The following is a 144,179-nucleotide window of genomic DNA, read 5'->3' as shown; positions in this document are numbered from 1 at the left end:
TATACAGGAGATGACTAGGGCATGAGTGACTGACTGGAGGGACTCCAGTGTATTTGGATATAGTGTATTTGGTTTCACTTTTATGTGATGTGTGAACCTAGCCACCATGGTTTGTACAACAAACCATGGCTTAGCACCATGTGTGAAACTGATCCTTGTCTCCTTATTTCCTTCTGTTTCCAGTAGAACCGCAAGTCTTGATATCACTGGTAACCAGGGACAGTGCTTTCAGATCTTTACTATTAATGTATGAACACGTGTAACTGTTTTTGTTAATATAATCTGTTTTTTATTTTTCTATCCCTCTGGTGAGACACAGATGTCTGCAAGGCCATTTCTATGATGCTATAATAAGTGAACAACCTTTTTTTCATTTTCTACTTTTTTTGGCTGCATGCTGGACTAGGAGCAGAGAGATCCTGATTCTAGTGCTCCCTTTAGCATGGAAACCTGCTGGGTGACCTTGGGCAGTCACGCTCTCTTTGCCCTAATCAGTGTGAGGCTCTGCAACAAGTTGGCTGATAAAGAGACGCCTCATTGCATCATGTTTTAATAATAGCAAAGCTATTAAAAGAACTAGGTGAGTGCAGTGCAGAAACAAGTAAACCTCACAACACTAAGAAATACGTTTTTACATTTGTATCTCCTTTTTCTTCTGAAAGTTGAAATGATGGACTTCAGCTCTCATAATTCCCAGGTTCAGTATGTATGTATGTATGTATGTATGTATGTATGTATGTATGTATGTATGTATTCCATTCATATAGCCACCCATCTCAAACCAGTGACTCTGGGCAGCTTACAATAATAAAAACATTCAGACAATAAAAACAATACGAACAATTAAATATAAATATTAATACAGCCAAGAGATCTTTAAAATACACAACTATGAAACAGGGCCCTTCACACACTCAGGGGCCCAGGCACAAAGCCAGGTCTTCAAGGCCTTCTGAAAAGCCAAAAGGGTCCAGGCCATCCTAATCTCAGGAGGAAGGAAGTTCCAGAGGGCAGGCGCCACAGCAGAAAAGGTATCAAATAACCAGATTTGTAGTGGTTTTTAAAAAATATCCTAAATAAAACATTCAAATTCTGTGCTTGCTTCTTTTGTTCAGGTTTGTTAGTACATTCTTGGATTTTCTAGATTGTATTTTTTGTGTATTGTACCTTCCAAGAGCTTTGCTGCATGTAATGTTATATTACTCCTTTTATTTAATTCAGTCTTTACAGTTTCAGCTGATAACTATTTATTAAATTTGTATGCCACCCAGCTCTAAATGACTTTTGTTTCACAACAGTGAAACAAACCTGGCCATCCTTGTCTGTGCTTGGAAACTAATCAGGAACAGACCTAAGCAAGGACAGTTGAAAGAGAGACAACCAGGCATACCAGGGTTGTAGCTTAGATTAGGAAGTTGGAGGGGGAATGCGAAGCAAACCCTTTCCATGGGATTACCAATAAAACTATCATTAGCAGTTAAACACAACTCAGCAGCATTTCACCATGACATTTTTGTTTCATAATGTTTTCAAATATTTAATCTCCATGCTGAAAATCCCTGTAGGAGGCAGAACCTTTTCTTACATAACTTCTTCCTGATTCAGTAGCAAGTGGGCTTTCAGTTTCGCTCATTCAGTTTATATACAAAAACTGTTTGGGACTTTTCCACTTTCACTTTCTATGTAGTCATAGCTTAAAATAATCCTTTATAAAGCAGAAATTCAAGATACACTTTTACCTGTGCATTGATTTTCTTTAGGATCTATACAAACTTCAGCTATTACTTTGTGTTACCTACAGCAGAATGTGTTTCCATTTATCGTTTTACTATCACTGAGAACAGCTGAGAAGAATTCAAGCAGCTTCACTAGGCAGGAGGTAATTAAGTACTTAAAGTCAGTAGCAAACAAGTTACTGCAAAAACAAAAGTAGTGCAGAATCATATAAACAGCCAGGAAATTGATCATATCCATTCCAGACTGTTCATCTAATAAAGTAATGAAGTATTTCAAAACAAGAATAAAGATGGAGGACTTGATAGATTCTGTTAGCCAGGTGAAAGCCAAGATAAGGATCAGATGATAGTCATTCACTGGAGGAAAAAAAAAGAATTCTACAGCCTAGAATTCATTCATTGATTTGCTCAAATAATCCAGTGTATTTTAAACTACTCTAATAGTAAGAATCTGAGAAATCCTTTATTGTTTTTATAAATAACTCAAGGCAGCGAACATACCTAATACTCCTTCCTCCTCCTATTTTCCCCACAACAGCAACCCTGTGAGGTGAGTTGGGCTGAGAGCTAGTGACTGGCCCAAGGTCACCCAGCCAACTTTCATGCCTAAGGTGGGACTAGAACTCACAGACTCCTGGTTTCTAGCCCAGAACCTTAACCACTAGACCAAACTGGCTCAATGTCTCAATGTCTCAGTGGCTGCATTTGTGCAGAATGGAGCCCAACAGGATGGAGATGGTCACTTAACATCATTCCAAAGACATGGACATGCAGGTTAGGAATGGAATCCTTACTGTACTGTGCAATGAACATTCAACCAGTAGTTGGTCTAGAAGGATACAACAGTTAATATATAAAAAGCTGCCAGGAGAGCAAAGAGATTGATCTCCCCATGTAAAGAAAAACTATTAGAACAACAAGTCTCATAATCCAACAATTAGGGTTGAATTCAGGCTGGAATGGGCTCAAATAATTCCAAGAGTGTCTCAAATGTAGACACTACTTTCTCAAATACTTTCCCTAATAAGCAGACATTAGCATCTGGTTAGTCGTTGTTAAAGAATGTCAGGATTCATTGCGGATTTACTGAGCAGATATAGAGCTGCTGCAAAGTTTGGCATCTGTTGCAGACATAAGGATTCATTTCATTTCTCATATACTGGGCTCAATCAGTTAATCCTCCTGAGCTGGATCAGATCAGCCAGAAACAGCAGGCTTGAGAAAATGTGTAGCTCCATGCACCACCCTATTCACATCCTCAGACTGAAGCTGAAACTGGTCTCACTGAAGTGGGCCAAACAGGCCCTTTTATGTATTCATCAGTGGAGGTATCTCGCTCTGCATGGAGACATGTAGTTTTATCGTTGCAAGTATTTTACAAATATGTAACAGCATCCGTAGGGCTCCATCATCTCATTTATTGGGGAAGCTGAACCACATAAAGCTTTGCTGAGTGACTCTTCAATAATGTAGGGTAGAGGAGGAAGGAGTATTAGGTATGTTCGCTGCCTCGAGTTATTTATAAAAATAATAAAGGTGGGATAAAAAATAAATAAATTTGTAGTAATGTTAGTGATACTACTGGATGTATTAACTGGCAGTATGATTTTGGTGAGGCCTTAAGATTTGACACCACCAAGGAAGTCTTTGAAATACATATTGCCAACCCATTTTCAAGATTTCATTGGCATATTTTAAAACATTTATTCTCCCTATTTTATGGTTTTAATATTTTGAATGTTGTATGATTTTAAAAATTTGTGTGATTATATTGGGGTGCCTTTTTTTAAAATGAAAACTGGGCTAAAGTTCATTATAAATAAATGAAGAAATCAGCCATTCCCAACTGTGTGCCCTTCGGCATATGTGTTCTTCCATTTGGCTTATTGTACAGTTGAAGCCTGGAATAGGACTACTGGTGGCAGGAGTAGTGCCCAACCACAAGACAGACCTGAGGAGACGCTGTGTACAGTATATGATTATCTGAAAGAAGCTTAATCTGCTCTTCTGAAATCTAGCAATATAGAGAGGCTCTTCCTACATCAGTGTAGCCACTCCATTGCATCAAAAGAAGTGAGCTGTGGCTTATGAAAGCTTATGCTTTTTCAGAAATTTTGTTAATATAAAAATGTGCAACCAGACTGCTGATTTTTGGCTATCATAGTCTAAAATGGCTCTCCTCCTACAGTGTCTCTAGAGGTGTCCTGACGAAGCAAGAACCATGCCGAGACGAGGAAGAAGTCTCTAGTGCTTTATTATTGCTATAGTAGACAGAAAATCCTACCCAACTGAAGAAGCGTGGGAAAACCCAGACAGATAAACCCACAAAAGTCAAGGCGGGTCTTTTCTGTGTCTCTTTGAATGACAGCTCAAAGTCTCTAAACTACGCATGCGTTTTTGCCCCTGGATAGTGGCCCCCTCCTGCTCACCATCAGAACTCATGACAAGAGGTCCCTGTGGCAGTTGAAATATTTATTGTTGCTTGCATTTCATAAATTAGATCCCAATATAGATTGTGTGGCTTGTTTCCTTAGTTGTCATAGTATGTAGTATGCATACAGTATGCAGAACCTTAGGAGAAAACAAGAATTTTAAACAGAAGGTCGTGATATGTAAGAGAACAAATAAATTACATTTTTATTCAAAACTTAAATGCATACAAGATAAGCACAGAGATCAATCAGAAGAGTCGTAACTAATTATACCAATCTTCTTAACTTTGACAGGCTAATTAACAGAGTCCCCAGGAAGGGAGCCATGCTTACATGCGACTCATAGCTTCATAGAGCAAATCTCTGGATTAACTGACTGCACATTTTTCTATGCAATCACCAAGAGTAAGATCAGCTGGATATGCCACTGAAGTACCTAACTAATCCTGTACATGGGGTAGAAGTTAAGGATTGCATGCTGGAATCAGTAGTTTCTATTTTGCAAACAATCTGCAAATATAGTATAATTCAGTTCTTTGAAAAACTTAGAAAATGACCTGCAATGATTTAGCAGAATCAGATTTTAGCTCATTTTCAGAATATTTTATAATTAAGAAACACGTGAGAAGCCAAAAGAAATTTCAAAATCCTATGAAAGGTAGGTGAGCATTCTGGCCTTTTCTATGAATAAATAAAAATAAACTAGCTTTAGAGAAAGGAGTTCCTTTCAAAATGGCACTTGTAGTGTTTGTGTTTATTACCAATCCACGTGCAAAAAAATGTTTTACTAATTGTAAGAATAGTAACATGCATTATCTTACATATTTTCCAATCTGTATTAAATACATGTAATTGAAAAATAGTGATTGCTTGATTAATTGCTGATTAATGTAGAAAATTAACTGATTACTAATAGAAAAATAACTAAAGAAGTCCAATATAGCAAATAAAAGGGTGCAGTGCTTTTCATTCAAAAGTGTATCTGGGGTAACAGAAATTATAAGGATGAATAATTTCTACTGAGACAGGAAACTCGGTGAATCATCAGGCTTTCCTGTACAGTGTAAGAAATAATGAAAGAGATTTTGCAGAAATGATCTTGCAACAGGGCTCTTGTGTCAAGAATTTGTTTTTAAAGTTTCTAGTATGCTTGTTTCAACAGCATTAATATGATGATGATGATGATGATGATGATGATGATGGTGATTGGTGCTGGCATTCACATGTGGCTTCTGTAGCTGAATTTTGGTGAATTTAGTAATGCAATTTCATCCCATTTGGGGGGAGGGGTAGTTGCTTTAAACGTGGGAATAGGTCTTTAGCAAAATTAAAAAAGCAAAATTAAGACAAAATACTGTATGTCAGCTATGGTCCTTTTAGTGGTACCCCAGTGTCACCCGAAACCTTTTACAGCTCTTCAAAAGATCAAATATTAAATTTAGTTCCTGACTCACAAACATCCCACATCTCTAAATTAGTGATTAAAATCCATTACAATAAAGCACAATCATTAGGAATAATATATCCTCCCATGTCATGGTCACAATCTGGCTCAGCCATCTCTCCCATACACATACATGATATTAATTTTTAAGCAGCCACAGATAACAATGCTGGATTGTGTGACATCTTTTATTTGATCTTATATTGCTGTTTTTGACTGTTGCCAGAAAGACAAAAGGAAAAAAGAAAAAGAAAAAATAATTCAGTAACGCGCTGAAGATGATTTACTGAATAAGGAGGTACTCTGAATACACCAGTAAATTATATATTCAGGAGCTCAATATAACTTATTTTCTTTATTGACAGTTAGGTATCAATTTTTTCAATTAAGTAGCTAACATGAAAGCAAAGACCATGAAGTTTAGACATAACATTTAAGGAAAGTTACATGGGAGCTAGTGAAGGAAGCACCTTGCCTACAGCTATAACTATAAAAGAATTAAGGTTTCATATGTTTTGGTCTTTTGAACTCTGGAGCTACTTTATACTAAAAAGAGAGAGAGAGATTAGATTCCTCTATTTCTGTTTCATATATTTAGCAGCACATTAGCAAGGATTTGATAAACTGTTCTGTTGGGTTAACCCAGAAAAAAAGTTTGTCCATTATCCCCATATCAAGTTTGTCTCCAAAACAGATGTGAATACACCTAGTTGCTATTTTTTTCTAAACAACTACACTTCTTCATTTTCAGCAATAGAATTGAAATATTTTTGTTTTGTTTCAAAACATATTTGGAGCTAGTGGTTTTTGCAATATGGAATTGGGAGTTCCTGAAATGAGTTCACTGCACTGCAGAAGACCAGAGAAAGTTGCTGTTTCTTGCTCAGTTTAGATATCCTGACTGCCAGAGCCAAGGCATAAGACAATTGAACTGGCATGTGTGGTGGGTATAGAGTGCCAACTGTCCAGCATCCTGCTCAGCCAAATCCTTACAGATGTCACCAGCAGGGCCGATGTCAGATAATAACTACAAAAAGTTACTTTTGACCTCTGAACAATTTCAGCATACAATATGGGAACCAATTAGCAATCTGTCTAGACAAATCAGGTGACTTTTGTGAAATATCAGAAGAATTTCCATTCAATTCCATTTTTCAGCAAGTTTATAGAAACTAGTTATAACATCAATCACAACATATAATTTCTATTTGTATAAAACTGAATTTATCTTTTAATACTACATTCTCTGCTATTAACTTTTTTCAGAGCTAAAGGGTCCCATTTGTTATTGCTTTCTATGTTGGATTTCATTTTGATTGCCTTTTTTCAACACCGTATCTTACCTACAAAAGCAAGTCCTCTTTTTCCTGTGTGTGTGTAGAATTTACAATGAATATTAACCCCTAAGTAATATCTATCACATTCTGATGTTGCAGATGCTGTTACTCCTCACATATTCAGTCTCATCTCACTTGTTTGGAGATATGCATAAGAAATGCAAATATGCATACTTCTTTCTTTGGATTGGATCTTGACTTTGAACAGGATATTTAGTTGTGCATAGTATTATACCACACTGTATGATCTCATAGCTGGAACAGGGGAACAATTTTTTATTATCCCTCTCTGCCTGGAGCCCATTATGTCCCTAAAATGCTATTCTGTATGACTGAAAGATCTCCCAGAATAGCATGTGAGATGGTACTGGAGAACTGGGAAGGAAAAATTAGTGAAACTTGCTGCTCATTCAAAAGATGGGGTCAAAGCATATGGCTGTGGATTACCTACTAGGTCAGCAATGCCTCATATATGTATGTATGTGTATAGCAGGGGCATCCATAGGAGTTGTGGGGGACAACTCTGCATCATGACACAACGATGGATTGATTATGTGCCATCAAGTCATTGTTGAGTCTTAGTGACCACTTAGATTTTCTCCATGATGATCTGGCCCTAAACTGGTCTTTCAGGTCTTCCAAAGGTGCACTTATTGCATCTGTAGCTGTCAGGCCTAGCCCAAGAACAACGACAAATCAGTCTAGCCAAACTTCAGTTCTTTATTTGATCACACCGTATAGACAGAATCTTGCCAGACTAAACCTGCATAACTCTAACCTAAGGGAAATAACCTGGAAGGTTCCAGGGCGAGGCTACTCTGAATCTCTTTGTCTTCCCACATTCTATCTCTGGGCTAGGTTGTCTCTTGTCCTGTCCTCCTCCTTGGAATGTGTTCCCTCCTTCCTGAGAACCAGCTGTGTTACTGTAGTTCATCACATCACCTCCCTCTTCATAGACACATTCCATCACAGTAACTGAGTCCATCCACCTTGCTGCTGGTTGTCTTCTTCTTCTCTTCCCTTCCTCCTTTCTCAGCATTATCCCGAGAGCTACATTTTCACATAATGTGTCTGAAGTAGGATAATTTGAGCCTGGTCATTAGTGCCTTGAGTGAGAACTCTAGGTTTGATGATCCATTGGTTTGTTTTCTTGGCTGTCCATAGTATTTTCATAAGCCTTCTCTGACACCAGAATTCAAAAGTATCAATACCTTCCTATCCTGTTTTCAAAGTCCAGCTTTCACTTCCATAGAGTGCCACAAGGAATACCGTGGCTTGCATGATTCTGATCCTTGTATTCAAATCATGGCATTTGAATATGTTTTCCAAGGTCTTCATGCTGCTCTACCAAGTGCTAGTCTAGACACAATGATACATATCACATAATTCATGTTACTTGCATGATGATGCCATGTTCTACTGGACATCTATGATATAAGGGTTTGCCTAACCAGGCAGCCAAGGGTGAATATAGCACAGATTGCTTTTACTGGTATTGCTGCCACTGCCTGCATTTCCTTCCCTCAGCCAGAGATCACAGGCTAAAAGAAGGAAGGCATTTCCTCTTTCCAGAAGTAAAATAAAACGTAACATTAGGTTTAAATCCATCAGTTGACAGTCAATTTGCAGAGTCCTAGTCCATTTGAGGCATATTAATAGATTACAACTCCCAAGACACAAACTGGCATCAAAAATGCTTGTTTAAAGTAGTGTTTATTTGAAAACAAACAGCAGTACAGAAAAACATGGATAGGTGCTAGGTTTAGAAAAAAAGGAGTGGATTCAAAGAGTAAGTCTAAACAAAGAGACAATGGCTAGATTAATCCAAAGTGGAGACTCATCCTCAGCAAAAATTGTTGTGAAAAGACTCAGGCAAGGCTTCCAGTACATCCAAAATAAAATAACACATTCACTCTAACTAACTGCACCTAGTAGCTTGTGCAATAGTTTCTGTCCTTCATAATGTCATGGAAGATTTGACTCCATTCCAGGCTGGACTCTTTCTTCTTCCTAAAGCCACACTATTTTTTTGAGAAGATTCAGCAACAACAAAAATGCCTTTAGTGCAAGCTCCTTCTTAGCAAGTTAGTAGGATCAGGAGTTGCATTTACAGAGGAATTTAGTCAAATATCCCTCCTGGATTTCCTTACTAGAAGAGGAAGGTACTAGTTTACAATCACTTGTATGTATCGCTTTAACAGAGAACATGAACATTTGCCTTGCTAGAATTGCCTGATATATTCTGAAATAAGTATGTGGAGTATGTCTCCCAAAAGTTGTATTACTTAATTGCTTGAGACTCCATCTACCCAATGAAGTTCTGACTTGTTCAACAACTTTTTATTCCAGATAGGGAATCCAGAATGCAGCCTTCTAATTTCTGTACAGCAACTGTTTTTCCAGTACGATGTCCATCAATTTCCAGTAACAAAATATACACCACCAACCATTACACTATGAAATATACGCCACTAACCACTACACTGTGAAACGCTAGATTTCACCAGGAATATCAGCTTCTCAGAGTTAGACATTTCACTAGCAATGTTCTGGAGCTGCATGTTGATTCCTAATTATTACAACTTCTTTTCTAGATCTTGTTCAGTTCTAGTACTCTGTCCCTCCCTCCCCCACTTCTGTGCAACACAAGTAGTCATAGCAGGAAATTCTGTGAGCATGTGATAGTGATAAAGTGTAAAGACTTGAAAATATTGCTGTTCCAGTGTGGTGAATCATTTTGTACAAATAATATTCTTCTGTGGGCTATCCCACTGATACGTCATTTTAATTAATTATTGTGCACTTCAGATCAAATATTCATCCTGAATAGACCCACTGGAACCTGCATGTCGAAGGTGCAAGCATATATTAATGCTCGTTAGACTCTGTTGCTAATTACCTTTGGTTGCCCACACCCCAATTACCTTCCTATTAAACAAGCTCCCTAGGCCAGGCAGCTTTCTATTGTGTCACATGTGGCTAAACTGATGGTTTTCTTCAGCAGCTGTCAAAAGACTGTCACCTCTAGTTTCAATGTTATTTATACCATTTACTTCCCTTTGAAGAAGGAAACAAAAACAATAGAAACTGATGTCTGAACAGTGTTGCACTCCAGAGGCTACTTCCAGTTTTAATCTCAGGGTCTTCTAAAGCACCATTTTTGTTGCTATAAGTAAACATATTAGGATTTAATTCACAATTATTTGTTCTTTGGCCCTGGGAAACATTATCATCCAGGTGGACCTTTGGGAATACCCACTCTTTGTTACTCATAAGGTAGAAACAGCCTTACAGCCTGTTCTTCTTACAAATTCTTACACATTTGTAAGAAACATGGCATACGTGAGTGTATATTTAAGAAGAGTTGAATAGTTCAGTTCCACAACCCATCCAGAACTGTGGCTGGGGTTTTCTGCATTAAATTAGTATGTATAAGATGGCATCAGCATTTCAGTGGCAGCCCCTCTTTCCATATATATACTGTATATATAAGATCCAGTGCATATTTACAACATCTTGATGTGCATATGAGTAAAAACTGATCAGAAATTAATGAGAAGATACATGTATGCATTGCTAAATATTTCTGATAGAGAAAGCATTTTCCTGTAGACTAAAGCCAATTTGTTCCCTTTTGCTTTGTAGTATCTGGATCCATATTGGTTCACAAGCTCTCACTCATTGCCCCCATGGATGAGAAGATGTTAAGAGCTTCATGCTACATTATTTACTATTAATAGCATAGTGTTTATTATACTACAAACAAACTAATAGTATATAAAATTAACAAAAAAACTGTCATAAGCAGTTCAAAAAGCAATTTAAAGCTACATATACAGTTAACTTTCAGTGGTGCTAAAACTTATTTTAGAAAGCTACCACTCTCTACATACTAGTAAATATATAGCATAGCAAAGAAAACATTCAGAACATTTCTATGTATTAACTATTTTAAATGAATTTACTCTCAACAACTGGAAAGATTAATTTTTTAAACTCTGGTCAAGAATGTACAATGGTCTGACCTTATAAGTAGCCTTTCCTCAAACCACAGTAAAAGGATAGAAACTAAATTCAATGGGCAAGCTGGAGTCCAGCCATGCCATGTAGCACTTTTTTTTTCCCTGTGTAATAAAAATCGCACACATTTCTTAAACTAGGCTTCATTGTTGAAAAGTATTTTCACAATAGCTGAAAAATTTTAGCCTACTTCCCCATCAGCACTCAAATACTGATAATACCATTTCATACCTTACCTCCCTCCTCTTTTTGGTTCCAAGAGATGGGGAGAAAATTGCTTAGCTTGTTAGGAATCCTGCTAATTTATCTTCATGTAATTCTCTTTATTCCTCAGGGAGAAAGGTCTTCAAATTGCAGAAGACTGTAACTAAATACCTATGCATGCTAAAGAAAAGGCAGGACAGAATCAAGTTAAGGGTATGATCAAAAATTGGAATTCCTTTCTTCAACTATAAGAATTAAAATCTGGTTTTAAATATCAGAAATATCAGAAAATCCAGCTGTCATGTTCACCGTTCCAATGTTGATGGTACATTGTAACATTTCGCATGTCATTTCACTGATACGTGTTTCATCTGGGAAGGGCGGAGGATTCCATCTCAGGGAGTTGTTATCTGTTGGCTGCTGGGTTGGAATGTGTTTGGGTTATCTCATGTGTTCAAGGTTACTTTCCCAGGATAGCAGTTGAAACGGTTACCAGCACCTGGGGGGGGGGGGAGTTTGCAACGGCAGGGTGAGGGGAGGGATTACGTTTGAGGCGAGGGTTTTTAGTTTGTATTTGGCGCGCTTTTACTCATTCTCAGCTTTCTCTGTATTTGCATACTATTCTTTTAATAAATCAGATATCATTAAGTTCCTGCTTGTGAGTCTGAGTCTATTAGGATAGGCAACCATTACATAAAGCTGAGAATCAAAAAAAAATTTCCGTTAGCCCCTTTCCAAATTTATTTTGTGAGGGGAAGTGCTAGCGATGAGCAAACCAAATCCCCAAACCATGGAAAGCAAGGAATCGAGCGAGGGGGAACCCGACTCTACAGTAATAAGAACGGAGAGTCCCTCCTCGAGAGACTTCAGAAGTTCGGGAGGGGTCGAGCTTCAGCCCAGGAGATGAGGAGGTTGGAGGTAAAAGAGCCCCTGAACCGACCGGCGAGTCACCAGGCGAGTTGATCACCTGGGATGAGACACAGGGAACCCTACCAGGGACGTCAAGAACGTCTTGGAAGCAGCGGTACCCGTTGTCCCCAGCCGTGGTGAGGCAAGAGAGAAAAGAGGATTCCCAAACCCCTGATCGTATAAAACTGGTGGAGGCTAAATTGGAGTCCTTAGAATTCATGTTTTGGAAAATGTCCATGGACTGGGGTCCACGGGAGAGGAGGAGAGAGGAGTCTAGTCATAGGTATTCGACTCCTTCTTCGCCCCCACCTTCCCCGGAGGAAAGGAGTAGAACCCGGCACCGAGAGGAAGTGAGAGTGCCGAGGATAAGAATTTCAAGGTCCCCTCCTCGAGAGCGGAGATCCTTGGGGGCTAGAAGGAAGCCCGATCATCCAGAGGTGGCGAAGGGACCACCCGGAATGGGGGTAAAGGACTTTACTGTTAAATTTGATGGAGATCCAACTAAGCTGTCGTTCTTCCTTACCAATGCAAGGAGTTATATGGACGAATGGGAACAGTGTTTCCGCTCAGAAAGAGCCAAAATTAATGCCATTGCCACTAAGCTCAAGGGGCGGGCGGCCGATTGGTACGTACAGTTATGTCAATCGGAGGCCCCTGAGCTGGAGGAGTTCGAGGAATTCCTGTGGGTGTTAAAATTACACTTTGAATACCCATTAGCTAAGGAAAGAGCAAAATGAGCATTGAGGGAGCTGTGCCAGGGGCCACGATCGGTGGCAGATTATGCTCTGGAATTTAAGGCTTTGGCCAGGAAAGTTGAGGATTGGTCCCAATCCACCCTGATAGAGCTTTTTAAGGACGGTCTGAATACAGAGGTCCTAAGGTGGTCGCTTGGGCGAGACGACCCGGATTCTCTATATGAGTGGATACAGCTGGCAGGGAAGGCTGAGCATGCCCATGAAACTTTTGCTCACCGGAAGGTGATGAAATTTGCTAGGCTCAGCAAGGGTTCCTGCACTGCTGCACCCACTGGAAAATCCGGCCAATGCACTTGGGAAGAGGAGCGAGAATGCCGCTATGCGAAGGGACAATGCCTCCAATGTGGGAAGGATGGTCACCGAGCAGCGGCGTGCCCGAAAGGAAAGACCGAAGAACGTCTGGGAAAGTCGTCGGGGAAATCTCCCTCTTTACCCAGGAAAATGAAGGCGGCTTTAGCTAAGACTGAAGTGGAGGAAATTCCTTACTTCGGGGACGAGGGGGAGCCCGATATACTCCAGCCGGCGGGAAACGCCAGCCACCTGCTTTAAAGGATGCCTCTGGGCAGGTGGTAGAGGAAGGGCGTGACCATATTTCAGTGAGTGGCAACTACCCCACACTGACAGTGAAAGTGAAGCTAGGCTCCCGCACAAGAACTGTTGAAGTGTGGGCTTTGATCGATTCAGGGTATTCGCGCTGCTTGATGCACCCTGACGTGGTGACTGCTTTGGAGTTACCCAGTTTCCCTCTAAAACGCCCCATGATTTTTACACAGCTCGATGGCTCTACGGCGGGGGGAAAGCCAGTCACCCTTTCCACAGGCATGGTGGCATTACAAATGGGCAGCCACCGTGAGGGCCTGCCATTTGTAGTGGTACCTGTGGGGGGTCCTTTAGTCATTCTGGGGACTCCTTGGTTGATCCAGCAAAACCCATATATAAATTGGGTGCATAGGACTTTGACTTTTGGGGATGGTTTCTATCAAGCCCCTGGGGAGGACAATGCTCCGCAGGCAGCAGTGGGGAGGGTGGCGGCAGCAACCCCACATTTCGCCGCCACCCCACTGGAAGGCTTGCCGGAGCAATACCAGAGTTTTGCAGATGTGTTTGATGAGAAGGAGGCGGACCAACTCCCACCTCATCGAAAAACTGACTGTGCAATAGAGTTGGTCCCAGATGCACAACTGCCAAAGCCAAAAATCTATGCCATGACACAAAAGGAACTGGTGGCGCTACGAGAGTTTGTGGACAAAAACTTGGTCAGGGGTTTTATTGAACCAGCTAATTCGCCAGTGGGCGCCCCCGTTTTGTTTCGAGCGAAGAAGGATGGGACATTGAGACTTTGTACAGATTACCGCGGATTAAATGCGGTTTCGATATTAAACAAATATCCTTTGCCAATAATAAAAGACATGTTAGCACATCTGGCCAAGGGGAAGATCTTCTCTAAGCTGGATTTGAGGGAAGCCTATTTCCGTATCCGTATACGGGAGGGGGATGAGTGGAAGACTGCTTTCAATTGTCCTCTGGGCTCATTATCCTGATGCAACCTCCTTTTTTTCCCTTCAAAATGCCTGTAAATTCCTGATACTCCTAATAAATTAATTTCTCCCTTTCTCCCAAGAAGTTTCTAATTAAACTTTAGATACAGTTCCAGCCAACTCTGCCTGGTCAAATAGAACCTACTGAAGGAAGGACAGAATACCAAGTGTCCATTGAAAAACATTGGCTTATTCAGAATAGTCATAGTCATTTACATTTTTTAAGGATCAGTTCCAAATCATAATATTTGCCAAAAGTAAAACCATATTTCTTAGAAATTATTAGAAGGCAAGAATTATCTGTTTACAGAGTTGTTTATACAGAATAGCTCCAAAGGCTGCTGCCATAAAAGATTCTGGGGATCATCTCCAAATTGGGAAAGTATCAAAATGCATTAAATAAAGGATGCTTGTCTCTTGGCAAGCTCTACAAGTAAACAAGACTCACAGTGATTCACAACATTTACTGGGCTAAGACTATTTATGATTTTTTGATCTTGACCCTCCACAATCGCTTCATATATAGTATATGGTCTGACTGGAGATATAAATAATTATAATAGCAGCCAAAAAGGCAATAGTTACAACCTATAATCTTTCCAATGGCACAGTAATTCCACCTAAAGCATCTGGTAACTTAATCTCATGCTGAGAGCCCTGGATAAATAACATTCAGCTTTTGTTTCTCCCCAAAAGCCCCTCCTTTGTAATCCTTTATACATGACACAACTGGTGAAAACGAGATTGCACATTTATCATTTCACCAAGAATTCTTGGGAAGATGGATTCTGATTTCCTGGCTAGACCCAGGATATCAGAGAATTGGAAAATTCCCTTAAAATAAGTGTGTGGGGATGGTTCTCTGTGGACAGCCATGTATCTTGGGATCTTGGAGATCTTGGGATCCCCAAACTTGGCTCTTTTTGTGGGAAATGCTGCTCAGTGTTGGTGAGAGAACTTTTAAGCACTATTTGCTAATCTTTATACTTGGACTATAAGAGTTGAGAGTTTCTTAAAATAGGTATGTCAGTTGTGGCAACAAGGAACAGTCATCCAACTTCAAGGCCAAGAAGCACAGGACAAAAGGTCTGTTATACAATTGGGAGTGGTAGGACAAAGAAGTACAGGTATTAACCTACAGTGGATATAAAAAGGAATTGCACATTCATGTTGACAGAGGGTAATCAACCATTTCAATGGCTTCCTCCTAGTAATAAAGTTTCTTATCTAGCTGTGCTGCTGTGTTATCTGAGAGCCTTAAGCCAAGTATGAGCCTAGAGCCTGTGTTGACTTGAGTATCCAGGAAATTCTGTCAAGTTGTTGCCAGTAAGCGTGACAGTAGGTGACTTAGCACATTTCCACATTAATATTTTCCAAAAAATTCTGGCAACTGTAGGCTTTCTGCAACCTCAAGATGGATTATGAATAATAAAGGTTTCATTTTGTGTAGTTGCTAGGAAATACCGTATAGTTTGGCTTTCCTTCCTTCCTATCTACTTACCTACCTATCTACATTGATCTTCAGCTTAACTTTCAGCTGTACTTTGCCAGACAAATAATCTCTGTAGGAATCAGAGCTGAGGCATAACCAGCTTTGTGTTTTCAGAAAGGAGGGAAAATAGATTGTTATTTATTCTGGAATGCAGCACCTATTTCAATATGAATTCAATCCAGAAAACCAGCCATTCTGAGCTGCTTGTGTGGGTGGGGGGAAGGGTATTAAAGGGGGAAAAAGTGCTAATGAAATTATTTTTGCCAGTGAAATTCAGCAATATGATCTTTGAATATTGGCATGATACAAATAGCTTCTGTGGGCATACACCAACCTCATTTTTAGACTTTTCTGCCTCTTTGTACCATCTTCTGCTATCCTTACATTCTGTAACACCTAAATTATAGCAGGCAACAGGCAGTCAATTTTGCTGATCTCAAAACGCTCAGGAAGATCAGATCAAGTTAATACTTAGATGGGAAACCGCCAGAAAATTCCAGAGCTGTAGGCCATATTGGAAAGTAAAACAAACCCTCTAGAAGAGAAAAAAAAGTTATTGTTATGTCTATAAAATCACCAGGAGTCAAGCTTGACAAAAAGGACACATTACCTCAGCAGTATCCATAGCAAACCCCAATTATGGTAATATGATGTAACATGCATGATGACATCATTATACATAAACCAATCATTTGTACCAACATTTGATACAAGTACGTAAATCACAACATGTGGGATGATGTCACACACATTGTTATTCACCCCCTCCCCTTTATCACTCCCTTAAAACTGATGAAGAATTCTAAAGAACATCAAAGCTTGTATGCAGTTTTGTGGCATTTTGATTACATTTTCCAGCTGTAGATTTTGAATGAATATTTGGATGGACAAAACGTATGCTGATAGTCCCTATAAAACAGTACCTGGATAAAAGTAAGGATCTGCAAATAGAAAAATGTAAAGTGGACACTGGGCGTAGAATGAGAGATGTTGAATGAACCCTTGCTGTTGTCTAGCCGGAGAATATCGGAATTGGATTGTAGATCAGAAACATGCAGTTGAATTTCCAGAGGAAATTCACTGTTCACAATTTGGCTGCTCATCTCTCTCCCTGCTTTTACCTGACTATTATTCCAGTTTTTACACTTAACTATGTTTGCTGAAACATCGGCAAACATAAAGAAACATCAAGCTATATTATTTGCTAGATATATTGAGTGGTGTGTGTGCTTGCTCTGATCTGGATAAAGGTATTGAGTGGAAGGATGCTGGGTGCAAACTAAACTGGAAATTACCTAGAGTATTTTTCCAATGAGGCAGCCACCCACCTCACAGGGTGGTGGTTGTGGGAAAAGAAGGAGGCAAGAGTATTAGGTATGTTTGCTGCCTTGAGTTATGTATAAAAAAGGTGGGATAAAATCATAATCATATGTCATTCTATCCAACTGTAAGTTTGACTCTGCACTAGCTGATTTTTCACTATGTTTATCACCCTGTAGGGTTTTGAATCCTTTTCTGCCTGTGCTAGTAACAGAATCCCCACCTTCCCAACACTTGGTAGCTGTTACTGAACTTGGCCAAAACCTGGTGGAACCAAAGCAGGGGAGGATATGGGATTGAAAGACCCAAAACAAAGATGATTTGAGGTAAATAGCAGATAAAGCAAGAAAATGTCTGGGAGCAGGAACTGCAGATTTGAAAAATCTGAGTATAATAAATAACTAAACTTATTGACCATTTAGGAATTCAACTTTCTCCTCCTTAGTCCTGAAGCTTTAACTGCTCAGATTTAGCCCTATGTTTTGTTCGATGTTATAGGAAGTTGATATAATAGCATAGCAAAATGATTTCTACCCTACATCGTTTTGTTTGTATCCTGTGTGTATGTATCTACTTGCTGATTCCTTGTGCAAACAAAAGATTTCAAAGTGGGCTTGCTTTCAATCCAAATCTGTTATGCCCATTTGTAGTTGTTTCAAATACACCCATCCAAATAATCCAAAATGATCTCTTGTCTACTGAGGAGAAAACGGAACCTTTATCAACTGACTTTGAATTTAAATTCCCCTCCTACCTTCTGAAACATTCTTGTAATATTTGGACACCCATCTATAAAGCAAGAAAATAGCCAGGTAAATGTGTCAAAAAGACTCACATTCACTACTTATTATGAGAATCATTCTGTGGACTTTGAGTTCAGTAACAACCTTGCACAAGAGACCAAGGAACTCCCATGGTGTGTGCGTGCGTGCGTGTGTGTGTGTGTGTGAATCACACTGAGGAATGTTTGTGCTCAATAGTAATGGAATGCTGCCTGTTGTAAAGCAGGAGTAATGAGGTGAGAAAATCAAAAGAGCAAGAGAAAATTAAACAGAATGGCTGAAATCTTGAACAAGGGCTGGGTAATACCACAACTTGTTATCCCATTCCGTTAAATAAACCAATTACATTTTGGCCAAATTCAATAATTGGATTAACCCACACAGAAACCCACACTTCAGAACAATAATTCCTAATTTATAACAAATTTATAGATTGTCCAGAATAAATTTATCAGTCCATTTCTGTGGTTCCAGAGTATACCCTATCATGCAAAAATGTATTTACCTATTTACAATATTTGTAAACTGCTCCAATCAGTTGAGACTTTTGGCCATGTACAAGGAAAAGTAAAAACCATCACCTATACAAACAAAAATATAATAGTGTATCACCTGTGCTTCTTCAGTGATTACCTAATTTAAGATGATTTTAGCCACATGCAAAAGATTTCTCTCTGTGTATATACACAGTTTAAGGAAAGAGAAACACAGCCCTGTCTTCTAGCCAGATTTTGAATGCTGGAAAAATTTCTGTCATTCATGCTTTGTGTTTGTGTGAAAGAAATCCTATATAAAAACGCATGAGGCTCCTGCTGTCCATGTAATCCAGAACCTTGGGGCATCATGACCAGTCACATGAATGAGCATTGTGCACATACAGTTGTGCAAGTTCAAGACCTTAAGTACAATACCCAATGTATTTCTCACCAGTATGACTGACTGACTGGTTTATTTATTATATTATGGCCACTCCAAAACACAGCATCACCATGTTGCACTCACGTACAATTTTACTTTTGCACAGACACCCTTTTGATATATATGGAACAGGAATAAAATCTCTCTGGAACTTAGTCTAATTTCAGATTTATATTCAGTTCCCATTCTATTTTTCAGCAAGACTGGGCACACAAACAAGATTCTGAAATACAGTGTTTTATAGTATTTGATGAATGAAGTAAGATCCATTCTACCTTCTGTTTGTAATGCAATTTGTTGTTTATTCATTCAGTCGCTTCTGACTCTTCGTGACTTCATGGACCAGCCCACGCCAGAGCTTCCTGTCGGTTGTCAACACCCCCAGCTCCCCCAGGGACGAGTCCGTCACCTCTAGAATATCATCCATCCACCTTGCCCTTGGTCGGCCCCTCTTCCTTTTGCCCTCCACTCTCCCTAGCATCAACATCTTCTCCAGGGTGTCCTGTCTTCTCATTATGTGGCCAAAGTATTTCAGTTTGGCCTTTAATATCATTCCCTCAAGTGAGCAGTCTGGCTTTATTTCCTGGAGGATGGACTGGTTTGATCTTCTTGCAGTCCAAGGCACTCTCAGAATTTTCCTCCAATACCACAGTTCAAAAGCATCGATCTTCCTTCTCTCAGCCTTCCTTATGGTTTGTAATGCAATAACATTAGCTAATTTTATTGAAGATTGAAAATTCAGAGTGAAATATGATGCATGCATTTTTATATTTAAGATATCTATCCTTGTATCCATTTTCAGAGATTCACATGTGAAAGGCATATAATTGCCCAGAAGCTACACCTTGTTATCTCAGTTGGCAAACTTGCATTTATTTCAAAGAGCAAGAGTTATATTGCTACTATTGTTTGACCTTTATCCTGTTTCAAGTTTGCTGTGCCTTGTATTCACTCCAAATACATTTGTTGTTGTTGTTGTTATTGTTTAGATTTGGTTTAATTATCTTTAACTGTAACAAATAAAGTTAAAACAAATCTAAACAGCAACAACAACAACTAGATTTGGAGTGAATACAAGGCACAGCAAACTTGAAACAGGATAAAGGTCAAACAATAGCAGCAATATAACTATTTATGCAAAATACAAAACAAGAAAAAACATGAATACACAAACATTTATAAAAACGCTTAACTGAAACCTCACTCCTTTGCTTCCTTCTAGCATCCCTGTACAAAAGACACTCTTTTCTTTATTGCTGTTAAGCAAAATCTTGGTACAGTATCTAATAGGATTCTTTCTGATCTAATAGGAAATAATTATTTCCTTCTTCATTACTGCGGTTCAAAAAACTGTGTAATATATCTATTTCATCAGTCTCTGTCCCAAGGACATATGAGGAGTACATATATATTGCGTTTGATTTACCCCAAACCACATGGACAGAGGTGGGATGTGGCAGAATGTGCTCTCTAATAAAGCAGAGCGGTGAGATGAATCCTCTTCTATGGTGCTTTGAGTTCAGCATATATAAAGTGATTGCAAGGCTATAAGCTTTCTTTGTGCCCTGTAGTGATGAAAATATTGCCATATAACTCAGATCTTTCGGAAGCTCTATGTTGTTCTTTGTTTTAGGATCTTTTTAGCTTCATCCCCATAGAAATTAATAATTGATGCCCAAAACATGTTGAGGCATCAAAAATATTCTTTAGAAATTTATTCTGAATTATTTCCAATCGGCCAAAATCTATATCTATATATCAACAAATCTGAACCCTGTAAATAACTTAGCCTCAAAAACACATAATAGTTGGGATAAAATTACTCCCACCAGGTTTAAAAGATGTAGTGTGACTGTCAAACATCTTGAAGTACTGTTTTGAACACAATTATTTATGTTTCTTAGGAATCAGTTGCATTAAATGGGATTCCCAGATAGTTAAAGGCCTTTACTTGTTGTGCCCTGTTAATTATCACTTATACGTATGCTTAGGAGTGTTCTTTGAAAACACCATTATCTTCATCTTGCAATTTATCAATAGAGACTTCCCTTTACAATATGCATCTAAACTTGTAATGTTCCCTATAGGTTTTAGTGAAAGAATTATAGCAACTTCTGTGCATGACAGAACTATGCACAGAACTTCTGTGCATAATAGAACTATTAACCAATCCACCAAAAATACTATTAACCAATCCACCAAAAACCAAGTAGATGGTCTCCTTTTTAGTAAGGATATGCACCATATTCTTAAAAGTAAATAAAAAGGATGTTAGGAAACAGCCTTGTTTAATACTTTTCTGAACTGAAATGTAGAAGAAAAATGTCACTGCTTATTATATCTATTCTGAATATAAATATCCATGTAAGCTGCTTAATCAATAAGAGCAATCATCAATCTATTGAGGAAGCCTCTAATTTCCTCTAAATTTACCCAAGTCTTTAGATTTATATCCCACCATTCCACTAGGAGGACAAGGCAGCCTACAAGGGGGTCTCTGTTTTTATTACAATCCTGTAGATTGGACTGAGAGTGACTGGCTCAAAATCATATACTGAGCTTTCATGGATGAGAGTGGGCTAGAAAGTCTGGATCTTCCCAATCCTTAACCATTATAACATGCTAAGCCCTATGCTACTGCCTTGATCCTCTATGCCAATTTTTTAAGATGTGCTAACCTAAATACTGTGTGGCCAGAGGTTGACAACTGGCAGACTTGTAACTAACTCAGGTTCCAATTACACAACATTTTTTAAATAAACTTGGACCCTATTAAGCTTGTTCTGCATTTAACACTGAAGAATCTTACTACTCCTTAGCAAAATAGCGGGTTGTTTTTTTTTTGGTCTATTCAATTATGTCTGCTTCTCGGAGACTGCCTGGACAAGTCCCTGCAGTTTTCTTGGCAAGGTTTTCCAGAAGTGGTTTGCCATTGCCTCCTTCCTAGGGCTGAGAGAGAGTGACTGGCCCAAGGTCACCCAGCTGGCTTTGTGCCTAAGATGGGACTATAACTCAGGGTCTCCCGGTTTCAACCCTTTAACCACTACACCAAACTGGCTCTCAGCTCAATAGATAGTAGCAGCTATTTAAACTTTGGTAGTTTAGCTAAAGCAGTTAAAGTTGATTGCAGAGCTAGCACTGCATCAATCTAATTAATTTTACTTTGCATACCCGGTGGGATGGCAGTGTAGGAAAAGAGAGAATCCAAGATGTTACTACCCATTTTAAAGTAACCAAGAAACTGGTTGAATAAATCACTAGGTTGTATCTCTCTTATAAGACTGGGAATGAAAATAGAAGTTGGTGTACATGTTCAGAATTCTAACTGGATTCCTACACCCATTTTCAGAGGAAGGGAATGCAAACTAAGTTATACTATGACAACTAAGACCATGTCTCTTAAATGGTGTAGTTTACTAGTTGTTACTAATTTTACTGGTGATGGTTCTAATAAGATCCTCCTCATATAAAACTACCAGACAACTTAACCAGCTTAATTCCTAGTTCAGCAGTATGTCCTATATTACTGAGAAGCACACTCTGTTCAGAATTTGAAAACAATGAAGTTTATAGAAACTTTACTCTAAACTTAATGACAGGAGGGCTAGGACCAGAAATACATTTCAAGTGCTTCCTTAAATGGTAATATATAGAACTAACTGTATTAGGTATAAAAAAGCTAAACTATTGGTTTTGCAACAACAGTACCTAGAGGGAACTGATGCCAAAAGCAAGATAATAATTTACTTGTGCATTGTATAGAAAACTTAGAATGAGATTCCCCACCCCTTAAATGACAAAGTAAATACCAATGTCTAACAAGAGACACACCAAATTCCAGACTGCTGTGAATAAGAGAATTGTTAAAGGCAGAAATATGTCTGGAGAGGGACTACGGGCTGGATTAATAGCATGAAAAGTTCAACCAGAATTCATTGCAGACCAAGAAAGTACAAACAGCAAGCCAGAGGCCATATTTCACATGGATTTCAAAACACCCACAATGTTTACTGTCACAGTGGCTGAAATATATGCATGTTTGTGTGCACACACACCCTCACACACATTGAACTCTTAACAATCATAAAAAAATTAAAACAGTTCCAGGATGTGGATGACACAGCTAATATACTCTTTGTACCAGAATTCCCTTTTCTACCAATGAGAGGCTTCAGCAAAGGATCGTTACCTTGTCGTGGTGCTGGAGCTTGAGCACCTCAATGATGCCATGAGCTAAGCCGTGAAGGGCCACCCAAGATGGGAAGGTCATGACAGAGAGGTCAAACTAAATGCGATCCCTGGGGAAGGTAATGGCAACCCACCCCAGTATTCTTGCCGTGAAAACTAAATGGATCAGTACAACCAGAGTTATGTCGGTATACCATCGGAAGATGAGACCCTCAGGTCGGAAGATGGTCAAAATGCTACTGGGGAGGAACAGAGGATGAGTTCAACTAGCCCCAGACGTGATGACACAGCTAGCTCAAAGCCGAAAGGATGGCTAGCGGCCGACGGTGCTGGTGGTGAACGGCGAATCCGATGTTCTAAGGATCAACACACCATTGGAACCTGGAATGTAAGATCTATGAGCCAGGGCAAATTGGATGTGGTTATTGGTGAGATGTCAAGATTAAAGATAGACACATTGGGCGTCAGTGAACTGAAATGGACTGGAATGGGCCACTTCACATCAAATGACCACCAGATCTACTACTGTGGACAAGAGGACCACAGAAGAAATGGAGTAGCCTTCATAATTAATAGTAAAGTGGCTAAAGCAGTGCTTGGATACAATCCAAAAAATGATAGAATGATCTCAATTCAAATTCAAGGCAAGCCATCTAACATCACAGTGATCCAAATATACGCCCCAACCACAGATGCTGAAGAAGCTGAAGTAGAGCAGTTCGAAGGATCTGCACCACCTACTGGACAACATGTCTAAAAGAGATGTTATTTTCATCACGGGAGACTGGAATGCTAAGGTGGGCAGTCAAATGACACCTGGAATTACAGGTAAGTATGGCCTGGGAGAACAAAACGAAGCAGGACATAGGCTGATAGAATTTTGCCAAGACAACTCACTCTGCATAACAAACACTCTCTTCCAACAACCTAAGAGATGGCTTTACACCTGGACTTCACCAGATGGACAACACCGAAACCAGATTGACTACATCCTTTGCAGCCAAAGGTGGCGGACATCTATACAGTCAGTAAAAACAAGACCTGGAGCTGACTGTAGTTCAGATCTCAAACTTCTTCTTGCACAATTTAGGATCAGACTAAAGAGATTAGGGAAGACCCACAGATCAGCTAGATATGAGCTCACTAATATTCCTAAGGAATATGCAGTGGAGGTGAAGAATCGAGGTGTGGTCAGTGAGCTAGAGCCAGACATCCTGAAGAGTGAGGTTGAATGGGCCTTAAGGAGCATTGCTAATAACAAGGCAGCAGGAGACGACGGCATCCCAGCTGAACTGTTCAAAATCTTGCAAGATGATGCTGTCAAGGTAATGCATGCTATATGCCAGCAGATTTGGAAAACACAAGAATGGCCATCAGATTGGAAAAAAGCAACTTATATCCCCATACCAAAAAAGGGAAACACTAAAGAATATTCAAACTATCAAACAGTGGCACTCATTTCACATGCCAATAAGGTAATGCTCAAGATCCTGCAAGGGAGACTTCAGCAATTCATGGAGCGAGAATTGCCAGATGTACAAGCTGGGTTTAGAAAAGGCAGAGGAACTAGGGACCAAATGGCCAATATCCGCTGGATAATGGAAAAAGCCAGGGAGTTTCAGAAAAACATCTATTTCTGTTTTATTGACTGTTCTAAAGCCTTTGACTGTGTTGACCATAACAAATTGTGGCAAGTTCTTAGTGGTATGGGGATACCAAGTCATCTTGTCTGCCTCCTGAAGAATCTGTATAACAACCAAGTAGCAAGAGTAAGAACAGACCACAGAACAACAGACTGGTTTAAGATTGGGGTAATATAGTTGAGCAGGAGGGTGAGAGGATAAATCAGCTTAAGAGAAAGAATAAAAAACCCCGTCCTTCAAGTCACTTTTTGTCTCACAGCAAACACTTCAAATTCCTGAGATGGGTGTACAATAACCTGACTGTTGATTCCCATGAACTATGACCGAACAATGTTATGTTGTAGGTAGTTGAAAATGAAATAAATAAAGGCAGATGGTACAATAGAAAAGTAACAATGTGCTTTTTTACCGGCATTTATGCTGTCATGGTTATAATAGTGATTTGAAAGAAATCACCTGGCTTCCTAACCATAGTGGATACAAGAGTGTCATGCTAACTTCTAAATCTTCCATGCTGCCACTGATTATCACCAGAACAGGCAAAGCTTCAATTACACCATCACAATTGCCATCTTGCCTTTTTGAGCACATTCTGAGGACACCCCTACAGTCTCCCCAAAATTGAACAAAAAGAGATAGTACAAAGGGTAAAGACATTAAAAATCTAGTAGCATCAGCAAAAGAATCACTTAAAAAGTTTACAACAACGAAGTAATAATAATGAACAAGCCAGGGCAGCCCTGATAACCTAATTAAACAAAGACTGAAGATGGGGCTGGTTCAAGATCTCCAGCTAATAAGAAAAGGAGTCATCATGTTCCAAAATGACTTTGTGAGGAACTTGATCGGGGCCTGCTGGACAAAATTACATATGTTAGAGCAGAAAAACAGATTGCCTGGACTTATTTAGAGGACCACCACTCATTAATTCTGACAGTTCGTTCAATACAACCAACTGGTGCTATAAACCACCCATCCTCTAATGATAATTAATACCAAAACCGAGGGCCTGGAAAACTTAAAAGCATCTGAACCCCAAGATGATACGGTAGCAAAAATAGCCCTTGGGGCTCTGGGCAAAATGCTACAATATGTCTCTCCCTTTACATTCCATTTAAGTAGGTACATTCCATTTAAGTAGGTAACATACTTTACTCTGACAGCCAAACTGTTCTGTATTTCTTTTCTTGTCCTTGCACATACATACACACTTTTTTCTTTCACACATACACATCTTCTTCTTCTTTAACTTCTCTCCCCCCCATCCCCCACACACATAGAGGCAGATTTGGGACTCTTTTACTAGCAGGCCATAGCAGCCCCAGCTGTTGCCTCACCCCTTCTCCACCCAGACCTTTCACCTCACTGCTATGCAGACCAAATTGGAGACAAGCCAAGTCAGTCTCACACTTGCAGGTACTTTTATTCCCCCACAAATTGCCTCTCACAAGATGTCAAGAACAGAAGCAGAGCAGACAAAAAAGGGACCAAAGGTGAATTTACCAGAGGGGCAAACTTTTACAAATACAGACTGTCCAGCCTAAATTCGGGCATCTGCCACCTTACATGCCAATTCAAATAATGTTGCATTTGTCAAAGACTGGTGCAGTGTTCATTAATTTTTTCTTGTTGAATTTCTTGTTGAAGCAATAGAAAGATATGAAAAGCAGGTCTTGGGAGAAAATGTAAATAGTAACAGCTAGAAGATGAATTACATTTAAAACCTCCCAGAGTACATAGTTATCAGCCCTCAGTAAGATCAACTAAATCATTGTCCTTAAACTAGAATTATATTCTCACCTAAGATTCTTACATCCTGGCATCTCCTAATTCCTCTATGTGAGTCCTGTGCTATTGTTGTTTTCACTGGTGCATTAGACTTCATAAAAATTGGCATTAGGTGTGGGCTACCTACCCCATCTAATTTCCCCAATCTGTTGAACTACAATACCTGGAATGCTCTTTTCAAGCCATCTAATGATTAACATAACATTGCATTATACATAAAAAAAAACTCTATGAGTGATTGTTGAGGTTCATTCAAAATTTATATACCATTTGCTGTCCTAGTCCCTAGTTTCAAGGCAATTTGCATTTAAAAGCTTTCAGTTAAGGTTTTAATAAGTGGCACCCAAATTTACAGACAATAAAGTATCAGGTTAAGAAAATACAATTATTATATTATAAATGGAATATATATACATACATGTATAGGAAGCTAGTTTCACACAGCACACTCACATGTGCATAATCTTTCTCTAACACACACATTCACACAGGACAGCCTAACTTCTTAAACAACAACAGTAAGGATGCTATTTAGGTCCCCAAGATTGCTAATAAGCACAAAAGAAACATGCATAGAGGCCATATGGGATTTTTCTGTATGGTTGAGCGACTTCATTCCTAGCTCAACTCTCAGTCTTATTACCAATATCTCAGAGGCTCTTCTGAATCTTTGGAGTTCTGTGACACAACACAGGAGGGCAGCTTAAGTTCCTATTATCTTTCTTCTAGCAGATTAAAAAAAGAAAAATCAAGCCTTTATTGTATAAGCTAGCTTGCTGGATTGGTAGGGTTGTTCTTATTAATGTGCTGTTTTTATTATTTTGGGATGATGTTTTTAATTTTGCTTTTACTGGTCTTTAATTTTTTTTATCTTTGCTTTGCTTCCTACATTAAGCACTATTCATTGTGGAATAAATACATTTTGTGATAGAAATTAAGGCTTTTAGGCCCTGGTATTGAAGACAATTTATCTTACCTACTAATACTGGACTTCCCGGAGTCCAGGATGGAAAAAAAGCCCAAAGGCCAATTACTTGTGAAACTTTTATAATGTTTAGCATTTGGACAATGATAAGTAAAATCAGATCATACTCAGGTCTGGTGGGGAAGGGAGCATCAAGAAAAGCCATCAGATCTAGACTACACAAATCCAGATATATGGGAAAATCTACATCTTTGCTGCCATATTATGGTTGCCTGGATATTTTGCTAGCTGTAGCAAAGTGGAAGTGGAAGTTCATCAGGGGCAATGTGCTTCTCTTAAGGTTACAACTGTGTATTTTGTAACCATGTTCTCAGAAAAACGTCATCAGGAACAGATTCACATATTTTGTGTTCAGTCCAACTGTGCATCCCGTGTTTGACTGAACTTCGATCAAGTTTTTAAGTTTGTGAAACAAAATGCCCTTTGGATCCCATTGCAGCTTCATGAAATCTTTAAGGTCAGGGGTCTGACTGTAACCAAATACAGCCCTGCCAATTTTCGTAGAATTAGCTATTCTGTAGCCTGGTTGGAATCCAGCCATCCACTTAAAAAATAAGTTTTGCATGCAAAGAAGAACTTCTCTGTCTGTTTGGCATGAAAGTTTCCAAAACTGGATCTACATTTTATGAGGAAAAAAAGTCCAAGTTCTTCTTGGCAGAGTATAGAACTGGTCTGAGACTAATATACAGCATTGATGCAAACTGAAAAGTAAGACCATTGTACAAAGTCCTTTTCTGTCCTTAGGCTAGATCGGCACTTTCTGCTTGCCCTATCTCCAGTGAACCACCCACCATTTCTTGAGTGCAGGAATGGATAACACCATACTCCACCCACTCCCAAACCATTGCAAATGCACCCCCACAACATTTTTCATTCCTGAGCTGTCTTAAGCACTTGAACAGTAAGTCTACTGAACTTCAGTCCAGGAATATCTTCAGTCCAGGAATATCTGGTATGCCTCTTCCCTTTCAGGGTTTTTAAAAAAATTATTTATTTATCAATCAAATTTGTATGCTGCCCGACTCCCAGTGACTCTGGCCGGCTCATAACAGCTTATTCCCCATAATGGCATTTCATGGGGGGCTGCAATGTTCTCAGCTGGTCAGCAGCTTTCTTTTTGTCCTTCCAATTGATCAAACAATGGATCATAAAGATCACAGAATAAAGTCTCCTAGCTACCATGTTTTCTCCACCTCTTCTGCCAGCACACCTCTGTTTTACCCTTGCATCTGCCAATGAGCACCCTTTTGTTTCTACTTTATTCTATTCCCCTCTGTGCCCAGTGTACTGCAATGGTTTCCTTCCCCTCCCCCCACCCCCACTTAAAAAATATATTTAAGAAGGCAGGTTGAAACAAGTTTCAATGAATGCTACACCTTTCTTCTAGGAGTCTAAGCTACCAGTTCTTCATTGCTACAAAATTTCTATGGACCTATAGTGAAACAAGGAAACAACCTTTACTTTGATCACTGTAGCATCAGAGCCCACAGTGGTGCAATGTCAAGCCCCAAACAGCTGGCAAGTTCAAGGAAGCAAAAATTAAACAGACTTCAGTAAAGTAGCTTTAATGCAAGTCTTGGGATAAATAAAGAATTTTGGAAACTCCAAGAGGAATTTCAACCTTCATTTCATTAATCTTTGAGTGATTTGAAATGCTTCTTCCTAATCTATAGATTGGAAAATCTATAGATTTGGCTTCATTTCTTATTAAAGCTTTCTCTCTGTGCAAGACTACATGGTTATATAGCAATCTCTTATGTTTCAGGAGTGGCATCCTGTTTGTTAAGTTCTGTATTTCTGAGTTTTGGGCAGAAAATGTGTCTTCCTTTCAGTCCCCCCCCCCTTTCAGTTCCATAGATTGGAATGGCTGCTGTCTTTCTATGTGATAAATGACTAAATTACATCTGCTTCCTTTTGATCTGGGAGAATGATTGAAATACAGAAAATATATAAACACAGAGTTGGTTTTAATTTATTTTTAATATATATATTTGGCTTACAAACAATTGAAAGTCAAGCCCTTCCCTTCCACTTTTGGTATTGTAAGATTGATTTCAACATTCTGTCCTCATACTGAACTAGATATTATATTCTATTTGATTTGTTGTTCATAAAATCTAGATTAATCTCTACCTCTCTGTCTTTTTTATTCTGTGGTCTCTGAGGAAACAATTCTTCCCCCTATCCGCATTGCTCAGATTAATTTAGTTGCCAAGTAATATTTATCTTACCTCTTGAATTGCTACCAGTTTAAGGAGTGGACCAAAACAGGAGGAAGCAGAAACCTCTGTTGTAATACCAATTTAAGCAATTTTTATGCCAACAAATTTTAGATATGGTATCAGTGAGTAGCTTTAAGAAATATTCTTAAATCTCTAGTCACAGTGGAAAGCAATCTGAGTTCCAAGGGGATGCTGCATAGAGAGGAGGTAGATAGGAAGTCTGAAAGATCCTCAGTGTGTCCTATTTTCTTAACAGTCAGAAGCTGTTTCTTCTACGAAGTTTGAAGTAAGGGAAAATATGTATCAATGACTGGCTTTGAGTTTATTCACAAATGATACGTTTGTCTAGTGGTTAAGGCTCCATGCTAGAAACCAGGAGACCGTAAGTTCCAGTCCTGCCTTAGGCATGAAAGTTGGCTGGGTGACCTTGGGCCAGTCAGTCTTCTCAGCCCAACTCACCTCACAGGGTTGTTGTTGTAGGGAAAATAGGAGGAGGAGGAAGTATTAGGTATGTTAGCCGCCTTGAGATATTTATAAAAAATAGTAATAATAAAGGTGGGATACAAATAAATAAATAAATGAATAAATGTTCCCCACCTTGAGTTATTTGTAAAAATAATAAAGGCAGGATAAAAAATAAAATAAAATATGTTTCAACTACTGAGGGTCTTATCTGAATCTTTAACATTAAATGTATGCCAATATCTCACTGGAGTAAAAACTGCATCCAGAATCCAACTCATTAATAACCACACTATACAGTGATATACAGTGATAACAAAGTAAATTAGAGGATTAGAGTTAGTGTCAATTAGAAGATTCTAACTGAAGCATTACATCAATTAATACCAAGCAGATACTAATATGTATTTTCCACTGTTAAGTAGTATGCACATTCTGGACATACTAGGCATGCTATTTTTAGTGTCTATGGCTTAGAAAAAAGAGAGGTACTGTTTTCTTTCTAGGTTTAGAAATAGTTTAGAAAAGTCTTTCTTGTCGCCATGTTGGTAGTGCTGCTTTGATTTAGTGTCACTTGTACCCAAGCAGTAGGTTGCATTAAGACAAGTGGTTGCAAAGATCTCTGGATTCTCATTTATGCAAAGTTGGGAAGGGTCTAAAGCCCAAGCAAACTTTCAGAAGTTAAAAAAAAACCCAAGTAATATTCAGAGAATGTCTGTAAGTTATAATGGCAAAAGCTCTATTAGTTCTCTAGTGGCATCTACTGGTGCCTAGAGATACCATAAGACTCAATGCCAGCAAATACAAAACAGGGCTGGGGAACTTCTTTTCTATTGAAGGCGACATTCCTTGAATATATTTTCATGAGACGCTAAGCCACTATAGTAGATTAACAGGATCACTCAAGTTGTCATTTTACCACCCCTGATTCTACACAACTGTTTAATCATAGTCTGAGCCTTTCTGTAGCTAAGCACATTTCCAGTTAGCACTAATAAGAATTTGAAACCAAAATTAAGCATTATTTCACATTCCAATTAATGCTACCCAGAAATGGTGACCGCTCCAGGTTTGGCCAACACACTTAGCCTTCGATAAGCCACTGACCATGATTAAAAAGCCACATGGGATATGTGGGAAAGTGATATAAGTAGTTGCATTAATATACTGACGTGGCTTAGAGAATGATACCAATACTGTCTTAAATTGGGGTTACTGCTGACAGTGAGTGCTTGGGCTCACACATAATAGTCACAAGGTGGTTTGTCTGATATCAGTGTGTTGTGTGGGCCCAGCCACTGTAGATAGTTAACTGTATTTTATTCCTTAGAAGGTTTTGTGAACACGGCGTCTTGTAGCCAATTCATTAATCCACAGCTCAGCACAACATATAAACCTGACTTTTAGGGCTACCACCAGTAGTTGATAGCGCCACAGCCCAAAGTAGGTCAAACTATCTCTTTCCCTTCCTCTTTCTTCCTCCTCCTCTCTCCGTCTCTCTCTTTCCATTTCCTCCCCACTTAGCATGCTGTCAACAAAATCTGGGCAACCACTATATGAAAGCAAAGAATTAGAATTTTCTGTATCTTTTCCTGCCATCTAGTGATCATCCAGTGTTTTGCATCCTGTACCTCAGGGTTTAAAGTTAACCCTGCTGCCATAGAAACTGAAGGCCACTTTGTAAGGTGTCATGTTTTTATGACTGATATGAATTCTCTGTCAAAGTTGTGCAAAACATTTTAATGCATATTCTTCCTGACAGATTTCAGGGGCTGCATAAAGCAAGATTATGAAAAATGATTCAGTTGCAGCCATGTTAGTGTAAAGTGTGCCATGCATATTAAACCTACCCAGTTAATTAGCCATAATATTTCCATGAAAAAAAATAATGTCTAGTGCAATAGTTAGCCAGCTACCTCAGAAATAAAGCCTCTTTCTGAAGTTCAGAATGCTTTTAATTCTTTTCCTATGGGTGTTAAGGGCTGGCTCATACTTACATTTTACAGATATAGGATTTTTCATTTCAAAAACTCTGTTTTTATACATTTGAATCAATATGTACAAAGCAAACCACCACATCTGAATTTACACATTATAGGTGGGTTGATGCAAACCCAAGAAGTTTACTGGGAAACTTAATTTCAGGGTTGGCCTTTACTCTCTTCTCACAGAACAGAATGAATAGAACGTAAAGGTTGGAAAGGACCTTGGACATCATCTAGAACAACCCTAGTCCAGTGCAGTAATCCATTACTACTGCATCCTCAACAAATGTTCATCTAGCCTCTGTTTAAATACTTCCAGTAAAGGAGATTCCACCACCTCCTGGGGCACTCTGTTGTATGATTGAATAGCTCTCACTGTTAGGTAATTCTTCCCAATATCCAACAGATATCTTCCTCCTTGTAATTTAAACTCATTGTTTCTTGCCTTGTCTTCTAGAACACAGAACAATTCTACCCTGAGTTCTACATGACAACCCTTCAGATACCTGAATACACCTGTTCCCCAAAGTCTTCTCCAAACTAAACACACCGAACATCTCCAATCACTCCTCATATGTTTTTCCTACCATGCCCCTTATCTTCTTGGTGGCTTTCCTCTGAACACTCTCTAGTTTGTCAATAGCCTTCCTAAAATGCAGTGTCCAGAATTGGACACAGTATTCTAGATGTGGTCTGATCAATGCAAGATAGAGAGGAACAGTAACTTCTCTTGATCTTGGCACCATACTTCTGTTGATACAACATAGGGCTGCATTTGTTCTTTTTTTTTTTTTGCAGTTGTATCACACTGTTAGTTCATGTTCAGCTTGTGCTGAAGACACCCAGATCCTTTTTTACGTGTATTTCTGCATTGTATGGTCACCTCCATCCAGTGGTGTGCCAGTAAATGTTTAACAGCTGGCTGTGCCAGATCCATTGCTGCTGCCACTCTGAGCTGCTAGCCACTGAAGAGCTGATCAGTACGCTAAGCATTGTGGCTCAGCTCTGCTCTCAGCTGGGTTGCAAAATTCCAGAAAATTTAACAATGGGCTCTCGCAAGCTGGTACAAGTTGGCTCCAGCACACCACTGCCTCCATCCTATACTCATGTCTTAGAGTTTTCTTACCAACATGCAAAACTTTGCCTTAATTCCCATTGAAATTCATGTTGCTGGGTTTTGCTGAATGTTTTAGCACATGGTGAACCATAATACTAAATCATAAGTCATGTTTATAGGAAAATCTGTGATTAAGTCAAAACCATACAAATCATATTATGGCTTAATGTAGTAAAAATATTCAGCCTTTATCCTGTAAATCATGGTTTGCATACTGAATAAGCACATCTTTCTCTCATTTGCAATAACACCAGATTTTTTTATTCCAAAATTAAAGGTCTAGCCTACCATAACCTTTCCAACAGCCTACACTGCTGTCACAATTACCAAGTTTCTATTTAATCCTTGCATCCCGTTTCCAATGTTTTTATTTATAAGCATATGGGAATTTTAAAGTGTCTGTCAGCTGAGGATATTTCATGCATCTTATAACATAAGCTTTTACAAAAGCTTGTAGCATAAGCTTTTGTGAACTATAGTTCACAAAAGCTTATGCTACAAGAAGTCTGTTTCTTTTTAAGTATCATAAGACATTTTGATATTATTCCTGGAATAAATTGATAGCATCTCTTTGAAATATCACTTATTGATTGCACCACAGTTTAAGCAAAATTGGAATGTTCATGACCTCTAGTGGAAATCTGAGGATAAGATCCAATGTAAGACTTCAAGATAAGTGCTTGCTTTCACTCTGCCAGATGAATTATATTTTGAACTGAGAGTGTTTGCCATTTTGCTGAGAGCAAAATTCATGAAAGAATAAGCCATCTCAAAGATGCAGTTTCAGTTAGACCTTCCTGCATTAAAACACATCCAATTTGCATAAAGATTGGTGGTGCAGCTAGGAAATCTTACACTTTGAAGGCAATGATCCTATAGTGGATCTCCATTAGAGAGTCACATGTCTTTTTTGAAACATACTATTTCATTTCAAAAAATAATAATAAACGTAATTTTTAACATTTCTCATGTATGGACACCATTTATTACTGCTCCGATCAGCTTGCGGGACTGCCTCTCCCCAAGGACATCTGCCCGTACCACCAGATTGGATAAGGTAGCATAATCCATATCCTTTCCCTTAAATGCTACCATCTTACAGGACCTAGGAAGCATGCCCTTTCCATGGCAGCCCTGCCCTATGGCCCACCCTTCCCCCTGAGGTCCAGCAGGTCCCTAACCTTTGAACCTTCTGAAAAGCACTTTAGACCTGCCTTTTCCCCCAAGTGCAGGGATAGGATGAGATTGGCATGGGAGGAGTGTGTTGTGGGCTGCATTGAAAAGTTTAGCTGCAGCACCAGGTCTTTATTCTTTTGGCTTTATGGCTTTTGTTTTATTGTTTGTATATATTGTTTTTGTCCTTGGGTTGTGAATTGCCCAGTGTTTGGTTTAAAATGGGCAGCCATATAAACGTTTTCAATAAAATAAATAAATAAATAAACTGTTGGGCTCCTGATGGTCATTTGGGGGGTCCTTGGCTGAAAGGCTGGATTGGCTCATGTTGATGTACCATGAAATGAGACAAAGCCATTCTAGCAGCAGCGGAAGTCAAGATAAAGACTAAGCCAAGAGCCAGAATAACTGAAAAACCATTCAAGTCAAACCTGGCTTTTCAACACAGGTTGCTACAGAAAGAGAAAAGGGGGGGCATAAGAAACTAATGGTAAATGTAATTTTATAACTCAATGTGGAACATGTTTGCAAATACCATTTTCTTTTAGGTTGGGATGATGTGGGCACTGCAGTCAGATTGGCCTTGATGTTTTAGGTAGCTCTGCATACTCAGTATCTTTAGCAGGTTGCTATGACCATAGCACCTAAAGGTTGTTACCTGGCAGCATTGGGGATATAGTGGCTACTCAAGAACATCTATGAAACGTAGGTTCTGGATGGTGAGAAAAGAGCTGAGCTTAAAGCAAGTATCAACGCCTGTTGGCCTTGCTTAATCCCTAAGGATACCTGTTGTGGCTGTGGGGCACAATTAAAAGATTGTGGAGAGAAGCAGTCAAGCTGAGACCCTGTCATGCTGAAAATTCAGGCTAAATCTCCTGGCAAGAGCCACATATAGAAGCACAGAGGGCCAGGTTTATTTCCTTTCTCGAAAAAAGAGACAATCCTGGAAATGTGGAAAACACAAAGAGTCATTTTATCATGCATGGTGTTGTTGTTTATTCGTTTAGTTGCTTCCGACTCTTCGTGACTTCATGGACCAGCCCACGCCAGAGCTTCCTGTCGGTCGTCAACACCCCCAGCTCCCCCAGGGACGAGTCCGTCACCTCTAGAATATCATCCATCCATCTTGCCCTTGGTCGGCCCCTCTTCCTTTTGCCTTCCACTCTCCCTAGCATCAGCATCTTCTCCAGGGTGTCCGGTCTTCTCATTATGTGGCCAAAGTATTTCAGTTTTGCCTTTAATATCATTCCCTCAAGTGAGCAGTCTGGCTTTATTTCCTGGAGGATGGACTGGTTTGATCTTCTTGCAGTCCAAGGCACTCTCAGAATTTTCCTCCAACACCACAGTTCAAAAGCATCGATCTTCCTTCGCTCAGCCTTCCTTATGGTCCAGCTATCACAGCCATATGTTACTACGGGGAACACCATTGCTTTAACTATGCGGGCCTTTGTTGTCAGTGTGATGTCTCTGCTCTTAACTATTTTATCGAGATTTGTCATTGCTCTTCTCCCAAGGATTAAGTGTCTTCTGATTTCCTGACTGCAGTCAGCATATGCAGTAATCTTTGCACCTAGGAATACAAAGTCTTTCACTGCTTCTACATTTTCTCCCTCTATTTGCCAGTTATCAATCAAGCTGGTTGCCATAATCTTGGTTTTTTTGAGGTTTAGCTGCAAGCCAGCTTTTGCACTTTCTTCTTTCACCTTCATCATAAGGCTCCTCAGTTCCTCTTCGCTTTCAGCCATCAAAGTGGTATCATCTGCATATCTGAGATTGTTAATGTTTCTTCCAGAGATTTTAACTCCAGCCTTGGATTCCTCAAGCCCAGCTTGTCGCATGATGTGTTCTGCATACAAGTTGAATAGGTAGGGTGAGAGTATACAGCCCTGCCGTACTCCTTTCCCAATCATAAACCAGTCCGTTGTTCCGTGGTCTGTTCTTATGGTTGCTACTTGGTCGTTATACAGATTCTTCAGGAGGCAGACAAGATGACTTGGTATCCCCATACCACTAAGAACTTGCCACAATTTGTTATGGTCCACACAGTCAAAGGCTTTAGAATAGTCAATAAAACAGAAATAGATGTTTTTCTGAAACTCCCTGGCTTTTTCCATTATCCAGCGGATATTGGCAATTTGGTCTCTAGTTCCTCTGCCTTTTCTAAACCCAGCTTGTACATCTGGCAATTCTCGCTCCATGAACTGCTGAAGTGTACCTTGCAGGATCTTGAGCATTACCTTACTGGCATGTGAAATGAGTGCCACTGTTCGATAGTTTGAACATTCTTTAGTGTTTCCCTTTTTTGGTATGGGGATATAAGTTGATTTTTTCCAATCTGATGGCCGTTCCTGTGTTTTCCAAATTTGCTGGCATATACCATGCATTACCTTGACAGCATCATCTTGCAAGATTTTGAACAGTTCAGCTGGGATGCCGTCATCTCCTGCTGCCTTCTTATTAGCAATGCTTCTTAAGGCCCACTCAACCTCACTCTTCAGGATGTCTGGCTCTAGCTCACTGACCACACCGTCAAAGCTATCCCCGATATTGTTATCCTTCCTATACAGGTCTTCTGTATATTCTTACCACTTTTTCTTGATCTCTTCTTCTTCTGTTAGGTCCTTGCCATCTTTGTTTTTGATCATACCCATTTTTGCCTGGAATTTTCCTCCGATGTTTCTAATTTTCTGGAAGAGGTCTCTTGCCCTTCCTATTCTATTGTCTTCTTCCACTTCCGCGCATTGCTTGTTTAAAAATAATTCCTTATCTCTTCTGGCTAATCTCTGGAATTTTGCATTTAATTTGGCATATCTCCTCCTATCACTGTTGCCTTTTGCTTTCCTTCTTTCTTGGGCTACTTCTAGTGTCTCAGCAGACAGCCATTTTGCCTTCTTGGTTTTCTCTTTCTTTGGGATGTATTTTGTTGCCACCTCCTGAACAATGCTGCGAACCTCTGTCCATAGCTCTTCCGGGACCCTATCTACTAAGTCCAGTCCCTTAAATCTATTCTTCACCTCCACTGCATATTCCTTAGGAATATTAGTGAGCTCATATCTAGCTGATCTGTGGGTCTTCCCTAATCTCTTTAGTCTGATCCTAAATTGTGCAAGAAGAAGTTCGTGATCTGAACTACAGTCAGCTCCAGGCCTTGTTTTTACCGACTGTACAGATGTCCACCACTTTTGGCTGCAAAGGATGTAGTCAATCTGATTTCGGTGTTGTCCATCTGGTGAAGTCCATGTATAAAGCCGTCTCTTAGGTTGTTGGAAGAGAGTGTTTGTTATGCAGAGTGAGTTGTCTTGGCAAAATTCTATCAGCCTATGTCCTGCTTTGTTTTGTTCTCCCAGGCCATGCTTACCTGTAATTCCAGGTGTCATTTGACTGCCCACCTTAGCATTCCAGTCTCCTGTGATGAAAATAACATCTCTTTTAGGTGTGTTGTCTAGTAGGTGCTGCAGATCCTCACAGAACTGTTCTACTTCAGTTTCTTCAGCATTTGTGGTTGGGGCGTATATTTGGATCACTGTGATGTTAGATGGCTTGCCCTGAATTCGAATTGAGATCATTCTGTCGTTTTTTGGATTGTATCCAAGTACTGCTTTAGCCACTTTACTATTATGAAGGCTACTCCATTTCTTCTGTGGTCCTCTTGTCCACAGTAGTAGATCTGATGGTCATTTGATGTGAAGTGGCCCATTCCAGTCCATTTCAGTTCACTGACGCCCAATGTGTCTATCTTTAATCTTGACATCTCACCAATAACCACATCCAATTTGCCCTGGCTCATAGATCTTACATTCCAGGTTCCAATGGTGTGTTGATCCTTAGAACATCGGATTCGCCGTTCACCACCAGCACTGTCGGCTGCTAGCCGTCCTTTCGGCTTTGAGCTAGCTGCGTCATCACGTCTGGGGCTAGTTGAACTCATCCTCTGTTCCTCCCCAGTAGCATTTTGACCATCTTCTGACCTGGGGGTCTCATCTTCCGATGGTATACCGACATATCTCTGGTTGTACTGATCCATTTAGTTTTCACGGCAAGAATACTGGGGTGGGTTGCCATTACCTTCCCCAGGGATCGCATTTAGTCTGACCTCTCTGTCATGACCTTCCCGTCTTGGGTGGCCCTTCACGGTTTAGCTCATGGCATCATTGAGGTGCTCAAGGTCCAGCACCACGACAAGGTAACGATCCTTTGCTGAAGATCATGCATGGTGGACTTGTAAAAAAGCTAGAAACTTTTGGGTACAAATACATACAGTGATACAAAGAATTTTAAGGACCAATATTCAGCTGAAACCAGATTTTTTTCAGTTGGGACTTATGAATAGTCAGCTAAAAAAGACTCATGGAAGATTGTTTTTGTATATGGTAACTGCAGCAAGAAACAGGCTGCATAGAAGACAGTATGGCCCTGAATGGGAAGGTATTTCCTTGCAAAGGATTTCCGTTCACTTATGGCTGATGACGTAAGCTTCTATATCCATGCACATATGAATAAAGCCAAAGCTCCTACTAAAAAACATATTTCCAATAATATCTGGGACTGGGTAGGGCAGCATGGCTGGAATTAAAAACAACAACTACTACTACTTGGGGAGATTGCTTATTATCAATTTTCATGGAGTCACTAGGTGGCAGTATGAGTGAATGAAATTTTATATCTGACCAAAAAGGATCTTAATAAGCAATCTTAGTGACAGCTAGTTTGGTGTAGTAGTCAAGGCATCAGGCCAGAAACCGGGAGACCCTGAGTTCTAGTGCTGCCTTGGGCACAAAGCCAGCTGGGTGACCTTGAGCCAGTCACTCTCTCTCAGCCCTAGCAAACAGGCAATGGCAAGCCACTTCTGAAAAAACTTGCTAAGAAAACTGCAGGGACTTGTCCAGGCAGTCTCAAAGAATCAGACATGAACGGAAGAAAAAGCAATCTTAATAAGACAAACAAAGCAAAAGGAGTAACTATATCCAGGTCACATATGACCCAAGCCACTAATTTTATATTACTATTATGAGGAGCCTGGTGTTATCTCATGTCAGGCCTTATATAGTGCTTTATAGAATCTGGATGTTTATTTGATAGTAATTATCTGGGTGATCCAGAAGGTCTGATAAGGAATGGGAAATTAGCTTATCCCATACATCCTGATAATACTTGTAAAGATGTGACTGTTTCAACTACACATGACTCATATGGACAAGTTTGTTCCTCTTTTTAAACTGACTCTCCAGTAAGGTAGATGGCAGTACAGTACATTAAAGTAGGCCAACAGGAGGCTAGGCAATTCCAAGGAAATAAGATAGTTAGCCAGCATCATAATAATTTTCTCCAATCCCTGAAGTCATTGGAAACTAGATTTAGAGAGTTTTGCAATTCTGATATCTGAAAGGGAAGACTGGCTATATATCCAAACAAACAGATTTAAATAAAAGGGAAGGGGTATTGTTGCTTTTGGATTTTGTTGTTGTTGTTGTTGTTGTGGGGGGGGGGGTCAAGCCTACAGAAAAATTTCAGCTTTAGCCAGAAACTGAAAATCACGTTTGAGGTTCTACCATAGGCACTCAGCACACATCTGGTGATTGGGAGTACTGCTCTCATCATTTTTCCATAAATTGATTCCAGCAAAGTATAGTTGGATGATGGGCTTAGTTGAGCAATATGCAGGCTTGCCACAAATAATTAAATGGAAGAGAAACAATTTCTCCTCCTTTTGAGCAAAAGATTATAAAAGGTCCATCAGCACATGTTGAAGATTCAGACTGAATCTTCCTTGGAAAATAAGATGAAGTGTGAAAGGTCCCCTGTGCAAGCACCAAGTCATGTCTGACCCTTGGGGGGGACGCTGCTTTAGTGACGTTTTCTTGACAGACTATAGTGGGGTGGTTTGCCATTGCCTTCCCCAGTCGTCACCTTCCCCAGCAAGCTGGGTGCTCATTTTACCAATCTTGGAAGGATGGAAGGCTGAGTCGACCTGAGCCGGCTACCTGAGAATCCAGCTTCCAGTGGGATCGAACTTGGGTCATGGGGAGAGTTTCGGTTGCAATACTGCTGCCTACCACTCTGCGCCACACGAGGCTCTGGAAAATAAGATAGGACAATATAAAACCCTACTTAACTCCTTTCTGTGTACATACAGACCTGCATTTTAAGCAGTCTTATATTTTCATATAGCTGATAGATGAGCAGGAGAAATGACTATCTAAGACCACAGCCTTGAGCTTTTCCTGTAGGATTTCTCTGGAGATTGAATCAAAAGCATATTTGAAGTCAACAAAGGTCATATAGAGCGTCATGGGGGCGGGGGGGGGGAGAAGGTTTTTCAGTGTTTTGTTGCTGTATTATGTCACTTCCTACCATCTCCTCAGATTCCAGATCCACAGATTCCAGCATCCTGTAAGTCATGCACATAAGAGTATGAAGAGAATCTCTACGTGCAGCAGTTTATGCTTTTACTATGGAGTTCTAGGACACCTAGGTATGTATTTCATCTGGCTAGGGATACTTCCAATTTTTATTATTATTTTTAAATTTTTTCTGCCTCCACAGTTTATGTGGCTGAAGTGACAAGAATGACCCTCCGGGAGTAGATTCAGTGACATCACTGAAGGGGACAAGGCTGAAAGGCTTGAGCTATTTTTTCAGAGGTGGGGGTGACAAGAGTTTGGTTTACTACAAAATTCTAGGCCTGTGTGAGATGGATTGGATTTGCCTACACAAAAATCTTTGTGCTACAGAGACAACACAATTCTTTTTGTCAAAGAAAATAAGTGAGGTGGTTCACCATATAGCTTTGCTTGATTCATGAAAGTGAAGCATCCACTTGTAGATCTGATCCTTAGCATACCTATTTTAAATCTTCCCTGCCAAATCCTTGAAAAATGGCACTGTTTAAAATTGGTGACTTGCTGCCGAATGCTGGTGATCTTGGGAAGCTCTGAAGGTCATAGAAATTAGGTTTGAGGGGCTGAAGTTTCACCCTGTTGTGGAAGAATGGCAAAAGAGAAACTTCCCTAATAGAAAAAGAAAAGGTATAAAACAAACATGTAGAGACTAGACTAACAGAAGTTGATGGGAGTCACCTGGCAGAGGAATCTATCTGAAACCAGGCTGTCAAAAAAAGGAGCAAGAAAGAGACGGCTTTCAGGAAAAGAGAGGCAGTGGCTCAAGTCACACATCATGCTGAGTGATGGATTACTGAATAAACTGCAAGTGGTTGGGTTGGTATAGCATACTAATCCATCAATCATAGTTTGAGAACTACAGGGTTGGGTTCATACAACACACTAAGTAAAAACCAGACAAAGCATAGGCTTAATTATTGTGTGAACTAGGATCAAGAATAAAACTCTAGAATTTAGTATTGATATACAGATATAAAACCAATTTTAAAAATTCTAAGAAAAGTCACACAATTGCAGCAATAGCAGGCATATATAATTTTAGTAGCAGGATTTAATCAACTTATTGCTGAAGAATCAAAGTCCAAGAGCATGTTTTCTTAGGGTGGTTTTGAATGCCATCCCAGAGCAATGGAAGCACCATGTTCTGTGCCACTGAAAATGTGAATAACCTAACCAGATGAGCAGAACCAGTTTTGTAGAAAAGACACATGCAGTTGAAGTTCACCCATATGTTTACATTATTTAAATGTATAGATGCATGGACATCGAATTGTAAGTGAGCATGGTATGATTTTTAAGAAACAGGGAGAATGATATTTATTAATAAAAGCAACTTTCCAGATGTGGTGGGACTGCAACTCACAGAAATTCTAGTCAATGTAGCCCAAACTTCCAACTTCCACTGCTTTTAGGCAGATGACCAAAGCTAATCTGGGTGCCTAGTTTTACATATGTGCACACAATACACACACATGCACACATATATGTGTTCAAAGTAAAGCACACTCTTCCAGCTGATTATGATATTAATTTCCACAAAATGTCTCTGGGCCCCTTATGAACCCAACACTCTTCTGGAGAAAAATGGCAGGCAGCTGGCCATTTATCCGATTAAAATGTTAAAAGAAAACAAAGATTGTTATCAGTGCCTAGTGGAGGTGGGGCAGAGGGGAGAGGACAGACTGATGTAAATGTCAAGTGCTGTAGTAAGAAAGGAGAAAGGTGGAGATGATCCATGGAGAGGGAGGGAAGACTAACAAGGGGGAGGAAAGAGTTAGAGGAGGAGGAAAAAAACCTGTTTGCACATGACACACTGAACCACAAGCTAGCCAATCACATTTTAGCCTAGTGTATTGTATGAATCCAGCCAGTGTGGTTAATTCAGGGTGTGATGTGAATCCAGGGAATGGAGTTAATTGAATAAAATATGAATAAATATGTTGTTGCAACACAGCAAACGACCGAAGTGGGAGAAAGGAAAGTGATGCAACTCAGGATAGGAAGGAAGGAAGAAAAGTGAAAAAGTGTGAGAAAGCAGCAGTAGACCAGGATGTCATAGTGGCTGAGACATTATAGAGGGGGAATTTCAGAGAAAGAGAAAATGAGATGCTGAGATGCTCATAAAGTGAGCAAAGAAGGAAGAATGTTGCACATACATGCACATACACAGAAGTAAAAAATGACATAAGATTCCTCCAAACCTCCATCAAATTCATCGGTCTAAAGTCCAAATTACTCAGCAGGCATACTGGATATTGTACAAAAACTTAATGAAAAAGTTTTAAGCATAATCACCAAAAGAATATATAAATATGCATAAATCAGAACCAAGGTCTATAAACTTGCCTTTCTCAAAAATATAGTAGGAATCTCAAACAGCTCAGTGTTTCTGGAATTCCAGGTTCCAGAAAACTTAGGGGAGGGAAGAGAGGACACCTGAGCTAGTCTGAGCAAGCAAGCAAGCAAGCAATCAGATGGCAGAAAGCTGTTTGTTTTCCACACAAGGCTCACAGTGGAACCAAGAAAGATCATAATAAATACTGGAGACATGGGATCAAACAGAGGGCGTTACCACATCCTGGGTGGGTTGCCCCCACCCCTGACAAGGACCTGAAGGGAACTAGCCTCTTCCTGTTTTTTGGCAACACCTGTCTAGCTTGTCCTGCCAATACACACAGAGAATTTAATGGAATGTTGCTTGGGAAGTTCTTGATAGGGCTTGAAGAGCAGGAAATATCCTAAATGACGAATTGTTCCATTCTTCCTCTGGGCCATATGGAATACTCATCTGGAGAACTCACTTGTATAGGGTGCTTAACAGCTACAAAAGTCTATACTTTTTCATCTCTTTTTTGTTTTGTTTTGTTTTTACAAAGCTTAGATAGCCACCAAATTAACCCCTCATTATCCCTTTGAGCAGACTGTAACACTACAAATGGGAACAGCTAACATATAGCATTCAGCTTATGTACTTCATTTAACAGCAGAAGATGTGAAATCCTTTGCATGTGATTGAATTAAAAGTAGTCCATATTCCCCTTGAAATAAGCTTAATGAAACACAAAAGCAACTTATTTTTCAAATATACACAAAAATGTTCTTGAAATTTAAATCAAGATACATAGTTAACTGAAGTCAAGATTTGGCAAACCATATTTCCTTTGATGTATGTTTATACTTAGAAATATAATTATTGCTTTTTCCTATGTCCTATTCTAAAAGAGTGAAAATGGATGGTGCTCCTGGCACCCTACACAAGAAGAAGAAGAGACTGGAATGACACAGAAGGAATAAATATTAGAGAAGTCACAGAAACAAAAACATTATTCAGGGTGGTCAAAAGAATAATAGGGGCTGGGAACATGGACAAGAGGATGTATCGGGCTCATGTCCTGCCATAAGTTTCCCAGGAGCATCTTGTTCTCCTGTAGGAAGTAGGATCCTGGATTAGATAGGCTTTTGATTCAATTCAGAAATGTTCTTCTCAGTATACTTGAATGTACCTTCTGGTTGGTGGAATATAAAATATGCTGGTTTGCAAAGTAATGTCTAGATTAGAGAGCCTAGCTTGCATAGAATAACATGAGAAAGCTTAGAGCAAAGTTGGTCTTTGTCTGCACTTGTGGCATACTGGCCCAAATGTGTCACAACTGTCTGCTATTATCCTACAGTTAGCAGGAAATGTGAGATGTGGTATGAGTACAACTAAAGCTAATATCCATCATACAATTTTTCTAGCTCATTAAAAATGTTATGTGAAAAGCTAGATTGATCAAAGATGGGCCCATTGGTGATGACTGTGGCTTGGACTGTAAATGAAATAAGTGGTAAAGAGGAAGGGGAGGAGGGAACGAGGGATGTGTATGAAACTAAGAAAAAGAGAAAGGATATAACAGATCTGATCAAAGTGGGCTGATATTGTGGAGTTCATGAATACATACATACAGGGGAGGGAATTTAATTATAAATGAGAGTTCAAATGTGAAAAAGAATGAATTGGTCTCATTTAGATTGTTGTGGAGGCATATGTAAGTAGGAATCCATAGGTTGGTAATAGCTGTATGTTATGATCTAGTGCAGTGTTTCACAATCTTGACCACTTGAAGATGTGTGGACTTCAACTCCCAGTTAAAGTCCACACATCTTCATACAGGCAAGGTTGAGAAACAGTGCTCTAGTGAATGGTGATAATGAAATTGGGGGGAAGCCTGGGAGAAAAAAAAACCCGTGCAACATTTGAAATAAATGTGATCCAGGATCCAGAAGACAAAAATTATTCTGTTAGATAACATGAATGGATGGGTGAGAACAAGATGAGAGAATGAGAGACCTATGAGTGACTGGGCTATTGGGAGACCTATGAATAAGAATGGTGGCCAGTTGGAGGTCGATTTGTTTTTGAATCCTATTTCTTATTCATTTGCTCTGCTTGGCATTACATAGCTTACCTCAGAAATGCATGATGACTATATATGAATGTATAATTGTAACAACTAAATGGAAAAAAATAATAACGGATCCAGTGCTAACATGAATTTGAAATGTGAATCCTTACTGTAATTGATTTCCTGTAAGTTAGGGAGACTAGATCTTGGCTGTAAAACCTTGGACGATCACAAGACAGCAGACAACAGAAACTCTGTAACTCTGGATTTTTGCATCCCAGATCTGGTGTTGTGTTGTTTATTCGTTTAGTCGCTTCCGACTCTTCGTGACTTCATGGACCAGCCCACGCCAGAGCTTCCTGTCGGTCGTCAACACCCCCAGCTCCCCCAGGGACGAGTCCGTCACCTCTAGAATATCATCCATCCATCTTACCCTTGGTCGGCCCCTCTTCCTTTTGCCTTCCACTCTCCCTAGCATCAGCATCTTCTCCAGGGTGTCCTGTCTTCTCATTATGTGGCCAAAGTATTTCAGTTTTGCCTTTAATATCATTCCCTCAAGTGAGCAGTCTGGCTTTATTTCCTGGAGGATGGACTGGTTGGATCTTCTTGCAGTCCAAGGCACTCTCAGAATTTTCCTCCAACACCACAGTTCAAAAGCATCGATCTTCCTTCGCTCAGCCTTCCTTATGGTCCAGCTCTCGCAGCCATATGTTACTACAGGGAACACCATTGCTTTAACTATGCGGGCCTTTGTTGTCAGTGTGATGTCTCTGCTCTTAACTATTTTATCGAGATTTGTCATTGCTCTTCTCCCCAGGATTAAGCGTCTTCTGATTTCCTGACTGCAGTCAGCATCTGCAGTAATCTTTGCGCCTAGGAATACAAAGTCTTTCACTGCTTCTACATTTTCTCCCTCTATGTGCCAGTTATCAATCAAGCTGGTTGCCATAATCTTGGTTTTTTTGAGGTTTAGCTGCAAACCAGCTTTTGCACTTTCTTCTTTCACCTTCATCATAAGGCTCCTCAGTTCCTCTTCACTTTCAGCCATCAAAGTGGTATCATCTGCATATCTGAGATTGTTAATGTTTCTTCCAGAGATTTTAACTCCAGCCTTGGATTCCTCAAGGCCAGCTTGTCGCATGATGTGTTCTGCGTACAAGTTGAATAGGTAGGGTGAGAGTATACAGCCCTGCCGTACTCCTTTCCCAATCTTAAACCAGTCTGTTGTTCCGTGGTCTGTTCTTACTGTTGCTACTTGGTCGTTATACAGATTCTTCAGGAGGCAGACAAGATGACTTGGTATCCCCATACCACTAAGAACTTGCCACAATTTGTTATGGTCCACACAGTCAAAGGCTTTAGAATAGTCAATAAAACAGAAATAGATGTTTTTCTGAAACTCCCTGGCTTTTTCCATTATCCAGCGGATATTGGCAATTTGGTCTCTAGTTCCTCTGCCTTTTCTAAACCCAGCTTGTACATCTGGCAATTCTCGCTCCATGAACTGCTGAAGTCTACCTTGCAGGATCTTGAGCATTACCTTACTGGCATGTGAAATGAGTGCCACTGTTCGATAGTTTGAACATTCTTTAGTGTTTCCCTTTTTTGGTATGGGGATATAAGCTGATTTTTTCCAGTCTGATGGCCATTCTTGTGTTTTCCAAATTTGCTGGCATATAGCATGCATTACCTTGACAGCATCATCTTGGAAGATTTTGAACAGTTCAGCTGGGATGCCCTCGTCTCCTGTTGCCTTGTTATTAGCAATGCTTCTTAAGGCCCATTCAACCTCACTCTTCAGGATGTCTGGCTCTAGATCACCGACCACACTGTCAAAGCTATCCCCGATATTGTTATCCTTCCTATACAGGTTTTCTGTATATTCTTGCCACCTTTTCTTGATCTCTTCTTCTTCTGTTAGGTCCTTGCCATCTTTGTTTTTGATCATACCCATTTTTGCCTGGAATTTACCTCCAATGTTTCTAATTTTCTGGAAGAGGTCTCTTGTCCTTCCTATTCTATTGTCTTCTTCCACTTCCGCGCATTGCTTGTTTAAAAATAATTCCTTATCTCTTCTGGCTAATCTCTGGAATTTTGCATTTAATTGGGCATATCTCCCCCTATCACTGTTGCCTTTTGCTTTCCTTCTTTCTTGGGCTACTTCTAGTGTCTCAGCAGACAGCCATTTTGCCTTCTTGGTTTTCTCTTTCTTTGGGATGTATTTTGTTGCCACCTCCTGAACAATGCTGCGAACCTCTGTCCAGAGTTCTTCCGGGACCCTATCTACTAAGTCCAGTCCCTTAAATCTATTCTTCACCTCCACTGCATATTCCTTAGGAATATTAGTGAGCTCATATCTAGCTGATCTGTGGGTCTTCCCTAATCTCTTTAGTCTGATCCTAAATTGTGCAAGAAGAAGTTCGTGATCTGAACTACAGTCAGCTCCAGGCCTTGTTTTTACCGACTGTACAGATGTCCGCCACCTTTGGCTGCAAAGGATGTAATCAATCTGATTTCGGTGTTGTCCATCTGGTGAAGTCCATGTATAAAGCCGTCTCTTAGGTTGTTGGACCAGATCTGGTAGCCTGCGCAAATTCATCACCAGATCAGAGATTACATTCATATTTCTGCAGTTTGTGCATGAGAAGAGTACAAAATGTTGGCTTTGAATAATTTTGCTGTACAATCGACGTCGATAAACAGCGTAGCAATGTAAAACTGTCAGGATCCAAACTCTTTGTATCACTATTTTTTCTATATTTTGTTTAGTGTATTCTACATACTGTAGTATTTTCTAGGAGAATATTCTTACTGATTTTGATTTAGTTCGTTTTCAAGCAAGAATACTTAAAGCTACAGTTACAACCTTTTTCTTAAGTTATAATCCGGATATAAAAAGGAAGTACTTTTGAATAAGGTTAAGAATCAAAGAAACGTGGGAGGCTCTTGTTCTGCCTATGAGGTCCTCAAGGAGAAACTCAGCACGGACGGCAGGACAGAGAGACAGCAAATGGCTCCTCCACGGCCGATGGAGATTACAGCCCAGTTCACACTTGCTCCAAAATAACGACCATCGCAAACCATAAGCTTGAACTGTGCACATCTGCCATTCTCCCCCTCCCCCAGAAACTCCTCCGCTTCCGCCCTTCCAACTGTCAATGTCCAAGCCCCTCCCCCGCCCGAACGCTCCTCGCGACGGTTCCTTTAGTGTTTGGTGCGCGTGCGCGCAGCAGGCCCTGGCTGGCTCCTCCCGGCTCGGCCTCCGCGCAGGCAGGCGCGGTGTGTGAAGGCCAGATCGCAGTTGCGCGGCCTGACTAGACCTCCGGGGCTGCGAAGCCCGGGCGAGAGGGAGAAGGAGAATGCGGCGGGGCGGGGGGATTGGCCCAGGGGCGTCCAGGCCGCTGTTACCTTTCCTGTTGCTGCTGCTGCTGCGGGAGGCGGCAGGGGAACCTTGCGCCGTTGCCGCGCCTTGCTCTTGCCGGCGAGGTGTGTTGGATTGCAGCCGCCTCCGCCTGTCCGGCCGGAGCTTAGAACCAGGCCTGCTGCCACCTTTGCCTCGAAGCATCACCGCGCTGTGAGTATCGTTCCTGTCGGGCCGCGGCGTCTTGCCTCTGCCCGTTGCTCAGCGGGTCTGGGAGGCTTCACCTGGTTACTTCAGGGCGGAGTGGGGACCCAGCAGGTGCTTCTCCCTTTAGCAGTAATTTGCTCCTGAGGTCTGACTTTTAGCGTTTTCTTTGCTAAGATCGCAAAGAGGTATTCCGCTCTTAACTTCCTTTCGTTGGTTTACCTGGACTGAAAGGCAAAGCGAGCTGTATGCAGAAGGGGAATCAGAGATGCTGTGTCAAAACATCTGCCTAGTTTTCTCTTCCCCTTATCCCTTCCTAACTCTCCGGTTAGGGTTGCATTTTGTAGTCCTTAAATTATAGAGATATCATCAACTCACAGTATTTTAAAAGTTCCAGGGAGCAAAGGAAATCCTGCAACATAGTTTTCCTGACAATTTCAGATGGCCTAGTTTCATCAGGAATGTTTGAACCTTGGTAAAACTTTTGGTGGGGTGTATTATTTTGGTTGGATCATAAAATCTGCACTCTAATATTAAGGCATCTATCAGATTTCTGAGAGCCAGTTTGGTCTAGCCGTTAAGGCCCTGGACTAAGACCAGTCAGACCAAAGTTCTAGTCCTGCCTTAGGCCACTGGTGACCTTGGGCCAATCACTCTCTCAGTTTTAGGAGAAAGACAGTGGCAAACCACTTGCAAAAAAAAGTTGCCAAGAAAATTGCATGGACTTATTTATTTAATTTCTACCCCACCTTTATTATTTTTATAAACAACTCAAGGTGGTGAACATACCTAATACTCCTTCCTCCTCCTATTTTCCCTCAAACAACAACCCTGTGAGGTGAGTTGGGCTGAGAGAGAGTGACTGGCCCAAGGTCACACAGCCGGCTTTCATGCCTAAGGTGGGACTAGAACTCTCAGTCTCCTGGTTTCTAGCCCGTTGCCTTAACCACTAGACCAAACTGGCTCTCCTATCCATGTAATTGCCAGGAGTCAAGACTGATTCAAAGACAGTCTTGACCCTCCTACCCTGAAGCCCAGAATAAGGGATAGCCCCCAGAATTATTTTAAGATATACTCCAAGACTGTTAGATACCGGATTGTTGACAGTGAGTTCTGAGAAGTTCTGTAAATTGTAGCAAAAAAAAAAAATCCCTAAGAAATTGTGCTGCTTTAGAGTAATTGCATAAATTCTTTGCCTTTCATATGAAATTAGGCATCTATCCACCCATCCATCCACCCCGAATGGGTATCACCTAATATTTCATTTTGGTTTTGTTTTGTTTTGAGAATTGTGAATAATAAGTTGTCATCTGCAGTACCACCTGACTGTTCATCTTTATCTCCAGAAAATTAATGATTAAGTTACAGAACTTTGAGATAGCTCATGTACATCCTCTGTTGTGAAATCTATTATGGCCACACCTCTTGATTATAATTTAATTTAGATACTCATGGTAACCATCCAGAAAATGGAACTTGAGGTCATGGTACCCGAGCCTAATATGTGACAGCTATATAAGAGAAAAAAATATTAGCAAAATGATTAAAAATAAATTAAAAAGCTAATATTGTCATAGAAATCTATGGTGTTATCAAATTTGGAATACTGTATACAGTTTCAGTCCAAAAAAGATTATTGTATGGCTCAAAAAAGTACAAAGGAAATTCCAAAATCTGTAAGTGACATATAGTTTAAAATAAAATGCAGCTAAAGGGGGAGATAAGAAGAGATAAGGAATTATTTTTAAACAAGCAATGCGCGGAAGTAGAAGAAGACAATAGAATAGGAAGGACAAGAGACCTCTTCCAGAAAATTAGAACCATCGGAGGAAAATTCCAAGCAAAAATGGGTATGATCAAAAACAAAGATGGCAAGGACCTAACAGAAGAAGAAGAGATCAAGAAAAGGTGGCAAGAATATACAGAAGACCTGTATAGGAAGGATAACAATATCGGGGATAGCTTTGACGGTGTGGTCAGTGAGCTAGAGCCGGACATCCTGAAGAGTGAGGTTGAGTGGGCCTTAAGAAGCATTGCTAATAACAAGGCAGCAGGAGACGACGGCATCCCAGCTGAACTGTTCAAAATCTTGCAAGATGATGCTATCAAGGTAATGCATGCTATATGCCAGCAAATTTGGAAAACACAAGAATGGCCATCAGACTGGAAAAAATCAACTTATATCCCCATACCAAAAAAGGGAAACTCTAAAGAATGTTCAAACTATCGAACAGTGGCACTCATTTCACATGCCAGTAAGGTAATGCTCAAGATCCTGCAAGGTAGACTTCAGCAATTCATGGAGCGAGAATTGCCAGATGTACAAGCTGGGTTTAGAAAAGGCAGAGGAACTAGGGACCAAATGGCCAATATCCGCTGGACAATGGAAAAAGCCAGGGAGTTTCAGAAAAACATCTATTTCTGTTTTATTGACTATTCTAAAGCCTTTGACTGTGTGGACCATAACAAATTGTGGCAAGTTCTTAGTGGTATGGGGATACCAAGTCATCTTGTCTGCCTCCTGAAGAATCTGTATAACGACCAAGTAGCAACCATAAGAACAGACCACGGAACAACGGACTGGTTTATGATTGGGAAAGGAGTACGGCAGGGCTGTATACTCTCACCCTACCTATTCAACTTGTACGCAGAACACATCATGCGACATGCTGGGCTTGAGGAATCCATGGCTGGAGTTAAAATCTCTGGAAGAAACATTAACAATCTCAGATATGCGGATGATACCACTTTGATGGCTGAAAGTGAAGAGGAACTGAGGAGCCTTATGATGAAGGTGAAAGAAGAAAGTGCAAAAGCTGGTTTGCAGCTAAACCTCAAAAAAACCAAGATTATGGCAACCAGCTTGATTGATAACTGGCAAACAGAGGGAGAAAATGTAGAAGCAGTGAAAGACTTCGTATTTCTAGGTGCGAAGATTACTGCAGATGCTGACTGCAGCCAGGAAATCAGAAGACGCTTAATCCTTGGGAGAAGAGCAATGACAAATCTCGATAAAATAGTTAAGAGCAGAGACATCACACTGACAACAAAGGCCCGCATAGTTAAAGCAATGGTGTTCCCTCTAGTAACATGTGGCTGCGAGAGCTGGACCATAAGGAAGGCTAAGCGAAGGAAGATCGATGCTTTTGAACTGTGGTGTTGGAGGAAAATTCTGAGAGTGCCTTGGACTGCAAGAAGATCAAACCAGTCCATCCTCCAGGAAATAAAGCCAGACTGCTCACTTGAGGGAATGATATTAAAGGCAAAACTGAAATACTTTGGCCACATAATGAGAAGACTGGACACCCTGGAGAAGATGCTGATGCTAGGGAGAGTGGAAGGCAAAAGGAAGAGGGGCCGACCAAGGGCAGGATGGATAGATGATATTCTAAAGGTGACGGACTCGTCCCTGGGGGAGCTGGGGGTGTTGACGACTGACAGGAAGCTCTGGCGTGGGCTGGTCCATGAAGTCACGAAGAGTCGGAAGCAACTAAATGAATAAACAACAAACAAAGGGGGAGATAACTGAGAAGTATAAAATTATGCATGGGTTAGCAAAGATTCAAAGATGTTTTCTCTTTTTTTTGATAATAGAACCTAATTAAACTAAGTTGAATTGTACAAGATCTGTGACAAATAAAAGAAAATTAGTCTTAATCACAATCAAACAGTTTCTCAGAATAAATTATGGTCACTATGGTAGTTTTAAAAGATTAGACTAATTTTTGGAGAATAAGATTATCAGTGGCAACTAATCATGACTGTTATATAGCAGTGTACTTTCATATATTGTACTAGCTGCTGGGTAGTGATAACAGGAAAGCCTTATGCTTGTAAGATTCCCACACTCATCTTGTTGGTAGTTGTGGGAACAGAATCCTGGATTAAACAATCCTTTTGTTCGATCCAGCAGGGCTTGTTTGTAAGTGACATTGAGTTTTTGAGATACTTCAATCTTGTTAATTAAGTATAAAAAGCTTAAATCCTAATTACTTTTATATAAGGACAATGATTATGAATACAAGAGATCATTTACTGAACTAGAGTTCATACTTCTGAATAGGATATCTTGCAGCCTAACCATAAGCATGATTATTATTTATTTGATTTATAGCCTGCCTTTCTATCCAGAAGGCACTCAAATAACTGCTTCTAAGTTTCACTGAATTCAATAGAATTAGTTCCTATGTAAGTGTACGCAGGATTGCACAGAAAAATGCACAGTAACAAAGAGATTTTCTGTTGCTTGCATGATTGAATACATGCATTGAATCACTGCTAGGTGTTTTTCAAATTTAATTAGAATTAGTTTAATTGAGAAAAATAATAAATGCCTTCCTTGGATATGATTCCCATTACCAGACTGCTCACTTGAGGGAATGATATTAAAGGCAAAACTGAAATACTTTGGCCACATAATGAGAAAATAGGACACCCTGGAGAAGATGCTGATGCTAGGGAGAGTGGAGGGCAAAAGGAAGAGGGGCCGACCAAGGGCAGGATGGATAGATGATATTCTAAAGGTGACGGACTCGTCCCTGGGGGAGCTGGGGGTGTTGACGACCGACAGGAAGCTCTGGCGTGGGCTGGTCCATGAAGTCACAAAGAGTCGGAAGCGACTAAATGAATAAACAACAAAATTCTATTTATAAGTCTATCAATATAAGGGAACTATGTGGCAATTAGTTTTCCAATCTGTGTAATAAATTTGTGACTTTGTCCTGTTATGGAACCGTATGTATACCAGACACTACAGGTGGAAATGAATATTAGGCTATTAGAAAAAATACTGTGGTGTGTATAATCTGCTATGTTGGAAATAAGAAAGTCTTATTGAACTGATATGACTTAAAGTGACCTTCTCATAGTTGTATTTTCATCTGTGACTATGCATCTTGTTTGCATTTAGTAATAAATCTTTTTAATTTAGAATTAAAATTTTACTTCTAAATAATTAAGCATAAATTAGACCGCATATGTTCCAGTATAGCTACTTCATCTGAATGATGATTTTACTGCTATCTACATACAGGTAGTCCTTGGTTTACAACGGTAATTGGAACTGGAATTGCTGTCACTAAGTGACCTGGTCGTAAAGCATGACATCAGTTAGCGATGGCAGTTTCGGCAATTCCAGCTGCCATTGTTAAGCGAGGACCGTGCAGATTGTTAAGCGAGGATCTCACGTGACTGCAACTTCTGACTTCCTGTTGGCTTCACTTTTGACTTTGCTTGTGGGAAGCTGGCAGGAAACACTGGAAATCATGATCACCTGACTGCAGGGACACTATGACAGCCAGAACTCCGAGGGCCCGTTGTAAGTCTCCCTTATTCAGCACTGTCATAATTTTAAACCATCATTGAACGAATGGATGCAACTCGAGGACTACCTGTACAGCTAGATAGCAGCGCCTATCTGACTTGGTTTGGTAACCTCAGAAACACTGAGTAGGATAGGAGACTGCCAGGAAATTTCAGTCCTGTAAGCTAGGTGAGAAAGTCAAAGAAAAAAAAATCCCAGAAGCAGAAAGTGGGAAATCACTCCCATTTTATTGCTAAGCAAAATATATAGATGCATCCATGAAATCACCAGAAGTTGAACTCAGCTCAAAGGAGACTTCACTTGTATCTTTTCATCAAAATTTAAATGAAAAGTCTCCTCTGTATATACTTTGAAACTCTTTAGGAAGATCACATCTTGAAAACTTGGATTGCACTATTTGGACTATATCGATGTTGAGGTATTATTTTGTTCTGAAACTACTTCATTTAGTTTTTTTAGTATAATTTACTACATCATTTACTTTTGCTATTTAATGCTGTGAACACTTTAAGATTTTCTAACCCATTTTTGCAAATAAAATCTAGTTATCTGAATGCTTTGTTGGTACATTATCTTCATGTTTTGGCTAAATAGCTGGTATGGTTCATTATATTCCTTTCTTTTTGAAATGTAGTATATAAGAAACAAAAAAAAATCAGTAGTCATTACTTCTCAGACTTTTAGCTAAAATGAAATGTAATAGTCATGTTTTGGACATGCATAAACTTTAACTTCTAATCTGGTTAATGTTAGTTTTTATAATTTTCCTTTGTTTCCTGTTAGCTAATTCATATCCCCCAAATTTCTGATTAAAATGGCCTGAATAAATGGACAGATTCACATATAAAAAGAGAAGCAAGAGTGCCCTTGCTACCCTTTCTGGATTTGCATTGAACTGATGCTTCTTGTTCATAAATTAAATTCGGAGATAAGCTGTGAAGAAACTAGGTTAAATGATATTATTATTCAAAGTAGTACATTTTAAGTATACTCTACAGAGCGCCAAAGTAATCAGATATGGTAAATAGCAGGGGAGAAAGATAAATGAGAATAATTTAAGGAACTGTAATCCAGTGTACTTTGGAGGCAAGACATCCTAATAATCTAATAATGGCTACATAGGAGGTGTGACAGACAGTTTATTGAATATCAGATGGTGTGTTTGTGTATGTGTGTATACATACATACATACATACACACACACACCTACCTACCTACCTACCTACTCAGGAATAAGTTCCATTAGTGTATATAGCTCTAGTTGCTCATCAGATTCATGGCATGTACCAATGTAGTCTTGGGAATTTCTAATATATATGTGTACCATTGTTATTGGGAAGAGAGAAAAGGAAAGCTAAATGGAAGTACTGAGAAACAAAATTAGTCACCATTAACAAAGCAGTATTTCATTGCATTGATTTATTACATTCATTCCTGTATTGATGATTTGGTAAAGAATCTTGGCGTTTATTTAATTTGCATGAAATTATATTAAATTTAATGAATTCTAGTTCACCATTTTGCAATGAAATTATTCTTGGTTATTCCTTTTATCATTCAAATAGCTATTTTGAGGACTCCAAAAGTGTCCTGAGAGTTGGAAATGTTTTTCATCTTTTTTTTAATACTGCCATTTTAGTGTCAGATTTGTGTTGAATAAACTGCTAATTTCTACTCAGTTTAATAAATGGGCACAAATCTGACATCAGAAATACCAGTGCCCTTTAAAACCAATTGTATATTCTTCAAAAGTCTTGTAAATTATATCCTGCCTTCTTTATAATGGAGTCAAATTGGCTGACTCATTCCTTCATAATCAGTACAGTGTGTTTTATATGCTGGGGTCACATGCACATTTTTTTTGTACAGAACAATCACAAAACCTTATCGTTTTAGAAGATAATCGGGATTTCACTTCCCCTCACTCAGGATATAGCGCATACACGCTGTCTGTCCAGAGCCCAAAATATTGTTAGTGACCCCTCCCACCCTGATTATGGCTTGTTCTCCTTGTTACCCTCTGGGAAAAGGTTCTGCTGCATTCAGCTAGATTAGGTAATAGTTTTGTCCCCTGGGCTATTAGACTCCTGAACTCTTAATAATCTCTTCTCACTCCATGGGTACACATGCTGTGTGTAAGACTGATATTTATTAGGGATCAAGATTAGAGGAGTGGAATGGGTAAAGAATATATATTATGTATTAAAGTAATTATGGTATTCTTATTTTATTGCTTGAGCCAATTGCAACGAAATTTCATTTTAATGTACACTTTGGTGTATAGTGAAATGACAATAAAAGTTTATTCTGTTCTGTTCTGTTCTGTTCTACTCTTGTTATGGGCATTGCTGATGGAGAGGGAAAGGCCCCTCTCCAGGGGGAGAAGCACATGCATAGTTCTGATTCTCTTCAGCTTCCTTTCTCTTTCCATGGGAGTAGGAGTTTAGCAGGATTGATGTCAACATTTAGGACTAAGAACCACGCTGAGATCAGATGCATAGCTCTAATATTTATTGTTCTGCCCTATAGTACAGAATTCTGCTAAACTGAGAAAGTATCAGCGATTCCTTCTAGAAAAGCTCAGAAAGTTAAGGCGTTTCTCTTTGGGATTTCTTGAAAGGAAGCTGAAGAGAATCAGAACTATGCATGCACTTCTCGCCCTGGAGATGGGCCCCTCCCCCTCCATCAGCAAGGTCCATAACAATTCTATTCTATTAAAATATATAGTACATAGAATCCTCACAACCTTCATGATAGCAGTTCCAATTTGGTATTTCCAGTGCTCCAAGATACTGCTCTGCTAATGGAAGAAAAGTTGTAAATTCACTTCTTGCTTGCTTTAACCATTCAGTCGTGTCCGACTTTTGGCGACTTTATGGACAAGAGCTCCATAAGAGTAAATTAAGTAAATTAAAATAAAGAGAGTAAATTCAGTAGGAGAAAATATTTGAATTGCTGTTATAAGAAAGGATACACGGGTATTTATATATTTATTTATTTATTTATTTATATTTCAGATTTTGTCACTGCCCATCTTGCATGAAGCGACTTTGGGTGGTTTACAATAATAGTACCCTTCCTGATTTCTATATGAAAAATAGCAGCTTTGATTGGTCTGTTACTCAGCTTAATATATGCAGTGATATCCCATTACATCAGTGTTCTCTTTTAACAGCTAAAACTGGTTTATAAGTTCAGACAAACCACCAGCACACATGATCTTCAGCTGTTTGTAGTAGGTAGGGTTGAGTCAGAAGGGAAATGCTCTGCTCTGCAGTGATAACGTGGAGCCAGTCTGGTATTGTGGGTAAGTGTTGAACTAGTTCACGTTCTAGGACACTAAAACTCACTAACTGACTTTGGCCAATTGCTGTTTCTCAACTCAACCTACTTCACAAGATTGTTCTCATAGGGAAAAATAGCAGGAAGTGCTGTCTTGAGCTCCTGAATGAAAGGTAGCATATAAATCAAATAGGTAATATAAGCATAGCTTCTTTAATTGTTTTTCCTGCTTCTTTTTAGCAATAGGAAGTAGGTGTTACAGATAGCAGTCGCTGAAGCTGATGAGGTGGAAACTAATGATTGTCAGGCCAGACAGAACTATTATGTAAACATTGAGCAGATGTCCCCCACCTCAAAGCTGGGAAGAGAATGGCCAAATTGCAGTTGACGCAAAAAGGCAGGAGGAAAAGGCCCAGGGTTTAAATCCTAGAGCAAACATATATGTAGGACATGATTCCTGTGTTCTGTAATATGGAGATTTCTTCTTATTTATGACTCTTTTCTGATATGAAATAAAACAACATACCTAGCTCTGTTTTGTCTATGAAATTTGTTGCGTTACTTCATTTGGCATAGTTTATCTAGATATATTGGTTGCTGCTTGAGCAGGCCTTCTTGGCAGCAAAAACAAAACGATAGATTAGGAAGCAGGGAAATGTTTGGAAAAGGAGATCGGCAGTTCATTCAGTACTAACTTTTTAAAAATAATAAGACACAGGAAAGTTGTAGTCATTCACCATATTTCTCTCAGGCCTTCCTATTTATCCAGGATTGAAACTCCTGCTTTTATGTGTGAATGAAGTTTTACAGAAGATATTATCCACTCAAATACTTCAATAGGGAGATTTTTAAAAATCGCACATTATATTTTTCCCAGATTACACTAAGGAAGTTTAGCAATTTAGAAAGATACTCAACACAAGAATATTGCTTGAGAGAAGAATTTTCACTACATTATCAGGTTTCTAGCCATATTTGTTTTGAAACTACCAAATGGCGCTCAGAAAAAAAACAATGTGCAAGCTAAAAAAATTTCTTCTGTAACTTTTGTTGAAGGAAGAGGCTTAATTTCTTTCCTCATACTGTGCTGTTATGTTTACTTGTATTCATGCTGTTCTTTATTGCTGGCTCTTAATTACAGATGTGCTTGTATTGCTGAATATCCTTGGCCATAGGGGAAGGTTGTAAATGACATCCTTCTTTGATATCTGTGTTCTTCTTTCTTTTCTCTCCCTTTCTACCTCCCTTTTCTTTTTTAATCTCAGAATCTGGTTTTATTCAAAATTCATAGGTTAATCAATAGAAATTTCTTTCCTTTTTTCTCCACATAGGGTTGTATAGTACTAACATCCCCTTTTTGCGAGAGACTCGTATTCTCTCTAAACAGAGGTTTATGTAAATGATAATTCTATGTATATATAAGTGATAATTTTAAAGGTTTAAGAAGTGTTGTGATCTAATTCATGGTTTGGTGGTTGTTTTTAACTGATTACTGAAAACAATATCAGATGGAAAAAATGTTTTTAATACTTATTATCAGATTGGGATATCAGTATCTAACATTCCTTCATTTGCATGGTCCAACCAAACCTTGGATCTATTATTAGATCATAACAGTCCATCACCCAAATTATATTTTCAGATTCTTAATATTTTACAAGATTAATGGTGATATTTAGTTTAGTGGATATTTGGCATTTTATTCATTCTTCCCAGTGGGAATATACTTGCCTTCTTCTGTATGAAGAAATTGTTTTCCACTAGACCAGAGGTTCCCAAACTTTCTCAGTCTGTGGCACCTCTTAGTGTCTTGGTAATTTTTTTCATGGTGCCCCTTAGTCAAAACTGAACTACCTCAAGTTAGGAGTTTGCAATCCTGCAATGCCCCTGTGAACCCACTTTGGGAACTGTGGTGCTGTACTAATAAAGTATGTGATAAAAATGCTTTTATAATTTCAGACCATACTTCTGTGAAACTTGCTGATTTATTTGATAAAAAATTAGTACAATCTTTGAGTGGTCCTTGAATGGATTTTTACTGAATGATAAAGGCTTTAATAAATACATAGAACAAGAAATGACAGAATATTTTTTATTAAGAGAGGCTTGGTGATATCACTGTCTGATATGAGACAATTGCACAATAATCATATATATATATATATATATATATATATATATATATATATGTAAAATGCTTCATACTATTTACTTTTGGGATAAGCAGTCAGTGTCTATTCTTGTTCTGATTTGAAGTAGTTAAGACCCAGCAGCTATAATTTATTTGGATGCTAAGAAAACCTTTGTAAGGTTATTGTAATGATTGCCCTAGCCCAAATACTCAGACTCACAAGAGGCTGCTAAATGAAATCTGATTTATTAGGGAACTAAAGACAAATACAGAGAAAGCTGAGAATGAGCAAAAGCGCGCCAAATACAAACTTAAACCCTTGGTGCAAACGTATCCCGCCTCCCTCGTAACAGCCCCGCCCGGCACAGGTGCTAGCAATCGTCAGAGTTGCTAGCCTGGGAAAGTAACCTTGAGCGCAGTAGATAATACAAATACATTCCAAAGCAAAGCCAAAAGATAACTGTTCCCATCCTCCCCAGAGAGATGAAACACGCATCCAATGAATGACATGCGAAACGTTACGATGCATCAAAGACATTGAAATGGCGAACATGACATACCGCCTCCCTAAAAATACACCTAGGGACCCGGCTTAGTGGGATAAGCAGAGTGGAAACGGGCCACCAGGACAGGGGAAGCCACATCTGGTGCAGCGACCCACTCTGGATGAGGGAAATGTTTCCAACAAACTAAATATTGTAAAGTATTGCGAAGGCGTCTAGAGTCCAAAATTTCTTTAACTTCAAAGTGTTGCTGACCGTCAATCATGATGGGGGTTGGAGGTGGAGGTTGGCGATGCCAGCGGTCAGAAGGAATAGTCGGTTTGAGCAAACTGCAATGAAAAACAGGGTGTAAGCGTTTGAGGTTATGAGGCAAGTCAAGTTTAAAAGTCACAGGGTTAATCTGAGCGGTAATCGGGAAAGGACCCACAAATTTAGGCGCAAGTTTCTTTGAAGGTTGTGAGGACTTGAGAAACTTGGTGGAAAGGTAAACCGAGTCCCCGACTTGGAATGCAGGCTGGGGGGCCCGCTTTCGATCAGCATACAGTTTATAATCCGATTGTGCATCAGCTAATGCCTGTTGAATCATTGGCCAGGAGTCTGCCAGTTGTGTTGCCCAATCATCTGGAGTGGCTGATCCTGAAAGAGGTTGCGGTAGATCAGGGATAGGTACAAAGCCTTTACCCTGGGCTACCCGAAACGGGGTTTGGCCAGTGCTTTGATGCACTGCATTGTTGTAAGCCACTTCAGCAAACGGTAGGAGGTCTACCCAATTGTCCTGCTGATAATTCACAAAAGCTCGAAGGTACTGCTCCAGAGTAGAATTTAAAGCCTCAGTGGCCCTGTCCGTCTGAGGATGCCAAGCCGTGGACAGGGCTTGCTTCGTGCCTAACAATTTGAGGAACGCCCGCCAAAATTGTGAGGTAAATTGTGTACCTCTGTCCGAAATCAAACGGGAGGGACATCCGTGTAGCCTGTACACGTGTACAAGAAATAGGCGAGCCAATTGACGTGCCGACGGAATGGACACGCAAGGGATGAAGTGAGCTTGTTTGGAGAAATAGTCTTTGACCACCCAAATGACTGTTTTGCGTTGGCTGGGTGGTAGCTCCACAATAAAGTCCATGGAGATTTCCTCCCAAGGGGAAGAAGGGGCGGCCACCGGCTGCAGAAGTCCCTGGGGCTTGCCCACCTTGCGTTTAGACATTGCACAAACAGTGCAGGAGGCAATGTAGTCTTTGACATCTCTACGTAATGTGGGCCACCAGAACTGCCTCCGAACCAGGTGCAAGGTTTTTACAAACCCGAAGTGACCTGCGAGTTTGTCATCGTGTGAACGTAGTAACACATCTTTTCTGAGGCTTTCAGGAACATAGAGGCGGTTAGATTTCCAAGCGAAGCCTCTGTCAAAAGTAACACTGTCTTTATTCGCAAGCAACCAAGTATCCGTTTTCAGTTCTTTTAGAAACTTTTGTTGCAACTGGGAGGGAATTGACAAAGCGCTTGGCTGGGCAGCGTCCGTGGTGGGCGGCTGCTGCGCGCGTGTTTGGCTTCGCGTCACAGCCTGCATGCCCAATTGGGGCGCCGTCCATAGGGTGCTAACCACTTCTGGCGCTGCCCCGGAGTCCTGAGGTTGCCTTGACAATGCATCAGCCAAGAAATTCTTTTTCCCCGGAATAAATTTCAATTGAAAATTGAATCGAATGAAAAATTGAGCCCAACGGACCTGTTTGGGGCTCAGTTTTCGAGGGGTACTAAGAGCCTCCAAGTTTTTATGATCAGTCCATACTTCAAAGGGATGATTTGCCCCCTCTAACAGATGCCGCCAAGCTTCTAATGCGGCTTTTACTGCAAATGCCTCCTTCTCCCAGACATGCCAACGTCTCTCAGTCTCGGAGAATTTGCGGGACAAGTAGGCACAGGGCTTGAGGCATCCTGTCCCGTCTTGTTGCATCAACAATGCCCCAATGGAATAATCGGAGGCATCTGCCTGTACTACAAAAGGTTTTGAGGGATCAGGATGCTGTAAAATGGGCTCTTTGACAAAAGCTGCTTTTAGCCGCTCAAACACCGTTTGACAAGCAGGCATCCACCGCAACAGCGCCCCGGGATTCTTGACTCTCCGAGTATCTCCCACCCCTTTGGTACGAAGCAGTTCAGTTAGTGGCAAGGCAATCTCAGCGAATCCCCTTATGAATAATCTGTAGTAGTTGCTGAACCCCAGGAAACTTTGAAGTTGCCTGCGGGTACGGGGACTCTCCCAGTCCATGATAGCCTGCACCTTGGCAGGGTCCATTTCTATGCCTTTATCTGAAATTCTATACCCCAAGTAGTCAATTTGGGTCTGATGAAAGGCACATTTAGACAGTTTGGCATACAATTCAGCTGATCTGAGTTTACACAATACTTTCCTTACCAGAGCCACATGCTCTTCCATGGTTTCAGTATAAATCAATACATCATCCAAATACACCAGTACCCCTTTAAACAGATGTTCATGCAGTACCTCATTGATTAATTGCATAAATACCCCAGGGGCCCCAGCCAAACCAAACGGTAACACCTTATACTGGAAAGCTCCCAACGGGCAATTGAATGCAGTTTTCCACTCATCCCCCTCCTTGATTCGTACACGATAGTAGGCTTCTCTTAAATCAAGCTTAGAGAAGATCTTTCCCTTGGCCAGATGTGACAACATGTCCTTGATCAATGGCAAGGGATATTTGTTGGAAATTGAGACGGCATTTAATCCGCGGAAATCGGTACAAAGTCTCAATGTCCCATCCTTTTTTGGGCGAAAGAGAACCGGCGCCCCCACCGGTGAATTCGCCGGCTCAATGAATCCGCGCGCCAGATTTTTGTCCACAAAGTCTCTCAACAGAGTCAGTTCCTTTTGTGTCATGGAATAAATCTTTGGCTTGGGCAATTGGGTGTTGGGCAGCAGTTCTATGGCACAGTCCGTCTTTCGATGGGGGGGCAACTGGTCGGCTTCCTTTTCACCGAATACATCAGCAAACATCCTGTACTCGGCCGGCAAGCCTTCCAGAGGAGGGGCCGGGTAAGGCGGAGTCGCAGCTGCCGCAACCCCCACCATCTCCTCTGGGGCACCCTTCCCCTCGGCCGCTTGATAGAACCCATCCCTAAACGTGATAGTTCGGTAAACCCAGTTTATTTGGGGGTTTTGCTGCACCAACCAGGGCACCCCCAACACCACCAAGGGTCCCCCCACGGGAGCCACGACAAAAGACAACCCTTCCTGGTGGCTGCCCAGCTGCAAGGCTACGCGCCCTGTAAAATGGGTGACCGGTTTGCCCCCTGCCATGGACCCATCCAGTTGTGTAAAAGCGATGGGTCGTTGTAAAGGGAAAGTGGGTAGCTCCAAAGCCGCTACCACGTCGGGGTGCATAAGACACCGGGAACACCCCGAATCAATCATGGCCCATACTTCTACAGTCTTGGATTGGGAGCCCAATTTCAATTTCACCGTGAGAATGCGGTAACTGCCACTCACCGATGAAGGCTCGCGCCCTTCCTCTACCACCTGCCCAGCGGCGCCCTTTAGAGCAGGTGGCTGGCGTTTCCCGCCGGCTGCAGGATTTCGGTCTCCCCTTCAATGTCGTAGAACATCACATTGTCTCCCTCGGTTTCAGCCACCGCGGCTTTCTGCTTCCTCGGCAAGGCAGGGGACTTCGCCGACGGTTTTCCGGGCCGTTCCTCTCCCTTTGCCTTCGGGCATGCTGCCACTCGATGCCCCTCCTTACCACATCTCAAACACAAGCCTTTTGCGTACCGCTTCTCCCGCTCCTCGTCCCAGGGTCGTTGTCCCGGTTTCCCCCCGGTGCTCGATGGGCGGCTGGGTTTCACCTCCCGCCCCGATTTGGCGGTCTTCCGCTGGGCAAAGATCTCATGGGCATGTTCAGCCCTCCCCGCCAGCAGGATCCATTCGTACAGTGTATATGGGTCGTCCCTCCCCAGGGACCAGCGCAGCACCTCTGTATTCAAGCCATCCTTGAATAGCTCGATAATGGTGGCTTGGGACCAGTCATCCACCTTCCCAGCTAGCGCTTTAAACTCCAAAGCATAATCTGCCACTGATCTGAACCCCTGCTTGAGTTCCTTCAGGGCTCGCTTTGCTCTCTCTTTCGCCAAGGGGTCCTCGAAGTGTTGTTTCAACGCCCAGAGGAACTCATCGAATTTTTCCAGTTCAGGCGCTTCCGACTGGCACATCTGGACATACCAGTCTGCCGCCTTCCCCTTCAGTTTGGTGGCAATGGTGATGATCCTTGCCTTTTCCGATTGGAAAAACGCCCCCCATTCTTCCATGTAAGCTTTCGCATTCGTCAGGAAGAACGAGAGTTTGGTCGGGTCCCCATCAAACTTGACAGGGAAGTCTCGCATGCCGCCTCCCACCGGGCTGCGCCCCACCACCGGTGCTGCCGCGGCTTGTGCTTCCCTGGCTCGGGGCGGCACGGGGCCCCGGGGCGATCGCCCTGGCGATGCTGCGATTTCCATCTGGACCGACTGGTCCCCTTCGCGCCTCCGCACCGCCCGTCGCCGCTCCGGGGACAGCCCCTGGGAAGAAGGGGTTGAATGCCGCTGGCTTGATTCTTCCCGGACTTCTCGCAACGAAGTCACATCCAAGCTCAGCTGTTTCAGTATAGCCTCCAACGAATCCATTTTGGACTCCAGCACTCGGATCCGATCCGGAGTGGGGGAGCCCTCCATTGGCTGCACCTGCACCACGTTGGGGGATAATGGGTATCTCTGCCTCCAGGATGGGCCCCCCGCTACCGTGGCATCTCCTTGGGTCTCATCCCAGGTGAGCAGCTCGCCCGGAGAAGTTACGGTGGTCTCCGGGGCGGTTTTCAGCCCCCCGGCTTCACTCTCCGACTCGGAGCTCGCCTCTTCTCGGATGGCTGACAGCTCCCCACCTTGGGACGGTCGGCCGGACTGCCTCACGGTCGAGTCCGGTTCCCCTTCTTCCATCATCATGATGTCGGGTTCGGTCATCGCGGGCTCTCTCCCTCACAGGGTTAGACACTTGTCTTTCCTGGACAGGGGCCAGCGGAGTTAGGATCTTAGATTCTCAGCTTTATGTAATGATTGCCCTAGCCCAAATACTCAGACTCACAAGAGGCTGCTAAATGAAATCTGATTTATTAGGGAACTAAAGACAAATACAGAGAAAGCTGAGAATGAGCAAAAGCGCGCCAAATACAAACTTAAACCCTTGGTGCAAACGTATCCCGCCTCCCTCGTAACAGCCCCGCCCGGCACAGGTGCTAGCAATCGTCAGAGTTGCTAGCCTGGGAAAGTAACCTTGAGTGCAGTAGATAATACAAATACATTCCAAAGCAAAGCCAAAAGATAACTGTTCCCATCCTCCCCAGAGAGATGAAACACGCATCCAATGAATGACATGCGAAACGTTACGATGCATCAAAGACATTGAAACGGCGAACGTGACAGTTATTGAAACTTCTTTACTTTTGCATTTTGATTTACTTTAGGTATCTCCAAAGCTTTATGCTTTGGATTGATATGAATTAGTCAACTCTCTCCATTGTGAAATTCATGTTGAAATGCAGGCAAAGGATTTCCTCTTTTTCTTTTTTTTTAGTTTGGCATTAGAATATATCTGTATAATTAGAAATTCTGAAAGCAGTAGTTGAGTTATATTGAGAAGGCAGAGCAGACATTTCTACTGCAAGCAGATGATATATTATGCTTCATATTTAGACCAGTAATACATATTTATAATCTAATTTCATCAATATGTGAGTTTAGTATCTTTCCTGGTTACTGTATGAATTGGAGTAAATCAACCTGGATGTCAATGGGTGATAGCAATAATTTGGACAGGTATTAGGTTACATTCTAACTCCTTTAGTATTAGAATTCCCAGGAAGTTTTTTTCATTGGATAAACTTGAACTTACCCCTGTTTTGATGCAAATGAAAGATCTAGACAGATGCTCTAGCTTTCTTTTGAGTATTGGGGGACAAAATCTGATTAAAATGAATTTAACTCCAAGATCATTTTACATTTTCAGAGGCCTTCCCGCATTCATTCCATCATATTATTTGAAACATTTATAGGATAAATTTCTTGTCATTGGCTTCATGCAAATTACCACTTTTGCTTGGGAAAGGTGGATGTAACTTTCCATGCTTTCAGGTTTATCATTGAACATTACCTGGCTTCAGTCGCTGGCTGGAATAAGGATTTCAGAATTCATCTCTTCAGACTTAATTTAGGAGTTATAGTTTGGGCAAATATTGATATTCCTGTATGGGGATTGGTTTGCACTGAATGCTATAAAATATATATGGAAAATATCAGGTCACAAATATAATTTTGATCTATTTACCATAAGAAGTGTTGTTGTTTTAGTTAAACTATGCTTCTCGTAATATTATTATGTGGATCAACTGAGTTCTGAAGAATCCATTTAATTTAGGGATGAGTTGCAGATTTTAAAAATGTATTTTATTGCAGAGGGGTTCTTGGCAGTTTATTCAAGTCAGACTACACTGGATCAGTCTAGTTAGTCCAGGTGCTATCACTGCTTCTGAAATTCCACAGTAGTTGGAGGATTAATATAACATAATCTTTTTTAAAGGAAGTTGATGAAATGGATATCAATTATGTACACAACCTTTGAAATAATGAGCCAGAAAATCCTGTTCTAGTAAACCAGTTGAGGTTCCTTTAAATTATATGAAATTAGTTTTCTGTGATGTTAATATGGTTTTAAAAAAGTTCACAAGTTCGACACATCAGAAAGTTCTTAGTAAGAGTTTGCTGCAATCCCCTTGTTCTTGAAGATGTGAGTGAACAATGGAAACACTGGACTTACCCTGATTTTGCCACCTTTGGGACCTAAATAAGATTATTTATTTGTTTGTGTGTGTGTGTGTTAAAAGAAAGATATGTTATTTGTGGCTATATCCCGTCTATCAAGACATCTAAAATTGTGGATCCTTCAAGCACTTAATTTGTAAAAATTATAAATTAGAGTGGGCATTCTTTCTGAAGCCACAGACTGCTGTTTTTTAAGAACACCGTAGGCTATAGAAGCAATATGATGACAAAAATAGTTGGAAGTAGATTTTTTGTCCTTTCCTTAAAAAGAAATTAATTCCTTTTAAAATTAATGTGGAAATTAATAATAATAATAATAATAATAATAATAGAAACGCATACTGTCAGATTTTAGCAGTATTAGAGCAGGAGGACCAGAATCCACAAAAAAAAAAAGACTGGAAAGTCACAGATGGTCCTCTGGTTATCTAGCTTTTTTCTAAATGGAATGTTTAATGCATTCCTGTTAAATTCCTTGGTTGTATTCTTCTCCATGTTTGAATTTGACTATCAAATTGGGATACTGCAAACTAGGCTCATACTCTATAATTAATAATTGGGGCTACATTTGTTTTCTATTTCAGACTGGCCTCATATTTTCTCCCAAGAACATTTGCTTAATCCATACTGTGGCTGATGTGTTCTCTCCCCACTCATATATTTGTTGTTGTATTGCTACCTAGTAGAACCAGTTCTAGATTTGATGCAACTTTGGGTTGAATTAAGGGATACAGCCAGCTTGTCTGTGATATGAGAGAGCAACAGCAGAACTAGCACTAGGTAAAAAGGCAGTGTTGTTCCTGAGGCAGTGTAATTATGTGCATGGAATTTTAAAAAAAAAAGTATTGCTCCAGACTTAGAAGAAAATAGTCCCACTCACACTGTTCCATCCAAATGTTTTTAGTGTGTACAATCCCTATAAAACTAACTCAAAAGTTTCATAGTGTGTTCTGTTCTGACAGGACAAGACTAAAAAAATTAAATATTCTTCCAGAGGGGAAGAAAAGTAACTTCAGACTACTCCCCCCCCTTTTTGCTTCATCATAGAATCACAAATTATATTGAGAGGTATTGTGTACTGAGTACTACCTACAATGCAATTTACAGAAAAAATGTCCAAGAGATTATTTTAAAAATTAAATGTTCATAGCAAGCAGTGACAACAATAGTGAAGCATGTGTTTTGCGGCCACTGCATATACAAATAACCACAGAGCCCTCACCTTGGGGCATAGCTCTTTACTACTGTAACTGCAAAATTACACCTCTCTGGCTGTTGGCTTGCAGCCTCTTGCATAGGTACGTTCTTGCATTTGGGAAAAAGAAGGCAAAACACACACAAAAGATATAGATGCAGTAAATTTACATTACAATTCATAGTTTCCAATGTCCCCACTTCTAGGCCAGTAGCAGTCTTTTTTTGTCCAAAATAGTTTCTTAGAAATGAATGGTTTGTGAGTGAAAATACCACACTTGGTTTATAAGTTGTTAATGAGCAGTTATAAAGCAATTAAGGTGAATTATTTCATCATTGCCATACTAATACTTTCCTCGCCAACATGCTTTGAAAGTTGACAACCACGTAAGGAAGTTTTGCTTAATTAAAGAATTAATTAAAAAATAAAATATCAATCTGGTTGGGGTTAAATCTTCTACAAGAAAACTATGTGAGTGATATTAAACACTATTTTGTTCTTTTAAAAAGCCTTCATGGAGAACTTTCTAGTTCATTAAAATAATAAACCACAGAGAGATCACTGGAGTTAGCAATATCCAATAGTCTAGAGCACCCTTTCTCAACCTTTTTACCTGGAGGAATCCTTGAAATAATTTTCAGGTGTCAAGGAACCCATGCATAAAAATCACAAAAAATACAAAAAACTTCACAATGTTGTTCACTTCTAGCCTACACAATCCATGTTTTACAGCATTCACAGCAGCAAAGCAGCAGACTGGCAGCTGAGTCATGGTGCATAAAAATTCCCTCCACTGGGAGCCCTAGCATTGTGTGGCATGCAAAGTTCAAAAAATGTTTATTTTTTTTTTCCAGTCATGATCTCTCATGGAATCTCTAGAGATGTGTCATGGAACCCTAGTTGAGAAAGGCTGGTCTAGAGTGCAGATGCAGTACCTGTAAGAACAATGTGTGGTGTCTTAAGTAATCCTACAGTTCTTTATTTAAAACAAAATTTATTTTTATTTATTTATTTATCACATTTATATAGCTGTCCATCTCACGTAGTGATTCTTGCTGTTAAGAATATGCAGCATAACAATGAACCTTGTGCATTTCATTTGTTTCTGATTCACTGTTTACAACTCTTCTGTATCCAAAGATTCAGCTGTGGGCATTTCTTTGTTGTGATGAGGCTGGGGGCGGGGAGGGTGTTATTAGGGATGTGACAAATGTTCCAAGCTATTCTGAGTTTGAAATGATAAGAACACCTCTTGTTCATACTTACTCTAATCCAAAATGGTTTTCAAATTTTCAATGGCTATTCCAAGTAGGATAACCTCTAAATTCACATTCTCACAGAGAATATTTTTTTACATTAACCATAAAATGCATGAATATTTCAAAAGCCAATGTAAAGTGCAGCTTTAGAAGAAACATAGTGTTTGAGTGGTACTGAAAAATCTTGGTGAAAAATTAGATATAATTCCTAATTCATAAAGTGTTCACTAGTTTATGCTAAGCAATATAGTGCATGTGTGACGAGCAGAAGAAATATAGTGCCTCTGCTCAAGTGAAAAAGTATGCTAAAGTTCTGAATTCTGGCTTGCCAGTCAATGAACTGGTACATGTTTCTTCCAATAATTCTGATTATTTCTATTGTCTCCGTGAGACTAACAAAATATGGTTGTTTCATCCACATATTTTGTTATTAAAATACTTTTTATTAAGGATAATAAGGATACAAACTAGTATCAAAAAGAAAAAAGAAAACAAAGAAAAAAATACAAAGTGCAAAAAGAAAAAGAAAATAGAGAAAGAAAAAAGAAAAAAGAAAAGAAATAGAAAAAAAGGTTATTTAAGGAAGTGACTCCTGATCTTCTTCACAAGTACAAACAAATTTAATATTTTCCCACCCACTATAAAATTATGAACATAATCCACTTCTTCCCATAATCCTCCCTTTCCACTCACAAATTAAAAATCGTCATTTCTGTCCAGGTATAGGCAAAAAATCCATGAAGGATTTCCAGCATTTTATGGCAGTATTTTTTATTTTACCCTTGATCAAACAAGTCAACTTTATATTCCCTTTAGTTTTTGGTTTTAACAATCTTGATCTTTAATTCATCAAGATGCTATTGTGGGGTTGAATCTGCATTCAAGCTTTCTTCCTCCTGTCTCAAAAATTTCTTAAAAACAAAAAACCCCTTTTGTAAGTCCATTAATAAGTCTTTGTCCAGATCATTTTTCACCTCTTGGCTTATCATTTGTATTTCTACTTAAACTGTTATCTCTGTTTTATAATCCATGATTTCTTTATTTTCCACTGTTTCTATAACAACTGAAATTTGTTTCACCTATCCACTCTGTTGTTCTGTAAATTCTTCCACATTATTCTGTTTTTCATCTTTTGTTTCCTCTTTAGCATCTTCTTCAAGAAATGCATTAGCAGGTACAGTAATTATTGCTGTCGGTTAACTATAAGTTTCTCTTCCATTTCTTCAAAGATCCTTTGAAATGTCTCAAGTGTCATACCTTTATCTGTCATTTTGTGTGTTTCACTACTTTTCTTTCAAAGCCAAAATAAAAATTAAAAAATGGCTCCCTCCCTCCCTTCCTTCCTTTTCATTTTTCTGTCTAGAACTTTAATCCTCTTTAGTGTTCAATTTCTATAGAAACTCAGCAATTATCTGTTTCTTGGTAGACTAAACAATATAAGGTTCCCACAAAGATACTGTTTTATTTAACTTATTATTTCAAAAATCTTAGCAAAAGTTCCAATATTCCAAATCCCTTAACCTGTTTAAAACTTACTTGAATTAAATTCTTATTTAGCTTTTTCCCCCTTTATTATATTCTTTAAATCCTTTAAACTGTTATTTAATTTTTCTTCAATTTGAAATGAAGTTTTACTCACCAGATAGTTTTTCATACTTATTACTTAGAAGACCTTTTCTTAACTTTGAAATAATTATAAATCCAAACTGTTTAGAAAATGAGATTGACAAGCCCAATGTCCTTAAAGGCTCCACTGCCGTTGAAAGCTTGATGGCTTCCCTCGTTTCCCAGCTCCCAGACCCACGGGTCAGCTGCTGTCCTGCAGTCTCCTCATGAGAAGCAGCCATCTGGAGCACAAATGGGCAATCTCTCACCCTCTCCTTATCCAGAGAGGTTCCGTTAGACCAGTCCTTTGGTCTTTGCCAACACTGTCATCTTTGCTCCTCCGGAGACGTCTTAGTTTGCCATTCCTCACTCGGAAGTGTTTCATCCACAGATTTCTAATCTAAGCCAAGAAAAAAATACTGCTGCTTTCTCTTGCTGAACCAAAATATAATAAACAGTAGAAGTAGTATAACAGTGACAGTACAATAAAAATTAATAGATAATAGTGATTAAATTTAAATTAAATATTGAGGTCCCAAAATATGTTTAAGTAGAAAAACATAGGATCTGAAATTTTAAATATAACAAACTATTTCTAGAAATTAAAAAACAACCGAGTAAGTAATTTGCTGTTACTGGTTATATTGCAGGTACTGATCATGAGGAACTTGGCAGAGATTTGTCTTGCTTGTCAGTTGAAAGTAAATTAGTGTTTCCCAACCTAGTCAACTTCTACATGTGTGGATTTTGATTCCCAGATTTCCCTAGCCAGCATGTTCATTCCTAAGAATTGTGGGAATTTAAGTCTATATATTTAGAAGGTGCCAAGGTTGGGAAACACTAACCTATATGAATGAAAATGATACCAATATAAGTTCCAAGGCTTCCCATTCCCATTCCATTAGACCCAAGAAAACATAAGTAGAAAAAGAATCTAATGCATACTTCTAATAAACCACCAGCCAGGTAATAAATGTCATGTAGCAGGCTTTTGAGGCTTGTTCATTGTGCAAACTGCTTCTTAATAAGATTATTGCAAAAGTCTGCCCATCAACAGAACATCTCTGTGGCAGCGATACCAATTGCTGCCTTGGAACAGTGCTATTAAAAAGTCATTTCTGTTGAATCTGGAAATGATGATCTAATAACAGGCATCAGGCAAAATACTTTGCTGACCTTGTTAATTTAGAAATCTACTGTGTCAGTTTGACTTTGAAAGAGGAGACTTTTGATATCAGACAGCTACTGTATGACCATTAATCTAGATGTAGAGGCTGCTTGTTTATTCATTCAGTCGCTTCCGACTCTTTGTGACTTCATGGATCATTCCACACCAGAGCTTCCTGTCGGTTGTCGCCACCCCCAGCTCCCCCAAGGTCAAATCCATCACCTCTAGAATATCATCCATCCATCTTGTCCTTGCTAACAAAAGGTAATTATTGAGTCTCAATTTTCTTGTTGTTAGGACAGGTCTTATCTGCCCCCCACCGTGCTTTCACGTGTTGACTCCTGGTGACTGCTTGGACAAGTCCCTGCAGTTTCCTTGGCAAGGTTTTTTGGAAGTAATTTGCCATTGCCTTCTTTCTAGAGCTGAGAGAGAGTGACTGGCCCAAGGTCACTCAGCTGGCTTTGTACCTCAGTCAGACTAGAACTCACAGTCTCCCATTTCTACCGTAATCCTTAACCACTACAGCATACTTATCTCTTTAGGTCAGAATAAATGTGACTTTGGAAAGGATGTTGCTCAAGTATTTAAAATTAATTGCGATTGGTTTCTATGGGAACTTGATAGATCTCCTAATTGCCTACAAACTACTTCAGATCTGTGCTAGCTGTTTAGGTTGTGAATCTAAATCTATAATCATCTCTGTGTGTTTGACCCTAGCTTGTTGTTTCCCATTCCAGTGAACAGGTCTCTAGTCCTCCAACAGTGCGGTCTGTGTTTAGCATGAGTGTAATAAAAGTACAGCTTCTGTGACAACTAAATACTGTGGAAGAAATATAAAAATCAAAGCCTACTGCTGTTGACAAACAGCACATTCATGTAATAATGTAAAAACTCTATACAAAAGTTTTTAGTGAAACCATTAACATGTAATTAGAGCTCCAAGTGTGCTAACATATTTTAGGATCAGCAGTCATTTCTGTCCATCTTTGTTTTGACTGCCAAGGGAAGAAGATAATGCACACTTTTCAAATGTCAGGTTAACTTATTTAAGAATGTACTGTGATTCTTCATATTTTCCCTGAATTATTTACATGATATTGGTATTTTAATAATCATTGCTTATTATAGCTGAATCCCTGAAGACTAGAATGCATAGAGATGCTCAGTTTATAACAGCAGTAAGACTGTTTCTTTGTGACATGATTACTCTTTTTTTTTTTTCAAATCTATTGACATTGGAAAACTCAGGATAAGAAAATTCTAATAGACAGTATTCATAGTAATTTATTGGTAATGAGAAATATGTTTGGTCAGTGAAATGTTGATAAAATAAGATGTTTTATCCTTTAGTATGCAAAGTACTGTTAACAAATTTCACTTCCCTTTGGCTTGATATGATTAGACCTATTTGTAACTGGGAAGTGTCATTCTCTTTAGGCCAAATTCTTATTTCTTTGCTTCATTTGTTTTATAACATATCCAATTCTCAAAGTTGTCTGTTGTTGAGATTTAGCTACTTTCATAAACACAACAGTATTCTTGTTCTGTGTAGGTTTAAAGGAAATTCATGACACAGATGTAAAATGATTCTCTGCTTGTTCTGTTAGTTCATATTCCCTCACCATGACTGTTGGAATGGCTGTGGCATGGCTAGTGCCTTAGTTAATAAATTATCCATAGTTTGCCAAATTTATATCACAAACTGATATAATTCGCTTTAACCAGTAGCATAATGGAATTGCAGTGGAGATACTTGGCTTAACTAAAGAATAGGAAGTTTACAAAACACTTTTGTTTTTGTTTCCATATGAACTCATTAGGAATTCTTATGCTTGCTTTGGCATGCTTTTTTGAAGCTCTGATAGGTGTAGGAGGTTGGCAAGGAAGGTGAATCTGTCATCTGAAATAGGATTATCAATTTCTTTTTAATGTCTGTTAATGCCTTCACATTACAAGATGCTGTCCTTTTCATTTCTGTATGCTAAATAATATGAATAATCATTCATACTTTTGTCAAAAATTTTAGTATGTTTACAACCATTGACGTGTATTCTTATTTGAAAATGAAAGAGGCTATTAGTATTGTGGTGAATCATATTAAGCATATAGAATTGTGTTTTAGTAGCAATAGTGTAAATGTGAAACTTGGACTTTGAGGAAGGCAGATAGGAGAAAGATAGATGTATTCGAATTGTGGTGCTGGAGACGACTGCTATGCATCTCACGGACAGCGAAGGTTAATAACAAGGAAGTCCTAGCAGAGTCAAACCAAAAATTTCCCTGGAAGCCAAGATCACCAAACAAAAACTGTCATACTTTGATCATGTTATGCAAGCTGACTCACTCGAAAAGACAATTATGCTGGGATTGGTCAGTGGTAAAAGAAGAAAGGGCTGCCCTAGGACTCACTGGCCTGACGCCATCAGAAGGACACTGGAATAACTTTGATGGAACTGAAGGAAGCTGTAAGAGATAGAAAGGCAGGGAGAGCATTGATCCACAAAGTGACCGAGAGTCGGACACGACTGAATGTGTAGACAGACAGACAGACAGACACAATGTAAATGTATAACTTTACACCAAGTGCTATGGCCCTGGAGTGGAGACAATTAGCAAAACCCAGATGCTTGCCCTTAAGCACCTAGAATTAGGTAACAGGAGAGTGCAGTGTAAACACCAGTGTTTATGGTACATGTTGATAACATCAGGAAGGATACTAGAAGCGTGAAAAGTAAGAGTAAAGTCAATCTAATAGCTTATCAAAGCATTCCAGAGGAAAGGGTGCTGGTACTGGTGCTTTTTGCACTGAAGATATTGCCTAGTCTGGCAATGAAACGTCTGCAAGAAAACAAGGCTCAGAGAGCACCAAGGACTCCATGCTACTGTCTTGGTTTCCAAAATTTCCAGTTTATCATTAATTTGTTTTACATCTCCAGTCAGTTGTCCCGCAGATTCTTCAGTTTTCTTAACTACTTCTTTCATTTCCTCTTTACAAATCTTTCTTCCATTCTCTCTTCAAAAGCTGCCAGATTAGCATTAACTGATTGAGATACCTTCTTGCCCAATTCCTCTAACATTTTCTGCAACATCTCTGGGCACTCCCCTTTCTGTAGGTTGCTTTAACGATCCTCTCCTCCTTCTCCGGCTTTTGCTGCATTTCTAGTGGCTGGCACTCTAATATTATAATCCAGAAGTGAAAATGTCTCAATTACAAGGGAAAAAATAAAAGATAGTCTCCCCACCACCACTTTTTCTGTTTTGCCTTTCTATGTCCTTAATGCTTTAGTCTCTTTTGATGCTCCGTAGTTATAGACATACAGTCTCTCTTACTACCTTTATCATCTTATTTTGTAAAATCCACCAATTGTCTTCAATATTGAACAAACAGCATTCCCACAAAAAGCTGGTCTGTTTATCTATTCTAATATTTTCAAAAGCACTTTCACCAAAAATTGATCTTACAGTATTACTGTCCCCTTTATACTTACTTACAACAAATCCTTGTTAAGCTTTTTGCTACTAGTGTAAAATCCTTTAAAACGTTTCTTTCACTTTCTTGGATCCAAAAAGATGGTTAATTCACCAAGTGGTTTTCCCTTATCCTGCTGATTGGAAGATCACTGCTTAACTTTAAATTGATTATATCCAATAGTGATTAAGAAAGTGAGGCTTTTGCAGACTTATGTTCATTACAAGCTGCATTACAGTTATAAGCATAATTGAAATCCCTCAGATCCCAGCCACTCGACATACAAGTCAATCACAAAAAACACGATTCCTACAGTCTCCTTACGAGGAACAGCTGTCCAGAGCGCAGGTGGGCAAGCTCTTGGTCTCTCCTTGTCCAGAGAGACTCCACTGACAAAAATTTGCTGTCAGGCTGCTGATCTCCGCTGCAATGCCATCCCTACGCCTTCAGGGATGTCTAGCTCACCATTAGAATTTAGAATATATTAAGGTTAATGGGTATGCCAGAATAGCTTATTAGTCTTTTGAGTAACATTTATCATGAATAAGAAGCTACTCTTCAGCAAAGGATCGTTACCTTGTCGTGGTGCTGGAGCTTGAGCACCTCAATGATGCCATGAGCTAAACCGTGAAAGGCCACCCAAGACGGGAAGGTCATGACAGAGAGGTCAGACTAAATGCTATCCCTGAGGAAGGTAGTGGCAACCCACCCCAGTATTCTTGCCGTGAAAACTAAATGGATCAGTACAACCAGAGATATGTCGGTATACCATTGGAAGATGAGACCCCCAGGTCAGAAGATGGTCAAAATGCTACTCGGGAGGAACAGAGGATGAGTTCAACTAGCCCCAGACGTGATGACGCAGCTAGCTCAAAGCTGAAAGCACGGCTAGCAGCTGACGGTGCTGGTGGTGAACGGCGAATCCGATGTTCTAAGGATCAACACGCCATTGGAACCTGGAATGTAAGATCTATGAGCCAGGGAAAATTGGATGTGGTTATTGGTGAGATGTCAAGATTCAAGATAGACATTTTGGGCGTCAGTGAACTGAAATGGACTGGAATGGGCCACTTCACATCAAATGACCACCAGATCTACTACTGTGGACAAGAGGACCACAGAAGAAATGGTGGAGCTTTCATAATTAATAGTAAAGTGGCTAAAGCAGTGCTTGGATACAATCCAAAAAATGATAGAATGATCTCAATTCGAATTCAGGGCAAGCCATCTAACATCACAGTGATCCAAATATACGCCTCAACCACAGATGCTGAAGAAGCTGAAGTAGAGCGGTTCTATGAGGATCTGCAGCACCTACTGGACAACATGCCTAAAAGAGATGTTATTTTCATCACGGGAGACTGGAATGCTAAGGTGGGCAGTCAAATGACACCTGGAATTACAGGTAAGCATGGCCTGGGAGAACAAAACGAAGCAGGACATAGGCTGATAGAATTTTGCCAAGACAACTCACTCTGCATAACAAACACTCTCTTCCAACAACCTAAGAGATGGCTTTATACGTGGACTTCACCAGATGAACAACACCGAAATCAGATTGACTACATCCTTTGCAGCCAAAGGTGGCGGACATCTATACAGTCAGTAAAAACAAGACCTGGAGCTGACTGTAGTTCAGATCACGAACTTCTTCTTGCACAATTTAGGATCAGACTAAAGAGATTAGGGAGGACCCACAGATCAGCTAGATATGAGCTCACTAATATTCCTAAGGAATATGCAGTGGAGGTGAAGAATAGATCTAAGGGACTGGACTTAGTAGATAGGGTCCCGGAAGAACTCTGGACAGAAGTTCGCAACATTGTTCAGGAGGTGGCAACAAAATACATCCCAAAGAAAGAGAAAACCAAGAAGGCAAAATGGCTGTCTGCTGAGACACTAGAAGTAGCCCACGAAAGAAGGAAAGCAAAAGGCAACAGCGATAGGGGGAGATATGCCCAATTAAATGCAAAATTCCAGAGGTTAGCTAGAAGAGATAAGGAATTATTTTTAAACAAGGAATGCGCGGAAGTAGAAGAAGACAATAGAATAGGAAGGACAAGAGACCTCTTCAGGAAAATTAGAAACATCGGAGGAAAATTCCAGGCAAAAATGGGTATGATCAAAAACAAAGATGGCAAGGACCTAACAGAAGAAGAAGAGATCAAGAAAAGGTGGCAAGAATATACAGAAGACCTGTATAGGAAGGATAACAATATCGGGGATAGCTTTGACGGTGTGGTCAGTGAGCTAGAGCCGGACATCCTGAAGAGTGAGGTTGAGTGGGCCTTAAGAAGCATTGCTAATAACAAGGCAGCAGGAGACGACGGCATCCCAGCTGAACTGTTCAAAATCTTGCAAGATGATGCTGTCAAAGTAATGCATGGTATATGCCAGCAAATTTGGAAAACACAAGAATGGCCATCAGATTGGAAAAAATCAATTTATATCCTCATACCAAAAAAGGGAAACACTAAAGAATGTTCAAACTATCTAACAGTGGCACTCATTTCACATGCCAGTAAGGTAATGCTCAAGATCCTGCAAGGTAGACTTCAGCAATTCATGGAGCGAGAATTGCCAGATGCAGAAACTGGGTTTAGAAAAGGCAGAGGAACTAGGGACCAAATTGCCAATATCCGCTGGATAATGGAAAAAGCCAGGGAGTTTCAGAAAAACATCTATTTCTGTTTTATTGACTATTCTAAAGCCTTTGACTGTGTGGACCATAACAAATTGTGGCAAGTTCTTAGTGGTATGGGGATACCAAGTCATCTTGTCTGCCTCCTGAAGAATCTGTATAACGACCAAGTAGCAACCATAAGAACAGACCATGGAACAACAGACTGGTTTAAGATTGGGAAAGGAGTACGGCAGGGCTGTATACTCTCACCCTACCTATTCAACTTGTATGCAGAACACATCATGCGACATGCTGGGCTTGAGGAATCAAAGGCTGGAGTTAATATCGCTGGAAGAAACAATAATCTCAGATATGCAGATGATACCACTTTGATGGCTGAAAGCAAAGAGGAACTGAGGAGCCTTGTGATGAAGGTGAAAGAAGAAAGTGCAAAAGCTGGCTTGCAGCTAAACCTGAAAAAAACCAAGATTGTGGCAACCAGCTTGATTGATAACTGGCAGATAGAGGGAGAAAATGTAGAAGCAGTGAAAGACTTTGTATTTCTAGGTGCGAAGATTACTGCAGATGCTGACTGCAGTCAGGAAATCAGAAGACGCTTAATCCTTGGGAGAAGAGCAATGACAAATCTCGATAAAATAGTTAAGAGCAAAGACATCACACTGACAACAAAGGTCCGCATAGTTAAAGCAATGGTGTTCCCCGTAGTAACATATGGCTGCAAGAGCTGGACCATAAGGAAGGCTGAGAGAAGGAAGATCGATGCTTTTGAACTGTGGTGTTGGAGGAAAATTCTGAGAGTGCCTTGGACTGCAAGAAGATCCAACCAGTCCATCCTCCAGGAAATAAAGCCAGACTGCTCACTTGAGGGAATGATATTAAAGGCCAAACTGAAATACTTTGTCCACATAATGAGAAGACAGGACACCCTGGAGAAGATGCTGGTGCTAGGGAGAGTGGAGGGCAAAAGGAAGAGGGGCCAACCAAGGGCAGGGTGGATGGATGATATTCTAGAGGTGACGGACTCGTCCCTGGGGGAGCTGGGGGTGTTGACAACCGACAGGAAGCTCTGGCGTGGGCTGGTCCATGAAGTCACGAAGAGTCAGTAGCGACTAAACAAATAAACAGCAACAACAAGAAGCTAGTATAAGAACTGAAACTGTAGAAACAGAGTATTTTAGAACAGGAAAGGAATGAGACAAGGATTCATATTGTTACCATATCTGTTTAACTTATATATTGAATATATTATATGAATGGTATGATTGGAAGAGAAGACAGCTGGAATCAAAATTAGAGATTAAAACACATAACTTGAGATAAGTAACTAATACCACTTCATTAACCAAAATTAAAGTCAACCTAGAAACTCAGTATGGGAATGAAAATAGAAAGTAAAAAATCTGAAGTAATGTTAAATATCAAGAAGATAAATGTCAATCTTGCTTAATCATATGGTGAAGAAGTGATAGTGGTAGATCTGGATTCTTTTGTTCAAGAATACATGGATGATGTGCTGGAAAAGAAAAGAGGATTGTCCTTGAAAGAGATGCAAGTTATCACTGGAGACAGATCAGGATGACAAACGTTTGTTCATGTCCATTAGAAATCAAGGCTGATTCTCTAGCACCTAACCAGCTCTTTAGTTTCCATACTCCAGTGATGATATGAGTTTTTATTCTGTCTTAATCCATGGCATTCACTGTTGTCCCCATTGACATTCTTTATATGCTCTTTGAAATAGAAAAGCACCATTGGAAGATCTGAAAGACAGGTTAGGAAAAGATTGTCATAGAAAAAATCTATCCATGTGGTTGCTAAGAGTTGACAACAACTTGATGGTGCATAATCAATCAGTAGAAAGGCTAAAATGTATGGACTTTCCAGGTGGTTTTGGTCTGTTTATTTCTAGTGTTTAAGTCTGCATATGAGTAGAGATTATAACTTTATGACAAAATCTTTGATATTTTTATGTCTTTGAATTCTTGGAGCACTGGCAGTTTTTAAATAAGTTTTAATAACATTGCAGTTTAAAATATTACCTGACTGTGGGATGATAAATTTCATGGGATTAAGAGGGTTAGAGTGGGTGAGCATTATAAACGTTGTGGGCTCAGGAACATGCGGTGATAGAATACTTTACGTACCCTTTATGTGAACCTTCACATTTTTGTTCTGAAAGAGATAGTTGGACATAATGGTTAGTGTGTTTTTATGGAGTATGCATGGTAAGTTCCAAACTAAGACTGGTTCTGATGTTTGGTCTCTGACATTTTATCAGAAATAAGTAATGCTGATCCATATGAAGCTGAAGAATATAGATCTGACACAACTTCATTGTACCAGGAAGTATTTGAATTGTTTCCTAGATTTTGTTTTGTCATTGCTGGCTGCTGCTGTTAATTTTAAATATTGTCAATTTAAAAATCACAATATATTTTTATTAATAAAGTATCTTTTCAATGAACTAATTCATAAATGTTGTTCCAATAAAAATAAAAACCATTGTTGAGCTAAACAGATTTGAACATGTAGACTATTAGTTTGCTGTATTACAATATCAGTTTTGCCCATTTCAGCAAATAGAGCTTTGATGATTTTGTAAAATTCCAGCTGCAACTAGTACAGCTTTTCTTGGCAGACCATAATCAGTTATTCATAAATATTTCTGTTTTTTGTATTAACATTGTTATCAGTATTTCAATTTTGCTTAATACTGAGATAGTTAATTAAACTTTGCTTGGATGTGATGCAAGTAGGATTCAAAAGCTAAAACTAGAAGATTTCAACAAACGTCTCCAGCAAGATACCCTCACCTATCCCATTATTCCTGGCCAGGCAACAGTTTCCCCTGTACTAGACTATTCACTTGTGACATTTTTCTAAATTCAACTAGAAAACTTAGAAATGGGTGTAGTTAGATTTTGTTAGATTAATTTGATATTAAGCTATTTAGACTAATCTTGTAATTTTCTTTTTTGCTTGCAGAGATTTGAGTCATAACGATTTGTTATCCTCTAATTGGAATATTGATTCATCAGGTCAAATACTACAAGAAGTGTAAGTTACTTTAACTAGCTATAGTGTAATAGACGAAGTGATGTTATGGCATTAGGAATTACAGTATCACATCAAGTGACATAACATTTGCGAATGACAGATTAAGCAGAAAAATTTACACAAGGCTTCTATTAATAGGATTGTCAGTGAAAGTTTTAAGAAGGGAAGGAAAAAGGAAAAGAGATTAAACATGACAGGAGCTGTGACATAGTGGCATATCAGTACTGATCTGCCTTAAACATATCAGTGTAGTGTGCACACTTAAACATGGTAAGGAAAGCATTCAGAGCATGGCTTCTGGAATCATTTCTAAGCCCTTAATAATCATTCTGGATCATGTGACCAGGAAAGAGGAGGGAGTGGCATTTAGAATAAAACAGCTATGTTACAAGCCACTGCCCTACTGTCTTTGCCATAAGGATATATTGGGGGATTTTCCTCCAAAGCCCCCAGCTTGATCTGGCCTATTTTTGAACTCATTCTTTCTTTTGATAGCTTCTTTCCCCACACCAAATTTGGTCAGCGTGTGTTATGTTTTCAGAGAGTTTCATGCTGATGTACAGATAGAGTCAGCACTTTTTTCTCTAGCTTTTCATTGGCTTAGAAATAATTTTTGTAAAAAGTCAGGGTTTAAGTCAAGCTTGACATCTGGTGACCACAGGGGCATATAGCCATTATCCTGGTTGTAAACCACCCAGAGTCCCCCCTTTGTGGGGAGATGGGCAGTGGCAAAATTAGAGAGAGAGAGAGAGGTTTTTTGGTACAATAGGGAAGAGGTTAGGCATTGCCGCCTCCTGGGATTTGTCCCTCCAAACTCCTACCCTAGACTACAGCCCTGAGGTTCCCTGGTGGCATCCCACTAAATTACTAGCCTGGTCTGATCTTGATTAGCTTTTTTTGCGGTTAGCCAAGTTTGGCTAGGTGGTACCACCTGTGTTTCTAATCATCAGAAATAATTTAGCTGGGAAGTGGACAGTTTAGATTTTACAAGATACAATGATATGCTTTTTTTTAAAATGAAGACTGTGCTTCTTCAGTAGGCTTACTTCCCGATACATAGAATTCCATCTCTAGAAAGTTGCACTGAATGTATAGATTATGTATTATAAATATAGTAATGTTGGTGATAGTTCATAGTTTTCAATTCTGCTGCTTAATTTATGGTTCTTAAACTAGTTTGCATGTATAGAAATGTTCTTCAGTTAATATAGAATTTAGGATTCATTGGTGCTTACATGCTTAATCTTCTCCAGAAAGAAGCAGACTTCCAGTTCTGAGAAATAATACATTTACAAATACTTGGGAATCACATTCAGTTGACTTAATTCAAATAATACCTTTAATTTACTTTTGAAGCTCTTCTTATGAATGTAATGTTCTAATAATCCTTGACATAGTATTTCACTGAGCGCATCAGTGTTCTTTTGACGTATCACTTCAGAACAGTGAGACTTCTGTTCTAGTCCATACTTTTTTGCAGACTTTTCCATTTAGCCAGAATGACTAAATTCAAATGATGATTACTTAAGTACTTAGGTGCTTTGAATTGTTTAGCTTTTTATGAAGTTCACTTCTGAGGATGATTCTAAACTTGTTTCCTTTAAATGCCAGAAACTCAGTTGAAATACATAGGACAAGACTATTAATACACAGCAAATTTATTCTGTTTTATTGCTACAACTTCTTTCTGAGTGCTAGTAAATAAATCTTTATTTCAGGAAGATGAACCACAATGAATTAAGTGGCATTCCCCACTTTGGTGAACTGACTTCTAATATAACACTACTGTCATTGTAAGTTAATATTCACAGATTTTTCAGGATGATTGTTAAATTTAGTAGTGTAGAAAATAAAATCCTGTTAGATAATTAAGTAAATAAAAATGAAGCATGTGGTATGTTTGAAAAGTTGAAAATTTTATGTAATTAATATGTATAGCAGTACTATGAAAGAGCAATTAAGGACAAGGTAGTATCAGAATTCATTTGTTATATTTGTACGGACTGTACAAATGCTCATCGAATGGTTCTGGCAAGTGGTTAATCAAGCTGTTTGGATAGTGGCCCATTAAATCAACAAAGAAGCACATTCTAGAACCATAATCCCAAAGGAAAATTGCAATGATCCTTGATACTTTGCAGTAACCTCATCCAAGTTTTTATGCTAAAAGGATGAGATTTGGCTTGAAACAGAGTTTATATCATCAAAATAACAGCTTCTAAGTATTGTTCTTGGATGCACATTTAGTCTACAAGATGTTTATTTGTAATCTATTGAGCTGAAGTTTCAGAGGTGATGTAAGTATGGCTTTTATGGTGTTTTTTCTTATGTTCTTAGAGTGCATAATTCAATTCAGGAGATTGTCTCTGAACAGCTGCAGCCTTATTTTTCCCTGGAGAACCTTGATCTCAGCTCCAACTTCATCATGGAAATAAAAGTTTCTTCATTCCCACGTATGCAGCTGAAATACCTGTAAGTATATGGGGACAGTTAGCATGAGGCATTGAAAGTATTTTTTTCAATTTGTGTATCTGTCTTCAGAATTTTTCCTAAAGATAAAAAGAGTACAAAAGCTATTATGGATTTCTGTGTGCCAGGTAACTTACATTCTGTCTATATGCCATTGTTGTGAAGTCATAGTGATACTCATGAAATGATACAGCTTCACAGTGGAATTAGATAAAGTTATACATGTTGTGAAGAGTAGATTTAGTAAGGATTTTCTTCTCTCACACAACAGTTAGATTGAGGAATCACTGAATAGAGAGATGGATTTGCAGGTAGATGGATGGATTCCCAGATTCAGAGGTGGTATCCCTCTAAATATCAGTTGCAGGAATAGTAGAAATTTTAAAATTCATTTACTGGCCATGATTAGAGATCGGAGCTAGACTGGATGGATGGATGGACAGACAGACAAACCTTTAGTCATATCAAGCAGATCTTCACTATTTGGAATATTAATATGATTCTAAACATGCTAAACTGTAGCTTAGTGAAACAGTGCCTGAATGTAGTATCATCCCAGATTTATATGCTCTCAGTTCCTTCTGCAAGACAGAATTCAAAAGCCTTCAATTTTATTTAACTTCATCATGTATGTCTGGGCCAACAACTGTAATTAATAGTAACTGTGGTTAGTTTAAAACAAACCATAAACTGATTAATGTTAATCACACTTTGTTGCTCCAAACAACACAAGAAACCACAATTAATTAAAAGCAGGAACAAACACTCTTCAGCCACATGGGAGTAGAGAGAGTCAGCTCAATCCCAGTTTAGTGCAATGCCTGAATGTGGACAAGTTGAAAAAGAATTGTTTCTTTTAATTGTCTCCATCCCTCAAAGTTGTAATATGTTTCAGATTCTCTTATATGATTGTTCAGGCTGCTTAAATAATAAGTTGCTGAGTGACAGTGGGAAATACCAACTCTATGAGGAACAGTATCTAGCAAGCTGTGGATACGAGATTATTACTTAATTGTATCTGATTAAATCTGATGACATCATCTAAGAATCAATGAAGCAACCTAAGCTTTCTGAAAGTGAAGTTCCTTGAAGTAAGGAATAGAAGTTCTAAATCAAAATGTAATAGGCTCCTTTGGGGGTTTTTGTGTAATTATTCAAGCAGAATTTAACATCTCCCTTTTTAAAACTGTTTTTATAGGAATATGAGCAACAATAGAATAACTACTCTGGAAGCGGGCTGTTTTGATAACCTGTCCAACTCCCTAATAGTTGTAAAACTGAACAGAAACAAAATAAGTGTGATTCCACCAAAGACTTTCAGGCTACCTCATGTGCAGTTCTTGTAAGTGATTATACACTGTCAGTTTGGAACCCATATATGGAGCATGTTAACCGCTGTCTAAATTCATGCCAGAGAAGTATTTGATTTTTAAAATGTTCTTTATATAATAAAAGAAGTAAATGAGTTTTATTAGGTCAATTTCAAGTGCAAAAACCATGTTCAAAGCTACCATTCCTAGCATACATGCTAAAAGCTATCTTTTCAACTCTCAACTGCGTTACAAGTTTTATTTTCTCCACTGATATTTCCTTCTATCTGAGAATTTCCTTTAAAAAAATTACTTACAGGCTGCCACCAAGCTGTTCTATTGTGGTATTCTGTGCCCTTCTGCCAGTCATAGAATAATGGTGGGTCATTTAGGCTATTGAGTGCCTGCTCAGTGCAGGAGTCCAAAGCAATAATAGCTCCCAACATTTACATTCCATGATTCATGATTCATGCAGGAGATTGAACTAGATGATCCCTTCCAACCCTTAGATTCTGTTACTCTATTGGAAGACTAGAGTTCACATTGTCACTATAAATATATTACTTTTCAAAATCCTATATATTACTAAAGCATAATTGTAATGAAGATTTGTTGGTTGACCAACAAATTGAAGTATAGTTGTTGCATATGTATAAAAATTATGAAAGAACCATTTTTATGATGCATATATTTTATAACAGGTTTCAATTTCAAACCAAATTAAATATAACCTTAGCATGCATTTAAAAAAAAAATTGGGGAAGATATCATAATTGTTAATGTATCAGGGAGATAAATCTTTTTATCTTGTGCTACAGTCCTGATGTAGTCTGTATTGCCTAAACTTTTTGTTCTGGGTGGAAAAATTGGTCATCTGAGGATGTATTTAAGCATATGTCAGTACTAGGTATGGCTTTGATGTCAGTAACCATTCAGTATTGTAGTTCAGTTCTTGACTTTTTGATGGCTAAATTACGTTTTCTATATTACATAAAAATCTTTGTAATATTTTTATTAGGGTAGTAGCATAGAAAAAATAACGCTTGTGCTTGGTTTCTGTTAGCTTATGTTTAAAATGTTATTTTTAGGGAACTTAAAAGAAACAGAATTAAGGTAATAGAAAGCCTTACCTTCCAAGGCTTGGACTCATTGAAATCATTAAAAATGCAACGCAATGGCATTAATAATCTGATGGATGGTGCCTTTTTTGGACTGAATAATATGGAAGAATTGTGAGTATACGATATAATCTCTTCATTAAAAATCCTAGATTTCATTAGCTGAAAGGGCTGGTTAAGTTGTATGATACCAATTTGTTTAAACAGTATAATTTATCATAATTTTAATAGTACATGCTCCATAATATAATTTATAAGGCTTTCAGAAAATGGTGGCAGATAACAATTCACAACAATAACAGTAACAAAATGAATGAATGTTGAATTCATTGCCTTTTTCTTTCTACTTAAACATTTCCTTTCTTTGCCCTCTAAATCCTCATGGCTTCTGTGTTACCATAGTATTTAAGAATAGCTTTGCATTTCTACTAGCAAATTGCTATATATGGTATGTATTACTAATTCAAAACATATGTAACATTTTCTTTCTATTATGTAGAGAGCTTGAACAGAATAACCTGACAGAAGTAAATAAGGGATGGCTATATGGCTTGAAGGCACTGCAAAAGCTTTATGTCAGTCAGAATGCCATTAACAGGATTGGACCTGATGCATGGGAATTCTGCCAAAGTCTTTCTGAACTGTAAGTACTTAATTTGTTTTATTGAGGTAAATTTAGTGGAAGAAATTGCTTTCTCAGTTGGGAAAGTTACTTAATATACCTTACAAAAATGTACCTGTCTTCTCAAATCAAATTGATTTGTGGTGTCACAACATTTCAACAATCTTGTTACTTAAATTTTTCTCTTTATTCTGCCTTTCATTTCAGAGATCTGTCATACAACCAACTGACTCGCCTAGATGAGTTTGCTTTTATTGGAGTGAATGTATTGGAAAAATTAAATTTGAGTGACAACAGACTCAGTTACATTGCTGATGGAGTTTTTAAGGGACTCTCATATCTACAGACTTTGTAAGTGTATATAATTCAGAAGGAAAATATCATTTGTCAGAGAAGGAAGTTATAGGAATAAAACACTTTCAGCAGAGTATTGGTAATGCTTATGGTGTTAAGAACGCAAAGGAGAGGTGGGTCACTTTTTGAAGATTAGCCTTATATTATCCACATGAATTCCAAAGGGCAAAATGTGAGAAGTTAGCTTATTGTATCAAAGAGCTGGGCAGCATTGCTCAGGTTTATTATTTTTGGCACTTCTTGGTGCTTCTTTAAAGGATTCAGCTTTTAAATGGATCTTGTGTAGAATGTAACTTATAAGCTTACATTGGATAATTCTTACTGAGTCATTGATAAGTGCTACTACCATCTGTCTTCATGAAGAACTCCTAAGCAAGTCATTGTTTTTTTCAGGCTGAGTTCTTTCTGTGCTAGGATAGGAGGCTAAAGTGCATGTAGATACATATTACATACATATAGCAGTGCACAAACCTGGCATCTGAACATATGCAGAATACCTTTCCCTTTCAGTCCAGCAAAGGGCAACCCGTCCCTCACAAAGAACAGTGGAGGAAGTTTAATTGTGAAATGGTATTATCCCCCAGGAACTTCCTGCAGTTCTCTTTCTTGAAATTAAGCATTACTCATTTCCTGGTGAGCTCTACTGTAGCATGCAAGCATCAGTTTTCAAACGTAACGTTTAAAATGGAAGTGGCGGAAGATGAAGAACAAATCCAACCGGACACCGGACATAAGAGCTGCTATTAAAGCCTACCTTGTGGCGATTCATGTGGTGAAGAGGCAACACCTCCACATGAATTGCATCTGCAGATAATTGTTCTTTTTAAGGTTACCTGTCTCCTTCTGGGTAAGGAGGATTCAGGGGTGTACCTTCGGGGCACACTGAGGAATTTGCAGATTTTCTGACAGATAAAATCACTCAGATTTGTTTCCAGTTGGATGCCAGCGTTGATAATGGTCCAGTAGAGATCCCTGGGGTAGGTTCTTGCCTGGTTATCTGGGAACACTTTGACCCTGTTGCTCCTGAGGAACAGGAGCAACATGTCCCTCCTGGCTAGTAAAAGCCTCCCAGGAGGTGACGTGTGGGTAGGTACTGGCAGTGACTAATGCTTCTCTGGAGGATTGGGTTGTGGCCCAGCCTTTTAAAGAGGCTGTGGTTCGCTCCCTCCTTAAGAAGCCATCGCTGGATCCCACCCTGATGGACAGTTTTCATCCCGTCTCCAACCTCCTCTTTTGGGGGAGGTTGTTGAGAAGGTGGTCGTGCTGCAGTTCCAGAGGATCCTGGATGAAATGGGTTATCTGGATCCCTTTCAGTAAGGATTCAGGCCTGGATATGGGACTGAAATGGCATCTGTCACGCTTTTTGATGATCTCTGGTGGGAGAGGGATGGAGGGTATGCGACCATCCTGGCTGTACTTGACCTCTCAACAGCTTTCGATACCATCAACCATTATATCCTTCTGGAGCAGCTTTGGAGGTTGGGGTGGGGGGCACTGTGTTGTCCTGGTTTACCTCGTTCCTCCAGGGCCGTTTCCAGTCGTCGATGGTCGGGGGCTAGAGGTCCCGCCCTCGGCCCCTGCTTTGTGGGGTGCTGCAGGGGTCAGTGCTCTCTCCACTCCTGTTTAATGTCTACATGAAGCTGCTGGGTGAGATCATCCATCACAGTGGAGTGAGATATCATCAGTATGCTGATGATACTCAGTTGTACGTCTCTGCCCACATTGAGTTAAGCGATGCCGCAACCACCCTCTGGTGCCTGGAGGCTGTTGAGGTCTGGATGGAGAGCAACAGGTTGAAGTTGAACCCTGGCAAGACAGAATGGCTGTGGGTTTGGGGCTCTTTGGTTTCCAGAGAATTACCATCTTTGGTCTTGGATGGGGTTGCGCTGCGACAGACCCTGTGCGTACCCTGGGGGTTCTCCTGGACTCATGACTCCTGCTCAAAGAGCAGGTGGCAGTCATGGCGAGGAGAACCTTTGCACAACTGTGTGTTGTGTGCCAGCTATGCCCTTTCCTGGACTAACAGGCCCTTCTCACAGTCACCTACACCCTAGTCACCTCCTGTTTGGACTATTGTAATGTGCTCTACATGGGGCTGCCCTTGAAAAGTATCCAGAAGCTTCAGTTGGTTCAAAATGCAGCAGCCCACATTGTTTTGCACAAGTCTAGATTTGCATATGTGTCACCTCTTTTGCGGGAACTGCATTGGTTGCTGATTTGCTTCTGGCTGGGTCCAATTCAGGGTGCTGGCTATCACCTTTAAAGCCCTACTTGGCTTGGGGCCAGATTATTTGCAGGACTGCCTTTCCCCAGTTACATCCACCAGGCCTGCCAGAGCAGGGAGGCAGGGTATGTTGTGGGTCCCTTCAGTTAGGGAGGTACATCTAGTTGGACCAAGGAAAAGGGCCTTCTCCATAATGGCTCCCTCCCTTTGGAACATCATTCCCCCAGGTATAAGATTGGCCCCCCTCCTTGCTCCTTTTCTGGAAGGTGCTGAAGATGTTCTGTCAACAGGCCTGGCAGACAGGTTCTGTCAACAATCAAGTGGCTGATATGAATGTGTTTGCTGCCGCCGGGGGGTGTCTGTTGTGTTTTCATGGTTTTTAATCCTGTAAGCCGCCCAGAGTCACCGTGTGTGAGTTGGGTGGTCTTATAAATCTGTTTAAATAAATAAATAAAACGATAGGCGAGACGATCTTTCAACCTCTTCCTTTGAAATTCATTCAAGGGTTTTTGTCTTTTCTGCAACGTTAATCCATGTACCCCCAGTACTTTTGTCAGCTGGTGGTTTATTGCTTATTATAACTAGCCTCCTTTCTTTCTGGTGCAAAAACAGGACAGTCAATTTTAAATGGTTCTGGGAGATGGAGAAAGGTTGCAGGGATGTGTAAAATGTTTGAAATTCTGAATGTATACGGTGTAAAGAATATGGTTAATTTTCATGTTATTGTCCTTAAAAGCATTTTAAAAGAAGCGTTTGGAAACTGTATTCTTGGGTATAGAGGTGGAAACTGCACAGCAAAAGTGCAAATGAAAAAAAGTTGGGGTAACAGGTCTTCTAAGGGAGAATAATAGCATGAGAAAGATAGAAAGTGATGTAGCTATCCTGTCACTCACAGCTATCATTAAGATCTACAATATTATTGTGAAGGAAAGGAGAAGAATCTGTTGCCCAAATAGTTAACAGCCTTCAGGAGGCTTGCATAATCAGTCATACTGTTTTAAATTCGATGCAGCCTTTTAAAGGGATTAGTTAAAGCTAACATTTTAGACTTGGAATAGCATGAAACAAAAGAACAGCAGATTAATTAGTGAATTTTGTTGGGACTTTGAGACACATCAAGCTGCTGACAGGCTAGTTTTTTGGTTCAGGGTCATTGGATGTTTACAGACAATGGTCTGAGAGTGATTAACAGGGCTCCAAGTATTTGTGCCTAACTGGGCATGAAAAGTAAATGCCTACTTGCCCACCCACTAAGGGCCTACTCAAAAGAACTTGTTCTAGTTACAGATGACAGGAATGTGTCAACTTCAACATCCAGAAAAGTTCTCCTTTAATAGATCTTTTCCTGCGTCAGCAGCTTTGCAGTGTAAACTAACTTACTGCCCTGATTTCAGGCTGGAAGATAGAATATATGTTGCATAATTACAATACAAAGTGCAACATATCATTTGTTTTGCTATGCAAGCTTTCTCATAAGACATAACTCAGGGTTGGATGACCTACTGAGACACTGCTTTTGTTAAGGAACTGACAAGATAATCATTTATGTGGTTAACAAATTCCTCAAAATAAACATCTTAAATATTCTCTCATTTTACACCATGAATACAACACCAGGGAGGTTATATTGATGCTGCAAAATGCTGGTACATTATACCAAATGGCAGAAGTCCTGTATTTTAAAAAGTTGTGTTGATTTTTTTGTGTATTCTCATTGATAAACCATTGGCTAAGTTTCTGAATTCTGGTGTTCACTAAACTGTGAAAGCAAAGTGAGAGTTGTTACTCTGATAAATTTATGACCTGTCATGTGAAGGAAATGCACTGCTAAGTTTATTAGATTTCAGCTAAGCATCCCCCTTTCCTCTTAGGAGTTCACTGAATTGGTTTTAACAACTTTCTTGTCTGTGCTTCGGAAAGATGTATAAGACAAAGGGATAAACTGAAGTTCACATTGGCATATAACAGAATTTGTGAACAAAACCACCCACAAGTCTCTGAAAATCTGTTTTTTCATGGCTAGCAATTCTTCACTCAATCTTGTCATCTCTTAATATGCTAATGTTATAAGTTTCTTGCTCCATTAACATTAAAGAATGTACAAGAATTGTACAACATTAATTCAGCTGAAGAGGCTCGCCAGCTGGTGGTAAATGACATACTGAAACCATTAAAAGACTAATGGATAGTGTTCAGCTGGGGTAACAGTACTGCCTGGCTTTAGCTCTAGTAATTTTCCATAATTCCACTCTCCCTGTTTTTACATTGGGTTTATGTTTGTGTATTAAATCTTCCAATCATTGTTTTTGTACTAAGATGTATCTCATTAGACCAGCATTTACACTAACTATACACAAATGTGAACATTAATATGAGGAGATCTCATTGCAAAATTGAACCTTAAAAATGGCAAGCCCTGAAAGGGAAAGAAGTAGTAATTTGGGGTTGGAAGGATTTATTTTGTTTTGCTTTGCTTCTCAAATATGAATAAATATGTCAAATATGTGTGTGCATTTATATTTTAGAGATCTACGGAATAATGAGATCTCCTGGGCCATAGAAGATGCAAATGAAGCATTTACAGGACTTGAGAGACTCAATAAGCTGTAAGTTTTACAAGTTGTAGAATTGATTGATTAAAAAGTGAACCTTCAGGGTATGTGACAGTTGGTTTTATTGATACTTTTAGAAACATTTCATATCATTTAAGACTTGAGTCTGATTTTATTAAAAAAAAAAGATGAGTCTGTCATGTCTTACTAATGTGATACAGAAAGATAGTCAGTCCCATCTCACAAGTCATTATCATCTCATAAGGAAGAGAAGTCCAAAATAGATTGTTTCCTGAAAGCTTGTTTTCAAGAAGGCAGGGCTTTATTTGTAACATACATAGCCAAACTGTGGTTGTAAACCTGGACACAAACAGTTAGGGTTTATTCAGTAAACCATGGGTAAACCTGTCCAGTTCAACCGACAACGTTAAAGTATCATTTGTTTTAGGCATAGTTTTTTTTTAATAATCCAAATTGCAACTGAAGGCAGTATTTACAGGCGAGGGAAGGAATCACCACTTGTTAGATCAGCTCCTACTTCATTCCTCCTGTTTAGGTATTGCATTGCTGTGGATTGGTTAGAAGCTAGGGCAAAGCATTCAAAAAAGTAGTCAGTCAGAAATAAAAACTAATCATGTGTTCCATGCACACATTATTCTAAGTAGTTGCATTGGTAAGATGACCACAAACCATGTTTACATATTATGTTTTATTTACTGTATCCATTCATCTATAATAGGACAGGAAAAGCAGATTACATTATGGCTTAGCACTATATGGAAGCTTATCTGGGGTAAGCTATAGAAGCCTGTCCAAGGAAATTTATAGCAGAACTGCAAGTACTTTTAAAAACAAAAATAAGGCTTTTGTAGCCTTGTGTAAGAAGACATTGATTATTCGCCTTTCCCCTTGATCATTCTGAAAGTTTTGTTGTTTATTCGTTTAGTTGCTTCCGACTCTTCGTGACTTCATGGACCAGCCCACGCCAGACCTTCCTGTCAGTCAACACCCCCAGCTCCCCCAGGGACGAGTCCGTCACCTCTAGAATATCATCCATCCACCTTGCCCTTGGTCGGCCCCTCTTCCTTTTGTCCTCCATTCTCCCTAGCATCAGCACCTTCTCCAGGGTGTTGTCATGTTCTCATTTCAATGTGCTGTTAACATTGTAACGTTTCACATGTCCTCTTCTGTTCCGTGTTCCTTCACCCGGGGTTTTTCCATTCCTTCACCCTCCGTTGTTTTGAGGGCTTGGAATGTATGTTTGGGTTTGCGCTCCTGCTCAAGGTTACTTTCCCAGGCGCGTCTAACGGCTTCTAGCACCTGGGAGGGGGAGCGTCCTGACGAGGGATGGGGCGGAACTTGCTCACAGGCAAGGCTTTTAAGTTTGTATTTGGCGCGCTTTTGCTCATTCTCAGCTTTCTCTGTATTTGCATACTATTCCTTTAATAAATCAGTTATCTTTAAGCCCGAGCTTGTGAGACTGAGTATTTGGGATTAGGCAACCGTTACATAAAGCTGAGAATCATTTCATCCATTTTCCGCTAGCCCCATCCAATCGTTGGATAAGAGGGAACGCTAGCGATGACAGAACCTCAGCTTTGCGCAAGTGAGGGAAGCGAGGAGGAACGGGAGGCGGCCAGAATCCGGCCAGCGCTAACCTCGAGAGCGCAAAGAGCAGCACGTCGGGAGTTGCGAGATATCCAATTAGACGAACTGCTGATATCCATGCAGGAGAGTCTCAGGAGTGAACATAGAACTGTTATGGAAAGAGCACCGGGGAGGGGGTCTCCACAACTGTCCTGGGAGCCCGAAGTCCCCTTGTCACCGAGGGTGGTGGTAACCAACCAACCTCCGGAAGAGCCGGTCACTCCAGCCCGAATGAGGGCATTAGAGGATAAAATGGATTTAATAGTGACAATCCTTAAGGATCTACCCAGAGAGGCAGAGCCCACCCCGGAGGATTGGGAGGAAGAGCCGTCACAGTACCCCAGGCACAGTACCCTATTAACCCGGGGGAGAAGCAAGACTCGATCAGCCCGTCAAGGGGGGGAGCGAGAGGCAAGACCTCCTAGGGATCGACCACCCATGGGGGCTCGGCGTACGCTGAATTGCTGAAGTCTACCTTGCAGGATCTTGAGCATTACCTTACTGGCGTGTGAAATGAGTGCCACTGTTAGATAGTTTGAACATCCTTTAGTGTTTCCCTTTTTTGGTATGGGGATATAAGTTGATTTTTTCCAGTCTGATGGCCATTCTTGTGTTTTCCAAATTTGCTGGCATATAGCATGCATTACCTTGACAGCATCATCTTGCAAGATTTTGAACAGTTCAGCTGGGATGCCGTCGTCTCCTGCTGCCTTGTTATTAGCAATGCTTCTTAAGGCCCACTCAACCTCACTCTTCGGGATGTCTGACTCTAGCTCACTGACCACACCGTCAAAGCTATCCCCGATATTGTTATCCTTCCTATACAGGTCTTCCTCCAATGTTTCCAATTTTCTGGAAGAGGTCTTTTGTCCTTCCTATTCTATTGTCTTCTTCCACTTCCACGCATTGCTTGTTTAAAAATAATTCCTTATCTCTTCTTGCTAACCTCTGGAATTTTGCATTTAATTGGGCATATCTCCCCCTATCACTGTTGCCTTTTGCTTTCCTTCTTTCTTGGGCTATTTCTAGTGTCCCAGCAGACAGCCATTTTGCCTTCTTGGTTTTCTCTTTCTTTGGGATGTATTTTGTTGCCGCCTCCTGAACAATGTTGTGAACTTCTATCCAGAGTTCTTCCGGGACCCTATCTACTCAGTCCAGTCCCTTAAATCGATTCTTCACCTCCACTGCATATTCCTTAGGAATATTAGTGAGCTCATATCTAGCTGATCTGTTGGTCTTCCCTAATCTCTTTAGTCTGATCCTAAATTGTGCAAGAAGAAGTTCGTGATCGGAACTACAGTCAGCTCCAGGTCTTGTTTTTATTGACTGTATAGATGTCTGCCACCTTTGGCTGCAAAGGATGTAGTCAATCTGAAGTCCGCATAATTAAAGCAATGGTGTTCCCCGTAGTAACATATGGCTGCGAGAGCTGGACCATAAGGAAGAATGAGAGAAGGAAGATCAATGCTTTTGAACTGTGGTGTTGGAGGAAAATTCTGAGAGTGCCTTGGGCTGCAAGAAGATCAAACCAGTCCATCCTCCAGGAAATCAAGCCAGACTGCTCACTTGAGGGAACGATGTTAAAGGCAAAACTGAAATACTTTGGCCACATAATGAGAAGACAGGACACCTGTCCTAACAGCCAGGAACCACGCTGAAACAAGGAACAGGTCTCTAGTGTTTTATTGCTGCTACATAACAGGAAAATCCTAACAAACTGAAGAAGCGTGGGAAAAACCCAGACATATAAACCCCAAAGGTTAAGGCGGGCCCGATCTGTGTCTCTTGGAATGGCTACCTAATTCCTCAGTGCTACGCATGCTCTTTACAGCCTGGATGGGAGCCCCCTGCTCGCCATCCTTACTCATGACAACACTCTGGAGAAGGTGCTGATGCTAGGGAGAGTGGAAGGCAAAAGGAAGAGGGGCCGACCAAGGGCAAGGTGGATAGATGATTTTCTAGAGGTGACGGACTCGTCCCTGGGGGAGCTGGGTGTGTTGACGACCGACAGGAAGCTCTGGCGTGGGCTGGTCCATGAGGTCACGAAGAGTCGGAAGTGACTAAACGAATAAACAACAAACATACTCTTCATTTTGTTTATTTGTTGTGATACTGGTTTATCTCAACCCTGTTGCTACAAAGGCATAGAACAGTAAGTTATCAAAGGCCTTGATTTTATTACACCAGTGAATATTTGTCTTGCTTCAATATAAATATCTTTTTGGCTTTTTTTTTCCTTCAAAGGATTCTTCAAGGAAACCAAATTAAGTCAATTACAAAGAAAGCACTTTCTGACCTTCAGGCTCTTGAATACATGTAAGTATATCTTAGACTGTTTTGGGAGATCATTTACTTATTTATTTTATTTTATTAATGAAATTTATCACCGCCCATCTCCCAAAAGGGATCATTCAGTTTTTCTCTTCAAATATCCCAGTTTTAAAAATTCAACAAACAAACTCATGGATGCATGCTTCTTGTTTAATTTTGTAGTGATTTGAACAACAATGCAATAGTATCTATTCAAGAAGGTGGTTTTTCCCAGCCTCTTCTTAAAGAATTGTAAGTATTTAATCTTACAAAATGTTAAATTGCAGTCAATATTTATAATTTAGTTGCATTGAAAATAACCTGTAGCTATAACATACTTTTTATTCTGGATTGTTTTTTCTGATCAAAGCAACAATTTGGTTAAACTACTTTTGAATGGTCTCCCCTATGACAAAAGTCAGGAAATTCTGCTTCACTTAAGTGTCATTTAAGTGGCTTCTCTGCATTATTTATTAAAAAAACTTCAGAGGAAAAACTTCCTTAAGTTAGGCTATATGCAAAAATAATGAAAAGTAAAACACAGAATAACTAGCATTAAATATTTAAAGTACCATCTATAATGACCACTGAAGAATAAAAACAGATAAAAGACAGGCAAGTATCAAGATTTCAAAGGGTCCAATGTATTGCTTCACCAGCTACATACAAGGTTGTGCTCAAGAAAAGGATGGATGGATACACACACACACACACACAGTGTATATCCAGAGCTGCCTCTCTTTCACTGTAGTTTGTTGGATGTAGTTTGTTGAACCAAGCCATAGTATCCTGGTTCACATGTCATGCTAAACCAAACTACATCATGGCATATTTCAGTATTTCAAACCAGTGTTATGCTGTAGTACAATACTAACTAATTCAGCTTAAAGGTTATGGTCAATATGTAGTCATCACAGATCACATTTGTAGAAAGATAAATTTGGAATTACACTTCTTTGCTATGCATTGCTGTTACGTTTGCTTTTAAAAACCTGATCTGCATACAGCTTTCATAAGACAGTATCCCTTCTGTCACAGAGTTGACAGTGCCTTCATATATCCTCTTGAAGTTTGTGTGGATTACTTTTTCCACTTACTTATTCTTGTAATGATTTACTACTTCTAGTAACATTCTTATCATAAATATTATTTATCATCTTTGCCTTCCAATTTACAACATTATCCTTGTGCCTTATGTTTTCAGGTTGTTGAACACTAGCAGCTTACTGTGTGACTGCCAGTTGAAATGGCTCCCACGCTGGCTTTCCCACAGCCATTTGCAGGATACTGTCAGTGTAATTTGTGCTCACCCTGAATGGCTGGCTGGACAGAGCATTCTCAGTGTGAACACTGAAGACTTTGTTTGTGGTTTGTGCTCTTAACCTTTTTTTAAAAGAAAACAATACCATTTTATGATGGACTTACTGATAATTTCTATTCTGAAAAATGATCACATATATGAATCAGGAGGAAAAATATGGCTTGACTAATTTAGCCTTCAAATATACTGGCTTATTTGAATTGTCATGATTTTTGGTGCAGATGTAAGGTGTATACATGGATAGCCCAAGTGTATGTTAGAAAATCCTAGTTCCAGATTTCAGAGATTGTCTAGAGCATTTCTTCTCCATGTTAGAAAATCCTAGATCCAGATTTCAGAGCCAGATCTTCAAGTAAGTCAACCCAGATGTTATGGGAAACCTTAAGTTGGTACAGGAAAATGGTAGGAACAATTCTGAAGGCCTTAAGCCTTCAGAATTCTCCTTCTTGAGGCTAAAGTGGTATTGCATCCAACTGGTATATATTTTTTGTTAGCAATATTGTTACTTTTTTTAGGGGTAACTTCCATTGGCTCATGAATCATGCCTTGCATGGCATATTGAGGGGCTGCTTCCAAAAGTCACCTGGACAGGGTGAGATAGAGGCGCTAAGCAGTGTTTTTCAGACTTGGCAACTTTAAGATGTGTGGACTTCGACTCCCAGAATTTTTCAGCCAGCATGCTGTCCACACATCTTAAAGTTGCCAAGTTTGAGGAATCCTGCTGCAGGACTTAGGTTTATATTTTTTTCTCCTAAAACCTCAATTCCCTTGAAAAAAAATGCCCAATTTCTTGCCCCCATCAACTCTGAGGGGGTTCTGGGGGCTACAGACAGATCCTAGTGGACAACATGCAGCTCTTTGGCTACATTTTTAATAGCAGGCTTTATTTTACATTAACAATTGTATAGTGTAGTGTTAGTTTTGACATTTTTTTAAAGATCGGCAGCACCAGAGAATTCCAGCAACCAACACCTTGTCTCCAAGTTCCTTCCTTCTAAAAGCTTTTAAACAGTTCCCTACATCCTTTCCTTGTCAAACTGATCAGAAATAAAATAAGCATATGTTGATATTGCGCAGGACAATATTGCCTAGGACAATATGGATTTTTCAAAATAGATCGTTCAGATTCTTAATGATTAAAAGCTGGGGCAATAAAAGTTAAAATTTAGTATTACAAGATGTTCCCCTGCCAAACCTGGACTAAAGAGTGTTTTCAAAGTCTTTGAACACATAATTATGAAAAGTTAGAGACCTTGTGAAAATGCCTGGGTTATCTTATAATGTATCTCTTGCTGTCATTGTAGTGTAACACAGCCATCCTGTTTCCAGGCTTCATACCCACCTACTCACTTCTGATGAACCACATTAAAATTTATAGCAATATTTACTTCATTTACCCATTGAGAAGGACATGTGGTTAATTTTTATTTGTTTTTCACAGATGATTTTCCCAAGCCACAGATTAGAACACATCCTGAGACTACAGTTGCGCTTAAAGGAACCAATGTTACCCTGACTTGCAAGGCAGTGAGCAGCAGTGATTTGCCTATATCTGCTGCCTGGAGAAAGGACAGTGAGATATTATATGATGCAGATATAGAAAATTTTGTCAGGTACCAGCAACAAGATGGCGAAATCCTGGAATATACTTCTACACTGCATGTTTTCAATGTGAACTTCACTGATGAAGGAAAATACCAGTGCATCATCTTCAATCACTTCGGGTCCAATTATTCCAACAAGGCCAAGTTGACCGTCAATGGTATGTAGTAGTGCGGGTTTGGTTTGGTTTGGTTTTAAGAAGAGAAAAACCTTTTAAAAATCCTTGGAATTAGTTTGTATAAAAGAGGAATGGACAGCCTTTAAACTCTCACTTAATTCCAATAGCCCCTTGCAAGTAAGCAATTTGGATCTCTGGCAAAAGTGATCTCACTCTTCCCATGTAGTGCTGTGTTGGGAGAAGAGAGGTAAGAGTCTAAGAGAAAGAAATGTGCTTATATAACCTTTGGCTATGGCTTCATTGGTATGGGGTACAACCCCAGCAGATCACTTCTGTGGACATAGGGTCTCAACAGAAGGAAAAAAAAGGATTGCCCACATCCTTGCAGAGTTTGTTTGGCTTCCAGACATGTACCAGTGGTCTTTATCTTTTCATCCTCTCTAAAATAGTAGATCTAAAGAAATTTGGCTAGTGCTAAAAACTTGTGAAAAACCTTCTGATTGAATGAGTTCTCATATAGAAGCTAGGCATAAAGACCATGTTTTCACTTTTTTTGAAAAAATGGAAAATAAAAATCAGCACACATAATACTAAGGATTCTTAAACATGGTTTAGGGAAAAAGCCATAACAGATGAGTTTGCATATCATGCTAAGTCCAAAACAGACTAGCCGTATTAGAGTTTACTCTGGTGTGTTACCTAATTAGGCAACAGCCAGCTTGCTTCTTGGCTCACTGATCCCAAAAAGGCCAAGTGAGCAAGAGGAAGAGGCATGGCAGCCACAGCAGTTCCATGAGTGGAAATGGTTGTGGCAACTGCAGCAGAACAGCTTCTGTGTTTTTCTGTTGCTGCATGCCTGGTATGCCTACAGTCAAGAGAGCTGTGACCTGAAGAGTTGGTAGTGGTGGCAGCATTAGAAAAAGGTTATGGAATAAAGAGTGGGAGCAACAGTCACTGCACTCTGCAGAAGAGCTGGTGCCTAGTGTCTAGTCTTCCAAGTGCAATTGCTGGAGGAGACCTGCAGAAGAAGGAAGAAGTTAGTGGTGCCAGCCACCATGGCAACAGCCACCATGGCATCAGGAATTCTGCAAGCACCGTAGGCAGTGTCAAGACCTGTCTCTTCCTTTGCATCAGGAGAATGACTGCCCAGAAGTATTTGGGCAGCTGAATGCTGGCATTGCAGTGGAATTGGGTGCATTCTATCTCCAGATGGATTGGAATCTTTTAAAAAAAAAAACATAGCCAGTTCACAGAAATCAGACTGAAGCAGCTACATAACATTCTTGTATTTAGTGTTATATATGAACCAGCCAAGAAGTAAATTATGTGGAAAATATTTGCCCTTTATTCCTTAATGTACTAAATCACGTCAGCCCAGTAAGGTTGTCCAGGTTGAGGAGGTTTTATTCTGTTTACTTTAATGAAGATACTCACTTTCTTAACCTTAAAGGATGATAAGGTAAAAAAAAAGAAGAGTTCTTGAACATGGGTTATTCCAGAGAAACTGGAAATTATTTTGCTTTTTTGTTTTTCCCTCCAAATCATGGTTAATCTTGTAAGTAAATTAGATCTTGAAAAAAGGCCAGATTGATTAATCCTAATTTGCAGGAGAGAGGAGGGTTTTTGTTTTTGTTTTGTTTTTTTAATAGGTAAACAACTGTCTCTTTAGTCAGGAAGAGCTGTTTAGGCTAATTTTTAATGTTTTTTTCCTAAAATCCAGTTAGTTTTCTAACCGTTTTACATACATCTAAGCAAAAAATGTTTAAGTCTTCTAACAAGGGGAGAGTTATGGATCTGTGTGTTCTGTAGAGGGAAATTTTACATGTTAATTTTAATATATCTTCATTCAGAGCTGCCTTCTTTTTTGAAAACTCCCATGGATTTGACAGTACGTACTAGAGCCATGGCTAAATTGGAATGTGCTGCAGAAGGCCATCCACCACCCCAGATATCCTGGCAAAAAGATGGCGGCACAGATTTCCCTGCAGCTCGTGAAAGGCGCATGCATGTGATGCCAGAAGATGATGTCTTCTTCATAGTAAATGTAAAAATTGAAGATATGGGGATTTATAGTTGCATGGCACAAAATGTGGCTGGCAGTATATCAGCAAATGTAACATTGACTGTGTTAGGTAAGCAGACTTGAAGCTACATGAATTGTTTTATTAAACCTTCATACTCGAATATACTTGAGCTGGTTTGCTTCTACAGGGATAATGTCACAAGCACCTGTTGTTCCTTTAAGAAAGTTAAAATCAGTTATTTTGTGTTAGGTCTTGGGCACTTTTGGGGAGGGGGGAATGTTAGGGTTGATGGTTAGTCATCTTGAGGGATGAATGCAATTAAAATGAACAATTAAAAAATAATAATAGAGCCATAGTGCAGCATCAGAAAATGTTGCTGACCTTAGGTGTTGGAAATGAAAAACAACACTGTTAGGTTTGGGTTGAAATGAAATGTGGTCTAATCCCAAGTTGATGATGATGATGATTCAAATTTTATTACCACCCATCTCCCCCAAAAGAGGGACTCTGGGTGGCTTACATTAGAATCAAGCTACAACAAGAAACATTAAAATCCCATAAAAATAAAGCACATTACAAATATACAATAAATGAATATTAAATCCAAAAGGCTGTAAAATTCAAAGCTGGTGGGAAGGGCTGTAGGGTGCGAGCCACCCCCAAGAATGGTTACCCACTTTCCCACCCCAAGCGAGATGACAGAACCAAGTCTTCAAGGCCTTCCGGAAGGTCAGGAGTGAAGGGGCCTGCCTCACCTCTGGGGGAAGATGTTCCAAAGGGCGGGGGGCCACTGCAGAGAAGGCCTGTTTCCTGGAACCTGCCAGATGAAATTCTCTTACAGGTCAAATTGAACATCTCCAAATATTTATGGAAAAGTTATTTTTCCCATGAATATGTACATATAGTTTGATCATACATATTTTGTTTCCATCGTGTGTGTGTGTGTAAGTACTTTAACAATTTTTTTTTTCCAGAAACACCTTCATTTGTTAGGCCCCTGGAAGATAGGACTGTGGCTCAAGGTGAAACAGCAGTTCTGCAGTGCATTGCTAGCGGCAGCCCTGCCCCTCGCCTAAACTGGACCAAAGATGATGGCCCTCTGACAGTAACAGAACGGCATTTCTTTGCTGCTGCCAATCAACTCCTCATCATTGTAGATGCAGGATTAGAAGATGCTGGGAAATATACTTGCATTATGTCCAATACGCTTGGTACAGTGCGTGGCCATATTTATCTATATGTATTATCTTCGCCAAACTGTGACTCATCTCAGAGTGGTATTGGAATTGAAGATGATGGCTGGACAACAGTTGGGATTGTGATCATTGTTGTGGTCTGCTGTGTGGTAGGCACCTCTCTAGTTTGGGTTATTGTCATCTATCACATGAGAAGAAAAAATGAAGATTATAGCATCACTAACACAGGTCGGGAACCTACAAGTTTGATTTTATTCATTTCATACTTAGCATGACAGTTGGTAAAGGGAATTTAGTTATTCCTTTTAAAATGGCTTAGTAGAAATCTTCTGTTTGCATATCCAGAAATACCTATTTTGGTAACCTATCAAACTTCTGTCAGAGAGAAGTCTTTGAATACCACATGTACATTCTCTAGAACTGATCATATATAAAGTCAAATTAATGTAAGTTAAGAAAGCTGTGAATTAATATGCACAAATTTGTCCCTGTTGTTTGTGATAATCTTGAAATGTTTAACTGAGGTTATAGCATAACAATTTTTCAAAAATTAAGTTATATCTTTAGAAAAAGTAGTGTTGTAGTGAAAATTATTAACTTTTTACAGTTTAATAAATGGCAGTAAATTAGCATTAGAAAAGAATAAATGAAAATACTTTCAAGAAATTTTATTCTTTTAGCCATACTAGGTAAGTTTTCTTCATTTGTATAGTGTGAAGCTATGTTCCTTGATATCCTGCTTGAATGTCACTGTCTTGACAGATACCTAGTTGCTGATAGTTTATTGCCATATTGAAATTATAATGGATTACTTTTTTTTTTCCTTTTTCAGAAGAGGTAAATTTGCCTCCTGATATTCCCAGCTACTTATCTTCTCAAGGGACTCTGTCAGAGCCACAGGAAGGCTATAGTAATTCTGAGGCAGGAAGCAATCAGCAACTTATGCCTCCCTCCAGTAGTTACATACACAAAGGCACAGATGGTAAGTCCTTTGTATCTTATTCTTAGGCAAAAAGTAGATTATTGTCCACAGCCAGTTTACTCTGTCTCACCAAATGCCTGCTTGTTGAGATTTTTCAAAGAATGTGAACTGAATCATAATTGATCTAATACAGCAAGGTACTTAGCTTTTTAAGCAAGATTAAAGACATAACTAATCGGTTATGTAATCCATACTCTCAGCAGATTCTGAGTTAGTAACATAGATGCACTATTCTTGTGGGTGGACCAAATTGGGTATCAAGCCTGAAAATGTTGTGTTCTTTATTGATGCACTCCTTGCAGCAGCTAAGGTAAGGCTGTCTGAGCAAGGTTTTCATGCATGTTCTAAATCTGAGGAAAAACACATGGGATATGTGCTTCATTGTTTCTGGTAGGGCAGTGCTTGTACTATTGTTGGCTAGTGTATGGACACATCCTCTCTGGTTGCTCTGCCCTGCCCTCTACAGCCATTTCACCATGGCTGCAGGACTAGTGATAGAATGAAGCTTTTTAAAAAATCTGTCAATTGGTTGGTTTCCTTTTTTCTTTGTGTGTTTGCTTTCTTTTCTTTTTAAATTAGTCCCATAGAAATGACCTAAAATCAGGAAGGTCATAGAGGGACAGGAAGCTAGGATGGCCTGGTGGGGGAAGTAGAAGGCTATAAGGAGAAAAAGCAGAGAAAGGAAGATTCATGAGTTTGTGCGGATGCATTTGTGCGAACAAGTACAGAAGGAAGCAAGCAAACCCGGAACCTCTTCCTGACAGTAATAAAGAGGTGGGAGGGTGGGGGTAAAGAAGCAATTCCTCCCTCTCTTCTGTCCTAGGGCAGATGTGCCTTCCAGTTCTCCTGGACTGAAATCCAATCATACTTTTGACTAATTGAAGCTCTCCTAATGGCACTTAAAAAGCCAAGTGCTGGGAGAAGGCATCTCTTAAGACTGAGGGTAAGGTCTGGGATAGATTGGCAAGACTTTGCTGATTTCCTCTTCTAATTCAGATGACAGTGAGAATGCTGAAATTGTGTTCTTTTTTGCCCCACTGCTAGACTAATTAAATACTCATTGTGAGCAAGCAGCTCCTGCACTGAGCAGGGGTTGAACTATTAGAATAAATTACTTCTAAAGTCCCTTCCAAATGTATGATTCTAGTGCTTCTGGCTTTTGTTTGCAAAACTGCATGTCCTCAAAGATTTTCCCATATAAAGTAAAGTATTTGGCACTTGTTTTCCTAGTAGAGGTGGAAGACATTAAGAAACAAGGGAATCCATCCAACAGGAGCTGTGGTATCCACCATCTGGAAAACAGCTGATCAGCATCATTGCCAAAGTTAGAAATCCAAACAGCAATGTCTTAAGCCAGTTTCATTTCCACCTGGTATTAACCCAGGCAACAAGGCTTTAGGTTACTGTGCAAAATTGCCCTGAAATCCTTTATTGCTAAGGCTTCTTCATGCTTGATGAATTGTGTATCAAGCAGCCAAATAACCCCTAAAAAGATTGTTATTTGTAGAAACCAACATTTCATCAGCATGAGTTGCATTATTTCTTCAGTCTATAAAGCTATTAGGTCATAGTTTTCTAACTTGTCACTATTATTCTTTCATTAGGTGGCACAGGGCCATTGGTGATCTGCTCAGATTGCTATGACAATGCCAACATCTATTCCAGAAACAGGGAGTATTGCCCTTATACATACAACACTGAAGACGATCCACTGGATAAATCATTGTCCAGCCTAATGGTACAGATGTCTAAAGAGCCTTATCCTGGGTGCCCCCAGCATGAAACCACAACTGTGAATAGCCTTTCAGATGGCCGAGATATGTCTGTGTATGTTAGCAGTCAAGACAGGCTACATGAGAGGAAACCATGTTCTCAATCCTGCAACAGTGGTAAGTGCCATGTTACCTTTTTAAAAAATTGACATTTAAATGATCTCATTTTCATCTGAATATTGAATTGACTGTTGCAAACTACTTAAGGGTTGCATTACAAAATATACTTTGTGAATCTGCCTTTTACAGAATAGTATTTTATCCATATTGTTGATGTCCAATCTCCAAGATCCATTATTCAAGTGGATTCTTTTAGCAGAAGGTCCACTAACAAGATCTATTTATCTTCAAAATTAAAAATAACTGTCATATTTGATTTTATTCCAAGTTTCTTTAAAACTGGGTTCCAAATATAATATCTAAATGCAATTTGTTTATGAAGAGGAAGCCAAAGGAATAAATTATATAAACATTGCCTTTGATATTCCCAGAGGTCTATTTTTAATTTGATTTCCTGTACAAAAAAAGAAAAAAAGAAACAAAAAGAAAAGAAAAATAGAAAAAAAGTCAAAAAGTCAAAAACATCATATATATGGACAACAGCTGCTTTTAAAAACATTAAGTCAAAAACAACATTACCATATGGAACAATATTAATTAGTCTTTCCATTACATCACTAGAGAGCCAGTTCATAAGTAGACACTGAATACGTGTCATCAATCCAAGACTGTAAATCCACGGTGGTTCTATCTTGCCATTGTAAAAGAGTAAATCTTTTGGGCTGTGCCCCATGGTTGATAAATTCATAGTTCTTCATATAATATATTTGAAATATTTGGTATATAATTCCAAATCACATAATAAGCATCTTGCTCTTCCTAAAACTATATTAACGAACTTACAGATATTAACCAAAACAGGAAAACAATGAGACAAGATTATATTGTCTGCGTATGTGTCCCCCTCCATCATTTTACTTTCCAGCATAATGAAGTTGATGACCATACTAAAACATTCTCTCCAGTCTCCAATAAACATGAAAAAGTCTTTTTTTGAAGTGATCTCCTGTTAAGATCATAAGACTTAATATTTAAGATTTTTGCAATTCATTTGTAAAAATGGTATATTCCAAATTTTTGTTCCATCATTCTTCCAAATAATAAATATTTACCTTAAAAAACTATTTGTGTTTTTGACCAAGTAGTGAAATCGAAAGATAATTTAATACATTGCCATTCTATAGTTTTAGACAATCTGAATTCTTCTTTCAATATTTCTGATGACTAGGTCCCAGTCAGAAATTATTAATATCCTTGTTAGCTCATGAATCCTCCCCCAAGAGGATTAACCTCCAATTTTCAGACTGGGATTATTCCACAGTATAAGTTCTCATGTGAATAAGGCTCAGAATTACACAGTATCTTCCAAATATGCCTTGCAGCTTTTAATGCTGGAAATAAAATAGAATTTTGACTTTAAAAAATAGGTCTAGTAAAGTTACCTTTCTAACTTTAAAGCCACAATTGTTCTATAAATATTGTTAAATATATGTGCTTCTTAATAAGTGTTCTTAGTAGTTTGTAGTATTCTTTGGATATCTTACGTATTTTGTAGATATATCTGATACAGCTTTTTATGAAACGTATAAAATGATTCCTAAGCATATTTTGCCAGTACTTCTAGAAGAATAGTGAAAAAAAATGGCTTAAATGTATTGTTATTGCTAAAATTGGGCATGGTAGAAAATCTTAGTACTGAGGTTGTTTACAAATTCAGATTTCTAATTTTTCCTTCCACAGAACTTTTTCAGCAGTCTTTATGGGGTATCAATAATGATCTGGGGTTGTTGCATCCTCGTTTTTCATCTCCATCTAAGACCCATGAGGTACCACAAGTTCTACGAAATGAAGGCATCACAGAGAGAGAGCCAGAGCAGATTATTTCCCCTAGGCCTCATCACAGATTACATGAATACAACTTTGATTTTAACAGGACTCGGGACATACAAGAACATCGTGAAGCTACATAAACATGAAATAAGAAACCATAGCAGCTTGAAGCATTTGTTAGTATCTTTGCTACCTCATATTTTGATCCATTGCAAAAAAATGTTTCATGCTTCCAACAGAGGCTTAATGGCATAAACCACTGACTACATGCTGGAGGACAAACCACTTCCTTCTGCTACTGTCCAATAAGTAGCATATATTAGCTCAGTCTTAAACGGAATGGTGGGGGAAAAAAAGAAGATACAACACAGTGGTGGAAGTGTGATAAAAAGTGTCTCTGTTGTCTTTGAAACATTCCCATGAATGGTTCACATGCATTATCTTTCCTGCTGAAAAAAATAACTTTAAAAGAGCCTCTTTGCAAGATTCCTTGGTATTCAAAAATATGAAACTCTTGCTTGACTTCTTTGATCTTTCTGACAACTAGCAGGAATTCACCTCACTATGTCCAATCACAAACTTTATTTACTTTTTTCTCACTCTGAAGTATTCAGGTGTAAATATATACACATAATATAAATATTTTGTATACACTAATAGACATGTCAGGCTGAAATGTAATTTTTTTTATTATGCCAAATATTGTTTACTGTCATATCATTCTGACTTCTACTGACCTGTTTTTCCAGAAACCAGAAATTTATGTTTACTAAGAATAATGCAAATTGATTGGTTCGTAAATAATTTTTTGCACTCAGTGATTGGAGTCACCAAATGCTGTGCCATTCACTGGAGATTTCCATTCTTTAATGGCTCTTCCCACTTTCTAGTCTCATGTGTGGGCAGTAATTAATGGAAGGAAGATTGTGCATAAGGAGAATTTTGTGTGAATCTGCCCAGGGATGTTGAAGCATGGTGAGATGTGTGTGAAGTGAAGGGTGATTAAAATCTAAGCTATAAGTTGACCTATTATTGGAAATCTGAACTATTAATGTGAAGTCGGTTTTTAAATTTCATGGATGCTGAAATGATGGCATTTTTTCAAGCTTAGAAAGGCTAAACTGATTACCTCTGTTCACACACGTGGCTGAGAAATTAAGCAATGAGTGTGCAAGATGTGAAGAATTAAATGAGTTGAACATCAGTGGTCAGTCATCGAAGAACCCTTGGCCTTTCCATTTGACACAACAGGACTGGGAAGGAATTTGACACATTTCCTGGTAAGCTTTTGTACCCCAAAATGAAATATTATACACCACCATAATTATGATTTAACAGTGGAACAGCTAGGAAAGGAAGATTATCTCAGAATAACAAAGAAAGGGTGTAGACCCTCAATAGTATCCTGTCTTTATTATTCTGAGATAATCTTTTTGCTAATCTTTCCTGCTATAATAATTTAGAGTTCTGGATTGCAGCTTGAAGACATCTCATATACTTTGTGTATTAGCTATGGCCAAGCACTTGCTATATTCAGATAAAATGTAGGAAAAATGGTAACTGTCAATGTAATTCCATACATATCTACTCAGATTTAAATCCCATTAAGTGCAATAGACTTACTGTCAGGTAAGTGACTATAGGATTGTAGTCTAATTTGTAAATTAGCCACAGTCTGAGTTTCATGTAGCAAAAAAGCTTACTAATCTTTCCTCAACAGTTCAGTAAAAGGTACCCTGTGAACTATTTGGTGTGCTTCTGTAATAAAATACTGGTATGAAAGATTATTGGGGCAGATATATTTCATTTGCCTCCAGCATTGCTGTCTTCTAGAAAAAGCTGAAGACTGTGCATTAAGCTCATGAGTAAAATTTAACTGGAAAAGGCCGCTTTTTACTAGTTGGAATTGTAGTGTTTTTGTTAAGACTCTTCTTACATAAAGCCAGAATTTCTGGTTGGAAGCAGTAAAATTCCTGTGTTTTGTTTTGTAATTGAAGACTCCCAGTGGGCTTGTCCCACTTACAAAGAGTAGCCGGCCAGGTACCTAAGCTATGAAAGAGTGAACTCATTAAGTAGCAGTTGCTTGCTGTTTTTGTAGTGGAAAGTGCCAACTTGCATATTGCTTATTCCTCCGTAATATTGGTGTCCCAAATCTTACAGGGTTCTCTGTCTGAGGTCTGCAGCAGGGCTGAACATACAAAAAGTCACGGCAGACTGTTGTCAGCAACTAGACAAAGCTCAGCTTTCTAAGGCACAAAATAACAATCTTTTATCCGAGATGCTTGCTTCAAAGTACTGAACACAAAGAATTAGCTTTCGATTAATCTTGCTTGCAGCTACTCTTTTACTGCTTGCTGCCTTATTGTCTGTGAGAACCATACCTGAACTTTAGCAGTAAAAATGAAGATATTGAATGTACAGAATGGCCAGAAAGGTGATGAAATGCATAAGCATTCTGTTAACCAGATTAACAGGCACTTTACTTTCATTTTAGGTGTCAGGGGTTTTAGAATTATATAAGAGAAAGTGCCAGTTAAACAACCTTTGGTGAAATATAGGTACTCTGAGAAGGATGAGAATCAGGCTGCACTAAAATGGCTCTGCTTTGAGCAAAAGCTGCTTTCAGTAATCTAAATAAAAACTATATCACAAGGTTGATGTGTGTTAAAACAACTCAGCAACAAAAAGTTTGTCTGCATTGTTCTTGTCACTGATCTTGCTTCTTCATTAGGGTGCACACATCCCAGATTGTTAAAGCATTCCCCTTTTACCTAATGTAAAGTTATTGTAGTATAGTAGCACTTGAGATTGTTTTCCTTCACTGAGTTATAAGAACTGAGGTTATGGGAAGTTGAGACAGCTTGTGGAAAACCTCTTACACCAAAGCTGGAAAAGCATCTAAGAGCAGAACTTCATTCCATCCGTGTATATACTCCCTGTCAGGTTGTAAATGACACATTGCATATCTCATAAAGTTTTACTATTCACACTGGAAATTCAAAAGCATTGCTGCAAGGAGACAAATTTGGTAAATCTGAACTTCCTTGTTAGATACATGTCCCCGTTTAGCGACCAAATTTGGGACCGGCAACTGTCATTAAGCAAAGTGGTCACTAAGTGAAACTTTATATAATTTTACTTCAGCTTTCCTTTGCTTTACAGACCTGCAAAGCTCGCAAGTGCGAGGATTGGTGGTAAAGTTACTTTTTCATCACCACTGTAACTGCGAACAGTGGCTAAATGAGGCAGTTGCTAAACGAGGACTACCTTTATATCTTTATATAAAACAATTCAGACTGCTTTGGAGCTAGGATGGGGTTCAGCAATTGGGCCAGAACTCTGGAATGAATAAAGTATTGAGGATATTTATGAGCACAAGGATGTCTAAAGGAGTAAACTGTAGAGCAAAGAATTTAAACGTAGCTTCTCTAAGATACATTTTGGGAAAATGACTCTTAGCAGGCAAATACTTTCTCCTGAAAACAAAATCTATAAGGGATTGTGTTTGGGATTAGAGCGTAGGCAATTTTCAAACATGTTTTTTTAAAAAGATATTTTTTTGCAGTTTGCAGGGAGGAAAATTACTGATACTTTTTTGCCAATGCCAAAGTAATTATAGCTGTAAATATCCAGGGCAGTGCAAACCAATGTTTTCTTTGTTACAGCTTTCCTTGTAACTATTTATATTTTCTCACATATCAGAATGTATATTTTGTACAGCATGTGTAATATGTTTGTCTGTTGTAATATACCTTATCCAATAAAGGAATACACAATTTTTCTGGTTTGACATGGTCTAAGTGAGGGGTGGGTCATCTTCTAAACAATTGCATAGCCTGAATTACTTGTGCTGAGTGCTTGAACACCAGGGCTTGTAAGTAGCTGCCTTGAACTTGTGGCATAACTAGAATTATGCACAACTTTTACTTTTCATATCATGCAGAAATGAGTAAATATTACTATTGTGGCCTTCTATTTCTGTTAGGATTAGATGAGCAGCTCACTCATCAGTTAAATCACTGATATATTCTGAGAAGTATTGTCTACAAATTTTATGGATATATGGTTATGCCAAGCATTAGGTTCGCAGCACTGCCATAAATAGAAGCTTCATAAATACTTTTAGAGGCTAATCAGTATAATGAAGGAGTTCAGTATGATGAAACTAAGGTTTGTGTCGATCTTTCCACATAAGTATGAGCGTACTTCAAAAGCACTTTTTTATAATGATACATGCATCTGGTAGAGTATTAAAAGGATTTGCTGGCATAGTACTCAAACCACTGGATACTTTGAAACTGCAGCTCCTTATCCTTATGAAGAAAGCATACACGCTGAGACACACAAACATCTATAGTAGCGTTGGACAAGATTATAGCTTATTTAGAATGAATCGTTCAAAATATGAGGAGTAATAAAAATCTTTGTCTCACTCATTATATCTACTTCAAAAAAACTTCTCTGCAAGTTCTTCAAGGACTGAGTACATAGATTACAAACTTTAACAAGCAATTCATTGCTTGTATGAAAGTGTTCCAGCATTAAAGGTGTATTAAATGAGGCCAGTGTGCTTTGAGGAAGGCAAAATAGTGAGTATGATCACTGGGGAAAGTGGTGGTATGAGAAGCAGTAGGATATTAAGTAAAGCAACAAGTCTTCCTTTAAAAAGAAAAAAGTTTAAGAATGGACCACAATTTTCAGATCCAGCTTTCCTTTTAGGAACTGCTAGGTTTATTTAAAAAAAAAATTTAAATGGAATTTACATTCAAGAAGTTGCCAATTAGTATTTGGACACTTCATGGTTCAGTCAAGCTTTAGAAAATTCTCAGAATGATCTTGTACTAATGTGATCTGTCAGCTTTGTCCAAATTCATGCTTCCTGATCAGAATAACAAATTATTTTCTGTCAGGTTCAAATTATACCTTGTTTTAGTTTGATTATGTGCTATCAAGTTATTGTCTCTTAGCGATCACATAGATGGATTTTTCTCCATGACTATCTATCTGTATTTCAAATTTAGTTATCACCCATCTCACTCAAAGAGTGACTCTGGGCAATCTACCCCTAACCTGGCCTTTCAGCTCTTCCCGTGGTGCACTTACCACCACTATAACAGTCCATTCACTGTGCTACTGGTTGTTCTCTTCCACCTTTCCCAGTATCAAACCCTCCAGAGAGATGTGTCCAAAGTAAGATAATTTGAGCCTGTCATTGGTACCTCAAGTGAGAACTCTGGGTTGATTGGTTTGATGATCCATTTGTTTGTTTTCTTGGCTGACCATGGTTTTCTCAGGAGCCTTCTCCAACACCAGAGTTCAGAAGCATCAATACCCTTCCTATCTTCTTCCTAGTGTTTTCCCACAGCTGCAGGGTCCACTTTTGAGATCAACAAACACCATTTCACACAACTGAATGCAGCAACCAGATCCAACTGGGAAATCTTCATGTCCATGGCAATTGTGTCCTGCCCCCTTCACCGGCACTTTTTTTTTCTTCCGTGTGGGCATCTGCCATCAGTGTTAAAGCGGTAGGCAGTGCAGGCAATGGTGTGGGGTGCTGCTCGTAGGACATGGCCACACCATTGTAGGTGTTTTTCCCACATTTTTTCTGTTACTGGTGTAATGCCCATCCGTCAGACTATCGTTGCTGATGTGGTTGAGAAGGGAGTTGCCTAATAACCAACAGAGCATATGCATCTCCATGTCATGTTCAGCACTTACGGTGGTTGGCCAGCACTCAGTGTCATACAGTGCTACTGGCTGAACCATCATTCTATACACATTCGATTTTAAGTGACTTGGCATGTACCTATTGCAGAGCACTCCAGTAATCTCCTTCCACTGCAGCCATATTGCATTCACCCTTGCATGCACTTATCCATTAATGCCACCATCACTTTGCAGATGAGATCATAATGGAAGGAGTTTGTCTTCACTAAAACTTTGCTGCTGACCTGGATGGTGGAGGTGCTCAGGCTGGTCTCTAGGTACTCAGTCTTCTTGATATTAAGATGCAAACTGAATTGGCTAAAATGGTTGTTCCATATCTGGACATAGCGATGCAGTTTTTCTCTGGTGGTAACTGCAAGCAGGACATCGATGGCATTGAGCAAGGCTCAGGGGACACTGTGATGCAGATCTTGCGTGATGGTATCCATGACAAGAATGAACAACAGCACTAATGCCAAGCCTTGGTGCATGCCAACCTTCACAGGAAAGCTGTCAGAAAGGCCAGCAGCACATCTCAGCTGCTGGTATTAATGTAGAACAAGGGTCCCCAACCCCCAGGTCGCGGATAGATGGGCGAGCAAGCAAATTTACAGCCTATTTACAGCCGCTCCCCATCACTTGCATTACTGCCCGAGCTCCGCCTCCTTTCAGAGAAAGCAAGCCCATTGGCTGCTATCTCCAAACGGCGTGAAGAAAAAAGAATAAAAGGTCGAGAAAAAGAGGAAGCGCTTGAATCATCCTGAAACCATCACACACTCACACACACCCGGTCCGTGGAAAAATTGTCTTCCACGAAACCGGTCCCAGGTGCCAAAAAGGTTGGGAATTGCTGATGCAGAGTATCTGGACCTATTTTACGAGTAGCTCGGCACAGCATGATCATATAGCATGTACCATATCAACTGATGTGGAATGCAGTCAAAAGCTGTTCCTAGGTCAAGGAAAGTCAGGTGTAGTGACTTCTTTTCTCTATGCTTCTCCATGAGCTTGTGGGCCATGAAAATGGCATTGGTGGTACTCAAGTCTTTGACAAAACTGCACTGGTTGATATTGATTTCAATGATGTCACAGAGGTGCTGACTGAGGATCTGCTCAAACATTTTCATTGTGTGCAACAGGAGGCAGATTGGCCAGTAGTTGGAGCAGTCTGCCAGATCGGCTTTATTCTTGAAGAGGGGAACTATGATATTTGTGGCCCAGTCAGCAGGCATGTGACCAGAGACCACAATAGTATTGAAGAAGTTTGTCAGCCAGTCAGCCGCTGTACTGTGAAGTTCTTTCAGCTTCCAGACATCTGCTGGTAGATTGTCTGGAAATTCTTCATGCCACTGATAGCTTTGGTAACCTCTTCCAGTATAATGTGCAGGAGTGGGCCAGGGTTAGCCAAGCCATCAGAAATTGGCAGGTGTGGAAATTTGACATTAGAGATTTTGTCAAAATGCTGCTGCCAGTATTTCAGGATTTTAAGTTTGTCCAGTTGCCGTCCATTTTTATCCTTAACACACATGTAGCGTTCAATGTCTTTTGCCACCTTGGTGCACATTTTCACTAGTTAATAGATGTTTTTCTTGCCTTCCTTTGCATCCAGTTGTTTGTATAAATCCCGGTAGTGATTGGCCTCTGCAACAGCTTTCTTTGCCACTCTTCATGCAGTGACATACTTTTGCCAGTTGTCATTGGTCTTCTGCACATACCAGTTCTTGTAGGCCACCTTCTTTTCCTGTACTTTCTGCTGCACTTGCTCCACAGAGAAGCAGCAAGTCTTCCTGCAAGCATTCAGATACACAATCTTGTAGTTACATCCAAAACTGTTCTTTCTCTGCTTCGTCACACCCAGTTTATGGGTCATAGGCACAGAAAACATGTAATCGATGGGCAGCAGCATTGATGACAGTTGACATGAGGTGATTGGAGTGTTGATGGACCTCAGCAATATGGCTGCACAGATCAGTGTCTACTATGATAGTGTTATTGGACACATCATGGTAGATTAATTTATATCCTTCACTGATGTCATGGGACTTTTGGCCTTTCTAACATGTCTCTTGTATGCATGCAATATCCACCTTGCATTGCTTTAGCATTTCTGCAAGCTCATGGAGTCATCCAGTCAAGATGCCAATGTTCAGTGTGGCAATACATAATTGTGATGTTTGAGCTAGCTTCTTTAGCTGGTTCTGCCCTTGAACTGGTAGCCCTTGCCCACTTGTCATAGTGGTCAGGCAAGGCTGATATGTGTTACCTCTGGGAGATGCCCTAGCATTGTTTGACATTGTATATGTCTGTTGATCCATTGGTTGCAATAGGAATTAACCATCTGGCTAATTGCCTGAGCCTGACATCAGTTGGTCTGTGTTCAGCTCAGCGCCACCCTTGTTTCCAGTGTCCAGTGGCACCAGTGAGGAAGAGCAGACCTTACCACCATCAATACTTTCCTATCCTGTTTTCAAAGTCCAACTTTTGCTTCCATAGAGTGACATAGGGAATACCATGGCTTGCACAATTCCAATCTTTGTAGGTATAGACACATCACAGCATTTGAATTTTTTTCCCCCAAGGCCTTCATGGCTGCTCTACCAAGTGCTAGTCTGTGGTGTATTTCATCAGTTTTAAAATAATGTTTTCAATTAGCTTCAGCTTATGGCAACCAAAAGCACTTACTTGAACAAAAGTCAAGGGTCTAGGCTGTCCAGTATAGGCAGTGCAGCTCAATTATTATTTCGCCCTGAATAACAGATCATGGTAAGCTTTCTGAATGGATGTGAAACAAACTGTCTACATGCTCATAAAGAACTTACAGTACTTAAGCTTGAAAAGTCATTTTAGGATTCTGGGATCCTCTCAAGCAGTAATACTGTTTCTAGCAGATAAGGTATCCCAGATAACAAGGAAGAGGTCAGAAATCTCTACCCATTTTAACCAAATCTAACTATTTCAAGCACTGAAAATGGAGACAAGAATTAATAGAAGCTGATTTGGAAGGGTGTTTTGGATCATCTTGCTAAAATATCCAATCTCTTTTCAGCTTCAGTTCCTTCACTGACTGCTAGACATTACCTTCTAGGGTATGTTGATATTGATTTGAATCCATTCTTTCTTCCACCCACACAATATTTCTTGTGGGTTGGCTGCCACACAAGTGCAAAGCATAATAGAGCAACTTCCATGCTTAACAGTTGGCAAGATGTACTTTTCTTCAAATGTTTCACTCTTGTTTACTCTTGCGTGATTGCTAAACTGTTCAATTTTTGTCTCATTTGTCTAAAGTACTTCGTTGCAAAATTTTTCTTTTTCATAGATCAGGTGATGACCTTTGTGATGAGGTCAGAGAAGAGGTTTCCTTCTGACAACTCCCCCAAGATATCCCTGTTGTATGAGCAATGTTTGGACACCTACTCCAGTGTCAGCTAACTCTAGTTTTCAGTCAGTTGTTTGCAGTGGTCTGTGTGTTCTCTTTTGCTTATCTGACCACTTTTCAGGCAATTCTAGCAGAGATAATTCTTGGTCTTCCAGATCTTGCCTTGGCTCCTCCACTTCCGTGTGAGCTCCTTTTCTGAAGTGTTTCTCACAGCTGAAGCTGTAAGCTGAAAGCATTTAGAGATTTTTTTTTTTACAGGCTGCTCCTGTTTTATAAGAGTGAAATATTTTCATCTTCAAATGGTCAGAGAGCTGCTTAGAAGATCGCTTGGTTATGGAAAGTAAAGAGAACAACAATTATAACAAGAAGCATTAGAAAGGTCAGAGTTATTTGTGCACCATGGGGATTGTCTTCAACCGGCTAACTGTAAACCTAACGAGTCAATCATATTTTGGCCCAGGGCCCCATTAAGATTCTTATAGACCCTAAACACATTTATCTTCATAAGCTCTCATTGTGGCAGTATTCTGGATGTTATCAAGGTATTCCCTGGAAATATTTTTCAATAAATCACTGAAATAAGTCATAGTGCACAGGTAATAAAGCAGCAAGAACAACTTAAATATATTTAATTTTAGGATATACTACACAGAATGTTGATTTTACAGTTACTTTTCATGCTTTCAGGGATTTTTTTAAGCCCCCAAAGTATCACAGGCCCTAGGCACTGTTGCTATTGTGCTTAAGGGATAATATGGGCATATCTGGGCCTAACGACAATTTTATAGTTTAAAAAAAAAGCACTAAATCATCTGGAAGGATGTGCACATTTCTGCACCCGCTATATTCATTGTTTTCTTATTTTGAATCAGTAAACAGCTGCATGTAAATAGTAAGTATGCATTCAAATGTGCATCAAGACATTGTATTAAATGTTGTACCATGTAGAAGTTTTATGAGTGTCTGTTCATTTAGGGAGTTATTGAAATATTTGACCAGGAGTTCCTAAATTTTTGCATGCAACTCTAAATACTCAGTAATTTTCCATACTTGCTTTGAATATAACAAGTTACCTACAAATCAAAAAACATACAGCTAAACTATTGGTTGTGTTAAGAGAGGGATAACGATGAATCCCTGTTCTACTAAAGATAAAATCATGAATACTTGATAGTCTCACTTCTCCAAGCATATTTAAAAATTAACTCTGCTGCCTTGTGTGGCCAGTATGAAAGATATGGGCTTTCAGGGGAGATAAACATGATGATGGAAAACAAATGCTTCCTCCCTGGAGTTTCCTTAATAACTTATCTCCTTTTGGTAGCTTTATTTCTGTGTGATTACTGCCTTAATCATTTGAGGGTTGAAAGATAATTAGATACTGTGTTGGAAGCATTTCTCTTATCCTTAATTTCTGACTGCTGGAATGCAACGCTGCCTCCCTAAACAGTTTGTGACCTCTTTGCAATCTTCATTGAGCACCAAGCTTTAAATATTAATGAGTACCTACAGGTGGAGGAAGTTTATCTTCCAGCAACAGGCTTATTTTTCTCCTGAGAACGTAGATTGCCGAATGCAGGATTTTAAAGACATTGAAGAGTGTTACAAAAAAAAATGAAGTATGATATGCATGATGTCCCTAGATGGCAGAGTAGCACTGCTGAAATAGCTGTCAAAAGGGTAAAGAGATTCTGATGGGTGTAGTAGCTTGCCTCTGTTTTGGCAAGTGCAGCTACATGGTAAAATAACAAGAAATAAAAATATATTGAATACCCAGTGGGCCATTTCCACAGGATAGGAATAATTGCCAGCACTGATGAAATCCTGGGTTAGAGTAGTAATATTTAATTCTCCTAATGACTCTGGGCTTCTCATGTCTATTACCTCCTCCTCCTCCTCCTTCTTTGGCTTAAACCAATAAAATTTATATAATGAGTTCATCCATCACCTGCCTGGAATATATCACACTTCCATCCATCCTGAAGAGTAGTGGGCTTTGTAATCAAGAGCGTCTTTGTATAATAATGGAAACGGAGTATCCAGCTACCTGATTACAAGTTGGCATTTGTGCTGAAGTGAGATTGTATTTTTCTACCAGCCACAATCATGCAACACAAAGCCTAGTAGACATGACCCAGAATAAGCACAATATCAGTTCCTTCTCTAAAATTATTCCATTCCATTTCATTTATTTTTTATCCTGCCTTTATTATTTTTATAAATAACTCAAGATGGCGAACGTACCTAATACTCCTTCCTCCTCCTGTTTCCCCCACAACCACCACCCTGTGAGGTGGGTTGGGCTGAGAGAGAGGGACTGGCCCAAGGTCACCCAGCTGGCTTTCATGCCTCAGGCGGGACTAGACTCTCAGTCTCCTGGTTCCTAGCCCGTTGCCTTGACCACTAGGTCTTGGAGGCAGGGACTGATATTTTCCAAAGCAGTCTTTTCCAGCCTGGTGTCCTCCAGCTTTAAGATTTCCATTCTCTTAGTAGTAATGACTAGCAAGCTTAATCAATGTGAAACTTGTAAAGGATGAATACTGCAAACTAGAACATGTACAGCATTGCCAAGATCAAACAGTCATGGCATTTTTGGAAAAAAAAACCTCCAACATTGGCCTTGGAAATAGAAACTTAGCATCATAAGTCAACACTTGTACCTCCAGAGTGACTCTATTGGCTGTCATCCCTTTAATGGAACATTTCCTGATTAAACAAATGGCTGAATCTAGTAAATGCTACTGCAGATCAGTCAGCAAATATTGTCTGCTGCCTCTGAAACAGTGACAGATGCTTATGTTTAGCACTGTATGTTTAGATTTATTTTACAAATTTATACTGTCCCAGTCTAAGCCGAGCCTGGGTAGTGCCCATGAGCAAACCAAACCAAACACAAACCACCCCACCCCACCAGATTATCTCAGCAATTAAAAGCAATACAATCTAAACAAATGAAATAACAACAACAACAATAATAGTTACCCCCAATTATCTAGGATCTGATGGCCCACTAAAACAGATTAGTTTTAAGGTTTTCTTTCCTAAACAAAATCTAAGGGGCCAATCACGGTGCTGGGAATGTGTTCTACAATGTGGGGGCTACCAATGAGAAATCCTGCCTCCTAGTCCTGCCCCTTCATTTCTGTGGGGGGTGGACTCCTTAGCGGGTTTTTCCTCACTGTTTGGACCAGATGGGCAGAATTATACCTGGCCCTGATATATCATAGTGACACACTATATAGAGCTTCAGAGGTGATAACCAGCACTTGGGACTGGGTCCAGAAACCTACTGAGAGCCAACACAGTGACTTGAAGATGGATGTGATTCTGCAAATCTTTGTTTCCAAAACTAGTATTCTAGCCATCGCATTATGCACAAATTGTATTTTCCAAGACATTTTCAATGGGTTGCAGTCGTTTAGTTATTAGGGAATCCAGGAATGAGCTACAGTCACTAAGGCATCCTAGTCCAGGTATTTGCTGAAGAATCATCAACCCACTGAAAAACATTTTGAAGAGGGTTATGTTTACAAAACAAAAAGTACCTCCTTCTTCCTCAGCAGTATTGTGCCTTGCTTGAAAATATAAAAATCAATTATTACTTGGTTCTATCTCTAACACCAATGTGAAGGTATAAACATTTTATATAGCATTATTTGTTCTGTTTTAGTCATTTGGGAGATGACTGGGTGCTAAAGTTTGATCCCAAAATAAGTGAATGTTCCTTCCAAACTTTGGATATATTATCATCATACTTTTGAGTTCCTCCCCTCCCCCCTCCCCTGCCATGTTGTACCTTCCCACACACAATTGGTTTGTTTTTGGTAGCTTTAGAGCTAAAAATATGAGTTCCTTCAAAGATTTTGTACTTCTTTTCTGTGCCCAACACCACAGTCTTTTGCCACGTTGTATTTTAGTTGTCAATCTCCAGCTTTTAATGGAGTGTGCAAAATCAAAGATCTCAGGTCTACATTCTGTTCTGATCTTTATAGTCTTGTGAAAATTCATTATTCTGCCATTCTAATGCCATCTCATCATGTAGCACTCTAAGCAACCAGCCAGGAAAGTCTTGTATAGTGTTACATCATTCAGCTACCCATTATTGCTATCAAGCCAGTCCTAGGGGGTAGTAACCAAATGCCGCAAATGCATTTTCCCTCAGCCTGCCCTTCCCCTCACCACACCTCAGGCATTGTTCTCCACTCTGAGAGTCAGGAACACTGCTGGCTTTGCATCTTTTGCACTACAGTATGGAAATAATCTCCAAAAGACACAAGAGCTGATGCAATTCTCCTAATTGTTATACTGGGCTGTACCTCCATTTCTCATAATGTGAATAAACTACAGTAATTTATGAGAGTCTCTTAGTTGCCTCTGGAGGCCATCTATAAGTCAAAATAGATAAAGCTTGTAGGAAGCTGTGAAAAAAGTATTCCCAAACTTGCAAATGTGTTTATTTTATTAATTTGAATATATTTTGATTAACAGGTAACATTAAATATCATTGATATTCTTGTTTCCATTTGATCCTCCCATCTCCTCTTTCCCTCTTTCACCAAAATCTTCACCATTTGTAAATTAAAGCTATCAGGTTTTTTGTTTGTTTGTAATTCTGTACACATCCATTATTCAATTGTCTAAACATAAAAACAAGGAGAGAATCAAATCAGCAATTTTTTTTTAAAAAAAAGAAAGGAGTGAAATAAAATACTCCAGAGTGCATTCTCAGGAGAAATTGTTCTACACTGAACAATATTTGCACAAAATCCCACCCCAGAACTTTAGAGTAGCTTTCACGTTTTGTTTCTTATACTTACTTTTTTCCATAGATGATAAGCTCCCAAGAGAAGTGAGAAGTTTTGAGCACCCCAATAATCGAATGCCTTAACAGGACTTTGAACCTGAGTATATAAACTGAGAATTTCAAAGAGGTGGCAGTCTTTTTAGTTGGGTTTGCAGAATCCGATTGGAGGACCTTTCTCTGAAGTTTATTTAATCCATACTACTGCTTAATAAGGAGAGCCAGTTTGGTGTAGTGGTTAAGGGACTGGGCTAGAAATTGGGAGACTCTGAATTCTAGTCCTGCCTTGGACCCAAAGCTGGCTGGGTGATTTTGGTCCAGCCACTCTCTCTGAGACGTAGATAGGAGGCAATGGCAAATCACTTCCAAAAATGTTGCCAAGGAAACTGCAGAACCTTGTCCAGGCAGGAGTCAAGTGAAAAGCACACAAGTACCTGCTTAATAAAACTTAAGTTTTATTAAGTTTAAACTTAAGTAACCATCAGTGTAATTCTTCCTTTCTTATTCTTTCCAATCCAAAGGAATATTGAAAAGAAATTATATAAAAGGCTCAGGATTTTATGTGTCCATCTGTCTGTCCATCATCTCTGAAAACTGAATAGAAGAGTATGGTAGGAGAAGCTGGTAAAAGAAAAACTGAGTTAGGGTAAAAACCTCCAGGGGTAAAAAAGAGCAGCTCCCCATGCACCCCTGTGGGAGAGGCAGCTGAGCAGTGGCTCAGAATGCTGCTGACGCCTCCATTGTAAGCCCCTGTCCCTCAGTCATGTGACCTGGAGTGGAACACATGGAGCCTGTTCCACACTTCCCAGGGCATACCTACAATCAGATGCAACAAGAAGGGATAGCAGAAATATACGTGCAGATGCAACACATTTTTCTACATCGAAGGAAATACAAATGCTTCCTACAGCCATTACTATTAATGAGTTGGAAAGAATTCTAGAAGCCATGCTCTGCAATCTTTCTCTACGTTGACCATCGGTTTAGATCAGTGTTTCTCAACCTTGGCGACTTTAAGATGTGTCCACTTCAGCTCCCAGAATTCCCCATACTGGCTGGGAAATTCTGGGAGTTGAAGTCCACACATCTTAAAGTCGCCAAGGTTGAGAAACACTGGTTTAGATTGTAGAGTAATTTTAATGTTACTGGTGGTATTGAATACTCAGATATGGATTTCTTCTTCCCACAATATGAAAAGATACCAAGAGATGTTTTGTCTGTACCTCTTTTTCATCAAGCAAATGAGTTTGAGTAACTGTTGCTTACCTTTAAAGTCAATTGCATTATAAGGACCATTCTGTATGTTTGAAGTAAAAATATTGTTATTAGGCCATTATTGGGAACAGTTAATGATACATGCCAAGTAATTAACTCTCTCCTCAAGCCCACCCTTTTCATTAAACTTTTGGCCTATTCTCTAAATTAATCTCCCTTTTCTAAGATGTGAATCAACCCCATATTCTTCCTGATACTGTTGTAGCTATTTCTCTTCTTCTATTGCCTCTCCTTTAATGAAATGTTAGACTGTGAAATCTCAGGGTTGGGACTTCTATTACTTTGTTATTCTGCAGTTAATGTGTGTTCTTATGCTTGTCTATGCAACTAACAGTTGGCAGTCTTTCCATTATGCCTGAGATAGAACTCAGGCATAACACACAGAAACTTTTACACTCCATTGACTACGAGAGTTGATTCTTAAAAGCTTAAGATAAACTCATCTGGATAAACCAAAATCTTATCTAATTTAGCTTTCTGTTCCCACAGTGATCTACCAGATCTTCCTAATAGGAAGCCCCCAAGCAGGACATAAGTCCAATAACACCCTCTCATTCACACTTTCATTAATGGAGTTTGAGTTTGGGGCTATTATATATCTTATGGTAGTTAATTCAGTATCTTAACTGTATGCTATATGAAGAACATTTTGTCTAACCTAAATCTCACACAGTTCAGTTTCATCAGATCTGGCATTATGAAAGGGGAGGAAAAATCCCAGTCCATTTTTCCATGTTGCATATTATTATACGCCACTGCCATGTACGTGTTACTATTTATTTATTTATTGGGGGGGGGTTAAGATTGAAAAACTCCAGTGTTGTAACTTTCTCTTTATCGAGGACTTGCTTCCAGCTTCTTGTTCATTTTTGGAGCCCATTCTTTCAGCTTTCCCAACTCTGCAGTAGAGTTTGAGGGGGTTCCGTGGCTGGGACCCTGCACATTATTCTAAAAGTGCTCATGACACTGATTTATTTAACAGCGCTATGATGTCAGCTTTTTCTTATTTTTTCCCTAAAGGTACTCAGTATGGTATTCACATTGCTCTTGTAACAGGCAGCCACAGACTGGCTATTCCTACATGCCCAATAACTCTTTGCTGATCAGTCACAAACAGGTTTGCATCCATCATGCTCAATCAAAAACATAAATGTAATAATTATGAAAACTGAACTGCTTTCTATCTCAAGTTCTATCCATATCCCTCACTTTGTTAGGTTTATAACAGGTTTTCTTTAAAAATCAAAATCCAGCCTATGCTGGGCTGAAGTTTTGAATCACGGCATTTCTCGTTTTATTCATGGGGGTTGTCCTGTTTGCTTACATTCTGGAATTGGTAATTGGACGAAAAGTGACACAATGAGAGTTTCTGTTTATCTCATTTTCTTTCTGATGAGCTGCTATTGATTTGCTTCCTTAAAAGGACACATGTTGATTAAACCATAAATATATATTGATGGGGTTCTGTTAAAGGGTCACCCAAGCAGTGCCCCTCTCCCTGCTCATCTTCATTCCACGCTTTGCTCTCACTACCACAGGGATCCTGAATTACAGCTGCTAGAAGGCTGTTTCTCTTTTCTTCCAATAACATTTCACACTGTGTTTATTTCACCGGCTGACAGCCACTTTGTTCAAACTGGGGAGAAAAAAAATGTTATCCCTATAACAATCAATGTAGAAGATTCAGAGCAATGGATCCTCCTAGCTTATGCTATCTGGAAAAAACAAAGATGCTCATGGGTGGATCCGATATCCGAATGGAGAGGTAATGCATGGAAGTTTGCTATATCTCTTGGTCTACAGCTGTGTTAAACCTTTTGCTCTCAGGACCCCTTCCCATTTTTAAAAATTATGGAAGATCCCAAAGGAGCTTTTGTTTGTATGGATTATATTTATCGATATTTACTATATTAAAAATTAAAAATGATGCATTTGTAGAATATTTATTTATTGAAACATGTAAAAATAACAGTATTAAACCTATTAGATATTAACATAAATAAAATAATCTTCATGAAAAAACCCTATTTTTTTTAACAAAAATAATAAAAAGAGAAGAATGACATTGCTTTAAATCATTGTAAAATCTTCAATATCTGGCAAATAATTTTGATTTTGTGGACCCCTGAGAGGCTCTTGGGAGACCCTCAGGGGTCCTCAGACCACACTTTATGAAACACTGGCCTATAGCATTAGGCAGGCAGGGCTACATGTGAAGGAAGACTGAAGTCTTTCTTGCCTACATAAATTCTGCAGGTCTAAGCAATGTGGGCTAGAGATACATTCAACCAGCCTTCAGTCTTTTCTTCTTCCCTGGAGGAACACCACAGCTGTTAGACTGAAGCAATCTCCCTGATAATTCATTCCTTCTTCCCAGCCAGACACACAGCTATATATATATACAGTATATATAGCTTATGATGAGTACATGACAAGAGAAAAGGCAAATATATACACACAGTCCACACAATTATATACAAAACTTTTGCAGGGATACAACAGTAGCCTCTTAACTGGATGCCCAGTTCAGCTATCCAGGTCATCACTTCTGGTGTTGCTTCGTGCAGATCTTCTAAGGAGCCAGGGAATGCATCCAAACACATCAGGCCAACTAACATGAGATAGGTAGAGAGCAGCTGGTTTGATAACTTTTCTCTGAGCAATTACTTTCATGAAGGCGAAGTGGAAAAATTACTGTGAGTTTGCACCCAGCACACTTCCAGTCAATCCCTATCTCCAGAGCAGAGCAAGCACATATGCCATTCACACAGCTAGCAAAATATATAGTTTGATGTTTAGATATTAAACTTCAGCAAATAGCAAGAAAGTTGACTGGCAAAAGTGGGATATACGGCAGGCAAAAACAAGGAGAGAGGGAGAGACAAGAACAGGCAAGAATTTATATTATCTATATTTAAATGCATATAGGTAGTCCTCAAGTTACAGTGGTAAGTGAGTCTGGAATTTCCATTGCTAAGCAATGCAGTTATTAGGCAAATCATCATGTGATCACATTGCTTAGTGATAGCAATCCCAGCACTCCCTGTTGCCATTGTTAACTGGATCCCACCAGTTGTTAGGTGAGGACTCACCCTGATCCAAGTCATTCCTGGCTTGGTCTCTCCCAGCCCCAAGCCTCAGTAAAATAAGGGACTGCCTCCTCTGCCTTCTCTTGAACTCGCCCCACCTGCCTATCTGTCCCCCTCTCCATCCCTGCCCTTTTGGCTGCCCTGCACAGCAGCACCCCCAGCGGTAGTGGTGGTGCCAGCGGCACTGGGGCTGCCACCAGCCCCAGGCCTCAACTTCAGCCACCGTCAAGGAGTGCCACCTAAAGTCCCATGCCGCAGCCAGCCATCCTAGTGCCACAATGCAAAGGCCCCGCTGCCCCGCACTCTGCTGGCTCTGCCACGTCCAGCTGATCTTAGCCGTCTTCCTCCCACTGCTGATGAGGCACTCCCAGCCTGGCTGTACTGAGCCAGGCCTTCTTTCTGAGGCTGCTCGTGCTGTTCTCTAAATAGCACACCATCTTCTTGTGATGCTTCAGAAGGCTTCAGAAAGCTTCTGAGGCCTTCCAAAGCACTGCAAGAACTGGGTGTGCTATTTGGAGAACAGTGGGCATGCTGTTCTCATGATGCTTCAGAAGGCTGTATTTTAAACAAAACTCTGAATCTGACCCCAAATTTGGTTAGTCCAATGGACGTCACAGAAGAAAACGTTTTCACTGGCCACTGTACTGTCGCTAAACTATTGGATATCAGAAGGCCATCCCAAACTTTTGCAGATCATCCAGGCTTTTCCTATTAGATCCCGCTTCTGTCTGGCCTCTAGTCACATGTCTCTTTGAAACCCACTGACATGGCCTGTTGTGAGCACTGATTTGTGCTATCACACTTGCATAATTGCACAGGACCTCAGAACATCCAGAACCTCTCCCTCAGCCTCCCGCAAGGGTGCCCCTGAACTTGAACTTCTGCAAGCTGAAGGTATTCCTGGGACTTTCATAATTAGTCATATTTGCTTATTTTATTGTTGTAGAATCAACCATAATGGAAGAAGCAAATGGAGTTGTGAGAAGAGGGTTGAATTGATTACATCTGGGCAATACTGTACTACCAAGCAAATATTGCTTTAAAAATGACCTCTTTTATTATTGATCCCTGTTAAACATCCAGGAACTCGGTTGCCCCAGGGCAGGGAGAATTTGCTACATCATTCTCCTGACATTGGAGTCTTTACATCTTAGGAGATGGGATGCTCCTTGTTACAAATGCAGTTTATTCTGCTTTATACTTTGACCCAAGAGCAGTTTAAATCATCAGTAATACTTGGACATGTTTTGAAACTGGTATCTCTTGGGCTAGGAGTAGCCTTTAAGCTTTTAGATGATATTGACTTTTTCACTCTGCCAAGATTTTCTCCAAAACACGTAAGGTCAAATATTTTTCTTTGGCTTTTATAATGACAGCTGAGTGTTTTGAGTGTGTATGTGTGTGTGTGTGTGTGTGTGTAAGTGTGTGATGATCCTGTGAGGACTGTATACAATTAAAGGATTTGTCTCTGCAGGGCTTTTAAATGGCTTCTTACTTTATTACAGATGTCCAGTGCTGCTCTGATGCTCTTTTGTCTCTTTAGGGACAATTCTTAGGTGTTTCTGAAGCCATGAGACTGGAAATAAATATGTGAAATTACATGCCACAAGAGCTTGGCTGATCAAACCCAGCTGTTAGTTCCCAGCAAAATGTTATCAGCACATGTAGACAGCCAGGAGCAGATCCTGAGCAGCTGGAGTCTGAGCTACAGAAAAGGCAGGGCTGCTTTAATGATCCAGAGCAAGGGGCTTCATTTGTGCTTCCACACCTTCTTTTTTTTCCCAAAGAAACTTTATTAAATTTTCAACATACAGATACAATACAAAAAAGATAGAAAAGAGAGAGTAAGTAAGTAACTAAAAAGTACAGAAAGAAATAGAAATACAGCAAAAAGAGTGATTTCTAACCTTCTCCAGCGCAAATACAAATAAGTGCTTCCACACATTCTGAGTCATATTTTTTCAATGTTCCACACAACCCTAAGAGTGAATATTCCTGCCTTAGGCACAAAGCCAGCTGAGTGACCTTGGGCCAGTCACTCTCTCTCAGCCCTAGGAAGGAGGCAATGGCAAACCACTTCTGAAAAACCTCACCAAGAAAACCACAGGAAGTGGTCCAGGCAGTCTCCAAGAATTGGATACAATTGAATGGATTTAAAAAAAGTGAATATATTTTAAAGGAGCTATAATACAGCAAATCAGTCCAGTTGCCTTCATGATACCTGCCTGATATAAATCAGTACCATTAGAAGTAGCTCTCACATGTAAATGCTATTTATATGTCTTTATAATGAAAGAGAATCATCTGGTGGCAAAGAAGAAATATGATATTGACAATTGCCAATCAATCCTGCAGTAAAATAAAGTGCTGCCCTCTGAAATCCTCTACAGTACAGTCCAAGCCTGCTTCCTTTGTTTGGAATCGGGTGGGTAACACGATTTAGATTAATTTGACTACTTTCGGTGTTGTAGAGCAAGATTCCCCTATCTCTCCCCTATCCCAAGTTATTCCAGCATATGGAAAGTATTGTAATATAAAAATCCCATGTGGTATTTTTATCTCTGTACTGCTCAGACTCTATACTGCTAGAGTGGTTACTCTAAAATGCACCTACAGCCTGTGATTCTCTAATTAGACCATTATCTTTAATTCATATGGTGGAAAAAGTAATTTCCAAAATATACTGAAAATGATTTGGTGCCTCTCTATAGAAAAAAAAACCCCTCTGTACCTTACAAAACTAGATGTCACAAGGAAGGTTTATTTTAACAATGATTCCCATGAGATGATACTTTGTGTTTGGAAATCATGTTTTACAGAAAAAAATTCAAGTTCTCTGAAGTGCAAATTTGTACAGCTTAAAAATAGTTTTATTGTTTTGTTTCCTCTTTGTATAAATTACAGTGGCCACCATCCATGGTGCCTATATCAGGCCTTTTCAGCAATTTAGGCTGTGGCCTGGTTTACATATTACACTGAATTATAATATGGTTTGTTTGGTTTTGAATTTATTGTGTGATTTCAGACACTATATACTGCATGCTGAACACTTTGGGGAAGGCATGAGGCTCTTTCTGCTGGTCCTGCTTGTAATATTACAATATTCTGTTCATACACAGGTATGTGTTTATTACCTGGAAAGTCAGAGAGTGCCTCCTGTTGACTCCATCCCTGGTGCTGTTACATCCTGGCTACCTATTTGCACTTCATGATTGTTAACTGAGCACTTTCTGAATAGGACTGTGCTCACTAAGCTTTTCCACAGCAAATAGGCCTTGTTTCTCCTGCCATTTGGGGTATGTCATGTAACCTAGAAAAAGAATGAAGACAAGTACTCTCTACTGCTCAGTAACCTTTACTTGTGCCAGTTGATCAGATTGTCAGTGATCCACATGCCATACTGAGGATCTTTGAGATTTCCATGCCAGTCATTTATAGCATTGTCCAGCCACCACCACACATTACTAATGCAGTTGGGCTTTCAACCACTGATGCAATGATGCTAGTGTGGAAATCCTGTCTAGGCTAGGTCATTTTAGTAGAAATGTGAGCCAGGTTTCTGTTTATGCAGTAAAACCCAATAGATTTCCCTGAAATAAGTCCCAATTACTTCTGTGGGGCTTAGTCCCAGGTTAAGTGTGTCTAGGACTGTGTCAGGCTCTGCCTGCTACCTAGTAAAACACAGACACTAGTGTAGGCTTAGGTTCTGGTTTTATTTGAGTATAGGATGCATGCCCTTAGAAAAGCTGCCATGTTCCCCGTTTCAATGTTCTGTTAACATCGTAACGTTTCACATGTCAAACCGTTTTTCCGTGTATACCCGCCTTGCTCATGGCTGGGTTTTTCCATTCCTGCGCTCTGCTTTGTTTTGGAACTTTGGAATGTATGTTTGGGTTTGCACTCCTATTCAAGGTTACTTTCCCAGGCGCGTGTAACGGTTCCTAGCACCTGGGAGGGGGTGCGTGCTGACGGGTGCTTGGGGCGGGACTGGATTGAAGGCAAGGCTTTTAAGTTTGTATTTGGCACGCTTTTGCTCATTCTCAGCTTTCTCTGTATTTGCATACTATTCCTTTAATAAATCAGTTATCTTTAAGCCCGAGCTTGTGAGACTGAGTATTTGGGATTAGGCAACCGTTACATAAAGCTGAGAATCAATTATATCATTTCCGCTAGCCCCATCCAAAGTTTGGGTAAAGAGGAGCGCTAGCGATGATCGAACCTCCGCTTCGCGAGTGTGAAGGGAGCAAAGAAGAGCCGGACTCGACGAAGACTCTGATAGCTCCAACTTCGAGAGCGCAAAGGGCAGCACGTCGGGAGAGGCGGGATGTCCAATTGGATGATCTATTGTTGGCAGTGCAGGGCGCCACAGGGGGTGAACCCCAACCCAAAGTGGAAGCAGCACCGGGGAGGGGATCTCCACAACCATCCTGGGAACCCGAAATCCCCTTATCACTGAGGGTGGTGGTGACCAATAGACCCTTGGAAGAGCCTGTCACCCCTGCCCGCATGAAAGCAATAGAGGACAAAATGGATATGATAGTAACCCTATTAAAGGATATCCCCAGGGGCCCGGGGTCCCTACAGGAAGACTGGGAAGAAGATCCCTCCCAGCTGGCTTTCCCAAGACAGAGGTCCCTGTCATTCCGGGGAAGAAGTAAGACTCGGGCTCCCCGACAATTGGAAGGAAGGGAGCTGAGGACATCCAGAGATCGACCACCACTGGGGGCTCGACGTACGCTGTTGTTTGCAGAGCCACCACAGCCGGTGGAGCCGGTAAGAACCTTTCCAGCCTTTGGGGTGAAGTTTGATGGGGATCCTACCACGCTCTCCTTCTTCATCACAAATGCTAGACATTATATGGAGGATTGGGGGTGAAGTTTTCGGTCAGAACAGGGCAAGATTAATTTTATTGCCAACAAGCTGAAGGGGAGGGCAGCCGATTGGTACGTACAGCTGTGCCAAGCGGAGGCCACAGAGTTAGAGGACTTTGATGAGTTTCTGTGGTCACTTAAACAGCACTTTGAAGACCCATTGGCTCAAGAGAGAGCGAAAAGCTCCCTGAGAAAACTTTATCAAGGAACCCTCTCTGTCGCAGACTACGCTTTGGAATTTAAAGCCCTGGCGGGAAAGGTGGAGGACTGGTCCCAGTCAACCTTGGTAGAGATGTTCAAGCAAGGGCTGGAGATGGAAATCCTCCATTGGGCTTTGTGTAGGGATGATCCTATAATGTTATACGGCTGGATTCAGTTGGCGGGCAGTGCGGAAAACGCTCTGCAAATGTATGCCCATAGTAAGGAACTGAGACAAACCCGAATCACTAAGGGAGCTCGTGCTACGGGATATTCGAGTCGCCCTAAACCAAAAACCTGGGAGGAAGAAAGGGAACGACGATTTGCGAAAGGTCAGTGCTTGAGATGCGGGAAAGATGGGCATTGTGCCACTTCGTGCCCAAGACGCTGACCAGAGGAACGGCCAGGAAAAGCGCCAGGGAAATCGCCATCCCTCCCACGCAAGATGAAGGCTGCCTGCGCTGAACTCGACCCTCCAGACCTTCCATTCGGGGAAGAGGAAGAGGAATTACAGTTCGACCAGCCAGCGGGAAAAGCCTTCCACCTGCCCTGAAGGGCGCCATTGGGCAGGTGGAAGAAACCGGGCGCGACCACGATTCAGTGAGTGGGAACTTCCCTACAATGACTGTCAAAGTAAAATTGGGCTCTAGAATCAAAACTGTTGAACTCTGGGCCATGCTGGACTCGGGTTGCTCTCGTTCGCTGATGCATCCTGATGTTGTAGCTGCCCTAGAACTGCCCACGTTCCCTTTGCCACGGCCCATGATCTTCATGCAATTGGATGGAACCATGGCGGGGGGGAAAGCAGTCACCCACTCTACAGGACTGGTGGCTTTACAGATGGGCACCCATTGGGAGAAATTGCCTTTTGTCATAGCTCCAGTGGGGGGGCCTTTGGTGATTTTAGGAATGCCTTGGTTTGTGCAACAAAACCCTTTCATCAACTGGCTGCATAGAACTGTAACGTTTGCTGATGGATTTTATAAGGTACCTGAAAAGGACTTGTTAGAGGACATGGAGGGAGGACGGGTGGCTAACACTACAGTACAAACACTTACGCCGCTAGAAGGATTGCCCAACCAATACCAGGATCTGGCTGATGTGTTTGGGGAGAAAGAAGCAGATCGCTTGCCACCTCACAGGAAAACAGACTGTGCCATTGAATTTCTCCCTAATGTAAAGTTACCTCACCCAAAAATCTATCCCATGTCTCCTAAAGAGCTAACTACGCTGAGGGAATTCATTGACAAAAACCTGGCTAGGGGTTTCATTGAGCCTGCAAACTCCCCGGTGGGGGCCCCTGTTCTCCAAAAAAGACCAAAAAAGGATGGCTCCTTGAGGCTGTGTACCAATTTCCGCGGGCTCAATGCAGTCTCAATATTAAATAAATATCCTTTGCCCCTTATCAAAGATATGTTATCACATCTGGCCAGAGGCAAAATCTTCTCAAAATTGGATCTGAGAGAAGCCTATTTTCACATTCGCATAAGGGAAGGGGATGAGTGGAAAACAGCGTTTAACTGTCCTCTTGGGGCTTTCCAATACAAAGTCCTGCCCTTTGGTTTATCGGGGGCACCTGGGGTTTTTATGCAACTTATCAATGAGGTTTTGCACGACCACCTGTTTAAGGGAGTACTGGTGTATTTGGATGATGTATTGATTTATACTGAAACCATGTCAGAACATATTCACTTGGTGCGTCAAGTGCTTACTAAATTGAGAAAAGCTGAGTTGTATGCTAAACTGTCCAAGTGTGCCTTCCATCAATCACAAATCGATTATCTAGGATATAGAATTTCCACTAAGGGTATTGAAATGGACCCTGCCAAGGTTGAAGCGATTGTGGCATGGGAGCCTCCCCGTACCAGGAGGCAATTACAAAGTTTCCTTGGATTCACCAATTTCTACAGGGCATTTGCCCAAAATTTTGCAGAAATCGCCCTCCCCCTTACTGAACTGTTAAAAACTAAAGCGCAGGGGGATACATGATGCTCTAAAAACCCAGGAGCGCTCCTTAAATGGACTCCAACTTGCCAACAGGCATTCGAGGCGCTCAAACAAATCTTCACTACTGAGCCCATTTTGCAGCATCCAGACCCCACCAAGCCTTTCGTGGTACAGGTGGATGCCTCTGATTTCTCCGTCGGGGCACTACTGCTCCAGTCAGACCAGTCTGACACCTTGAAACCCTGTGCTTACCTCTCTCGCAAGTTCACAGAAACAGAGACGGTGGCATGTTTGGGAAAAAGAGGCTTTTGCTGTAAAAACCGCTTTGGAAACATGGTGCCACTTATTAGAAGGGGCTTCAAACCCTTTTGAAGTCTGGACTGACCATAAGAACCTGGAAGCATTAAGCACCAGTCGAAAACTCAGCCCCAAACAACTTCGCTGGGCTGAATTTTTCAGTCGTTTTGATTTTACCCTCAAATTCATACCAGGCAAGAAAAACTTTTTAGCTGATGCGCTGTCACGCAGACCCCAAGATGCTGGCCCAGGGCCAACGGTGCAGGGTACTGTGTGGACGGAAAAGCAACTGAGTCTGGCAGCTGTGACACGCAGCCAAGCGCGAGCGCAACAAACTCAACCTCAAGCCGCTCCGCCTCCCTCCCAGTCACCGCGCTTGCCAATTCCATCAGACTTGCAACAACAGTTGCTATTCCACCTTAAAACTGATACTTGGTTGCAAGCAAACCTACACACTGTAACTTTCACTGACAATTTTGCCTGGCAAAACGATCGTCTCTATGTGCCTGACGCTTTGCGGAAAACGATCCTCCAGCATTGCCACAACGACAAGTTGGCTGGACATTTTGGATATCTTAAAACACTTCACCTAGTTAGGCGTCAATTCTGGTGGCCAACTTTGCTAAAAGACCTTAAGGCATATGTCACTGCATGCCCTGTCTGCGCGGCTACAAAGCGCAAGACTGGCAAGCCTCAAGGTCTCCTCCAACCGGTGGCCACCCCATCCTTCCCATGGCAGGACATATCCATGGACTTTATTGTCGACCTACCACCCAGTCAACGAAAAACTGTCATTTGAGTGGTAAAATATTTTTTTTTCTAAACAAGCTCATTTCATCCCATGCACCTCTATCCCCACCGCGCAACAGCTGGCACGCCTCTTCCTCGTTCACGTGTACCGCCTTCACGGAATCCCCGCCCGTTTGGTGAGTGACAGAGGCACACAATTTACGTCACAGTTTTGGCGCGCATTTTTGAAACTGCTTGGCACCAAACAAGCCCTATCCACCGCATGGCATCCAGAAACGGATGGATCTACTGAAGCAGTTAATTCTACACTTGAACAATACCTCCGAGCTTTTGTCAATTACCAACAGGACAACTGGGTGGACTTACTCCCATTTGCTGAAGTCGCTTATAACAACACCGTGCATCAAAGCACTGGTCAAGTTCCCTTTAAAGCTGTCTTCGGGCGTGAGTTCGTCCTGATCCCTGAACTCCCACACCCGCAGCCACTCCCAGCCTCTCTCACTGACTGGGCTGACACTCTCAAAGACTCGTGGCTCAATATTCAACAAGCTCTGAACCATGCCCAAACCACCTACAAACGCCATGCCGATGCTAAACGCTCCCGCGAACCTACTTTTGCTGTGGGGGATAAAGTCTACTTATCCACAAAATTCATCAAATCACCACAACCCTCCAAAAAACTTGGCCCTAAATTTGTGGGTCCTTTTCCCATTGTTGCACAAATTAACCCTGTTACTTTTAAACTGGATTTACCCCATAACCTCAAGCGTTTACATCCTGTTTTCCATTGCAGCTTGCTCAAGCCCTACCTGCAGTCGGACCGCTGGCATCCCCAACTGGCTCCACCACCTCCGATCATGATTGATGACCAACAACACTTCGAGGTTACTGAAATCCTTGACTCCCGCCGCCAGCGTTCCACTTTGCAGTACCTCGTTCGCTGGAAACATTTCCCTCATCCTGAATGGGTTTCTGCTCCCGATGTATGCTCACCCCGCCTGGTTGCTCGTTTTCACTCTACCTACCCGGACAAACGGGCTCCTTAGCATTGTTCTGGGGGGGGGGGCGATATGTCATCTTCCCCATTTCAATGTTCTGTTAACATCGTAACGTTTCACATGTCAAACCGTTTTTCCGTGTATACCCGCCTTGCTCATGGCTGGGTTTTTCCATTCCTGCGCTCTGCTTTGTTTTGGAACTTTGGAATGTATGTTTGGGTTTGCACTCCTATTCAAGGTTACTTTCCCAGGCGCGTGTAATGGTTCCTAGCACCTGGGAGGGGGTGCGTGCTGACGGGTGCTTGGGGCGGGACTGGATTGAAGGCAAGGCTTTTAAGTTTGTATTTGGCGCGCTTTTGCTCATTCTCAGCTTTCTCTGTATTTGCATACTATTCCTTTAATAAATCAGTTATCTTTAAGCCCGAGCTTGTGAGACTGAGTATTTGGGATTAGGCAACCGTTACAAAAGCTGAGAGTGAGTGGAGCGCGCCGGAACGGGATTTAAATAGCCCACGCCAGTCAGCGCTCCACCCCTTCTTACTCCGGGTGCGCCCCGAGCCCCGTTGGTTCCATTGCCGGTAGGTGAGGGGTCGTGGAGCCCCTCCTGTGCCTCGGGTGTTTCCTTGACTGTTTTCCTGGCTGGTGATAGTTCATTGCCGGGCGATCAGGTTCGTAATCTTTTGACAGCTCGGGCGCACCTCGTGGTCTGGTCTTGTCAATTACCTTCTTTGCAACATTGTATCTCTCTCTTCCGCGCCTCCGGCTAGAGTTGATACTTTGTTGCCAGCACCTGTTGCTCTCTTTTGTTAGCTAGTTGCCTTTTCCCTTAATCCGCCCGGTACCCATTTCCCTGTATTGTTATGTGAGCCGTTGTGATGTCACAAGCATCGCAACGGTGATCATGACATACTGCCCCCCTTCGGGAAGGTTAAGCTGCGGGTTTGGAGGGGTAGGCGGTGTGGAAGGTGCAGATCAGGTCGGGAGCCTGGACGTCATGGGCAGCGACCCACTCAGGGTGTGGAAAGTGTTTCCACTTTACGAGGTATTGGAGGGAGCCCCGCCACTTGCGGGAGTCAAGCACCTCCTTTACTTCAAAGTGTTGCTCCCATCTATCATCACTGGTGGGGGGGGGGCATGCGTGGGTGCCACCAGGAGGGATCACTTGCCGGCTTGAGTAAGCTGCAGTGAAATACCGGGTGCAGTCTCTTTAGATTATGGGGCAGGTCCAAGCGCACCGTGACTGGGTTCACTATTTGTGTCACCTGGAATGGTCCAATAAACTTGGGGGCCAGTTTCTTTGATGGTTGCGGCGATTTTATGAATCTGGTGGATAGATAGACCATGTCCCCCACCTGAAATGTTGGTTGCTGGCGCCGGTGTTTGTCCGCTTGTGATTTGTATGCTGTTTGTGCCTCTTTAAGAGCGTCCTTGATGACCAGCCAGGAATCTGCGATTTTCTCACCCCAATCACAGGCGGCCACTGTTGGGGACAGAGGCTGAGGTAGTTCAGGGATGGGGACGAACTCCCGACCCGACACCACCCCAAAGGGGTTTTTTCCAGTGCTTTGGTGTATCGCGTTGTTGTATGTGACCTCTGCAAACAGGAGGAGGTCTACCCAGTCGTCTTGGTGATAGTTTATGTAGGAGCGGAGGAATTGCTCCAGTGTGGCATTAAGGATCTCTGTGGATCCGTCTGTCTGGGGATGCCAGGAGGTTGACAGGGCTTGCTGGGTACCTATCAGTTTCAAAAAAGCCCGCCAAAACCTCGAGGTAAATTGTGTGCCCCTATCGGTCACCAAGCGGGAGGGGCATCCATGTAGGCAGTACACATGGTCTAGGAACAGTTTCGCCAGCTGTTGGGCTGACGGGATCGAGGCGCAGGGGATGAAATGCGCTTGTTTTGAAAAGTAGTCTTTTACCACCCAAATGACCATTTTCTTTTGGCTGGGCAGTAAGACTATGAAGTCCATTGAGATTTCATCCCCTGCTATGGGTTGCAGTAGCCCCTGGGTTCAGCTACGGGTTGCAGTAGCCCCTGGGGTTTGCCAGCCGGTCGCTTGGCCATAGTGCACACTGGGCAGGATGCCACATACGTCTTGATGTCCTTCCTCAGCGAGGGCCACCAAAACTATCTCCGAGTCAGGTGTAGGGTTTTCAGGAACCCGAAGTGACCAGCCTGTTTGCTGTCATGCGATCTGTTGAGGATCACCTGCCGTTGTGAGTCGGGTACATATAGCCTTCCCTCCGCCCATGCGAGGTCCTGGTCCATGGTGACCTTGTTGGGGTTGGCGAGGAGCCAGGGGTCAGATTTCAATGCCGTTATGAAATCTGCCCGTAGCCCCCCTGGTATTAGAGGTTGCCTGCATCTAGGGGCGGGTTGCGTTGTAGTTGTTTGTGAGGGGGGGGGCAGGCTGTCCCCAAGCGCGACCCTGGGTGACCGCTGCCATACCCAGCTGGGAATTGGAAAGCACCGTCCCTACAATGTCGGAGATAGGCTCCGCATCCTGGGGTAGTCGGGAGAGTGCATCTGCCAGGAAGTTCTTTTTGCCTGGTATGAACTTCAGCTGGAAGTTGAACTGGCTGAAGAACTGAGCCCATCGTATTTGCTTGGGACTGAGGTGCCGGGGCGTACGGAGCGCCTCAAGGTTGCAGTGGTCTGTCCAGACCTCAAACGGGCAAGTCGTCCCTTCCAAAAGGTGACGCCAAGCCTCCAGCGCTGCTTTAACCACAAATGCTTCCTTTTCTCATACATGCCAGCACCTCTCTGTCTCCGAGAATTTCCTCGAGAGGTAGGCGCATGGCTTCAGGATTCCTGCGGAATCCTTTTGCAGCAGGATGGCGCCTATTGAGAAGTCAGAGGCATCCACCTGCACCACAAAAGGTCGTTCGGGGTCCGGGTGAGCTAGGATTGGCTCCGCTGTGAACAGCGCTTTTAGCCTGTCAAACGCGGTTTGACAGGCAGGAGTCCAATTAAGTACAGCCCCCGGGTTTTTTACCTTGCATGTCTCCCCGACGCCCTTGGTCTTGAGCAAATTGGTTAAGGGTAGGGCGATTTCCGCAAACCCCCTTGCGAAGGACCTATAGAAATCCGCGAACCCAAGGAAGCTTTGAAGCTGGCGCCTGGTGCGTGGGCGTTCCCAGCTCAAAACTGCCTGGACCTTCGCAGGGTCCATTTCTACGCCTTTGTCAGAGATTCTGTACCCTAGGTAGTCCAAGCACGATTTGTGGAATTCACACTTGGACAGCTTAGCGTAGAGTTTGGCTTTCCGTAGCTTAGTGAGGACTTGCCTCACCACCCTCTCATGTTCCCTCTGCGTCCTCGTGTAGATGAGGACATCATCCAGGTAAACCAGTATGCCCTTGAATAGGTGTTCATGCAGTACCTCATTGATGAGTTGCATGAAGACCCCCGGGGCCCCCGCAAGACCGAATGGCAGTACCTTGTATTGGAAGGAGCCCAAGGGGCAGTTGAATGCCGTTTTCCATTTGTCCCCCTCCCTGATGCGGATTCTGTAATACGCCTCGCGGAGGTCGAGTTTGGAAAACACCCTTCCCTTTGACAGGCGTGCTAGCATGTCCTTTACGAGGGGTAGGGGGTATTTGTTGGATAGGGAAGCGGAATTTAATCCATGGTAATCAGTGCATAGTCTCAGGGTGCCGGCCTTCTTTTCCCAAAATAGGATGGGTGCTCCAACCGGCGAGTTTGCTGGTTCTATGAAGCCCCTGGAGAGGTTTTTATCCAAGAATTCCTGCAGCGCCGCTAATTCTCTCTGGGTCATGGGGTAGATCTTGGGCTTGGGTAATGGGACGTCTGGGAGCAGTTCAATTGTGCAGTCCATCTTGCGGTGGGGGGGGGTAATTGGCCCGCCTCCTCTTCTCCGAAGACATCTGCAAAGTCTGGATATTGCTCTGGCAGTCCTTCGGGGGGGGGGGTCATGGGTGTGGTCGACGACTTCTGCCCTCCCCACCGTCAGAGCAGATGGTTTGTCCAGTGTCGGTGCCTGGTAGACCCCATCTTTGAACTTGATGGAGCGTGTCCTCCAGTCTATGTGTGGGTTGTTGCGTGCTAGCCAGGGGATCCCCAGCACTATTATGGGTTTCCCTATCTGGGTCACCACAAAGTTTATTGATTCCTTGTGGGTGCCCATTGTCAGGGTGACCATCCCGGTCCTCTGGGTGGCCAGTCTCCCCCCCGCTGTAGAACCGTCTAGTTGATGGAACGCCAGCGGTTTAGGGAGGGGGAAACAAGGCAGTTTTAGTGTGGTGACAATGTCCGGGTGGATCAGATTTCTGGAGCATCCAGAATCCACCATAGCTTCAGCCGCAATGGCTCTAGGGCCATAAGAGAGTTCAATTGTCCCTGCCAGGATGGAGCAATCGTCACTCACCCTGGGGTTGTTGCGCCCCTTCTTCACCACCTGCCCAGCGGCGCCACTTAGAGCAGGTGGGGAGCATTTTCCGCCGGCTGTTCTTGGTCGTCGATCGCGTCCCCTGCGAGGTAGGCCTCCGCATCCTCGTCTGGGGCTGCTAATGCTCCTGTCAGCCATCTGGGGGGGTTGGATGGCTTGTGCGGCGTCTTCAGTGTGGGTCTGGGCGGGCGATCCGTTGTTCTGTTTGTGAAACAGTCCGCCGCTCGGTGGCCCGTTTTCCCGCACCTGGTACACTGCCCACGGGCAAGCCTCCGTTGTTGGTCTGCGCACCAGATTGGGCCCGACTGTGGGACTGGTCCTCTTGTGCTGGGCAGGATTTTGTCATCTGCGGTTGCGAGCAGAAACATGCGCTGAGCGTGCTCCGCTTTTCCGGCTAGGCAAATCCACCCGTGAAGGGAGGCTGGGTCGTCCCTGTAGAGTGCCCATTGAAGCACCTCCCGGTTGAGGCCACGCTTGAACATGTCGATCAGGGTGGCCTCAGACCATTCCGTGATTTTGCCTGCAAGGACCTTGAACTCGAGGGCGTAGTCGGCCATCGGTTTTTTTCCCTGGCATAGCACTTGAAGTGTGCACTTGGCCCTTTCTTTCACCAGGGGGTCCTCAAAGTAATGCTTCAACTCGGCGAGGAAGTCATGGAAATTGGCCAAGGCTGGGGCTCCGGACTCGGTCATCTGCACGTACCAGTCCGCAGCCCTGTCTTGGAGCTTGGTGGCCACCGCCAAGATTTTAGCAGCTTCTGTGTTGAAGCAATGACCGGATTGGGCCATGTAGTCCCTCGCATTTGTTAGAAAGAAGGACAGTTTCGTAGGGTTCCCATCAAATTGTATGGGGAAGTCTTTGGCGAACCTCCCAATTTGTGGGTCCCCTACCTGTGGGTGGTGAGGGATGGCTCCCACTGGCCTGGGGCCACGAATCCCTGCGACAGAGTCTCGTGCTTGGCCCCTTCCGCTCGGGGTTGTTGGCAGGGTGGGTATGTTGCCCCGATCCCCTCTTACCCCCTGTGCCGCCTCAGTCTTGGAGCGCTCACTGACGATTGTTGCTAGGGGCTGGAGCATATGTTCCAGGTCTCGTACCTTGGCTTTCAGGGTCGTGTCCTTGTCTGCCAATGTCGGGGACAGGAGCAGGTGCTCAAGGTATCGTACCCTGGCTTCCAGGGCTGTGACCCTGTCTGGCGTGCCCTGGTCATCCGACGTCGGTGCTGCCAGATGCTGTCTGGTACGTAGTCTTGCGCCTTCCTGCTCGGGCGTTTGGGGGTAGCAGAGCCTCCAGGTGGAGTAGGGTGTTCCTGTCCAGGGTCCTGCTCCGCTGGCCCAAGCGAGGAGTTGCTGGTCCCCGACTTCATCTTCCATCGGGGTTCTCCCGTCTGGGTTGGAGCTCCAGGTCTGGAACTGGGGTGCGGTGTGGGCAGGGAGGGTGTCCGTGTCCCCTTTCAGGTACGCTGCCTCCAGCTGCTGTCGGGTCGCCTTTGCCTCTTGCGGGCCATCCTTCATGCCTCTGGTGTGAAGTGCTGGCTCCATCGCTGTCCCTGGTTCCGGTTTTCGCCAGTTGGTCTCTCCCGCGGAAAAATTTTCGTCCAGTGGAGCTTGGCGATTTTGGTTTGGTGACTCTCAGCTTTATTTCAGGCTCTGCCTGCTACCCAGTAAAAACACAGATGCTAGTGTAGGCTTAGGTTCTGGTTTTATTTGAGTATAGGATGCATGCCCTTAGAAAAGCTGAGAGTGAGTGGAGCGCACCGGAACAGGATTTAAATAGCCCACGCCGGTCAGCACTCCACCCCTTCTTACTCCGGGTGTGCCCCGAGCCCTGTTGGTTCCGTTGCTGGTAGGTGAGGGGTCATGGAGCCCCTCCTGTGCCTTGGGCGTTTCCTTGACTGTTTTCCCGGCCGGTGATGGTTCATTGCCGGGTGATCAGGTTCGTAATCTTTTGACAGCTCGAGCGCACCTCGTGGTCTGGTCTTGTCAATTACCTTCTTTGCAACATTGTATCTCTCTCTTCCGCACCTCCGGCTAGAGTCGATACTTTGTTGCCAGCACCTGTTGCTCTCTTTTGTTAGCTAGTTGCCTTTTCCCTTAATCCGCCCGGTACCCATTTCCCTGTATTGTTATGTGAGCCGTTGCGATGTCACAAGCATCGCAACGGTGATCATGACAGACTGTGACCTAATTCATACAACTGCTACATTAGAATATTGGATACTTCTAGTGGTACTACATACTGTATATTGTGCCATCTGTGAATAATTCAAGGTATGCATAGCAGATTGTGGTTTTCCTTCCAAAAGATGAGATTTACCTTCAAACTGTAAATAAAAAAAAATCTTTCATATAAATCTAAGCAGAACAAACCCAGTTTATTATTTCACTTTGCTTTTTATCATGAATATGCAGAACTTGCTATGGTTCCTTTCTTTAATGATGGGGATGGATTATTCTTTTCAGAATCAGAGATACAGAATTCCTACTTCCTAGTGATTTAAACCCATTGTTCTTGTCCTGTGTTCTGGAACGATTCTGAACAATTCTATCCTACCTAACAGGCCCCTTAAATCCTTGATACTCTCATACCTCCTCATGGTAGTCTCTTCTCCAAGCTAATCATACTCAATACCTCCAACTATTCCTCATAAGCTTTCCCTTGCATGCCCTTAGCATCTTGATTGCTGTCCTCCGGACACTCTCCAATTTGTCAATGTCCTTCCAAAACTGTAATGCCCAGAATATACGTTGCTTAATTAAGTTTGGGCCCAGGAATATAACAGAGGTAAACTACAGCATTGGCTTGCATAGGGGGCTCTGCAATATAAAAAGAAAAGACTGTGAATTAGTTTCTCTGTCACCTAGCCAGTTTTTCCTTGTAAATGGAATTCCATTAAGGCTTGTAAAAACAGGGCTATTTTCCTGCTCTTTCCTGCTCTGGATAGGATTGTTGTTATTGCTACCAGATTCAGAGTCCAATCATCCAGAGAACTGTGAGATGTTGGCAAGGAAGTATCTCTCTGCTGTCATCTACTGGTATCTGGGTTTTTGCAGCCCACATAGACTAGTCTTAATGGTTTTGTCTCCAGTGGCTTTTCCCTTTTATGGGCACAACTGATGTCTTTAACAGCTATAAAACAGGCAGCAATGAAGGTTTTCACAACATAGGGGAAAGCAGATAAGGAAAGGCTGAATTGATTACTTTCTTTCCTATTGGCATTAAAGGTCACTGCCCATAACGTCATCCTACTTTCCATAGTTCACTTTGTTTTATCATAGCTTTATCTAAAATGGTCTGTAGTTATGTTTTCATAACATGGTTTACTCAACCTAATCTTCTGAGTTCACAAGATACATACTGACTAGATTAACAGGAATTTAGCACCTTGTGTGAATCTAGATTAGGTCTCTAAGCCATTCAGAAGTATTACTGCATTGTAGCCATTGCTCTGCCATTATTTGGCAGATCTCCTTAAAGGAAAGATGCAAGCTACACCTGGAGTGGCCCCTCCCAACAGGCTAGGTATTTGGTCATAACTGAATTGAGAGGTGGAATTTTTAATCCTTTACTGAGCAAAATATGTAGGTCCATTAGTAGGTCCATTGGATATGATGACTGATAAGATTCTTCCATAGTATTTGGCAGCTCTCTGCTGTCCCAGGAACACTTTTTCTAAATTTCAAAAGCTATTTGTCAGAAATAAAACTTTTCTTGCATCTGTTGTTGGAAAATGTTGACACTATTTTGCTTTTGGGGAGAGGCTGTAGATGCAATTTTAAAATATTTGTTGTTGTTCTATTGTTCCACTGTTGCCTGATTTATGTAATACTTGAAATACTTGAAATTTTGGCATAAAGTTAATTCTTTAACATTAAGGAATACAGTATGTGGTAGTAAATTTTAGTCTATTATGACACAAAACCTCCTTCATATCATGCAGGAACTGAAATCTAATAGAGAGAAAACTAATGACAAAACCTAATTTCCCTGTCAGGCTTATAGCTGCTAACTCATTTTCAGCCAGTGAGAAGGTAGATATATTAGGCTGTCCTTTTTACGCTTCAAGAGCATTTCAAGCACTTCAAGGTCTCATTCATCAAGGTGTATATATTACACCTTGTCTGCTCTATGAATGAGTCTTATTTGATTTTTAACCTGCCTCAGTCTCCCGAGTCTCAGTGATTACAACATCACAGTAGAAACAACTGAATTAAACACCATACAATCCAAATAGCAAAAGTGAAACCAAAGGAGAGAAAAATAATAAGAACAAGAAGAGGTGCAGGTGAGGTTACTGAATGTTGGCTGTGCTACAGAGAAGTAGTGTCATGAGCACTGATGGTGAGCAGGAGGGGGCCCCTATCCAGGGGGGAAAACACATGCGTAGTAGTGAGGAGTTGAGCAGCCATTCAAAGAGACACAGAACAGACCCACCTTGACTTTTGGGGTTTATCTGTCTGGGTTTTCTCACGCTTCTGCAGTTTGTTAGGATTTTCTGTCTAACGCAGCAGTAATAAAACACTAGAGATGTATTCCTTGTCTCAGCATGGTTCCTGACTGTTAGGACAAGTAGCACCTTCTAGCTTCACCTCCCCCAACATCCCAGGAACATGGGACAGCAATGAACCCTTCCTTACATGATTGTGGACTTTATAGGCCAACACTAGCACTTTAAATTGTACTTGGAATTAACTGGTAACCAAGCAGGACCCACAATACACATGTAATATACTCCCAGCTTGGAAACCAATTAAGATATGGGCCACTGTATTCTGGACTAACTGTAATTTCTGGTTGATCTTTAAAGGCAGCATCAACATCATCTCCCCAACAACTCAGGATAGCAGTATATAGCTGGATATCCTCCGTAGCATACTGTGCCCTGAGTTGTCAGATTATCTCCCCCAGTGGTTTCATAAGATGATAAAAATTAGGGGGTAAGGGCAGACTCCTATGACACTTCATAAGTAAGGGACCATGAGGTTGACCTCTCCTCCCCCATTACAACAGACTAAAATCATCCACAGAGGAAGGAGTGGAACCACTGCAAAACAGTGCCCCCTACCCCCAACTGTCATGAGTGCCGTTGAGCTAAAGTCATCAGCGCAATGGCACACATGACAATGACAAGGAAATAGGTGAAGGGGTACAAGTTAAGTAGCCATCAACCCACAACGACTAACGGCCAACAAACAATAGCTAAACGGATCACGGAGCCACCCAAACCATCAGCGGCAATACAACGGGGATCGCCCAGCTGAAAGCAATCAGCAGAGGAATGGAAACCTGATGATGGGCGATCCCGGAAACCCTCACCCACCGGCAGGGCAACGCATGGGACAAAGGGGGGTGACGTGACCGTGAGCGAGGGGGCGCTGACCGGCGCGGGGTATTTAAACCCCGCACCGGCGCGCTCCTGTCACTCTCAGCTTTTTTCTACCAACGCTGTACCTGCCCTGCAATAAACCAGAGCCTGATCCGCAAACCAATGTCTGAGTGTTATTCAGAGGTAGGCAGCGCATGACATAAAGCTGAGAGTCATAAACTCAGCCTCGCCGAGCCCCACCGGACGACAACGAGCCGCGGGAGGAGTAGACGGCGAGAAGACCAGCAAGATGAGGCCGGAACGGCGCGGGCAAGGAGGGCGAGCCGC

At 40.7% G+C, this 144,179-nt stretch overlaps 1 protein-coding gene across 1 annotated transcript; it reads left to right on the top strand.

The window, feature by feature from the left end:
- Nucleotides 1-48,506: 48,506 nt before the first annotated feature.
- Nucleotides 48,507-110,584, top strand: LRIG2 (leucine rich repeats and immunoglobulin like domains 2). The gene is made up of 18 exons (XM_063297420.1): nt 48,507-48,807; nt 81,224-81,295; nt 83,014-83,088; nt 83,633-83,767; nt 84,963-85,106; nt 86,163-86,306; nt 86,692-86,835; nt 87,022-87,165; nt 91,918-91,998; nt 95,836-95,907; nt 96,085-96,153; nt 97,106-97,269; nt 98,664-98,984; nt 100,793-101,074; nt 101,941-102,390; nt 102,995-103,144; nt 104,749-105,033; nt 106,717-110,584. Exons 1-18 carry the CDS (start codon nt 48,593-48,595, stop codon nt 106,944-106,946), a joined length of 3,177 nt encoding a protein of 1,058 aa, XP_063153490.1. The 5' UTR covers nt 48,507-48,592; the 3' UTR covers nt 106,947-110,584.
- The last annotated feature ends 33,595 nt before the right edge of the window (nt 110,585-144,179 follow it).

Source organism: Candoia aspera, chromosome 3, assembly GCF_035149785.1.
Source record: "Candoia aspera isolate rCanAsp1 chromosome 3, rCanAsp1.hap2, whole genome shotgun sequence".
Classification (NCBI taxonomy): domain Eukaryota; kingdom Metazoa; phylum Chordata; class Lepidosauria; order Squamata; family Boidae; genus Candoia; species Candoia aspera.
This window is presented reverse-complemented; position numbering and strand designations above follow the sequence as displayed.

What these genes read in the sequence shown, in the direction of transcription:
- LRIG2 (XM_063297420.1), top strand. Translation starts at nt 48,593, where the DNA reads ATGCGGCGGGGCGGGGGGATTGGCCCAGGGGCGTCCAGGCCGCTGTTA. An exon ending in CCTCGAAGCATCACCGCGCT is followed by an intron (nt 48,808 to 81,223) that starts GTGAGTATCGTT and finishes TTTTGCTTGCAG; the next exon opens with AGATTTGAGTCATAACGATT. An exon ending in CACTGAAGACTTTGTTTGTG is followed by an intron (nt 97,270 to 98,663) that starts GTTTGTGCTCTT and finishes TGTTTTTCACAG; the next exon opens with ATGATTTTCCCAAGCCACAG.